The following is a 144,179-nucleotide window of genomic DNA, read 5'->3' as shown; positions in this document are numbered from 1 at the left end:
AAAGTGGCTTCTCTTTAGCGGAGTTACATGTAAGATAAGAAGGAGAATTGCCACCATAGCATAAAATCATTTACATTTTATTGGAATATATAAAATAGACAAATGGAAGCGTACCTTTAGTGACCTTTTGAGAAAGGTACACGTTTAACACATATAGGGGTATTATTGTGCTCCCCTTATAGAGCGTTACCTTCCTGGTCAGAGTGCGCTCCCAAAATACAAAAGACAAGACCTTTTACCCATCACACAACTACCACTGAACAAAAACCTCAACTCTGCAAACCAGCCCGCTGTGAGCCGGCCACTCCACCACCTGTGGCACCCCTTCCCTTTCTCCCAATCTCCCCGGGAGGACCCACCACCCCCCTCAGGGATTCTGGGATCAGGAGCCTTGGCCACAAATTTTATTACCTGACAGTGTACTCCACTGTCGGTACCATTCGGCTCTACCACAGACCCCTGTGATGACTCAACCACCGATTCTTCCACCACCTCAATCTGAGACCCTGCCAGCTCCTCCATCTCTACCACCTACTCCTCCCTCTCAGTCTCAATGGGGTCCCTCCCCTCTACTTCTTGCACTAAACTCTTTCTTTTTTTCCCTACCCCTTTATCATCCCTCATCCTCTCGCTTCTTTTCAAAGCCCTCTTTACCTTCCTTCTACTCTTTTTGGTGACCAGGAAAAATTCACCACCCTCCCTTATCACCTCTGCATCCTCATCCGAAGAAAACACATCAAATTTATTTGACAATATAACAGGTGACTCCTCATATACCCTTTTCTCCTTCCCTCCTCCTGTAACCTCCTGGAAAGCACCCTCCTCCACCCTCTCCCCTCTATCTTAACTAACCACCATATCCTTATCCACCTCTACTTCCTCCCTCCCTACCCCTTCTACAACCTTCTCAGGCCCACCACCCCCTCCTTCCTGCCTATCTTGCCCAGATGTCATATTATGGTTTGCCTTTGGGCACCTACTGTACGGGTGTCCCTCTATACCACACAAATTACACCTCACCATATAACAATCCTTGGACACATGACCTAACCCCCCACACAGAGAACATTTTGTGACATTGCATTCTCAACTTAAATGACGAAAATCCCCACATTTGAAACATGTCCTCGGCTGCCCAGGATAAAAACACTGTACTCTATCTCTTCTAATATAGGCAGCCGAGGGCACATGCACAAAACCTTTTTCAGCAAATTTAAGCCTAATACACACCTCCCATGCCCCACCCCACACCCCCAATGTATGACCAGACTTCATCAATCCAGTTTCCACATTGCAAAATCTTTTTAGTCAAAAAACAATGGGCCTGATTCAGAGCCGCTCGTAAGCGGCCGCTCGTTCGTTCTGAGCGATGTTCGCACATCTGCGCATGCGTACGGATTGTAATACGCATGCGCGAACCAGTCAGTGCGGCCGAAAATCGTTTGTTCGCTATATATATAGCAAATGCCTGCTATTTTGAGTGACAGAAGGAGGCGTATGTGGGTGGTAACAGGGGAAGGTGCTTGTAAACAGGGAGTGGAGAACAGAATGCAGGCATGCTTAAAGGTCAAAACGGGTGTTTTAAGGGAGTGCATAATTAATCCAGCAGCGTCATTGACCACGTCACTTGTTTTTTTTTAACTCAGAACTGCTCGCAAAATAGCGGTTGAAAAAACCAACCACAAGAATAGCGAGCAGTTCATACGCTGTACGATGTACTCGATTAATCTAATAAATAGCGGACATGACGTATGGTGCGAGCGGCAAGGGGGCGTTTTTTTCTAAATTACAACCGCAAGTTTTGCTCGCTCGTTCAGACTTAGAGGCGTGAACAGACCGCAAAGTGCGAACGGTTCATTTGAATAGCCACCCCTTTTTAGAAAAAGAACGACCGCAAATAGCGAGTGGCTCTGAATTAGGCCCAATGTCTTCCGGAGGTAAAGATTTGTTTCGAACCAGTACTGTGGCTTTCACCCAGTCCTGTCTTGTGACAAGGTTAACAACATATTTGCTGAAAGGATCTTTCCCCCTGCATGCCTGCCACTTATCCCAGAAAACCTGCAGACCCTGGTATGAGAGAAAACTCAAATCGTATTCCAGGGTCCGCAGCAGATGGATGCAGGCGTACAGGTCAGCAGCACCAAATCCCAAACTGAAAATCATTTTGAGAAACACCTCTTTACTAGGTGCCTCTCCACCCGCCAACCATTTGAACTGTTTTAAGTTTCTTCTTTTACCCACACCACCTGGAGCTGTCACAGTTGGCTGGACATTATTCGCCATTTGTTTAGAAACAACACTTGTATAAGTTATTGGTCCAGACTTTGACCTTTCTTTCCTGTGCATCATATCTTTTTTATTATTTTTGCAGCAGCACTTGCCCTCTCCGGAACCAACATTTTATCACCATAGATTGTCTCTATAATCTTCCTTTGCGCAATGGATAAGTCTTCTTTATTCAATATGGGCATCCCCTGTGCAGTTAACCCCTCACAAACCACACTTTGCCCTCCAGACTTTGTTGGCATAACACCAGGATTAGACCCCATGGATCCCCCAGCAGCTTGTGCACTACCACTTGCCACTGTGAGCTCAACATGTGGAACACTTTCCATGCCATTCTCTGCCGCAATAACCACTCGAACCATCTCCATCTCTGTGGCCTCAGACCGCCCTATGAAGACAGACCCCGCTATCTCCCCTAGGCCATTCACCTCCCCTTCAGGTATTAATGCTCCGCTTACAGGAACCAGGGTGACCGGAGCAACAACTTGGGCACCCCCCACCCCGACCCCCCTAGTGCCCTCCACATCATCACTTACCCCTGGATCGGTGATATTCGATGCCCTTCAACAAACACCATCTGCCACTTGCACCAGCTTCGCCTCCTCCTCCATACCTGGGACATCCTCCTGCTCTGGATTAACTCCATCCATGTCGCTCATGGAAGTTGCTTCTGTTTTTATCATTTTCTTTTTTCTTTTCCTATGAAAGTCAAGGCGGTCCTTGGCATTTTTCAGGGATACTGACAAAGCAGCAATCTCATCCCTGAAGGACTGCCTTTCCCAGTTGGCACTGGCATTCCTTTTCTTTTTCTTTTCAGCAATTTTATTACTCAATTTTCTGATCTACTTCTGGAGTTGTTCCCTACTGAATGCAGCATACTCGTCTTCCTCCTCTCCCACAGACAGCTGATCCTTGTCCATCTTCTCCCCTTTTGCAGCACTCCCCATTTCACTACCAGCAGGGGCCACCATATCCCCTTAATTGCCTCACTCAGCAGTCCCACCACTGATAGTTTGGGGAGCACCGCTGGGCTAGGGGACACCAAATACATAGCAGCTTCAGCCTCCTTACTGCCTCCAGCCGCCACAGCCATCACCACCTCCTCTTCACTACCAGCGGGGGCCACCATACCACCCCGAGTTACCTCACTGGCAGTTTGGAGGGTGACTCACCGCCTCCATCCACACCTGCCGGGTTCACCACTGCCTCGAAGTCCCATGGCTCCTGTGCAGCAACCACCAGACTTGCTGCTGCCTCCCCTAGGTCCCCCGCTCTCCATACCAAAAGTCCAGGGAACTCCAGGATACGATCCTCCGGATCCCGAGATCCACCTGCTGCCGAGTCTGCTGACATACACACTGGATTCCCCGCAGCCTGCTCCTCCAGACCGAGCACACCCAACATCAAGCCAGGTAAGCCCACCGAAAGAGCAGGGGGGTCCGGAGCTCCAGCCACGATCACAGCTCCTTGCGCCCTCCACAAAACAGCAGCCGCCAGGTCTGCAGCTTCACGCGCCGGGACTCCCACTCTCCTCTCCAGCAGGTCAGGCACCTCAGATACCAGTGAGCCCGCCAAAGCTCCCGGGTCCGCCACAACCACGGGACCCGCCGGCGGCTGTAACTCCATCACTCAGCCCCTGGTCCCCGTCGATCCCCCGGGCTGGCCAGCCACCAGGTCTGCCTCTCCTGGTCATGCCACCGCTCCTGTGCTTACACCAGTATGGTGCTGAAAAAACAGCAGCAGTTCAGCACTAGGACAGCAATAGCTTCTTCCCCAGGAGGAAGCACCCTGCCTGGGGAAGCCTGCAGGGGAAGCTCTGTTGCCACATCAGCACAGGTACAGCTCAGCAGCTTCACAACCTCCTCCTAGGACACTCCTCTCCCAAATGAACCCCCATGGCTAAGAAGTTGATTCTGGTGCTTAATTTTGACCCAGGACGAACCCACACTACTGCTCGTATGAATATTTCCCTAAGCCCCGGACATTTAAACTCGACCAAAAATGAATTTTCTAAAAGTGCCCCAAATTCTGCTTGAAACTATAGGTACCTTTCCCAAATTAATCTCTATGACGAATAAAGTTGATTCTGGTTCTTAATTTTGAGCCAGGACTCACAGGACTCACCCACATTACTGCCCATATGAAAATTTCCCTAAGCCTCAGACCTTAAATCTTGGCCCAAAATTTAAATCCAAAAGTTCCCCAAATTGTGCTTGGAATTTTAGGTGCCTCAACCAAATGAATCCCCATGGCAAAATAAGTTGTTTCTGGTGCTTAATTTTGACCCAGGACTTACCCACACTACTGCTCATATGAATATTTCCCTAAACCCCAGACCTTAAAACTCGGCCAAAAATGAAAATTCAAAAAGTGCCCCAAATTCTGCTTGAAACTTTAGGTACCTCTCCGAAATGAATCCTCATGGCACAATAAGTTGTTTCTGGTGTTAATTTTGACCCAGTACTTACAGGACTCATCCACACTACTGCCTGCATGAATATTCTTCTAAGCCCCAGACCTTAAACTCAGCCAAAAATGAAAAATACAAAATGCCAAAAATTCTGCTTGAAACTTGAGGTACCTCTCCCAAATGAATACCCATTGCAAAAAAGTCGATTATGCAGCTTAATTTTGAGCCAGGACTCACAGGACTCACCCACACTACTGCCCGTATGAATATTTTCCTAAGCCCCAGACCTTAAATCTTGGCCAAAAATTGAAATTCCAAAAGTTCCCCAAATTGTGCTTGAAATTTTAGGTGCCTCAACCAAATGAATCCCCATGGCAAAATAATTTGTTTCTGGTGCTTAATTTTGACCAAGTACTTACAGGACTCACCCACACTACTGCCTGTATGAATATTCTTCTAAGCCCCAGACCTTAAAACTCAGCCAAAAATGAAAAATACAAAATGCCCAAAATTCTGCTTGAATGTTTAGGTACCTCTCCCAAATGAATACCCCTTGCAAAAAAGTCGATTCTGCTGCTTAATTTTAACCCAGGACTCACAGGACTCACCCACACTATTGCCCATGTGAATATTTCCCTAAGCCCCGGACCTTAAAACTCAGCCAAAAATGAAAATTGTAAAAGTGCCCCAAATTCTGCTTAAACTTTATGTACCTCTTCCAAATGAATCAGCATGGTGAAAGAATTCATTTCTGGTGCTTAATTTTGACCCATAATCACCCAAACTATTGCCCGTATGAATGTTTCCCTAAGCCCCTGACCTTAAAACTTGGCCAAAAATGAAAATTCTATAAGTGCCCCTAATTCTGCCTAAAACTTTAGGTAACTCTCTCAAATGAATCCCCATGGCGAAAGAAGTTGTTTCTGGTGCTTAATTTTGACCCAGGACTCACCCACACTACTGCTCGTATGAATATTTACATTAGCCCAGGACCTTAAAACTCAGCCAAAACTGAAAAATCCACAAGTGCAGCAAATTCTGCTTGAAACTTTAGGTACCTCTCCCACATGAATCCCCATGGCAAAATAAGTTGTTTCTGGTGATAAATTTTGACCCAGGACTTGCCCACACTATTGCCCGAATAAATATTTCCCTAAGACTCGGACCTCAAAACTGAGCCAAAAATGAAAATTCCAAAAGTTCCCCAAATTCTTCTTGAAACTTTAGGCACCTCTCCCAAATGAATCCCCATGGCACAATAAGATGTTTCTGGTGCCTAATTTTGACCAGGGCTCACCCAAACTATTTCCCGTATGAATATTTCCACTAGCCATGGACCTTAAAACTCATCCAAAAATGAAACTTCCAAAATTGCCTCAAATTCTATTTGAAACTTTAGGTACCTCTCCCACATGAATCCCCATGGCAAAATAAGTTGATTCTGGTGCTTAATTTTGACCCAGGACTCACACACAATACTGCCCATATGTATATTTTTCTAAGCCCCGTACCTTAAAACTCAGCCAAAAATGAATTTTCCAAAAGTACCCCAAATTCTGCTTAAAATTTTAGGTACCTTTCCCACATGAATCCCCATGGCAAAAAAAGTTGATTCTGGAGCTTAATTTTGACCCAGCACTCACAGGACTTACCCACACTACTGCCTGTATGTGTATTCTTCTATGCCCCGGAAATTAAATCTCGGCCAAAAATACAAAATGCCCTAAATTCTGCTTGAAACTATAGGTACCTCTCCCAAATTAATCTCCATGATGAAATAAGTAGAATCTGGTGCTTAATCATGACCCAGGACTCACCAACACTACTGCCCATATGAATATTTCCCTAATCCCTGGACCTTAAAACTCATCCAAAAATGAAAATTCAAAATGTGCCCCAAATTCTGCTTGAAACTTTAGGTACCTCTACCAAATGAATCCCCATGGCGAAAGAAGTTATTTCTGGTGCTTAATTTTGACCCAGGACTCACTAAACTCACCCACACTACTGACAATATGATTATTTCTCTAAGCCCCATCTTTTAAAACTCAGCTAAAAATGAAAATTTTAAAAGTGCTTAATTTTGATCCAGGACATACCCACACTACTTCCTATATGAATATTTCCCTAAACCCTGTCCTATAAAACTCGGCCAAAAATGAAAATTCTAAAAGTGATCCAAATTCTGCTTGAAACTTTAGGTATCTCTCCCAAATGAATCCCCATGGCGAATGAAGTTGTTTCTGGTGCTTAATTTTGACCCAGGACTCACCCACACTGCTGCCTATATGAATATTTCCTTAAGCTCCATCTTTTAAAACTTAGCTAAAAAGGAAAATTCTAAAAGTGCCACAAATTCTGCTTGAAATTTTAGGTATACCTCCCAAATGAATTCCGATGGTGAAATAAGTTGATTCTGTTGCTTAATTTTGACCCAGGACTCACATACAGTATTGCTTGTATTAGTACTTCCCTAAACCCCGGAATTTAAAACTCATCCAAAAATGAAAATTCCAAAAGTGCCGCAAATTCTACTTAAAACTTTAGGTACTTCTCCCAAATGAATCCCCATCGTGAAAGAAGTTGTTACTGGTGCTTAATTTTGACCCAGGACTCACAGGACTCACCCACACTACTGCCAGTATGAATATTTCCCTAAGCCCTCTCCCATGAAAATTCAAAAAGTTCCCTAAATTCTGCTTGAAACTTTAGGTACCTCTCCCAAATGAATCCCCATGGCAAAATAAGTTGTTTCTGGTGATAAATTTTGACCCAGAGTAGTGAGTGTATGAGAGTTTTAAAACCTTTCTGTCTTTCAGTGATGAACTGCAGCTCGGCCTGTTTAATGGTGAAAACCTGGAGTTACCAAATCTCCCTTGCTGCTGCAAAATGCACAGGCTTTACTCTAGCCTCCTTTGGAGGGAGCTGATCCCACAGGATTGTGGGCAATTTAGGTGAGAGACAACATCATTCACCACACATCCCCCCCCTTTTCGCTTTTCCAAGCTTAGGGAAGTACACTTTTCCTTACGTGACAGCCGCGACCATTTAGCCTTTTCAAACTTTTTGGACAACACATCTGCATTTTTATGCTGAACCCCAGGACGATGCTGTATGACAACCTTGTATTGTTGGAGGGTGTAGAACCAATGTGTAAACCTGGGGTTGACTTTTTTGTTAAGGTGCATCACTTTCAGGGGTGCATGATCGGTGACTAGAAAAAACTTCCTTCCCTGTAGATAATACTTTAGGGCTTTGACTGCCTACTTTATGGCCAAACATTCCTGTCACAATCCTGGCTAGTTTTTACCTTTTGTGACCTACCTCTGCCAGCTGCTCCATGGATCTGTGTTTGTAATTCTCCTGGGACATCTGCTCTGGCTGAATCATGCTGGCTGTTACATCTCTGTGTGTGCAGAGCTCTCACCTCCCCACACTGATTAAACACCTGGACCCTGCTCTGTCTGTGAGCATTGCTAGTCTTAATTGGAATCACAGGTGTGGTCCTGATTCTCAAGGGCTGCAGAGATGAATACTCCCTCTGCATGCTGTGCCTTGCTCAACTCTGAATGCCACTGCCAGACCACCTGTCTGTATCCACCAATCGCTGCCAGACTCTAGGTATATAGATCCTCCTCTAATAGCACTCAGTGCTTGAACATCTTGTTACGTTCCGTGGTGTACTGCTTGTGCTATAGCTGTACCTCTGTGTGCCAGTATGTCCCAGGCTCCTGCTGGTTCCTAGACCAGTGCTATCCGTAAGCCTGCTGCGTTCAGCTATCCACGCTACCATCTCTCACCCACGGCTCCCAGGCTGCACCAAGTAGCTTCCAAGCTACCAGCATCTACCCACGGCTATCCAGCCGCTCCCCTAAGCCATCCAGCTACCAACGTCTACCCACTGCTATCCAGCCGCTCCACGTAGCCACCCAGCTACCAGCGTCTACCCACGGCTATCCATCTGCTCCACGTAGCCACCCAGCTACCAGCGTCTACCCTCGGCTATCCAGCCGCTCCCCGAAGCCATCCAGCTACCAACATCTACCCACTGCTATCCAGCCGCTCCACGTAGCCACCCAGCTACCAGCGTCTACCCACGGCTATCCATCTGCTCCACATAGCCACCCAGCTACCAGCGTCTACCCATGGCTATCCAGCCACTCCACGTAGCCACCCAGCTACCGTCTACCCACGGCTATCCAGCCGCTCCACGTAGCTACCCAGCTACCAGCATCTACCCACGGCTATCCAGCCACTCCACGTAGCCACCCAGCTACCAGCGTCTACCCACGGCTAACCGGCCACTCCATGTAGCCATCCAGATACCAGACTTCCTGCCGGTCCCAGTCCGGTTCCTACAAGTCCACTCACCTCACGGCTCATTAGCTGCACCAAGTAGCTTCTGTGCTACCATCCATCGGCAGGCTCATCTACCGGTACCCTGACCAGCTCAGTCAGCCTACCTGCCGGTCCCTGTCCGGTCCCTCCAAGTTCCTTCTGGTCTCATTCCAATGTCTCCAGTTTCCAGTTCCAGTCACTCATCACCAAAGGCAGTTCTCACTGCTACCCACTTCTTATAATAAAGAGCTATTCATGTTAACCATGGTTCCAGTTCAGCTGGCCTCCAGTGATTCCAGCTCATCACCTGATACAGGTAACTCGCTAGCACCAACTGTGACAATTCCAGCTTGACTATAGCATACTTTGTTTCATGTGGCAACAATTTTCTACTTAAGTAGAGGATCGGCTTTTCTTCTCCTGTAATGCACTGTGACAAAACAGCTCCCAAGCCTGTCGTGGAGGCATTGGTTTGCAGGACAAAGGGTTTTTGGAAATCAGGTGCCTGCAGAACCGGTTTGGAAAACAGAGCGTCCTCATATCTTCCCAGGCTGCTTCAATTGTTTTGGTCCAGAGAATTTTTTCCGGTTAAGCCTTTTTAAAGGTCTCTATTAGGGGTGATGCTCTAGATGCAAAATGTTAAATTAATCAGTGGTAATAGCCTACCAACCCAAGGAAAGTTCTCATCTGTTCCTTGGTGGAGAGTCTTGGCCAGGATTGATATGGCTCCATTTTCCGAAGTTGAGGCTTCACTTGTCCATTGCCAATCACATATCTTAAATAATTGGCCTCTGAAAGTCCAATGGCACACATGGCTGGACATAAACCCTTGTCACAACTCGGGTCTGGGTTGTTGCTGGGTCACTTACTGATTCTGCCAGTATTCTCTGTCATATCCCAGATGCACAGGATTCAGTGTTTCTTGGCCTGCTAGGCCCCAAGCAAGATCTAAGCCTGCTACAGAGTACTGCATTGACAAGTCCCGATCACCTGCCTGTAGCGGCCAATCGAGTGATAGCCTGAGCCTCTCCATACCACCTGTCTTTGCTCAGCCTATCCAAGGTAACCCAGCTGCTGATTCTACCTAATTGCCAGTACAATGTCTAACCTCAGTTCCTACTGAGTGAGCTATACTGAGCTCCTGTTGCTTACTTGGATCCAGTTTATGCAGTTTTGCACAGAGAATCTCAACCTGTTCCTAATATCCAAACCTGCAACTCACCTGTGTATACCATTCTCATTGCATGGTGAGTGTTCCTGGTTCCTGCTCCATTGGTGCCATTCCTGGTATCATCACCCACTATCCATTCCAGTGTCCGGTCTGCATCCAGTTCTGTCTATGCCTGAGGCAGCTATCCCACTGGCTGCACAGAGAACTTTCATCTGTTCCTGTTATCCAAACCTACAACTCACCTGTGTATATCATTCTCCCTGCATGGTGAGTGTTCCTGGTTCCTGCTCCATTTGATGCTATTCCTGTTATCATCACCTACTATATATTCCGGTGTTTGGTCTGCATCCAGTCCTGGTACCATCTGAGTGTTCCTGGATCCTGGAATACAGCGACAACCCAGTTCCAGCCTGGTGAATACGTTGCCTAGATCTACCACTCCAAGCATTCTGGTTTACAGTAAGAAGAGTGTTATTTTATCTTTCTACAGTATTAACTAAGTATCAGCCTGGTCAATCTACTGCCACACTGATTGCACATACCAACTTGTCCCCAACACCAATGTCCATGGTGGTCTAGTGGGTATGATACAGTATCTCTCCGCCAAGACCTGGATTCAATTCCTGGTCAGGGAAGTGTTCTATATTTCATGCCAGGAGGTCTCTTTAGGCCTGCCAGCTTTCGTTACACATCTCCAGACACCCATACAAATGAATATCAGCCCCAAGGTCACAAACAAACATGAGTCTGACACCCCTGCTGTCTTAAGCTGTTTAGCATTTCTTGTACTTTGGGAAAGTGTTCTTTCCAACTCTCTGCATAGATGACAATGTTGTCTAAATAGGCTATAGCGTATCCCTGGTGTGGCCTCAGCAGGTAATTTATGGTGCACTGGAATGTCGCTGGTGCCACAAGAATGCCAAACAGAAGCATTTTATATTGATACAACCCATCAGGTGTTAAGAGGACAGTCTTCTCCTTGGCGTTCTCACTTAGGAGAATTTGCCAATATACCTTCATGAAGTCCAGGGTTGTAAGATAACGGTTACTCACCAATTTTTTTACTAATTCATCCACCCGTGGTTGTGGGTGTGCATCAAACCTGTAAACCTGATTCAACCGCCTAAATTCATTGCAAACAATGGCTCCTGATGGCTTGGGGACCAACACAATAGGACTTGACCAGTTACTTCTGGACTGCTCAATGACCCCAAGTTTGATCATGTCTTTTACCTCTTGCTGGACTGCTTGCCGCCGCACCTCAGGGATGCTGCTTTACAACCACTCCTTCAGGTGTATTTATCTTGTGCTCTTCTAAGGCAGTGCGCCCTGGCAGGGAAGGAAACATGTCTTGATTATTGCAAACTAAGGCTTATGCTTCTTTTTGCTGTTCTGCTGACAAGGTGTCTTCCAGTGGAACTACTGTAGGTCCAGGCAAACTAGAGTGGCCACCAGGAACCTGAGAGGTGGCAGTTTCCAGCAAATCCATGACATCTACAGTGATCATGGTGAGTGACAAGATTTGTGGGTCCCAGGGACCCACCACTTTAAAAAAATGGGGTCCTACCTGACCATTTCTTGGTCCCATCATAATTTATGCTTTAGAGCTCCCCATATGCCTCTTAAACCTCCCTACATATCCACATGCCCCTAAAATACCCATCTGATACCCCCAAAAGCATCAGATATACCCACAAGCCCCTTAAATGCATGTTTTAATGCCTCCATGATCTTTCAGGTAATATGACTTGTCTGTTCACAAAACCCATAGTGAATAAGTAGGTTTACCATATCATCCCTTTAAACTGGGACACTCATGGATTACACAGGTTCTGTGGATCATTAAAACCAGGTGAAATCCAGGCATGAAGTCAGCCAGTCACAGAACCTTTGTAATTAATTCATGTGTCCCGTTTTAAACCGGTAGTATGGTTAGCCTATGGATAACGCTTTAGGTAATAGGCATATTTATCAAATGATAAATGCCCAGTCTTTACACATTATGCCACACATTAATGCCCGGTCTTTACACATTATGCCACACAGCAATGCCCAGCGTTTACACGTTATGCCGCACATTAATGACCTTTACACATTATGCCACACAGCCATGCCCAGCTTTTACACATTATGCCACACATTATAGCCCTTTACACATTATGCCACATATTAATGCCCGGCCTTTACACATTTTGCCACACAGCCATGCCTGGCATTTACACATTATGCAGCACATTAATGCCCAGCCTTTACACATTATGCCATGCAGTAATACCCCTTACAAACGATGCTGCACATTAATGCCCTTTACACATGATACCACACATTAATGTCCTTTAGTCCCCTATGCAATGCCCCCAGGAGTCCCCCTATGTGGTGACCGCAGGAGTCCCCCTATGCAGTGCCCCAGGAGTCCCCCATATGCCTCTCAGACCCCCTATGCAGTGCAGTGAAGGTATCTGCTGCCCAAAAAGGTGTGAGTTACCTGGGCATTAGGCCCAGGTCACTAAAGGGCAAAATGGTGGGTCAACTACTGGGGACCCACTTATTTGCCCTTTAGTGACCTGGGCCTAATGCCCAGGTCACACACCTATTTGGGGGGCAGATACTTTCAATTGGGCCTAATGACCTCTATGTAGCCCGGGCCTTGTGCCCGCCTATATACCCACAGACCTATTGCCTGAATTTATCCCACGGACCTAGTGCCCAACAACCCTGGTGGTCTAGGGAGGGGTATAATAATGGTGGCCTAAGACCGCCTACCGGTACGGTGGAAAAGGCTGCAGGGGGGAGCTTCAGTAGCTCTTTTGCTTTCCACCCCTTCAGTCCTCTCCGGTCCTCAGCTTCAGTCTTCTGTGCCGCCTCTTCCTTCTTGATCACACAGTCTTCTGTCCTCTTGCGCAGCCACCGGAACTGTTGCCGTGCCGCTCTTCACTTGTCTTTGGGAGGTCTTCACTCCTCCCCTCCGCCATCGGACTGAACGTTCTTGCTTAGCAGCGTCTATTCAAGATGCCGCGAGTGGATGGGGCTATGATGCGGTGAGCCGTGATTGGCTCATCATGTCTGCCTCCTATTGGCTGCTGGACCGCGAGTGAAAAGCTCGCAGCCAGTGCCAAACCACCACCGCTACTTGGCTTCTAGGCAGCAAGCTCTGCTCAGCTCACGCCCGGAGCCAAGCTTCTCCCTCCACCACTTTGTTCACAATGGTGGCTTAACATGCGCTGGGAACAAACACTGTCCCAGTGCCGGGCACAGACACTGTGCCGATGCTGGTATCAGACACTTGATCCCAGCATGGCTTTCCACAGCAGCAGCCAATGAGAGTCTATCTGACTCTCCTTGGCTTCTCTAACAGACAGCATTATCTCTGTCTCTGCAGGGGGACGCTCTGTGCTGCAGCCAGCTGTCAGAGTGCATCCCCGGGGACCCGGGTACTTTAAAAAAGTGAGTCCCCAGTGCCCGATATTGGGTAAAATACATGCTATAGCGCATATTTGCGAACATTGCATCTAAATTGGGTATAACATCTCTGAAAAATATTTTTGTCTGCCCATTATTGGGCAAAGTGTTGTTGATTTCTTTCCTCAAACATTATTTGCGCAGAGGTTCCCTCTCCAAAGAGGACTGGCCACGTTTTTCCACTCTTCTCCCTTTTCCAAGGTAGGGCCTTTGAGACTTTGCAGTGGCGATGTCTCTGTGGTTGCTTTAAGAGCTCAACAAATCCTGGGAAATTGCATCCCAATATAATAAGATAGGGGAGTTTAGGACCAACTGTGGTGACCACTTCATAAATGTGTGCCTATATGGTGAGGCTCCCCTGCAGGAGAAGCTTTCTCTGGATCCATGAATGCAGAGTACTGTACTTCACCTAACCCTGGCCCCTTTTCCACTGCCCTGGACAGGACAGCCCCTGAGATTAGGGTTAGCGCACTCCCTGAGTCTATAATAGCTGGGAGTTCTAGGCCATTCAGTAACAGAGTTTCCCTCATTAACAGGGATTTGGAATCCAGGGGTACTATCATGCAAAAAAGTGGGGTACGTAGCACCCATACTAGCAACCCCACACCCATAGGCTCTGTTTTTCTGGGACAGTGCCACACTCAAAGCAAATGACCTTGGTGTATCCAGTGGTGTTTCCTTGAGGAGCGGTGACAGTCATGGTCATAGGCCAATGTGGTGCTATTTTAAAGGGTCATCCATTCCCTGGTTTCTTTTCTGGCATCTTTGTCATATTTCCTGTGGTCTCATACTGCTCCAATACTGTAATTAATTCCTCTAAAGTCTGAGGAGTAGCGTGTATGACCCATCACTGCATATTCTGCCCTAGGTCAATAACACTGGTCAATAACCACCATCTCTACAATCTGAGAGGCAGTGTGGTCTTCTGGCTGGAGCCAACTTCGCCTCTGTCTACTGAGCTCTGCCACCTGCTTCTGAATTGGGACTCCTGGCAATAGGCCCATTCATGGAAGTGCTGTGCTTTCCCAGAAGGAGTGAGACCTGACCAGCCCAGAATGGCACTTTTAACAAAGTCATATTTCTCTGCACCAGCAGAGGATATATCAGCATATGCTTTCCAAGCCTCACCAGTAAGATAGGGGGCAAGCCTATCAGCTCAAGTATCCACTGGCCATTTTAAGCGCTGTGCCACCCTCTCAAATATTAACAAATATGCTTCTGGGTCATCAGAAGTGGTCATATTCCTTATTGATTCTGTCACTAATTGTAACATTTGGTCCTCTGTCTTTTGATGGAAGGCTAACAAATTTACTATAGTATAAAAAACTTCCTCCATTTTTACAGTGGGAGTTGTATGTAGGAACTTAGGGGCTTTTAGATAAGTCACCAGTTTACACAAATAAATATATCATTAGCAATGCACAGTCAACTAAGTTCAGCACAGCAGAAGCAAAACATTGTTTTTTTGTTTGTTTTTTCAGTAAAGCAGGAGTTAAATGGAAAGCAGGAAAATATATAATTTTTTTTCCCTTTCAGCAATGCAGTGCTTAAATAAACCTCAGTATGTGAGTTCTGCTCTGTTCAATCATCAGGTGAACTTGATTACACAGCATGTAAAATTCAGCTTGTGAATAAAGGCCCCCATACTTTAGCAATCTGAAAACCACAATTGAACGATTTGAAGATGTATTGCCCAATTTTAGGATTTCCCAATCTAGCAATCTGTGTCCATACACTACAGATCTTTTTCAGTGATTTGTAGATGGATTGCAGCAAACACAGATCTGTCAATCTTGAAAAGCCCATCATTTTACTACAGGGCTCGACAAATTTTTATAAAATCTAGTAGCCAGCTTAAAAATATAGGAGCCAGACCATTGTCCCAAACCAAAACCTTGCATACACTACCCCACATGCTTGGGGTGGCCAACCTATTTGTCATTTATTGACCTGGGCTTAATGCCTAGGTCACTCACACCTATTTTGGGGGGCATATACCTTATATTGGGCCTAATGCCCCTATGTAGCTGGGCCTTGTGCCCACCTATATACACACAGGCCTATTGCCTGATTTACCCCATGGGCTTACTGCCTGACAACCCTGGTGGTCTAAGGAGTGGTTAATAGTAGGCCTCACAGAGGGCCTACCTTCTATGGTGGAAAAGGCTGTGGGAGAGAGCTTCATTGGCTTTTTCCCTTTCCACCCCTGCAGTCACCTCCGGTCCTCAGCTGCATTCTTCTGTCGCTGGCCCATCCTAGCCAGTGGCACCACCTCTTCTTTCAGCCGATGCCTCCTGTCTTGTCTTGCTCATGGCGTCTTCTGGCTTCTTCAGCGGCCACCGAAATGCTTCTGTCTTCTGCAGGAGGTCTTGTTTCCTCCCCCTCCGCACTGCTCTTTCCTGCTCAGTGGCGTCTAATACATGATGCCATGAGTGGGCAGGGCTATGACGCGGTGAGATGTGATTGGCTCATCGCGTCTGCCTTCTATTTGTGGCAGAGCCAAACACCTGCCATAGTATCAAGGCTAACGGGTGACGGGCTACAGTAAGCCTGCACCCAGAGCCAAGTCCTGCCCGCCGCCACTTTACCGCTGGTGCAAGGGACCAGACTGTCCCTTCACCAGGTACCAGACGCTTCTGCTTACCCGACGCTGGGAGCAAAAACAGCATTTCAGCACCGGCCAGGGATGTGTCCTGCAGGGGACACATCTCCTTTGCCTGCCCCTACAGCTGTGTCAATGCTGGGATCAGCCACTTGATCCCAGCACGGCTTTGCAAAATCCAGTCGCCAGGTCTGAAAACTTGGTCGCCATGGCGACCGGGATTTGTCGAGCCCTGTTTTACTAGTAACGGTCTGCAAATCTGCTGATCATGAACACTAGCAGTCTACAGCCCCAATCCATCTGTGAAATTCAACATGTTGGACAATCTGATTTAACAATTCCATTCACTTTTTGGTTGCAATCTGCAATCTGTGAAGCAAATACATTGCAGAAATTTATACACAATCGATTGCAAATTGCAGAATTGCCACAATCGATTGCTGATGTATGGGGGCCTTAACAGTCAACAGTTGAATTCATGAGGGAAAAACAAAATAAGCATCTTTTCCCTTTTTTTTTCAGCAGCAACTCACAGCAAATTACCCTGTGATATTAATATAACTACTGTTATTTAGGTTCACCAGCCATTACTCACATATACCAGAATGTTTTGCCTTCAAATCCATGGACACGTTGGAAGCGTCTGGCATTTGCGCTGTGACACAGCAGTGTAGTTGCCCATACGAGCCTCCATATGTAACATGGGGTGTAGAAATAAGGACTTGGCAGGCAGATTACCGGTGTATACACAGTGGGGGTCATTCAGAGTCGGTCGCAAGCACTGAGCGCTCGCAACCGACTCTATGTTGTCCCACTGGGCAAGCGCACGATGGAGCCGGTCAGTCGTGTGCATGCGCGAGACCCAGCTAGCGACGGATGCTCCGTTGCTAGGGGTCTCGCAGCAGATGGGGTGAGCTGTCGATGGTGAGTGACAGCTTGCCCCATTTGGGAGGTGGGCAGGGGGCGTGCCTGCCCAAATGGAGGCATTCCCGCAGGGACGCTTGCCATTTGGCGGTGGCCCCACTGACGACATTGCTGATGTCAGTGGGGAGCTTCCTGCTCGATCAGAGCAGGAATCTCCCTGGGGCTTACGAGTGCCCAGACCCAACTTTAGGGTCTGGTCCTAAGCCACGATGGTCACGATGGTCTTGACCATCGCGACCATCACCCATGTCGATCGCTAGAGCTGTGGGTGTTAACCCACAGCTTAGCAATCGACAAGGAGGCGGTCAATAAGGATGCAAGCAGCCGCCCTGCTTCAGTGCAACCACTTGCAACTAACAACCGCCTCTGAATGAGGTCCAGTGTCTTTACTGGCAGCAGACACTTAAGAACAGCACACTCAGGCTTAGGCCTGGAAACACAGGTACATACAGAAAATAAGCAAATGAACATAGAAAGGTCCCAGCACTCCTCGTGCTTAGCAGTCAGTCCACTGCAGTGGCTTTCAGCCACAATCAGCAATGCTCTCCCAGCATAGCCCTTGGTCCCTGGCACTGCAGTCACTTGGGCCTACTCACTGGCTGCTATTCAGCATCAGTGCCCAGGGAAGTGGGTGTAAGAGAGTTTTAATCCCTTTCTGTCTCTCAGTGATGAACTGCAGCTGGGCCTGTGTTATTGTGAAAACCTGGAGTTCCATATCTCACTTGCTGCTGCAAACTGCACAGGCTTTACTCTAGGCTACCTTGAAGGGAGCTTATCCCACAGGAATGTGGGCAATTCAGGTGAGAGACAACACCTCTCACCACATTATATACCAATCTTCATACAAAATTTCGTCAAAATCGGAGATGGTCAAGTGGGTAAGATTTTAAAAATTGGTCCACTTGACACGGAATGACCCCATTCACTGTCTGTCCCTTCTCTTATGGGTGCATAAAATATCTAACATACAGTGCTGTACCTCTACTATTCATTGCACCACCATGTGTCCTTTCTCCCATGTGTAGTCTTATGATGATCAGTACTGTACATCTAATATCTACTGCCCCACTCTGTGCATCTTCTCCCATGGGTGTGTAATCTGTATAATGTAAAGTATTGAATCTTCACTACCTACTGCCCCACTGTGTGCTCCTTCCACCATGGGTGTGTAATTTGTATAATGTATAGTATTGAATCTTTACTATCTACTGCCTCACTGTGTGCTCCTTCCACCATGGGTGTGTAAATATGTAAATTGTACAGTATACTGTCCCTACTATCTACAGCTGCACTATGTGCCCCCTCTCCTATGGTTAAGTAATATCTCTAGTGTACAATACTGTTTCTCTACTATCTACTGCCACACCATGTGTCCCTTCTCCCATGAGTGTGTAAACTGCATAATGTACAGTACTGTACCTCAACTTACTACCCCACTGTGTGCTTCTTCTCCCATGGGTTTGGTAAGACCTATAATGTACAGTACTGTACCTCTACTATCTTCTGACCCACTGTGTCTCTTCTCCCATGCTTGTGTAATACCTATAGTGTACAGTACAAAGGTGTTAAATCTATATATTTTACAGTACTGTGTATCTTCTATCTACTCCCTCATGGGTGCATAAACTATATATTATACAGCACTTTATTTCTACTATCTACTGCCTTACTATGTGCCCCTTTTGCAATGTCTGCGTTATTTGCATAATGTATAGTACCTCTATCTACTGCCTAACCATGTGCCCTTTCTTCCATGAGTGTATGAGCTGTATAATGTACAGTACTGTACCTCAAACTACTACTACTACCTTACTGCTTCTTCTAATCTTTACTAATGTCCCACTATGTGCACCTTCCCTAACAGGTTTAATTCTGTATGTTGTACAGTACTGTGTCTCTTCTATCTACTACCCCACCATGTGCCCCTTCTCCCATGGGTGTGTAATATAAAGTGCTATATCTCTATATACTGCCAAACAGTGTGACCTTTCTCGCACAGTTGTGTAATCTGTATAAAGTTCAGTACTATATCTCTATCTTTCTATGGCAATATGTGCCCCTTCTCCCACTTGAGTGTAATCTGTATAATATAAAGTACTATATCTCTACCTATAACCTCACCATGTGCCCCTTCTCCCATGGATTTGTATTCTGTATAGTGTACAGTATTGTACCTCTATCTACTGCCCCACCATATGCTTTCTCCCATGATTGTTTAATCTGTATAATGTACAGCACTGTATCTCTACTACCGATTGCCCCACCTCCCATTGGTGTGTAATCTGTATAATGTAAAGTACTGTACCTCTACTACCTATTGCCTCACCCTCACTGGTGTGTAATATGTATAATGTACAGTACTGTGGGCCTAATTCAGACCCGCTCGCGAGAGCTGAGCGCTTGCAAGCGGGTTGATGTTGGCCAAGTGCGCATGCGCACGACGGAGGTGGCTCCATCGTGCGCATGCGCAAGACCCGAATAACGACGGCCAAGCCATCGTTATGGGTCTCGCTCCAAAGGGGGCGTGCTGTCGATGGTGAGTGACAGCACGCCCCCTTTGGTGGGCGTGCCGGGGGCGTGGCTGCCCAGACGGAGGCGTACCCATGGGAACGCCTACCGTCTGGGGCCAGCCCCACTGACATCACTAGTGATGTCAGTGGGAGTGCTTTTGGCTCTGATAGAGCCAAAAGCACTCCAGGGCTTGCGGCAGCGAGACCCTACTGCTAGGGTCTCGTCGCAAGCCCGATGGTCACGATGACCACCTCCTATTTAAACCAGTTCCTGTGAGCAACCCATTGCCTGAACATTGTGTTCCTACCCAGGATAGTTCAAGGCTCCAGGCTTACTCCTGTACCCTGCGATCATGTCCTCTGTGACTTTATCAGCTACTTCACAGATTCTCTAGGTTACCATCTGTGCGGAGTGTCATCACCTGCCGGCACTGCAGCTTCTACGCTGTATAAAGATCTGCTTTCCATCTGCCGGTGTGTTGTTACCAGTTAGCGCTGCAGCATTCACGCTGCATACAGACCTGTCTTCCATCTAGTTGTGTACCATTACCTGTAAGCACAGCTGCTCCAACTACTTAATCTCATCTAGCAAGTATACCGCTTCCCATCTGCTGCTGTGTACCTTCACCTATCAGCATGACAGCTTCCACACTGCATATCAACTAGTTACTCCTCAGTGCAGAGTTGGCAAGCTCATCTGTGATCTTTATTCCATCATACTGTTGGGACAGTGCATGCAAGTTACTTATGCAGTTGTACTTTATGCTCAGAGGTTGTCCAGGTTTTTAGGTTATACTATTGTGCTGACTTGTATAGTTTTCCCTGCACTGTGTGCGCGATTATCTTTGGCTTTTACAGAAAAGGGTGCTGGTTCCAGGGCTAGGGTTCAGTGTGCAGTTGACGGTCTGTCCCCTTAGGTGTCCAGTAAGCTGTATTACCTATCCTGGCTCTCAGTTGCTGAGTTCCTCACTGGTTCCAGGTCTTGCGTCAGAGCAGTGTCAGAGTTACAGCTTCTTCAAGTTGTAATCTGACTACATAATACTGATTCCTGTCTTAAGATCTGAGTTCCAATCTACCAGTACTATGCTGATTTGAGTTTCAGTGGTTACCCTTGTCGCTGGAGTATATTCCTGGTCTTACTGGCCTCCTAAGGTCACTAAACAAGGGGTTGTCCAGAGACCTGGTCTGTTCACTCTGGTTCCAGTCCAATATCTATGCATATCACAAGTCTGTGGTTCCTACACTGTCACTAGTGTACCTAAGTTCCTGTTCATATCCATGAACCAAAGTATCATCAAGCCACCTCATTTCCTTGGCAAGTCAGTCAAACGTAATGGTCCCGAGCTGGATCTACATAATAACCAGGCTGTGAGTTTGGTCAGGCCCAATGGTTAGGTCAGGAGAACATACCCTAAAGGTAGACACCATGTCTGATTTGACTGATCGTGTGAACCAACAGGGAACAGTGCAACAACAAATCATGCAGTATCTACAGGATTTATCTGCTCAGATAAAAAAAATTCAGGCTTCTTTAGCCAAAAATCTTTGGATGTTGGAGAAGAATTAACATTCCTATCTCAGGTTACCCACTCCCAAAAAATATGATGGTAACCCTAAAAATTGTTGAGGGTTTCTCAACCATAGCAGTATTCATTTCGAATTACAAGCTACAAATTTCTCCACTGGAAAGTCTAAGACTGCATACATCATTTCTCTCCTGATGAGTCAAGCTTTATTCTTGGCTTTGCCATTGTGGAAGAGGTCAGATACTATCCTATCGGACATCCAAGGATTTCTATCTACATTCCGCAAGATAGTCGATGAACAAGGCAGATTTTCTTCAGCAGCATCTGACATCTTGTGTCTGAGACAGGGTCATCAATCAATAGTGCAATATGTTATCAGAATATTATCCTCTGCTATCATGGAATAATGAAGCTTTAGTAGCAGTTTTCTTCCAAGGACTATCCGATCGAGGTAAGAATGAACTCACATCCGGAGAATTACAAACCAACCTGGACGATTTAATTACCATATGTAATCATATGGATATTTAGTTCAGAGAGAGACAGTTGGAGAAGAATAAAACAGACTATCCTTAGGTTCAATCCATTTCTCGAATAAGGTCAATGCCACCTTAGTAGACAAACCCATGCAGCTTGGCAGGGCTCACCTTTCTGCTAAAGAACGTGAATGATGAAATAAAGAGAAATTAATAATTTATTGTGCAGCCTCTGATCATTTTTTGAAGAATTGTTCCCATAAGTTGGGAAAAGACTCCTCCAAGATAGAGATGGAGAGATTAATCTAGGAGTGTCTCTCCAAAAAATAGTGTGCTATATCTGTACAAAAGAAATACCCACAAGGTTCTCGTTTTATCACAGCCTTTGTGGATTGTGGAGCTGCAGAGAATTTTATGTCCACTGAACGTTTCAAAAAACTTTCTATACCTTTACAGGAATTGCCCATTCATTTTGCTCTCACGGCTGTGGATGGCATATCAAATACCATACTATTCCTGTGACAGTTCTGATTGGAGTATTACATTCAGAGACTATATCCTTTCTAATGGTTCCTGAATCTACTAGTCCAATTGTCCTTGGATACCCCTGGCTATAGTATCATAATCCATACATAGACTAGTCATACCCACATGTTCTTTCCTGGGGTCCCAACTGTGCTAAATCCTGTCTGCAGACTGTTTTTACATTCTAGCTCTAAAAGATAAAGTCTCTGGATTACCTGTTCCCTACAGACAATTCATTGATGTCTTCAGTAAGCAAGCATCAGAGACTTTACCACCTCACATACCATGGGACTGCCCAAATTATCTAATTCCTGGGATGATTCCTCCTTGTGGTCATGTTTATCTGTTCCTAAGATCCAATCGATTACTTGTAATGTGGGTTCATCCGTCCTTCCAGCTGGAGCAAGTTTATTTTTGTAAAGAAAAAAGATGGAGGACTGTGGCCATGCATTGATTATTGAGGTCTCAATGAGATAACTGTAAAAACAGGTATCCATTACCTCTCATAGCAGAGTTATTTGACAGAGTCAAGGGAGCCATGATTTTTACTAAACTGGATCTCTGTTGAGAATACAATTTGATATGTATCCGGCAAGGAGAATAATGCATTCAATACCAGAGATGGTCATTATGAGTGTGCATCAGCAGTATTCCAGAAATAAAACTTGATTTAATCCACTGATGCTCATTTTTAGTTTTTTTATTGTTTTTCAATTTATACATTTTATGTATATTTATGCTACATGTACTATTGAACAATGTGTTCTTATTAAAATGTTTAATTAATCACTTAAATTTCGGATGGCTACAGATTTTAGTGCTGCTATCTTTATATCTTTTTCTTGTTACTGGGTTTGACAAACCCTATCTCTAGCAGCTTCTTAGGATAACAGCTCTATCCAGCGGCTGTATACCTATATTTCTTGCTCCACTGTATTTGCCTACACATAGTCCTATACAGGCAGCAGGTATGGGCTGTTTTTCTACATTTGATGAAAGGCTTCAGAGGCAGACCTATTTTTGAAAATGGGATACCCCAATAGGGGAAAATAGAGAAGAGAAGAATTGTGAACTAAAAGAAGAATTTTTTAAACTAGAGGATTTGCTTAAATCTGAGCTTAAGCACTGGTTGGATAGTACTAACTTACAAAAATACCTACATAGGAAAATAATCCCTAGAGGATTATGGCTATTCAAGACATCTATTTTTCAAAACGATAATGAATACCAAAAAGAATGGGAGAAAATTTTAGATAAAAGCTCTCTGTCATTAATTGAATTGATAATTACTTATAGATCAAATAAAGTCAAAACATTAGAAAAAGAAATTGAAATTTTGAAGACTAAACTAGAACCATGGAGCCAGATGAGGGAGTTTAAAGAAAGGGATAAAATAACTATGGATAAAGTAACTAAATTGGAACAGACATTGATAGATACCAAATGCAGAAAGTTCCAAAAGAGATTTAAATTATTGTAGGGATGCAAAGGTCCGAACATATAAAGATAGAATAAAATTTCCCCAATATTCACATAAAGGGAACAAATGGGAGAATGGTAATTGGAAACCTGTTCATAATACCTTTGCTACCGAACCACCTCCCTATAGAATGTCTAATAGGCCATATGTGGGGAGACAGAGAGTCCTCTCTGATCAACGCAGACCCAAGACTCCTAGGGATAGAAGTAGGCCCCAGGTGGAAAGGGAAGAATATGCAAGAGACTTAGAGCCAATAGAGTGGGAGCAAGACCTAAATACAGAACACATATACTTGAAACTACAGAAGACTATTCATCTGATAATGTTTTAGAATGGACAAGGAAGTTCCCAAAAGAACCCCAAGCACCCAAACTTTGGAAACCAGGAACACCCAAAAGAAGATGAAGCCTAAGTCTAGAGGGATCAGAGGGGGAAGGAAACATAGATATAGGAAACTTGAGGAAAAGTTTAGAAAAAAGCATCTTCAACCTATTTAAAACAACTAACGAAAAGTGACATTTCAGTACTAAGCAAAGGTTTGAAGTTTTCTCCATCTGCAATTCCCAACATATTCAATTTACTTGTAGAGCTCAATAGGTTCGTTAGAACCCTATGCCGAAAGAAATATTTTGCCAAGCAACAATTAAATAATAGCCAGGATGAAGCAGCTCCAATACTTCTGGATATAGGTGACATTCCAGCAATTAATGCTCTCAATGAATTATGGGAAGAAAATAATTGCAAATCACCTGAAAAGACACTAAAACTTTTGATATCAATGTGAATGGAGGAAAATTCAAACTAAGATCGGAATTCTATCCTATAAAATCAAAAGGGACTAGTATTGAAAGTTTCTACAAAACAACTCTAGATGACTTTAAACAAATGTGTAAAAAGATTGATCCATCCCAACCACAAAAAATATCTAATTTAAATAAATGGGAAAGAAAGGCAATCACCAATTTAATGAAAGACACTTCTATCATCATAAAAGAAGCGGACAAGGGGGGAGGGCTTATAATACAGGATAGAGTAGAGTATATTAAGGAGGCTACATGTCAACTAGAAGACACCATGGTTTATGAGAAACTGACCAATGACCCCATGAATAGATTTCTGGTAGAACTGCACACGTTGTTAGAGGGAGCAGTTTTTGATGGGGTCATGTCCAAGGAGGAATTTCAGTTTCTCTATTCAACTTACCCCTCTGTTCCTATATATTACCATTTACCAAAAATTCACAAATCCCTCACATCACTCCCCGGGAGACATATTATATCGGGTTTAAATTCCTTATCATCTAACCTTTCATTTTATGTCGATTCTTTTTTACAACCACGGGTGTCCACTCTCAAATCACACATCAAAGACATGACTCATTTTTTAGTTAATCCAGACTATCAAATGGAAAGATTCCTACAGTTTTCTAACTCTGGATGTCCAGAGTCTCTATTCCAATATTCCCCATGTTTTGGGTCTACAAGCAATTACTAAAATACTTGATTTGGATGATGACCTTACAGAGAGGCATAGGATCTTTATTCTGGATTCTATATCTTACATTCTACATCACAATTATTTTCTATTTTTAGACACTTATTATTTACAGGTGTTGGGGATGGCCATGGGGACCAGGTTCGCACCAAGCTATGCCAAAGTCTACATGGGTGAGGTGGAGGAGCACCTAATGTGGGGTGGGGTCTACGATGCAAATCTGGTCCTCTCTGGCTGATACATTGATGACCTTTTTATTATTTGGGATGGGAATCCTAATTCAGCACAGAAATTTGTCAACTTTCTTAATTTAAATTTACGTACACCTATCATGAGAACCAAACCAACTTCTTGCATTTAACCCTGGAAATTAAAAATAATGAAATCTGTACTTCAAATTATTCAAAAGAAGTAGGAAGGGATGCGTATCTGCACTATAAAAGTGCTCATTATCTTCCACGGAAGAACATTCCAAAGGGGCAATTACTCCGTCTAAGACAGAATTGTTCGGAACAAGAAGTGTTTTGAGAAACAGGCCAATGATATGATCAATTCTTTCTCCAAAAGGGATTATCCAGATACCATAGTAAAAAAAGCATTTCAAGAGGTTCAAACTCTAGATAGAAACAAACTTCTAGAAAAGAAATTGAAGGTACAAGACCCTATAGATGGACATGGGGATAGGGAGTTGGCATTCATACCTACCTACAATGATCACCACTTTGAAATTAGGAACATTATCCCAAAAAAATAAAATATTTTAAGACAAGGTTACATATTAACTTACATATTAAATAAATGCCTTCCAGAAAAACCTGTCCTCATCTTTAAGAAAAACAAATCCCTCAAAACCCTCTTAGCTTCGAGCTTCTTAAAATCCATAGAACCACCAAAAAGGAATACTATATATATATCCCATGGTTACAACCCAAACCAAACGGTTTTTACAAATGTGGAGCAAACAAATGTCTCACATGTAATCATGTATTAAACAAGACTACCTCAATTCATATCAAAGCTGAGAATACAATTTATAATAAGTTTTATTAATTGCAATACGAGCTATGTCATATACATGATTTCATGTGACTGTGAATATAAATATATAGGTAGAACTACAAGATCACTTAAAATAAGATTTCTAGAGCACCATAGAAATATTATTAAAAAATTACAGTCACATAGTGTTTCTAGACATTTCTGCGACTCTCATAATGGGGACCCAAGTTATCTTAGATTAGTAGGGATTGAGTATATTCCATTAACTAAACGAGGGGGTGACAGATATAAAAACCTATGTAGGCAAGAAGTCTTCTGGATGTTCCAGATGAACTCTATATACCCGGAGGGATTAAAAGAGGCAGTAGAACTAAATATGGTTATCTGATGGATTCCTCACTTTAAATATAAATAAAAATACTTTATATGTAAACTTCTTTTTATGTATCTAAATGAGTTAAATGACAGAGAATATTTATTACTAATATACTCCCGGGATAAATTTACAATCTGTCTGTATGTGTTATTGCCTATGATATATATGCTACACATCAGGTATCCCTACCCCTTAATAAGGAGTGAATCTCCATATGTATAATCCCCATGTTCCGGCTAGTTTAGTTAGGGTTAATCATGTTGTCCAGATTTTTATTTATTTATATATCTTTTTCTGTTTCCCTCTTTATGCTCTTCAGATATATATGTGCTTCGTTATTCCAATTAACTATTTATTCATTTATTTTATTTATGTATTTATTTATTATCCTATCCTCATCATCCTCCGAACTACAATTCCCATGATTCTTAGTTACACCGATTATTCATCAATGAGATCATGTGAATAATACTACATTATCTTAATAATAGCATTTAAAAGCCAAGAAAATGTTATGTCTTTCTTATGTGGCCATATTATGATATAACCATCTTTTTAATGTACACAGAAAAACAGGCCGCTATTAAACATTTGATCTTCTTAATAATGATAGCGGGTTTAAACTATATTACCCATGATCCCACAATGCCCTAACCAGTGCTTAATACGATTACATGACTGTGATCACATGATCGGAATAACGATATCGGAGAGCTACGTAGATGCCGATCGAACATCACGTGTCACGTGATTGTAGTGATGTATATACAGATACGGGCTCTTGTTATCCAATAGGATAACAGGGAGCAAGAATCTCTACGGTAACACACTAAAGCAAATCCCTAGATGGATCTCACTCTGGTGCACGTGATGTTATATTTACATCACGTGACCGGAGCCAGTTCCGGAAATAGAAGAAAAGGTAAGAATAGTTCAGTGGAATATTATTAAAATAAGTCTTTGTTAGAAATTGGATATATTATATGTATAGACTTGCCTCTGAATTGTGATGTTTTTATGTATATATGAGCTTATTAGATGGTTAATTATGATCATGTGCAAATGAGTAATCAATCAGTGGGGTATAAAAAGACCCTCCTGGATATCACCACTTTACCTTTGAAAAAGCTGTACCATATACAGTGAAACGCGTCAGTTGCCAGCCCTTATCCAACAAGTGTACCTCTGAGGGGAGATCACACTAAGCCTGTACCAGCTTTCCGGTTATCTGTGGACACACTGTTTGGCACAAGTTGTGCCTTTATCTGGACTATTCATCCACACCTTGGACATCTGAGGGCTCCGAGTACAGCATACGGGACTGTATGCCAATAGGATCATCCCTCTACCTGGTGCTAGGATCTGGTAAATATACTGGACAGAATATGTTCTCACATTGAGACTGAAATTATTAACAACAGGTATAAATCCGGAAGCCTACATAGGAACAGGCTATATGCATTGATACTACTGTTGGAAGAGGCTATATATAGAACTTGATTTAATCCATTGATGCTCATTTTTTTTTATTGTTTTTCAATTTATAAATGTTATGTATATTTATGCTACATGTACTATTGAACAATGTGTTCTTATTAAAATGTTTAATTAATCACTTAAACTTCAGATGGCTACAGATTTTAGTGCTGCTATCTTTATATCTTATTCCAGAAATTTGTGATGAAATTTTTTGAGACCTCTTGTACAATACACTTGTGGACAATATAATTTTTTCTTCTGACCATCAATACCATTGTTGCCATGTGAAAGAAGTGCTTCAGAGACTTTGTCAAAATCAATTGTATTGCAAGATTGAGAAATGCACCTTTGAAACCACATCCATTCCGTTCCTGTGATATATTCTTATTTCGGGCATCAGACCGATGCCCGGCCATTGACCCAGAAAAAGTGCAAGTCATTCTGAATTGGCCACAGCCATCCACTCTATGGGGAATACAATGTCTGCTCTATTCGTTTTACTTCCAACATTCCCCCTCTCTACTTGCAAGAACCTAACCCTTTATACACTTTCATAACAAGACTCTAACCTCTCTACATCTAGGTTATCATAATAAAATATGCACTTGTACATGAAAATAGATTTTTTTATTAGTTTAAATAAAATATATAAAATAAGCAAATACAATATCACCCAACAAGACACACAATTTTAACATCAAATGAGGCCTCTATATTATTATTTACTTTGGGATTGGGGAGTTGTAGTCATTAGAATTACCCCATCTCTTGATTTTTTTTAATGCTTTCTGTAGTATAGAGTGATCATCAGATAATTACTAAGGGGGCATATTGACCGAAAGTGGGGATTTTATCTTTCAAATAAGAGTTCTAGTGCCAGGATAGGGGACAACAAGTACATTTATTGCCCACCCCCATTTAACTAAGCGTGCCTTGGATTTATTGAAGTTAGGGTGAAAAAGATTCTCCCCCATTCATGGTTTTCATAATGATTTGTACAGCAAAGAAGTTTATTGTCTGGTGAAAACACTGTTCACCAGACAACATCTAAAATGAACACATCATTTGAAAAAGGGAATGCACTTTAAAAAATGATAAGGCTCCTGGACCTAATGGCTTTTTTTTTTTTTTTTAAATGTACTTAACCTTTCAACTCTATGACAAGGGAAAGGTTAAAGGCTCAAATTATTACAATCCCCAAGCCTGGCAAGAACCCAACGTTCTATCAGAAATATAGACCATTAGCCCTTTAAAACAATGACATTAAAAGAGATGCTAAATTGACAGCTGATAGACTAAAGTGTGCTATATCTTGGGTAGACAAGCCCCTGATAACACAAGCAGAGTATTTAATAAAGTAGATACTCATGCTACTAAACCTATTACCCTGGTCTTACTTTCTAGATGCAGAGGACATATTACATTGGCCGTATAAGTCGAGGGTCCTTGCTAGATTTGGTTTAAGCGGTCCATTTTAAAAAAGGAATACTCACACTACATAAAAATCCCTCTGCTTACAGTAATGGAGTCCTGTCCAAAAGCTTTGAAATCTCAAATGGGACTCGAAATGGGAGCCCTTTATCTCCACTTTTATTTGTCCTAGCTATGGAGCCACTGGCAGAAACATTTAGATCTACTACTAGTTCATTTATAGGCATTCGTATCAGTACTAGTCATCCTAAATTAAGTCTATTTGCTGAAGTTTTATTGTTAGTCACCAAAATCAAAATCTTTCTAACTACCCTTCATAATATCTTGCAGGATTAATCATTAACTTCATACTACAAACCAAATATCTCTAAACCAGAAGCTTATGGTATTAAGCAGAACTCATTGCGGTCTCTTCAAGCCCAATATCCATATAGCTGGTAAACTTCTTGTTTAAAATATTCAGAAATACAGATTCTGCCAAATCTCCAGGATGTCATAAGCTGCAACTATCACTTAATCAAATTAATCTAACCAAATTTTGGACATACTATGAGATCTCATGTTTGGGGTGATTAAACTCAATAAAAATTATGGTACTCCCCTAACTTTTATACCTCTTCAAAGCTATACCTTATAAAACACCTTTGAGTCTGTTAAACAAATTTTACTCTAATCACCTCAACTTCCCTATGTCCGAAGCCCATTGTCAAGTTTATTAGAATACTATATAGCAATGAATTCTTATTATTGCTGACAGTGATGCCGGTTCCAAATTTATAATGGTGACATACATTTCATCTATGAACGTGTACAATAATAAAATTATATCATATATATATATATATATTAGATACAGTTTTGTTATTGTACACGTTCATAGATGAAATATAAACTGATTTCAATCTGCAATACATTACAGGATTTTTGTAAAAAAACAGTATAACATCTGATGAAAGAAAATCGCCAAAAACCATAATAAATTCTGTAGTAACCTCAAACTGTGAAGAAAACTACTAGAACATAGAGCCAGTAGTGACCTGGGGGAAGCGGGATAGGGGTGACTGCCGCTGGCTGCTGTTCTCCCGCACTACTGGTGGTCTGTGCTCTCACATGGACCTGGCACCCTAGCCAAGTGCACTGTTTAAGTTCTGCCCAGTTCAGCTTCTGATTGGCCACCTGGCTGCATGATGTAGCTATTACATACTGAAGGAGGGCACAACACGTAATGCTGCTGCCATAGAGGGCACTCTTCACTGACCTACTTTCTCCAAAACGAGGATTCCAGCCTCGCATCTCCCAATCAGCACCGGGTTGGCACCTCGAAAGCAATTAATCTTTTCACTGCTTTCCACGAGAGCTTCCGCCAGCCAATGATTGGCAGGAGGCGATAAGGCGGGTAGTGGTATGTATGGAGCACACACGTTACACAGCCTTGTGCCTGGAGGGTGCGCCACTGAGCTGACTGATGTCATGTGACACATTGCTCACCTGTCACCCGGCCTTATTACTGTTGGGAGTAGTTGTGTAAGAAACTGTCACGGTAGGGGGCGCTCTTCCCTGACCTACTTTCTCCAACATGTGGATTCCAGGCTCACAAATCCCAGCCAATCAGCACCAGGTTGGATCCTCGAAAGCAACGCCTCTTTTCGCTTTCATATCTACAGGTCACATGATCACCACTCACCGGATAAGCCACGGGCATTTATGGTTTTCTGAGTTTTTTTTATTGTAACATTTTGGCAATTTGTAAGTGCAAAGATATATTTGACCATGGACTCTGAAGCACAATGGCCCGTTTCCAGGGGGTATTGCAAGTTAAATTTTATAGATGCAAATGATAATGCACTGTTACTCTGCCTTTCCGTCTCCCAGCCTCCCACCAATCAGCGGCTGCAGGAAGCTCTCGTGGAAAGCAAAGAGGCGTCGCTTTCGAGGTGCCAACCCGGTGCTGATTGGCTGTGATTTACGAGCCTGGAATCCACCTGTTGCAGAAAGTAGGTCTGGGAAGAGCGCCCAAATTGCGAAATGTTCGCCAAGGGCATACTAGTGTTGTTAATTAACTGTATAATTGGATATTTAAATTGCCCTCCGAAAGGTATTACTGTATCTCTGTAAATATGAATGTAGGGGAGGAGCCAACGGGTGCCCAAATTCTGTGACCTAAAGAGAACTAGTAATTTTCCAACTTTACCCAAAAGGATTATAATTGATAACATGAGAATATCTCTGTTTCTGAGAAGGGTACTTTGTAGATCAAAACTTCATTGTGCCACTTCGCAGCAAAACTAGTCCCTTAATCTTTATAAATTGGAAGACTAGCAATATAGGACTGTTAAAGGTAGTGATAGCACTTATAAGTGGTCAAACACCCTCTTACCCAAAAATGCACTATGGAGTGCAATTGGCAAATAAGGGATGACCCAACAAAAAATGTGTTAAATAATAAAATGATATATTAGTTAGATTAATGGCATCATATTACAACTCGTTATTTTCCTGGATAAACAATATTTAAAAATAACAATTGTTTTGACTATTGTAGGCAACAGTGTTTAAATGAATAACTAAAAATGCAAATAACTTAAACAAAATAATTTAAAGACACAGTATCACAAAGTAAAAATCAGGCTTAAAAAATATAACAAGAAGAACATTTTCTCACTATATTAAATGTTCAAAAAAATCATACAAACTCCACTGCCACAAATAATTATCAGTAAAAGTCTTATATAGCCATGATGGAGAAGAAATATTCTTTCTGGAATTATTATTATTTTTAAAGTTCGTAGCTTGAATATTTGTTGTTAAAATCTCTCTTTGGGCAGAAAGCAGATGTATTATAAGAAAAAGAAATCTACTGCATTTTATTTTTGCATATATATTAGAAAATTTTTTGGAACTTTGCAATCCACAGCAGTGAAAACATGGGTACTATACCATAAAAAGATGTTATAATCATAATGGGTTACAAGGGTAACTGAAACTCCAATGAAACAAAAAATCATATAAAAAACCAGCAGCCACAAAGTAGGTGCCTCTTTCTACAAAAATATTTTCCAGCATGACCAAGTTTTATCCATCAGGGCTAAAGAAGATATTTTCTGATATTTATCTTGTTTATTTGATTTCATATTACTGTATCTCTTTTATGTATTTCAGCTCAGGGAAATGGTTTCTCACCTGTGTGAGTTCTTTGATGTTTAACAAGATCTATTTTCTCTGTAAAACATTTCCCACACTCAGAACATGGAAATGGTTTCTCACCTGTGTGCCGTCTGTAATGTCTAAGAAGATTTGATTTCCTTTTAAAACTCTTCCCACATTCAGAACATAGAAATGGCTTCTCACCTGTGTGATTTCTCTGATGTGTAACAAGTTCTGATTTCTGTGTAAAACATTTCCCACACTCAGAACATGAAAATGGTGTCTCACCTGTGTGAATTCTCTGATGTCTAACAAGATCTGATTTCTGTGTAAAACATTTCCCACACTCAGAACATGGAAATGGTTTCTCACCTGTGTGACTTCTCTGGTGTGTAACAAAATGTGATTTATGAGTAAAACATTTCCCACACTCAGAACATGAAAATGGTGTCTCACCTGTGTGAGATCTCTGATGTCTAACAATATATGATTTCTCTGTAAAACATTTCCCACACTCAGAACATTGAAATGGCTTCTCACCTGTGTGACATCTTTGATGTTTAACAAGTTTTGATTTCTGTATAAAACCTTTCCCACACTCAGAACATGGAAATGGTTTCTCATCTTTGTGACTTCTCAGATGTGCAACAAGATTTGATTTCCATGTGTAACATTTCCCACACACAGAACATGGAAATGGCTTCTCACCTGTGTGACTTATCTGATGTGAAACAAGATACGATTTATGTGTAAAACATTTCCCACACTCGGAGCATGGAAATGGTTTCTCACCTGTGTGCCATCTCTGATGTCTAAGAAGATTTGATTTCTTTTGAAATTTTTTCCCACATTCAGAACATAGAAATGGCTTCTCACCTGTGTGAGTTTTCTCAAGTGTAACAAGATCTAATTTATGTATAAAACATTTCCCACTCTTAGAGCATGGATACATTTCACCTGTACTATGCATAGCATTATATGAAGTATCAGGACAAATGTTGTCATTATTATTATTGGTATCAGATGATATATTTAAACTGCGAGATACTGGATTAATATTTTCAGGATGAGTGTTTCCTCCTGAAAAATCTTGTGTGGTGATGTTATCTGTAGTGTCAAAATCTGGAGTTGAAATGAGAGGTTCCTTCGAGGTATTCCTGCTGCTGCATCCATCTGCTGGAAATTAATGGGAATTTTTATTTGTATGTATCAAACAACTGGCAACAAGTTCAACGAACACAGTTAAGTTAAATAAATCAGTGAAATAATGATGATACTATAACACAAATATTATATATATTTTGCTAATGGGACTCTTCGAATTAGTAATTCATGGCTTGAACACTCCTTTTCATAATAAGCCCCTAATATATCCTACCCAACATATGGAAAATAATAGATTTAATTTACTTTAATGGATTGCTGAAAGATCAATTCCCTACTACTTTTGATTTGTTGATATACATATGATGGGCTATATTCGGGTTATGTGGTTAAAATGTTTTCCTTTCTAAAAACATTGTTTTCTTAGTTTATCACTGTCATTTAATAATTTTTAATATTCTTGCTGCTTACAATTAACTAATTTAAATAAAAGAAGTTGTATTAACTGTATCTACATAATATAAGTAGAGGTATGCATCCTGAAAACTCTGTCAATAGTCACGTGTGACTCCAGAAGGCAATCTGTCACTGGGAGAGGTACTGCTGGGCAATTTGCTGGTCCTGGCCGCTTGTCCTGAGTGGGTTCACTACTCAGAGTAGGGCACACCGGAAAGCTTCAGCTAGTACACTAACCACACCTGGTCCAACTCCTGAGAGTGCATGTGCCTTGGCTATATATCTTTTCCTTGGGCTTCCTACAGTGACGTCTGTTGCTGGAAAGTGGCAAAGCCTGTGAGCCTGGCTGGGGCTGGAGACGCCTCAACCAGCTCCACAATGGTCCTACCTCACAGCCCAGGAACAGAGAAGAAACCAAGTATCAACTACAGCCCCGTTTTATCCCTCAGTCCCATGCAGGAATTGGGTGTATTTTGAATCCCAAGATTTAAATGTCTCCTTGGCATCCTGAATTTCCTGCTGGGCTGGTGCTTGTGTGTCTACAGTCCATACTTTATTGCCAGCCAACATTCCTTCAGGGGGGGTTAGGCTAGGAGTGAGTAACAGGCAAGAGAAGTTCTCTGGTCACTGGGTGCAATTTAAGAGTCAAAATACTGTGCTTACATTTTCTAGCAGAAGTACCATATATTGCTGAGGGACGCCTCCAGTTGTCATTGCGACTATTCTGTGTGATACCCACGCAGGCAGTGGGATCATCACATGCATACATTATATTTATGTAAGGTATACAAACATCCTGACTGCATGGGCACGGCCATATTGGATTCAATCAGGTGAACACTCTCATCCTGTCACCTCTCAGGAGCTGTGCTCACATGAGTATGACTACCAATAGAGAGGGAGAGCACCCTATTTAAACCAAACCTTGTGAGCTACACAAAATAGCTAACTTTTTATGAAGAGGAATCTCCTTTGCTCTGGGGTTTAGCAATCTTATGCTCTGTTCCTGTCTTTACCTGCAAGAGCTTTAATTTGCCTGCAAGTTTCTCTTATTGCCCTGTAACGTGCTCCTGACATCTACAAGTACAAGTGGGCATTTACAAACAATCTGTCACCTGCAAGTACTTCTGTCGACTGTAAGCAAGCCCTGAACTCCCGTCATCTATATCACTCCTGTGACTCCACTAGTGTCCCGCAAATCCACCTGTTACTGCCGCTGCTACTATTGCTACTAAGTATTCCTCATTCCATCCAGGAATTCTCCTTCAGAAAGGACTGACCCAGTGTTTATCACCCAGCATCTGTCCTCAGCAATCCTGTCTCCGATTACCCCCTTCTCACGACCTCATATCGGTCCACCTTTTAGTACTTCTAAGGTGTAGTTGTCTGATTTCTGAGTTCCAGTCATCTGTTAGCTGGGGAAAGTGCTGAGTCTCAGGTTCCTGATCCAGGTCTGTGCTGGTGAGAGGGGCCAGGATCTGGGTATCTTCCGATGCACTGGTCTGAGTTCTCCACCTCTAGTCTTAGTCCTGAGTTCGTTATTCAAGGCTAGTTCTATTTTAATTCTGAGTATCTACTTGCCTGTAGCCCGAGTTCCCAGTAGTGGGTGCAGGCATCTAACTCCTAGGGATCGGGTGCTGAGTTTGAGTTCGCCACAACCAGTTCTACAGCATCCTTTCAGTGAATCCATTCCCTAATCCCAGTCCAGTCTCTGGTCCCAGGGTCATTCCCTATGCCCAGTGCTACTCTAGGTACAGTAGATGAGCAGAAGAATCATTAAACCTCTATGTTTCAGCTTTCAATCACCTTCAACTAGGCCCGCAGGTGCCTGACAAGGATCAAATAATGACTGAAGAGCCTGTGGAAACAATTCTAGTACTGAAAAACCAGAGGATGCTGTTTGCATTCCAGTGTGAAGCCAGGACCTGTGCATCACATGGAACAGAAGCTGCATCAAGCGTTCCAGTCTTGAATGCATAAGTCACACTACAGGCAGAGAATATAATACAAGTCTCAGTAGGGACTAAGCTTAAAAGTAATCATGACTAAAAAAGAACAAGAAGGTTGTAAAAACAAAAACAATAATAATAATAGCAACAGCAGACTCGCACATCATGTGTTCGAACTAGGGGCCTTGATTCAGCAAGGAACGCAGATGCGAATTTGCACACACTCGGACGATGTTCACAATCTGCACATGCATCGCAATGCGCATGCGCGAACCAGACATTGCGATTGGGAAAGCGATCGCAGTGACTACGCAGCCACATCACAGAGTGACTGACAGGAAGTTCCGTTTGTGGGTGGTGACGGGTCGACTGAACGCAGATGTGCCAGCTCGTTTGAACGCCGTTGCAGGGGCATGCATAAATTAGCCATTACGATGCCATACGCAGCCCGAGTTCTCACTGCGTGCAGGAAGTTTAGCGTAAGGTCAGGTCAACCACAACTCTGCATATGGGTCCGATGGTTCTCGATGTTACGGATGTTTTCTCAGTCTTGCAAAGTATTACGGATGTGAGAGAAGGGAAGTGGGCGTCCTTATATTGTGCTGCGAGTGCATTGCGATTGCACTCATTAGCATATTTTCGCTGCTGAACTGCGCAAGCGGGTGCGTGTGTGCAATATTGCGATCCATAGTCATTTAGGCCCTAGGAGCATATCAAAGCTGGCAGAAAATTATACGTAATGTGCCCTCAAATAAGGAACAGAAGTACAAAATAAAAGGAACTAGTTCTGAATTAAGGGCGTTGGTTAAATAGAGACACAATAATAAAATTGGGCGGCTGGTCGGGATACAAAACCACATAACTAGAATTACATGTTATAACAGAGTAGCACAGCCAGAAATGTACATAGGGAGGCTCTGGTAAAACTATCAAATCAACCTATAATTGGACAACTATAACTAAAAAAAAAAAGGAATAGAACTAAACTAATAATATAATACAGAGATGGTGTACTGCAAAAAGCAAACAACATATGAACCAGAAGGTGAACAAAGAAGTTCAACCAATTAGAGCAATGCTCTGAGACAAACACTAGTAAAATATAGGAAATCAGCATAAGTTGTAATGCAGTATACAGTAACACCAAAAATCATTATAAAGTGTTCATATTGGTATAAACACTAGTGTCATGAAATGTTTATTTCAGAAACCTATTTATACCCCTTTTCCACCTAAATTCCGGATCAGACCCGGAATTTTGCCATCGTGACCCGGAGTGCGCTGTTCCCATAGAGGGGTTTCACGGGCTACGCCAGTGTTAAACCCTACTAGTTACCTGGGTTGGATTGCCGGGTCACTCGACCCGGCGATCCAACCCTCTGCCCTTTTACACCAGGGAGCTGCCCGGGTTAACCCTTCAAAAACCCGGGTTTTAGCTCCGGTGTAAAAGGGGTATTAGAGAGTTGAATTCATTTAGTCTTTTCAGTGCAACAATATTTAGCTTATAGATCCACCTGGATTCAAGTTGTTTCGGTTTTAGCTACGTTCCCACCCCATACATTTTAATTAGGGATGTGCAGGCTCGGATAGGTTCGAGTTTGCACAACGAGCTCGTATTTTTCCCTCCAAAAAACGGGACTCAGAAAGAGGCAAAACGTCATCTTGCATGGACAAACATCATCATTCCTGGACAAGTCCAGGAATGATGATGTTTGTCCATGCAAGATGATGTTTTGCCTCTTTCTGAGTCCCGTTTTTTGGAGGGAAAAATCCGAACTCGGTGTGCAAACTTGAACCTATCCGAGCCTGCACATCCCTAATTTTAATGAGGCCACTTGATGGCCAAATTACCGAATATGTTTGGCAGCTGATTTGTCTGAGCAACGGTTGGTATAAGCTGACCATAAGGAGGAACAGTGAACTGCCATTTTTTCTCCCACTCCAATCCCCAATTTGTATTTTTTTATGCATTTATTTTAATGTATGAATTCATTTTGAACTTTTCATTATTTATGCACTCTCTTATCAAGGGTTAACCTTTGAATGACTGTTTGCAGAGTGAAGTGATTTAGAGTTACTTCTTGGGAGCAGTACTTAGTATTCAGGGATATTATTAGGACTGTGGAGTGAATTATTATATTATTCATTTTGCGCCTGATCATTTGTTTAGTATTCTGACCGTCCGCCCAATTTTTGATATTGAGGCTCTCAACGCCCTTCAATCAGAACTAGCACCTTTATTTTGTGCTGATAAGTTCCTTATTTTAGCGACTTTTATGTATAATTTCAGTGTTTGCAAATAGAGACCGGGGACCCACTTTTTCAGAGTGGGCGGGTCCCAGGGGACACGCTCCGCTGCTGGCCCAATCCCCTCGCTCTCGTTATATGACTGATGTCTCCACCTGCAGGGAAAACTATAAAATGGAGCCATTTCGGCCCGAGGAGAAGTGCGCCTAGTTACCTGGCGTGGAGAGTGTTCCCGGCGACTCCCGGCGTGGGGACTGTTCCTGGCCCGAAGACTGTGCCTGGTCGGAGACACCCTGGCTCCCGGCTTGAAGACTGCACTCCCGTCACAGGTAAATGTAAAGAGGGGTAGTGCGGTATCGGGTGGGGGTAGGTGCGGTAGCGGGTGGGGTAGGTGCGGTAGCGGGTAGATGCGGGTGGTGGTAGGTGCGGTAGCAGATGGGGGTAGGTGCGGTAGCGGGTGGGAGTAGGTGCGGTAGCGGGTGGGTGCGGACTGCAGAGGCGGGTGGGGGTAGGTGCGGTAGCGGGTGGTTGTCAGTACAGAGAGGTAGTGTGGTAGGGGTTTGCACTTACAGTTATCAAGAAGAAATGTACTGTGGTGTGGTGCTTGTAATACAAACAGGGGGGAACTTGCCATGGCGTCACTGAATGAAAACAATTCAAAGGAGAGCTGCTCTCCCCCATATTAGTGACCAGTCAATTGGCCTAGGGTGGGGCAGGCGCGTGTGTAAAGGGTTCACCTGGGAGCTAGGGAATCGGTTCAAATCCCTACAGCGGCTGGCCAACATGGCTGAAAATCCTGATCGTCCCAAGGTATTATCTAACCTAACCTCCCCCCCCTAACCCTAACACTCCTTAGGGGTGCCTAACCCTAATCCCCCCTCTAAGTGCCTAAACCTAACCCCCCTTCCCCGCTGCCTAAACCTGTCCCCCGAGGGGGTGCCTAACCCTAACCCTCCCTTCCCCTAACTTCCCGGGGGTGGCCTAACCCTAAGTCCCCCCCGGGAGCCCTAAACCTAACCCCCCCCCCCACCCGCGGCTGTCCGCAGCGGCGCCCGGCATCACTTCGATCGGGAATCTAGATTTAGACACCTGTCATTTAACCCTCGCCGGGATAAAGCAGTCGGGAAGTCGGCTGTCGGGATTACGGCTTCCCGACTGCATACTGGATCTAGGTTTGTTGACTGCAAATGAAGTGGTGGGGGGGAGGGTCCCCTGGGCTGGCTGCTTTCTAAAAATGGATGGTGGCCTGGGGTTTAGGCAGCTGCAGTCAGAAAAATAAATAAAATTGTGAGGAGAGGGAGGAGCAGGGGGGTAAGGCTAGCTATTACAACAACAAAAAAAGTGCAATGAGTTATGTGATGCATGGGGATGGTGCAGCTGCTAAGAAAATGGTGTGGCTGGGGAGCTGGCAGCTGGAACATAAAAGACAAGGTGGGGAAGGGGAGGTCCAGAGTTGCACAAATGTTTAAAAAAAAGACCATCATGTGCTGCTGAGATGCAAATGGTGGGGGATGGAGCTTGCTAGAAAATTGTGTGGGTGGAGCTGACTCGTGTTTAAGTTGTTAGATTTTCCTAAAAATTTCATTCCGATGGGACCCAGAAAAGGTCAGGTAGGACCCCAATTTAATCAAGTGAGGGTTCCCCGGGACCCACAATTTTTTTGGCTCTCCGCGATCACTGAATTTCCTTCCAGCTTTCAAATGCTCCTAGTTGGAACACAGGCGGTTTGCATGCTATTATTATTTTTGTTTGTACCACCTGCTCGTTGTATCAGATAGTACTTCTTTTAGTCATGTTTACCTTTAAGCTGGAACACTTGCGGTGCTAGCCTGTCACTGGCGTTGTCCCCACTGACACTTTGTATTTTTTTCTCTGTCTGTAGGCATTCCAGGCTGGATGCTTGATGCAGTTTCCGGTCCGTCGCGCTCAGCCATCGCAGAGTAAGTGACAGGTAGCCAGCGTTTGGGGGTGGTGACGGGGGAGTGGTCGGAGAAACGCAGGCGTGCCTGTTCGTCTGAACACCATTACATTGGCGTGCATAAATTAGCCATGGCGACGGCATACGCAGCTTGAGTTCTCACTGCGTGCGATGAGGTTAGCAAGTAAGGTCAGACCTGCTGTAATTGTGCGTGAGGGGCCGATGTTACTCTATATTTCCGATGTGTACGCAGGACTGCAAGATATTACGGATGTTAGATAGTGGTAGTGGGAGGCCGTGGACGTCTCTATGCTGGCAGTGCGATGGCGTTACGATAGCAACCATTAACATAATTTTGCAGCAGACCTGAGTGCAATTACGGAGCTGCGATTGCAATAGTGATCCGTAATGAATCAGGCCCCATGTGACATGCACAAGTACTGGCTTAAGACTTCCAGGACCCACGTGTTCCATGCTGGAACACATACTGCCCCCTCCAGTTTTTCAGTACTAGCTTTGTTTCGACAGGGTGCTCACCTCCCACTGTAGGTGCCCTGGCAACAGCAGCCCCAAACATCTCCCTTACTCTCCGCAGAAGCCCGTTCAGCTCTCTCCTAACAGCTGCTTAGATCAACTTTCTCCCCTGCTGCACTTTTTCACCCCATCATGCTAGTGCCCGTCCACTAGTGAGCCGAGGATCTTTACCCCTTGGTACCCTGGTCAGTCACCCCCAGCGCCCCGATCAACTTCTCCTGTAGCTGCACTATCCAAAGCAGCCCCAATCAGCTCCCTTGATTCCCCACAGCAAATTGTTCTGCTCCCTTCCCACGTGGCAGCTACCCTGCTTAGCTATTTTCCCGCCACTGGTTCCTTGATCAGGTACTCCTCTCTAGTGCCCCAATCTGCTACCCCCGCTGTAGCCCCATCTGCTCTCCCTCAGAACATCTGATGCCCCTGTTCACTGTCCCCCACCCCTGCTGGTGTCCCAGGTCCAATGCCCCTGCTGGTGCCCTGAAGACCTCCACCCCCTGTTGCTCCAGAAAGCCACCCCAAGTGCCCCAATCAGCTCCCACCTTCTGTGCCCTTATTCACTCTCCACCACTCATGCAGGTGCCCCTGTCTGCTATCTACCACCCCACAGGTGCCTCTATCCACGGAACCCTGGTGTTCCAAAGATCTCCAATACTTAGTGCCACAGTCAGTCACCCCCCAGTGCCCTGGTCACCTCCCCCTGTAGCTGCACTGTCCACAGCAGTCCTGAACAGCTCCCTGCAGCAGCCTGTTTAGCTCACTCCTGGGAGCTGCCCTGCTCAGCTGTTCCCCCACTGGTTCCTTGATCAGCTCTTCCTCTCTGGTGCCCTGATCAATGACTCCATGCCACATCTGCTCCCCCCCATCCAAACTGGTAACTCTGGGCATGATTCAGCATGGATCACTATTGCACACTGCTCAACTGCGAGCAGCTGCAAAAATATGCTAACGAATGCAATTGCACAGAGATCGCAGCACAACATAAAGACGCCCACTTCCCCTCACACATCCGTAATACCCTGCAAGACATGCGATCGCACCTCTGCCATCGTGCACTACGATGCACAAGCATGTGCAGTACGCCAGGATCGGCCGCCTGCGTGAATATTAGTAGTTGAAAATCCATGCTGAATCAGGCCCTCTCTCCACTATCACCAACAGCTGCTGGTGCCCAGATCCACTCCCCTTGCTTGTGCCCTAAACACCCCCCCTCGTGCAGTGATCAGCTCCCCCTTTAAGGTTTCCTTGCCACAGAAGTATATTTCCCCCATAAGGCAGCCGTGGTCAGCTCACTCCCTCCCAGCAGATGTCCTGATCAACTTCCCCTGACAGCTGCCCCCAGTCACCGACCCAAACAAACATGCTGCTCCGATAAGCCATTTTTCGATAAGCCTAATCCTCCCACTGGTACCACAAAGAGATCTCTACACCCCCTAATGTTGCACTTAGCCCCCCTCCAATCAAGGATAAACCCCCTGAGCCCTGATGATTCCCTGATAAGATCCCCCGTAGCTACCATCATCACTTCCCCCTGGAACTGCCCAGATCAGCCCAAGTGCTCATCAGCTCCACACCTAACTGGTGATGCTCTGAAGAGCCTCCCTACCACCTCTGGTGCTCCGATCAGCTCTCCTGGTGGTGCCTGTGGGTCCAACTGTGACGGAATGCCATTTTCAGACCTCACCAATCAGTGGCACATTTTGAAAATGGTGCAGTGAGCAAACCAACCATGGCTTTCCACAGCACATATCGAAGATTGGCATGGCTTGCTGTGTCACTGCCCTTCCCCCTGGCGCTGGCTTGTATTAGCTAATTCGTCAATGGAGAGGGAGCAGTGATCAGCTCTTGAAGACTGAAGAGGAGAGAAAACGCAGGAAGTCCGGGAAGTGGTGAAAAGAGATTAACCAGACCACCACCCACTAGGTGAAGATTAAAGCACAAATGCCCAGTAAAAATCCTGAACAACAGCGGAGGATGTGTGGCAGAGAGAATTGGTGAACACCACCATGGATTAGCATTAGACATATCTTTTTTTCAGTTTCCCATAGCCTTGAAAAAAGGACACAGAGATGTGCTAAGACGTCGAAATATATGGACTGATATTTGAGTTTAGAACTTGTCTTGATGGCACATTTTGCACTCTTTTTCAATAATGTTGACTGCAAACACAGAAATGTATTTGCTGCTATGATCTTATGGTGCTACATCACTCTGCGTTATCTGTGACTCCTTGGTACCGCTTCTACCACATCATTATCGGCACTACTATCTACAAGATACGGCGCCAGTGTGGAGCCAAATATATAAACACATACTGCGTCCTCTAGTTTTTCAATAATGACAGCTGCAGCTGTTGTTGCCCCACCACTGCAGGGACAGCAGTGTCCCTGGCTGCGCCAGATGCTGAGCTCTGGGCTGTGCACAGGAGGTGTTGCGATGTTTGCTCAGTAGAGCCGATAGGGAGGTGAGACACAGCGCATCAGCACTAGGATGATGCGCTGTGGGATCTGTCAGGGATCGCCGGAAGGGGAAGTATTTACTCCCCCACTCTGACAGAGGGCCTGATTCAGAGCCGCTCGTAAGCTGCCGCTCGTTCGCTCCGAGCGATGTTCGCACATCTGCGCATGCGTATAGGTTGTAATGCGCATGCGCCAACCAGTCAGTGCTGTCGGAAATCGTGTGCTCACAAAATAGAGAATGCCTGCTAATTTGAGTGACAGAATGAGGCGTTTGTGGGTGGTAACAGGGGAAGGTGCTTGAAAACGGGGAGTGGAGATCAGAACGCAGGCGTGCCAAACGGTCAAAACGGGCGTTTTAAGGGTGTGCATAATTAACAAAGCAGCGTCAATGACCACGTCACTTGGTTGTCTTTTAGTCTGAACTGCTCGCATGATTGCGGTAGGAAAATGCTACCACAAGAATAGCGAGCAGTTCAGACACCTTTCGATGTACTCGATTAATCAAATAAATAGCGGAGATGACGTATGATGCGAGCGGCCAGGGGGCGTCTTTACAAAATAGCGAGCGCATGTTTCATTTCCTCGTTCAGACATAGAGGCGTCAACAGACCGCAAAGAGCGAGCGCTTAATTTAAATATCCGGCCCCTTTTTCAGAACGACCGTCCGCAAATAGCGTCCGGCTCTGAATCAGGCCCAGACTCCTAAGATTGCTTAACAAAGCAACATGGTTCAAATGCTGCGGGACTGTAAACGCATTGTCTGGGACAAGAGTACCATGGCACACAAGGGAGGTTTTGAGCAGAACCCGCAAAGACAAAAGGGACAACAATGGAGTGATGGTGGTGTCACCGTGCAGCTAGATAGAGACTTACAGCAGACTCTGGCAGTAGTGCTGAGGGGAACTCGAGCTTACGACAGTAAGGCATGCATCAAGGCATCATATCCTGTGGCCCCTCATCTGAAAACTCTCTCTCAGGAAAAACGATTGGTTGCGAAGGGCAACATCTCCACTTCTAAAAACCCACACTTTAGTAAATATACACCGGAGACTACATTCCGTCACTGATCTGATTGCACTTCCGCTGTCTCTTATAAAATGTGGATGGATCTGCAGCAATCTACTCCTAATAAGATTCACAAATCTTCGAACTGCTCACTGACAGAGTAGGGTTTAGGATAAGTGATTGCTGCAATGACTGAGCAAGGAGAATATGGGACTGTGGGTCTGATTCAGAGCCGGACGCTATTTGCGTTTGCTCGTTCAGAAAAAGGGGGTGGCTATTTAAATGAACCGTTCGCTCTTTGCGGTCTGTTCACGCCTCTATGTCTGAACGAGCGAACAAAACATGCAGTCGTATTTTGGAGAAGCCCCCTGGCCGCTCGCATCATACGTCATGTCCGCTATTTAATAGATTAATCGAGTACATCGAACAGCGTATGAACTGCTCGCTATTCTTGTGGTTGGCTTTTCCTACCGCAATCTTGCGAACAGATCTGACTATAAAACAACCAAGTGACGTGGTCAATGACGCTGCTGTTTTAATTATGCACACCCATAAAACGCCCGTTTTGACCTTTAAGCACGCCTGCGTTCTGATCTCCACTCCCCGTTTTCAAGCACCTTCCCCTGTTACCACCCACATACGCCTCCTTCTGTCACTCAAAATAGCAGGCATTCGCTATATAGCGAACAAACGATTTTCGGCCGCACTGACTGGTTCGCGCATGCGTATTAAAATCCGTACGCATGCGAAGATGTGCGAACATCGGTCAGAACGAACGAGCGGCCGCTTACGAGCGGCTCTGAATCAGGGCCTATGTTCTGTAATATGTGACTATTACTCACCTCTTCTGATATCTGTAGTGATTTCCCCCTCCTTACACTGCTGAACATCCCTCACATATGTCTCCTCTTCTCCCTTTATATCTTCTGCGTTCATATCAGTCACATACATGTCTTCTTCTAGTTCTTCTGCCTTAATATTAGTCACATAAATCTTTTCTTCTCCCTCTAGATCTTCTGCCTTCATATCAGTCACATTTGTCTTTTCTTCTTTGAGTTCTTCGGCCTTAATATTAGTCACATACATCTCTTCTTCTCCCTTTATGTCTTCTGCATTCATATCAGTCACATACATCTCTTTTTCTAGTTCTTCTGCCTTAATATTAGTCACATATGTATTTTCTTCTCCCTCAAGTTCTTCTGCCTTAATATCAGTCACATACGTCTCTCCTTCTCCCTTTATATCTTCTGCCTTCATGTCAGTCACATACGTCTCTTCTTCTCCCTCTATATCTTCTGCCTTAAAATGAGTCATATATTTGCCCTATATAACCTACAAACAATAAAATAACACATACATATCAATAACTAATATCAGACATTAGTAAAAGAGAATAATATCAGTGTGGGAGACTAATTACAACTGCTCTAGAGTCTATATAGGTAATCTGGTATTTTATGTGGCTTACAAGAATATTTTGACATTCACCATTTTTAGTATACTTTGAAATAGAACATGGAGTAACAGACATTTTTTCATGATCCTCACAGATACTGATAAATTAGAAATATCCATATAAACTTCTTTGTAAAAAAAACCCTGTTTCAATAACTGTATAATAGAAAAAAACACAGTAGAATCACCCACTTCTGTCCAAGTTGGGTTGATACTGTCCACACTTGACTAACATATCAGTCCACAATACTGGACCAGGTTGCCCATTGAACTGGATTTCCCAAACAATAATTCTGTTATCAAGAATGGGAAATTCTGTGATCAGGGGAGGCCCAGCCAAATCACAACTGATACCATATAGAAAACAAACACATCCCTCATTCTTCAGACACTGAAATAAAATTTTATTGTAACATATCCTTGTGATATACCATTAACGGTGAAGTCACACTCTGTGCAACCTAACATCATAGTAAGTGTTCATTGTGCTGTTAACTGTCCAAATGGAAGGTGGGGAAGAGCATGAGTCTAATAAGGGCTGATGGCTCCTGATGTATAAGATACACTAGAAAATAAAAAAAGACAGTGTTAATTCTAGAGGGGATTGAGAGCAGGGCGCTTTGCACCATATGAATTAATGTAACAGCAGAGACAGAGCCACCTGTATTATAGTAACGGCACATACTACGATGCCTGTATTATAGTAACAGCACAGACTGCGCCTCCTGTATTATAGTAACAGCACAGACTGCGCCTCCTGTATTATAGTAACAGCACAGACTGTGCCAACTGTATTATAGTAACAGCAGAGTCTACGCCACCTGTATTATAGTAATAGAAGAGACTGCACCACCTGTATTTAGTGTTCACTCTAGCTCCGGCGGCAGGCAGGGCGCCGGAGCTAGAGAGGACACTTCTGTGCGCGCGCCCGAAAAGTGGGCGTGGCCATTGAAAAGGGGGCATGTCTATAAGTCGCGTCCCCTTTTCGTCACTCTTGGGGGGCGTGCCCGGCACTTATGGACACGCCGGGCAGCCCCCAAGCGCTTAAGACAGGGAGAATAGATGCTGGGCGCATGCGCCCGGCGTCTATTCTCCGGCGGTGACCGGGTCACCGCACATTTCTCCACCCGCGGGACACTGCGACCCGCGGGTGAAGACGGCACCCGCAGGCTGTGAGGGCAGGGCGCTTTTTGTCCTCCTTCTGGAGGGCAGGGTGCTTTTTGCCCTCCAGAAGAAGGGTAGGGGACCGCGCCCCGCTAAAACAGCCTAGCGGGAATGCTATGTATTACAGTAACAGCAGAGACTGCGCCACCTGTATTAAAATAACAGTGGAGACTGTGCCACCTGTATTATAGTAACAGCGGAGACTGCGCCACCTCTATTATAGTAACAGAGGAGGCTGTGCCACCTGTATTATAGTAACAGCGGAGACTGCGCCACCTCTATTATAGTAACAGAGGAGGCTGTGCCACCTGTATTATAGTAACAGCGGAGACTGCACCACCTGTATTACAGTAAGAGCGGAGACTGCGCCACCTATATTATAGTAACTACAGAGACTGCGCCACCTGTATTATAGTAACAGCAAAGACTGCGCCACCTCTATTATAGTAACAGAGGAGGCTGTGCCACCTGTATTATAGTAACAGCGGAGACTGCACCACCTGTATTACAGTAAGAGCGGAGACTGCGCCACCTATATTATAGTAACTACAGAGACTGCGCCCCCTGTATTATATTAACAGCGCAGACTGCGCCCCCTGTATTATAGTAACAGCACAGACTACGCCACCTGTATTATAGTAACAGCACAGACTGCGCCCAATGTATTATAGTAACAGCACAGACTGCACCACCTGTATTATAGTAACAGCGCAGACTGCACCCCCTGTATTATAGTAACAGCGCAGACTGCGCCTCCTGTATTATAGTAACAGCACAGACTGCGCCCCCTGTATTATAGTAACAGCAGAGACTGAGCCACCTGTATTATAGTAACAGCAGAGACTGAGCCACCTGTATTATAGTAACAGCACAGACTGCGCCACCTGCAGTATAGTAACAGCACAGACTGCGCCCCCTGTGTTATAGTAACAGCACAGACTGCGCCCTGTATTATAGTAACAGCACAGACTGCGCCCTGTATTATAGTAACAGCACAGACTGCGCCCCCTGTATTATAGTAACAGCACAGACTGCGCCCCATGTATTATACTAACAGCACAGACTTCGCCCCCTGTATTATAGTAACAGCACAGACTGCGCCTCCTGTATTATAGTAACAGCACAGACTGCGTCCCTTGTATTATAGTAACAGCACAGACTACGCCACCTGTATTATAGTAACAGCACAGACTGCGCCCAATGTATTATAGTAACAGCACAGACTGCACCACCTGTATTATAGTAACAGCGCAGACTGCACCCCCTGTATTATAGTAACAGCGCAGACTGCGCCTCCTGTATTATAGTAACAGCACAGACTGCGCCCCCTGTATTATAGTAACAGCAGAGACTGAGCCACCTGTATTATAGTAACAGCAGAGACTGAGCCACCTGTATTATAGTAACAGCACAGACTGCGCCACCTGCAGTATAGTAACAGCACAGACTGCGCCCCCTGTGTTATAGTAACAGCACAGACTGCGCCCTGTATTATAGTAACAGCACAGACTGCGCCCTGTATTATAGTAACAGCACAGACTGCGCCCCCTGTATTATAGTAACAGCACAGACTGCGCCCCATGTATTATACTAACAGCACAGACTTCGCCCCCTGTATTATAGTAACAGCACAGACTGCGCCTCCTGTATTATAGTAACAGCACAGACTGCGTCCCTTGTATTATAGTAACAGCACAGACTGCGCCCTCTGTATTATAGTAACAGCACTGACTGCGCCCCCTGTATTATAGTAACAGCACAGACTGCGCCCTCTGTATTATAGTAACAGCACAGACTGCGCCCTCTGTATTATAGTAACAGCACTGACTGCGCCCCCTGTATCATAGTAACAGCACAGACTGCGCCCCCTGTATCATAGTAACAGCACAGACTGCGCCCCCTGTATCATAGTAACAGCACAGACTGCGCCCCCTGTATCATAGTAACAGCACAGACTGCGCCCCCTGTATCATAGTAACAGCACGGACTGCGCCCCCTGTATCATAGTAACAGCACGGACTGCGCCCCCTGTATCATAGTAACAGCACGGACTGCGCCCCCTGTATCATAGTAACAGCACGGACTGCGCCCCCTGTATCATAGTAACAGCACGGACTGCGCCCCCTGTATCATAGTAACAGCACGGACTGCGCCCCCTGTATCATAGTAACAGCACGGACTGCGCCACCTGTATCATAGTAACAGCACGGACTGCGCCCCCTGTATCATAGTAACAGCACGGACTGCGCCCCCTGTATCATAGTAACAGCACGGACTGCGCCCCCTGTATCATAGTAACAGCACGGACTGCGCCCCCTGTATCATAGTAACAGCACGGACTGCGCCCCCTGTATCATAGTAACAGCACGGACTGCGCCCCCTGTATTATAGTAACAGCACGGACTGCGCCCCCTGTATTATAGTAACAGCACGGACTGCGCCCCCTGTATTATAGTAACAGCACGGACTGCGCCACCTGTATTATAGTAACAGCACGGACTGCGCCCCCTGTATTATAGTAACAGCACGGACTGCGCCCCCTGTATTATAGTAACAGCACGGACTGCGCCTCCTGTATTATAGTAACAGCACAGACTGCGCCCCCTGTATTATAGTAACAGCACGGACTGCGCCACCTGTATCATAGTAACAGCACGGACTGCGCCCCCCTGTATTATAGTAACAGCACGGACTGCGCCCCCCTGTATTATAGTAACAGCACCACCTGTATTATAGTAACAGCACAGACTGCTTCTCCTGTATCATAGTTTCAGCACGGACTGCGCCCCCTGTGTTATAAAATTAGGACACTACAGTGTAACTTACCTGTACAATGAAAATGCAGCACCAGCGTCTGCTCCAGCTGTATAATAACCAGCAATCAGAGCCTCTCCTTGTAGTACAGTAACAACACAGCAGAGACCTGATCAGCTTATAGACTAATAACTGGCTCTCCAGCTGTTGTGAAACTACAACTCCCAGCATGCCTTGACAAAGTGTTCCTGTTAGGGAATTCTAAAACTGTGTCAGGGCATGCTGGGATGTGTATTTTCATAACAGCTGGAGAGCCACAGGTTGGCCAGTCCTGTTATAGACTAATAACAGTAATAATAAATATCATTACCTGCTGCCAGACACAACAATGTCCTCTCCCCGTTCCTACTTTCTTGTGTGAATTATATGATAAAGGCAGAGCTCAGACCTTGAGAAAATGGCCGCTGTCCCTAAAGAAACAACACTTACATAGTTAATGTTGCGCTGTACAGGTAAACAAGAAAATGGCCACCAACCTCCGGTACTAAGGACATATACTAGCTGTATATTCGGCTCCACCCACCTACTTTCTTTGTAACCATGAAGAATATAGCCAATCAAACTACAAATACTACAGTAACTTAAACAGCTTCACCACTAGAGGAAGATATTTTACCCTCAATTAGTATCATTATGTGAGGTTAGCGGCGGCCATTTTCCTGTTGTCTGTTAGTCTATAGAGATATTATCAAAGCCGCCATTTTACAGACGCAGTCCCCAGCTCGTGACGGGTTACAGGTAACTTGTTCTTTTTAATATATGTGGTTTTATTAAATAGGGGAGAGGAGACTGCACAGTGATATATGAGGGGAAATAACACCGCTCCCAGCACACACTGATATGTGGTATTATTATTATATAGGGGAGAGGGGACCGTACAGTGATATATGAGGGGGTATAACACATCTCCCAGCACACACTGATATGTGGTATTATTATTATATAGGGGAGAGGGGACTGTACAGTGATATATGAGGGGGGGAATAACAGCTCCCAGCACACACTGATATGTGGTATTATTATTATATAGGGGGAGGGGACCGTACAGTGATATATGAGGGGGTATAACACATCTCCCAGCACACACTGATATGTGGTATTATTATTATATAGGGGGAGGGGACCGTACAGTGATATATGAGGGGGTATAACACATCTCCCAGCACACACTGATATGTGGTATTATTATTATATAGGGGAGAGGGGACTGTACAGTGATATATGAGGGGGGGAATAACAGCTCCCAGCACACACTGATATGTGGTATTATTATTATATAGGGGGAGGGGACCGTACAGTGATATATGAGGGGGTATAACACATCTCCCAGCACACACTGATATGTGGTATTATTATTATATAGGGGGAGGGGACCGTACAGTGATATATGAGGGGGTATAACACATCTCCCAGCACACACTGATATGTGGTATTATTATTATATAGGGGAGAGGGGACTGTACAGTGATATATGAGGGGGAATAACACAGCTCCCAGCACACACTGATATGTTGTATTATTATTATATAGGGGAGAGGGGACTGTGCAGAGACATATGAGGGGGGATAAAAGATCTCAGACTGTCAATCAAAACAACAACTGTTAGACTTTATCTCGTAACATACAACCATGATGTGATAGAAAGTTATATATTTGATTATAAGGTGTCACTGAAGACATGAGGAGCCTAATCTCTGTATAAAATGTGTATTTTCTCACATTTACAGATTTTTGCACTTTCAGCCCAGGTAAAAACTTATTATACTATCTGAGTTCAGCACTATGGGTATTTTGCCTTAGGGCTATACAGGATATATCATTGCGAACAGATTGTGCCGTGACATATCTCTCTCAGCCAGCCAGCCAGCTTCATTCCCCATCCCAGCTCTCTCCTCCATCCGTTTGGGGATGTTATCACAGCAAGTTGAGATACCCTAAGAAAACACTTAAGAACGCCTTCCTGGAAGGCTCTCTGAGCCGCAGACCCTCTCCTCTTTTTCCAGTTACATATAATACTAGTTGATTTACCCAGTTTCACCCAAGTATACCCTACATCAGTGTTTCCCAACATCGTTCCTCAAGGCACACTAGTGATATCCTTTGACACAGATGGTTAAATCAAAATAACCGAGGTACTAATTAAGACACCTGTGCTCATTTATGGCTATCCTTAAACATGGATTGTGAGTGTGCCTTGAGGACCGTGGTTGGGAACCCCTGCCCTAGATCTTTAGTGTTTCCATTTCCATCTCAACACTTCAGTAACACATTAATCCTTCACCTCTGTAATAATGCCTCACTTTTTTAGTAAGACATTACCCTCCCTCAACTCTGTAGTAACACATTCCACTCCCTCACCTCTGTAGTAGCACATTACCGTTGCTCACCTCTGTAGTAAACATCCTCGCTCCCCTCTGTAGCAACATATTTCCCTCCCTCACCCATGTTGTAACACATTCAACATTCCCCTCCCTCACCTGTGTAGTAACACATTCCCTCCCTCACCACTAGAGTAACACATTAGCTCACCCCTATAGTATCACACTACCCTCCCTCTCCTCTGTAGTAACATATTACCCCCACTCACCCTTGTAGTAACACATTCTTCTCCCTCTGCTGTATTGCATTCCCTTCCTTCACCCCATAGAAACACATTTGACATTCTCCTCCCTCATTTGTGTAGTAGCACATTCCCCTCCCATACCTGTTTAGTAACACATTCCCCTCCCTCACCTGTGTAGTAACACATTCCCTTCCCTTTCTGTACAAAAACTGGAGCCACACCAACTGCCAGTGATGTTTGGCAGAACTTGGGATGACAGTTGGTGTTTGAATATTGAATTGTGCTACAGCTACGATGAAACAATCAGGACATTGCACAGGGTGGAGCCCTATTCAACCCCTAAGGAGTCAAATTTAGAGAATTCCCTTCTTAGCCTACTAGCGATCATGCTCCCGAAAAGGGGATGTGGCCATGGGAAAAGGGGGCATACCATTTTCATCACTCTTGGGGGCGTGCCCAGCACCTACGGACATGCTTCACTGCCCACAAGCTCTCACCTCACTGTGAATGCTACATGCGCCCCGAATCTATTCACCTGTGGTAAGCGCTGTATAGCAACTCCCCCCGCAGGTGGAGATTGCACCCGGTAGCCTGTTTCAGCAGGGCGCCGCCAGAAGGGCAGGTCGCATTTTGCAGTTTTAGATTTGGACAGGGCTCGGCGCCATGCTAAAACAGCCTACCAGGAACACACGACTGTCCATCTCTGCTGTGGCTCTATGCGATTCATCAAGTGCAAATATTGATCCTGCTGGATTGTTAACCTAATGGCATATCAGGATATTTTCCTCTTCGAGAATGTACTAGATAAATAGGTAATATCTGCTTAGTTGCAATGGCAAAATCTACGCTCCTCCTTTTTAGAAGGTTTGATAAGTTTTCCACTTAATGACAGTCATTTTAGCCCAGACACCACAACAGACTCTTAGTGTTCACTCTAGCTCAGGCAGGCAGGGCACCGGAGCTAGAGAGGGCACCTCCGTGCGCGCGCACCCGAAAAGGGAGCGTGGCCATTGAAAAGGGGGCATGTCTATAAGACGCTTTCGTCACTCTTGCGGGCGTGCCCGGGACTTAAGGACACGCCGGGCAGCCTCCAAGCACTGCTAACAGGTAGAATAGATGCTGGGCGCATGCACCCAGCGTCTATTCACCTGGCGGCGAGCGGGTCACCGCATATTTCCCCACCTGCGGGACACTGCGGCCCGCGGTTGAAGACGGCATCCACAGGCTGTCTTAGTGGTGCGCTGCTCCAGAAGGAGGGCAAGGCGTAGCGATCTGCTAAAACAGCCTAGCGGGAATGCTAGACTCTGTAACGGTTTGTCTTTGCTGTAAAGATTTAAAATATTTTGATTTACTAGTGCTTCCAATTCTATGCAGTATTTTTTTTTTCATCTCTTGCATTTTATGTGTATTATTTTTTTTTTGCATAAGACAGTAGTGTTCCCGCTAGGCTGTTTTAGCGGGGCGCGGCGCCCTGCCCTCTTTCTGGAAGGCAAAAAGCGCCCTGCCCTAACAGCCTGCGGGAACCGTCTTCACCCGCGGGTCGCAGTGTCCCGCGGGTGAAGAAATGTGCGGTGACCCGGTCACCGCCGGAGAATAGACGCCGGGCGCATGCGCCCGGCATCTATTCTCCCTGTCTGCAGAGCTTGGGGGCTGCCCGGCGTGTCCGTAAGTGCCGGGCACGCCCCCAAGAGTGACGAAAATGGGACGGCATTTTATAGACACGCCCCCTTTTCGATGACCACGCCCCCTTCTCGGTCGCGCACACGCCTTCGGCGCGCGCACGGACATGCCCTCTCTAGCTCCGGCGCCCTGCCTCCCGCCGGAGCAAGAGGGAACACTAAGACTGACCAACACAATAAAAAAAAGTCAATTTTCAATGATTCTATCCAGACCTTAATGCATTCCTAGAGCTATATCCTAATCTCTTTTTACCAGTTTTTATTGTATATTTCGCTGTTACAGATTTGTCCTCACTCATCATCGATGCAGTCGGGTCAAATAGCCCCTCTCGGCGCGCTGGGTCCCGTACATCTTGTTTTGGGTCTTTTTTGCCGAAAATGCGTCTTAGGCACAATGTGACTAGGACACACCAGGAGACTGTGCTGACTAAGGGCCTAATTCAGAGATGGACGCAACTGCAAATCGCACGCAGATCGAGCAATTGTTTGCCATTGTGTGTGCATCGCAGTGAGCGAAGGCAGCAGTGCATTCACGCAGACCACGGAGGCCCATTGCAGATTGATTGACAGGCAATGACCGTATGGGGGTGTTGACGGTGGGTGGTTAAAGAAACGCAGGCGTACCTGTGCCGTTTGAACGCCGTTACGTGGGCGTGCATAAATTAGCCACTACAATTGCATACGCAGCCCTGCGTGGCAGAAGAGCTCCCTGGCCTGCGGCAGGACAGACCTGCCGCAAGGGTAAAATGGCCGCCGATGAACTTCAATGTTTACGTAGGTATGCGTAGTCGAACACAGGTGAGAAGGCAGTAGTGGGCATCTTTACGCTCAGGTGATCTTTGCTAACATTAGCATATTTTTGCAACTGCATTGAGTACGGAAACGCAGTTGCGATCGCATTAACGTCCGTCTCTGAATCAGGCCCTAAGTCGATATGGACACTTGTATATCGGTGTCTGACTGAGGGCCTGATTCAGACTTGCTCGCAAGCGGGTCGATGGTGCCCAAGTGCGCATGCGCACGACGGAGGCTGCTCCGTCGTGCGCATGCGCGAGACCCGGCTAGCAACGGGGAAGCCATCGCTCCGGGTCTCGCACCAAAGGGGGCGTGCTGTCGATGTTGAGTGACAGCACGCCCCCTTTGGTGGGCGTGGCTGGCCAGACAGAGGCGTTCCCATGGGAACGCCTACCGTCTGGGTCCGGCCGCACTGACATCACTAGTGATGTCAGTGGGAGTGTTTTTGGCTCTGATAGAGCCTAAATCACTCCGGGCTTGCGGCCAACGAGACCCTACCGCAAGGGCCTTGTCGCAAGCCCGATGGTCTTGACCATCGTGACCATCTTTATGGCCGCTCGCATAAGCTGTGGGTGGTCATCCACAGCTATGCGAGCGGCCAGGAGGCCGCTCCAATAATAGGTAGGACGGCCCTGATTCAGAGCGAGCGCTCTTGTCAGAGCGTCTGGCTCTGAATCAGGCCCTGAGGACCTCATTCAGAGTCCGTCGAAGCGGCCGCACGGTCGTACGCAGCCGATGTTCGCTAAACTGCGCATGCGTACAGTTCGCAATGCGTGTGCGCAAACTAGCGGCTGCGATCAGAAATTTATCTCTCCTTGAACACAGCCAGGTCGGTAGTTTGAGTGACAGATTGCGGCGTTTGTGGGTGGTAACAGGGGAAGTTGCTTGAAAACGGGGGAGTGGAGATCCGAACGCAGGCGTGCCTAATTATGCGAACGGCGTTTTATGGGAGTGCATACGGTTTATGGGAGTGCATACGGTTTATGGGAGTGCATAATTAACAAAGTAGTGTCATGGCACATGTGACATGGGAGGTTTTACACTGACATGATCGTAGAGCTTAAGAGAGGGTATGGTCAACCTTAAGCTCTACGACCAGTTCCGATGGATTCCGATGCTCGCGATTAATCTTTAAATAGCCGGAGATGACGTGCAATGCGTACCAGATGTGGGCGTATTTTTAGCGGTCCGACCACATCCACCCCTTGGTCGGCCGGCTAACGATCCGACCTTAGGGACGCAACATGCGTGTGCATCATTTGCATATCCGGCCCCTTTTCCTATACGACCGTGCGGCCGCAACGACCGACTCTGAATGAAGTCCTGAGTCTCTTAACTCTTATACGAAGCACGAAGTGCTACGTTTCAGCGGCAGTAGCTTTTTTCCATGCCCAGTTCCATTGTGCTTCGTATACAATATACAAGTGTGTCAATAATAACAACTGGGTGTATATATGAATTGTGTACAGATAGAATCGGGTTTGATATTTTACCTTTGTATATTTTGCACAGAAAAGGTTGTAGCCTCAAACTTATGCCCGGAGCTATTCCGTTACAAGTCCTTTTCCTTGCTCAGTAAATCTGCGGCTAACACACGTTGACCCATAGATTCCTGGATAAGTACCCGGAGCTATGGGTTAACGCATTTGCGGGCAGAAGCCTTACTTAACATGGATTTCTGTTCGAACCTCAGGAGGAGATGAACAAAAATCTGCGTTAAGTGCAGCCTGCGAGCTGCAATTGAATAGCCTCAATCACAGCATTGCGGCTTATCCTCTATTCAAGGATAATTAAATTCGGCCCTTAATCTGTTAATTAAAAAGCTTTAGTTTCATGCACCTTATTAATCGAAGTCTCTCTTGATACACAGAATTACACTATCGTGAAGAAGACATCTACTGAGGGGGCAACATCAGTCATCGCCATGTACAAGTATTGAGCCCCATCACGGTGCCTCCACCTCACTCACTGACACATTAAAGACACAATGACCAGAAGATCCTGGAACTCACCAACAAGATCATTCAGCTGCTGACTGGAGAGGTGACTGCTGGGAATGGGACATTATACAGTAACATCGGGGGATGTGTCTGGGTGATGACTGGAGAGGTGACTGCTGGGAATGGGACGTTATACAGTAACACCAGGGGATGTGTCTGGGTGATGACTGGAGAGGTGACTGCTGGGAATGGGACATTATACAGTAACACCAGGGGATGTGTCTGGGTGATGACTGGAGATGTGACTGCTGGGAATGGGACATTATACAGTAACACCAGGGGATGTGTCTGGGTGATGACTGGGGAGGTGACTGCTGGGAATGGGACATTATACAGTAGCACCAGGGGATGTGTCTGGGTGATGACTGGAGAGGTGACTGCTGGGAATGGGACATTATACAGTAACACCAGGGGATGTGTCTGGGTGATGACTGGAGATGTGACTGCTGGGAATGGGACGTTATACAGTAACACCAGGGGATGTGCCTGGGTGAAGACTGGGGAGGTGACTGCTGGGAATGGGACGTTATACAGTAACACCAGGGGATGTGTCTGGGTGATGACTGGGGAGGTGACTGCTGGGAATGGGACATTATACAGTAGCACCAGGGGATGTGTCTGGGTGATGACTGGAGAGGTGACTGCTGGGAATGGGACTTTATACAGTAACACCAGGGGATGTGTCTGGGTGATGACTGGAGAGGTGACTGCTGGGAATGGGACATTATACGGTAACACCAGGTGTGGTGTCTGGGTAATGACTGGAGAGGTGACTGCTGGGAACGGGACATTATACGGTAACACCAGGGGATGTGTTTGGGTGATGACTGGAGAGGTGACTGCTGGGAATGTGTCTGGGTGATGACTGGAGAGGTGACTGCTGGGAATGGGACATTATACGGTAACACCAGGGGATGTGTTTGGGTGATGACTGGAGAGGTGACTGCTGGGAATGTGTCTGGGTGATGACTGGAGAGGTGACTGCTGGGAATGGGACATTATACGGTAACACCAGGGGATGTGTCTGGGTGATGACTGGAGAGGTGACTGCTGGGAATGTGTCTGGGTGATGACTGGAGAGGTGACTGCTGGGAATGGGACATTATACGGTAACACCAGGGGATGTGTCTGGGTGATGACTGGAGAGGTGACTGCTGGGAATGGGACATTATACAGTAACACCATGGGAATGAGACATTATACGGTAACACCAGGGGATGTGTCTGGGTGATGACTGGAGAGGTGACTGCTGGGAATGGGACTTTATACAGTAACACCAGGGGATGTGTCTGGGTGATGACTGGAGAGGTGACTGCTGGGAATGGGACATTATACGGTAACACCAGGTGAGGTGTCTGGGTGATGACTGGAGAGGTGACTGCTGGGAATGGGACATTATACGGTAACACCAGGGGATGTGTCTGGGTGATGACTGGAGAGGTGACTGCTGGGAATGTGTCTGGGTGATGACTGGAGAGGTGACTGCTGGGAATGGGACATTATACGGTAACACCAGGGGATGTGTCTGGGTGATGACTGTATCATTGTGTGTGTCAGGTTCCTATAAGGTGTGAGGACGTCACTGTCTATGTCTCCATGGAGGAGTGGGAGTATATAGAAGGACACAGGGATCTGTACAAGGACGTGATGATGGAGAATCACCGGCCCCTCACATCACTGGGTAAGAGGAGACTGTCATGTATTGTAATGGGGAGAGCAGCTATGGGGCCACCTATATACACATCATCTGATAATCACATATATACAGTGTAATCAGTCACTGTGTGTCTCCTACAGATGGGGCCAGTAACAGGAATACCCCAGAGAGATGTCCCCGTCCTCTTTATTCACAGGATGATACAGAGGAGAATCACAGTGTCTCACAGGAGGGTCAGGTAGGTGGGATTTAGGGTGTCACAAATATACCAAAGTGACTGTCACTATATGATGTGTAGAGAATATGTGTGTCTTACACAAGGATTAAGGATAAGGATTAATAGACTCATTCGCACACCGAGAAACAAGTGTCCATATAGATTTAGTCAGCATGGTCTCCTGGTGTGTCCTAGTCACATTGCGACTAAGATGCATTTTCGGCGAAAAAGACCCCAAAAAGATGCCCGCTGCTAGCAGAGAAGCACGGGACCCCGGAGCGCCGATGATGAGAGGACAAATCTGTAGCAGCTAAATAATACAGTAAAAACTGGTGAAAAGAGATAAGGATATAGTTATAGGAATGCATTAAGGCAGGGGTCTTCAACCTATAAGACAGTGTGGGCCACGTTAAAAAATTCAACGAAGCCCGAGGGTATTTAGACTCTGCCCCCTTCTCACACAATTATGTCCCATAACTGCCCCCTCTTACAGTTTTAATTATATCCAATAACTGTCCCTCCTCCTCCATTAATTATGTCAGATAGTTGCCCCCAACCTCAAAGAATTATGTCCCATAACTGCCCCCCTCTGCAGCGCCCCCAGTAGTGCCCCTTATACAGTGGCCCCAGTAGTGGTCCCCATTATGCAGTGCCCCCAGTAGTAGTCCCTCCTATGCAGTGCCCCCAGTAGTAGTCCCCCCTATACAATGTCCCCAGTAGTGTCCCTTATATAATGCAGCTCAGTAGTAGTCCCTGCAATACAGTGCTCCCAGTAGTGGTCCCCCCTATACAATGTCCCCAGTAGTGTCCCTTATATAATGCAGCCCAGTAGTAGTCCCTGCAATACAGTGCTCCCAGTAGTGGTCCCCCCTATGCAGTGGCCCCAGTAGTGGTCTCAATTATGCAGTGCCCCCAGTAGTAATCCCCCAAGGCAGTGCCCCATAATTAATGCCCCCAGTAGTAGTCCCCCTATGCAGTTCCCCCAGTAGTGCCCCTTATATTGTGTCTCCTATAGTGGTCCCCCCTATGCAGTGCCCCCATGACGTCTCTCCCATCACCCACTGCGGGAGCCGGAAGGCGGAGCTCATGAGTGAGCTCCAGCCCGGCTCCTGCAATGGGCGCAGCAGCCAGTGAGAGTCTGTCTGACTCTCATTGGCTGCCAAAACAAACACACAGCCACCACCGCCGCCGGTGTGTTTGTTCTGTGTAACCATCGGCGGGCCACCTGGAATGGCTCTGCGGCTCACGCGGGCCACAGGTAGAAGACCCCTGCATTAAGGTCTGGATAGAATCATTGAAAATTTACTTTTTTATTATTGTTTGTCTGCAAAAAAAAATAATAAACATAAAATGCTACAGATGGAAAAAAAAAATACTGCATAGAACTGGAAGCACTAGTAAATCAAAGTAGTTTACAATTTTTACAGCAAAGACAAACCGTTACAGAGTCTGTTGTGGTGACTTTAAGTGGAAAACTTATCAAACCTTCAAAAAAGTCGGAGCGTAGATTTTCCATTGCAACTAAGCAGATATTACCTATTTATCTAGTACATTCTTGAAGAGGAAAAACAAGAGATATGGTAAGAACTTACCTTTGTTATCTCTGTTTCTACGAAGTCCATAGGGTCCACAGGGTGACCTTGGGGTATAGCTGGATCCTGGATCCTCGGGCACCACGGAGTTAAAGCTTTCAGCTGCTCCCAGGATGCACTTGGGTCCAACCTCCCCTATACCCCGCCCCCGAGCCACAGGCACCTCAGTTGGTAAGCAGCCCAGGCCGGAGGAGGAGACGAAACAGAGAGAAGGAAGACTGGAACACACAAGAACCATACTCACAGAAACGGGAGACGGAAAACCGGTGACCAGTCACACAGCCCATATGAAGACAGGTGCGTCAGGGCGGGTGCCCTGTGGACCCTATGGACTTCGTAGAAACAGAGATAACAAAGGTAAGTTCTTACCATATCTCTTGTTTTCTACTTCAGGGTCCATAGGGGTCCACAGGGTGATCTTGGGGATGTCCCAAAGCAGTCCAACTAAGGGCGGGACGCTCCTGTGCTGATAGGAGAACCCGGCGCCCAAAGGATGCATCCTGAGAGGCAAAGGTGTCAAACGCATAGAACCTCAAAACGGTCTGAATGGAAGACCAGGTGGCCGCCTTACAGAGCTGAACAGCAGAGGCGCCACGTCTAGCAGCCCAAGAGGGACCCACAGACCGAGTGGAATGAGCCTTAACAGAGGCTGGAACAGGTAAACCCTCCTGCATATAAGCCTCAATAATAACAGAACGAAGCCAACGGGCTAGAGTCTGTTTGTTGGCAGGCCAACCCCTCTTGTGAAAACCAAAGAGGATAAACAAAGAATCCGACTTCCTCACAGAACTAGTCCGGTCCACATAAACCTGGAGTGCACGGACAACGTCTAAGGAAGTCTCCCCAGCCCAAAGATCAGGCGACTGAAAGGCTGGTACAACAATTTCCTGATTAATGTGGAACCTGGAAACCACCTTAGGCAGGAAATCAGGACGAGTGCGAAGCACCGCTCTGTCCTGATGAAAAATCAGAAAAGGGGGACGACAAGAAAGCGCCCCCAAATCTGAAACCCTCCTGGCAGAAGCAATTGCCAAGAGGAAAACAGTTTTAAAAGTTAGCCACTTGAGCTCCACTGACTCCAAGGGCTCAAAAGGCGGACCCTGTAAGGCCCGAAGAACCACCGCCAAATCCCACGGGCCACAGGTGGCACAAAGGGAGGCTGGATTCTCAAAACTCCCTGGAAAAAGGTGTGTACGTCCGGCATAGCAGCGATCCTGCGCTGGAACCACACCGACAGAGCAGACACGTGCACCTTCAGCGAGGAAAGACGTAATCCTAAGTCCAAACCCGACTGAAGGAAAGCCAGAATACGCGAAACCCGGAACACCTGGGGATCATAGTTTCTGGCTTCGCACCACTGAAAGAAAGTGTGCCACACTCTGTGATAGATCCTCGCGGAAGCAGGCTTGCGCGCCCTCAGCATGGTGGTAATAACGGAGCTAGAAAAGCCCCGAGACCTCAGGACGGCTGTCTCAAGAGCCACGCCGTCAAAGATAGTCGACTCAGATCCGGGTGAAGACAGGGCCCCTGAGACAACAGGTCCCGCCGTTGAGGTAGGAGGAACGGAGCGTCGATGGACAAGCTCCGCAGATCGGAGTACCACGGCCTTCTGGGCCACGCTGGGGCCACCAGGATCAGTGTGCCTCCGTCCTGTTTGAACTTGCGCAGGACCCGAGGCAGCAGAGATATTGGAGGGGACAAGTAAGCCAGCTGAAACAGCCATCTCACCGACAGCGCGTCTATCAGACTTGCGCCTGCGTCCCTTGTCCTTGACCCGTACACGGGCAGCTTGTGATTGTGACGGGACGCCATCAGGTCCAGCTCTGGCAGCCCCCACTTGTCCACGAGTAGTTGGAATACTTCTGGATGAAGCGACCATTCCCCGGGATGCACGTCGTAACGGCTGAGGAAGTCTGCCTCCCAATTGAGGACTCCTGGGATGAAAACTGCCGAGAGAGCTGGAAGATAGCGCTCCGCCCAAGCCAGGACGTGGGACACCTCCGACATCGCAGCTCGACTGCGAGTCCCTCCCTGGTGATTGATGTACGCCACCGTGGTGGCGTTGTCTGACTGCACCTGAACGGCCCTTCCGTGAAGAGCGGTGCCGGACGACTGCAGGGCTCTGTATACTGCCCTCAGTTCCAGGATGTTGATGGGAAGAATCGCTTCCTCCGCCGACCAACGACCCTGAAGTGACAAGGAGCCTGTCACCGCCCCCCAACCCCAAGACTGGCATCTGTCGTGAGCAGAACCCATTCCGGGATCCAAAAGGGGCGCCCCTCTAGGAGATGAGCTGTCTGCAGCCACCAGGCTAGGGACAGACGCACCTCCGAGAACAACACCAGCATCTGAGAGCGGATCCTGTGTGGCAGTCCGTTCCATTCCGAAAGAATTAGCCCCTGCAGGGCCTGGAATGGAACTGGGCAAACTCCACCATGTCGAATGCCGACACCATGGACCCCAAAACTCTCATCGCTGAGTGCACCGACACTCTGCCACTGCTCAGACAGCCGTGAATCCGCAGCTGTAAGGAGGAGACCTTCTCTGGAGTCAGAAAAATCCGTTGCTGACGAGAGTCCAGCAGGGTCCCCAAATGAACCATCCGCTGTGATGGGATGAGGGAGGACTTCTTCCAGTTGATCAACCAGCCGTGCGCCTGTAGACAAGCGACCTTCAGGTGGAGATGCTGGATCAGTACCTCCGGGGAGCTTGCCAGCAAGAGGAGGTCGTCTAGATACGGTAGCAACCGTATCCCCTGGCTCCGAAGGTGAGCCGCCATGACCGCCATCACCTTGGTAAATACCCTTGGTGCCGAGGAGAGACCAAAGGGTAGAGCCCTGAATTGGTAGTGGTTGTGGAGAATAGCAAACCGCAGAAACTGTTGGTGCGATGTTGCTATAGGCACATGGAGGTAGGCGTCCTGGATATCCAGGGAGACCATATAATCCCCCGGTTCCATCGCCAGAATGATGGAACGCAAAGTTTCCATCCTGAATTTGGGAACCCTGAGAAACCTGTTCAGGGACTTCAAATTGAGGATGGGGCGATGAGAGCCATTGGGTTTCTGCACCAGAAACAGCGTAGAGTAATACCCCATCCCACGTTGAGACTGTGGTACGGGTATAATGACCCCCGCCGTCAGCAAGGCCTCTATGGCTTCCTGAACCTGCAAGGCCTTGGTTTTGTCCTGAGAAGGACTTGTGCAAAAAAAACTGGCAAGGCGGCCTGTGCCGAAAAGACAGGGCGTACCCCTGGGAGACCACTTCTCGCACCCAGGCATCCGTGGTGGTATTGTGCCAGCACTGGGCGAATTGAAGAAGTCAGCCTCCCACTCTGGGGTCCCCCAGAGGGAGGCCCGTCCCATCACGCAGAAGGCTTATCTTCTGGCTTGGAAGAAGGGCGCCTAGCACTCCAGGCTTGCTTCTTTGGCTTTGAGGCGGTCTTGGGTGCGGACTGCCTCGGGAAGGACTGACCCTTTGCCTTGCCCTGAACCCGAAAGGAACGAAAGGCCGAGCTCCGGACCTTAGCAGGTGTAGTAGCTGAAGGGAGGAAGGCTGACTTGGATTTCGCCAGGGTATCTACTATTTTGTCCAGGTCCAGACCAAATAGTAATTCTCCATTAAAAGGTAAGGCCTCCAAGCCTTTCTTTGAATCCGCGTCTGCTCTCCAAGACCGCAACCACAAGGATCTACGAGCAGACACTGCTGCCGCCGAAACCCTAGAGGTCAACAGGCTAGCATCCAAAGATGCTTCTCCAATGTAGGAGGCGGCATCTCTCATCTGTCCTAACAACGCCCTCTGGACGTCCGGAGCTTCATCCGTAAACGCGTCCTCCAAGGCGTTGGCCCACCCCTCAATGGCCTTGGCCACCCAGGAGATGGCCATGGACGGCCGGGCTACCGCCCCTGAGAGAGAATAAATAGACTTTAAACAAGTCTCCACCTTCCTGTCCGTAGGATCCTTCAGCGAGGATATAGACGGCAATGGCAAAGTAGCACTCCTGATGAGGCGTGTTACATGGGAATCGACTGCAGGCGGAATTTCCTATTTCTTACAATGCGCCTCCGGGAATGGATAATTGGACGCCAAGCGTTTCTGTGGCAGGAAACGCTTACTGGGTGTCTGCCAGGCCACCGCCATGTGATCAGTCAACTGATCAGACAAGGGGAACGCTGCAGAAGTAACCTTAGCTCTTTCAAAACTAGGATACCTTGACTTGGGAGCGGGTGCCTCATCCTCAATCAGAAGAATGGCCCGCACCGCCTTAACCAGAGCCCGCACATTGATGGAAGACTTAGTGTCTACCTCCTGGACTGAGGCATCTGAGGCAGAGTCATCCTGCACCTTACCATCATCCGAGGACACCTCAGAATCCGGAAGATGCGCAGCCTGCGCCATGACTGAGCGTTTAGACGCCCTGGAGGGCACGTCACTGCGCAACATCGACTGAAAAGCCGAAGATGTTGCCGCCAAATCTTGGACAGTGTGGGAAAGCGCATCCACCCAGGGTGGAGGAGCTGCCACAGGAGCCTGAAACGGCACCACAGCCTGCTGTGCCACAGGGGTGGACTGAATATACATTGGCAACCCCGCATAGGGACCAACAGGCTGAGACCCCGGGGGAGTCTGCAATAATTGTGGGACACCCGGGGAATGGGGGATGGCAGGCTGGGGCAACGCCCTAGTAGGGGCGGCAGTCGGGACCGACAGACGGTCCGCGATGGACACCAGCACCTGGGAAAACATCGCCCATGGTGGCTCCTGCGACATGGGAGGTTTAGACATACCAGGGAGCGCCTGGCACCGTCCACACAGGCCGTCCTGTGACAAATCCTCCCTATCCACTCCTGCAGAACAGCGCCTGCAGGAGAACAATACCGGAGCCCCGGAGTGCTCAATCTCCTCCTCGGACATGACGTTGGAAGAAAACGTGCGCACTCACCCGTGTGCTGGACAACAGCCCACAATATGGCACCGTGTAGCACACAACTGTATGTGACGGACCTCACCAATACGTGATCTATATAGGTGAGGTCAGTAGAAACACCCTTCCCCCGCACACCTGTAGGGCTTGTAGGAGAAGGAAAGGGATAGGTATAGGCTGACAGTAAGTAGAAAAAAGACACAGACAGGCAGCACTAGCAAAAGTCACATACCATGCAGGAAGATATACTCACTGCACCTTTCCACTACAATCAACCTCCCAGATTCAGTGTCTGGGAGGGCTATAGCGCTGTGTACACTGTCCTTTTGCAGGGGAGAGGTACACAGGGGGACCGGTCCGCGTGCTCCCTGAGAGTATCCACGCTGCCAGTAAGAAAATGGCCGCTGGAGACCTCAGAGGAGGAGTGGCCGAGTATCTGCAGCTCAGCGACGCCAGACTACGAGCTGAAAGGCGCGCTGAGCTGAGGGGAGGAGCCGCTAGACAGGGAAGGCTTCCTCCCCTGGCTAGCATATTAACCCCCGGGTTGCCGGCATCCCGCTTGCCGCGATATTAACCCTGGTGGTCTAGTGGTCTGGCGGGGTATGCCTCCGCTGGAGGGGGGGCCCGCCGCTAGCGCCCCCGGTCTGTCCCCTAGACCGGGGGCATGGGACTGCATTTGAAAGGAACCCGCTTACCTGATCTCCCCGGCGTCTTCCGGCAGCAGTCCCGGGGGAAGCCAGAGTCCGGCTAGTACAGACTCTGGCTTCCCCCGCCGCGATCCCCAGTTCAGTGCTGGCGTCGCGGCGCCAGCAGGGAGAAGGAGCGGCAGCGTGGGCGTCTGTACAGACAGCCCAGCGCTGCTGCTCTAGAGAAAAAACTTATAGTAAAAAATAAATAAATTTAACTAAGTTAAATAAAAAATTAAAAGCTTTAGGGGGCTGCTCCTGCAGCCCACCCCGCAGGGTGACCCGACTCCGGCCGGGCACCATCTAAAACTGAGGTGCCTGTGGCTCGGGGGCGGGGTATAGGGGAGGTTGGACCCAAGTGCATCCTGGGAGCAGCTGAAAGCTTTAACTCCGTGGTGCCCGAGGATCCAGGATCCAGCTATACCCCAAGGTCACCCTGTGGACCCCTATGGACCCTGAAGTAGAAATATCCTTAATCTGTATTATATAAATCATACATTAACTTTTTTTTTTTTGGACCGTTTAGGGTTCAGCTCTAACTAATATTAAGGTAGAAGAGGAAGAGACGTACATGAAGGGTGATCAGCTGTGTAAGGAGGAGGAAATCTCTACACATACCAGCACAGGTGAGTAATAATCACTAAGTACAGAACAGTCACATATTCTCCTTGTTCTGTCACTACAGCACTCTCTTATCCTACACCCTCCTCTGTCACTACAGCACTCTCTTATCCTACACCCTCCTCTGTCACTACAGCAATCTCTTATCCTACACCCTCCTCTGTCACTACAGCCATCTCTTATCCTACACCCTCCTCTGTCACTACAGCCATCTATTATCCTACACCCTCCTCTGTCACTACAGCACTCTCTTATCCTACACCCTCCTCTGTCACTACAGCCATCTCTTATCCTACACCCTCCTCTGTCACTACAGCACTCTCTTATCCTACACCCTCCTCTGTCACTACAGCAATCTCTTATCCTACACCCTCCTCTGTCACTACAGCCATCTCTTATCCTACACCCTCCTCTGTCACTACAGCACTCTCTTATCCTACACCCTCCTCTGTCACTACAGCACTCTCTTATCCTACACCCTCCTCTGTCACTACAGCCATCTATTATCCTACACCCTCCTCTGTCACTACAGCACTTTCTTATCCTACACTCTCCTCTGTCACTACAGCACTCTCTTATCCTACACCCTCCTCTGTCACTACAGCACTCTCTTATCCTACACCCTCCTCTGTCACTACAGCACTTTCTTATCCTACACTCTCCTCTGTCACTACAGCCATCTCTTATCCTACACCCTCCTGTCACTACAGCCATCTCTTATCCTACACCCTCCTCTGTCACTACAGCCATCTCTTATCCTACACCCTCCTCTGTCACTACAGCACTCTCTTATCCTACACCTTCCTCTGTCACTACAGCACTCTTATCTTACACCTTCCTCTGTCACTACAGCACTCTCTTATCCTACACCCTCCTCTGTCACTACAGCACTCTCTTATCCTACACCCTCCTCTGTCACTACAGCCATCTCTTATCCTACACCCTCCTGTCACTACAGCCATCTCTTATCCTACACCCTCCTCTGTCACTACAGCCATCTCTTATCCTACACCCTCCTCTGTCACTACAGCCATCTCTTATCCTACACCCTCCTCTGTCACTACAGCCATCTCTTATCCTACACCTTCCTCTGTCACTACAGCCATCTCTTATCCTACACCTTCCTCTGTCACTACAGCCATCTCTTATCCTACACCTTCCTCTGTCACTACAGCCATCTCTTATCCTACACCCTCCTCTGTCACTACAGCCATCTCTTATCCTACACCCTCCTCTGTCACTACAGCCATCTCTTATCCTACACCCTCCTCTGTCACTACAGCACTCTCTTATCCTACACCCTCCTCTGTCACTACAGCACTCTCTTATCCTACACCCTCCTCTGTCACTACAGCCATCTATTATCCTACACCCTCCTCTGTCACTACAGCACTCTCTTATCCTACACCCTCCTCTGTCACTACAGCCATCTCTTATCCTACACCCTCCTCTGTCACTACAGCCATCTCTTATCCTACACCCTCCTCTGTCACTACAGCACTCTCTTATCCTACACCCTCCTCTGTCACTACAGCACTCTCTTATCCTACACCCTCCTCTGTCACTACAGCCATCTATTATCCTACACCCTCCTCTGTCACTACAGCACTCTCTTATCCTACACCCTCCTCTGTCACTACAGCCATCTCTTATCCTACACCCTCCTCTGTCACTACAGCACTCTCTTATCCTACACCCTCCTCTGTCACTACAGCCATCTCTTATCCTACACCCTCCTCTGTCACTACAGCACTCTCTTATCCTACACCCTCCTCTGTCACTACAGCCATCTATTATCCTACACCCTCCTCTGTCACTACAGCACTCTCTTATCCTACACCCTCCTCTGTCACTACAGCCATCTCTTATCCTACACCCTCCTCTGTCACTACAGCACTCTCTTATCCTACACCCTCCTCTGTCACTACAGCACTCTCTTATCCTACACCCTCCTCTGTCACTACAGCACTTTCTTATCCTACACTCTCCTCTGTCACTACAGCCATCTCTTATCCTACACCCTCCTGTCACTACAGCCATCTCTTATCCTACACCCTCCTCTGTCACTACAGCCATCTCTTATCCTACACCCTCCTCTGTCACTACAGCACTCTCTTATCCTACACCTTCCTCTGTCACTACAGCACTCTTATCTTACACCTTCCTCTGTCACTACAGCACTCTCTTATCCTACACCCTCCTCTGTCACTACAGCACTCTCTTATCCTACACCCTCCTCTGTCACTACAGCCATCTCTTATCCTACACCCTCCTGTCACTACAGCCATCTCTTATCCTACACCCTCCTCTGTCACTACAGCCATCTCTTATCCTACACCCTCCTCTGTCACTACAGCCATCTCTTATCCTACACCCTCCTCTGTCACTACAGCCATCTCTTATCCTACACCTTCCTCTGTCACTACAGCCATCTCTTATCCTACACCTTCCTCTGTCACTACAGCCATCTCTTATCCTACACCTTCCTCTGTCACTACAGCCATCTCTTATCCTACACCCTCCTCTGTCACTACAGCCATCTCTTATCCTACACCCTCCTCTGTCACTACAGCCATCTCTTATCCTACACCCTCCTCTGTCACTACAGCACTCTCTTATCCTACACCCTCCTCTGTCACTACAGCACTCTCTTATCCTACACCCTCCTCTGTCACTACAGCCATCTATTATCCTACACCCTCCTCTGTCACTACAGCACTCTCTTATCCTACACCCTCCTCTGTCACTACAGCCATCTCTTATCCTACACCCTCCTCTGTCACTACAGCCATCTCTTATCCTACACCCTCCTCTGTCACTACAGCACTCTCTTATCCTACACCCTCCTCTGTCACTACAGCACTCTCTTATCCTACACCCTCCTCTGTCACTACAGCCATCTATTATCCTACACCCTCCTCTGTCACTACAGCACTCTCTTATCCTACACCCTCCTCTGTCACTACAGCCATCTCTTATCCTACACCCTCCTCTGTCACTACAGCACTCTCTTATCCTACACCCTCCTCTGTCACTACAGCCATCTCTTATCCTACACCCTCCTCTGTCACTACAGCACTCTCTTATCCTACACCCTCCTCTGTCACTACAGCCATCTATTATCCTACACCCTCCTCTGTCACTACAGCACTCTCTTATCCTACACCCTCCTCTGTCACTACAGCCATCTCTTATCCTACACCCTCCTCTGTCACTACAGCACTCTCTTATCCTACACCCTCCTCTGTCACTACAGCACTCTCTTATCCTACACCCTCCTCTGTCACTACAGCCATCTCTTATCCTGCACCCTCCTCTGTCACTACAGCCATCTATTATCCTACACCCTCCTCTGTCACTACAGCACTCTCTTATCCTACACCCTCCTCTGTCACTACAGCACTCTCTTATCCTACACCCTCCTCTGTCACTACAGCACTCTCTTATCCTACACCTTCCTCTGTCACTACAGCACTCTTATCTTACACCTTCCTCTGTCACTACAGCACTCTCTTATCCTACACCCTCCTCTGTCACTACAGCACTCTCTTATCCTACACCCTCCTCTGTCACTACAGCACTCTCTTATCCTACACCCTCCTGTCACTACAGCAATCTCTTATCCTACACCCTCCTCTGTCACTACAGCCATCTCTTATCCTACACCCTCCTGTCACTACAGCACTCTCTTATCCTACACCCTCCTCTGTCACTACAGCAATCTCTTATCCTACACCCTCCTCTGTCACTACAGCCATCTCTTATCCTACACCGTCCTCTGTCACTACAGCCATCTCTTATCCTACACCCTCCTCTGTCACTACAGCAATCTCTTATCCTACACCTTCCTCTGTCACTACAGCACTCTCTTATCCTACACCCTCCTCTGTCACTACAGCCATCTCTTATCCTACACCCTCCTCTGTCACTACAGCCATCTCTTATCCTACACCCTCCTCTGTCACTACAGCAGTCTCTTATCCTACACCCTCCTCTGTCACTACAGCCATCTCTTATCCTACACCCTCCTCTGTCACTACAGCCATCTCTTATCCTACACCCTCCTCTGTCACTACAGCACTCTCTTATCCTACACCCTCCTCTGTCACTACAGCCATCTCTTATCCTACACCTTCCTCTGTCACTACAGCCATCTCTTATCCTACACCTTCCTCTGTCACTACAGCCATCTCTTATCCTACACCCTCCTCTGTCACTACAGCCATCTCTTATCCTACACCCTCCTCTGTCACTACAGCCATCTCTTATCCTACACCCTCCTCTGTCACTACAGCACTCTCTTATCCTACACCCTCCTCTGTCACTACAGCAATCTCTTATCCTACACCCTCCTCTGTCACTACAGCCATCTCTTATCCTACATCCTCCTCTGTCACTACAGCACTCTCTTATCCTACACCCTCCTCTGTCACTACAGTAATCTCTTATCCTACACCCTCCTCTGTCACTACAGCAATCTCTTATCCTACACCCTCCTCTGTCACTACAGCCATCTCTTATCCTACATCCTCCTCTGTCACTACTACAGCACTCTCTTATCCTACATCCTCCTCTGTCACTACTACAGCACTCTCTTATCCTACACCCTCCTCTGTCACTACTACAGCACTCTCTTATCCTACACCCTCCTCTGTCACTACAGCCATCTCTTTGCCTACACCCTCCTCTGTCACTACAGCACTCTCTTATCCTACACCCTCCTCTGTCACTACAGCACTCTCTTATCCTACACCCTCCTCTGTCACTACAGCACTCTCTTATCCTACACCCTCCTCTGTCACTACAGCCATCTCTTATCCTACACCTTCCTCTGTCACTACAGCCATCTCTTATCCTACACCCTCCTCTGTCACTACTACAGCCATCTCTTATCCTACACCCTCCTCTGTCACTACTACAGCTATCTCTTATCCTACACCCTCCTCTGTCACTACAGCCATCTCTTATCCTACACCCTCCTCTATCACTACAGCCATCTCTTATCCTACACCCTCCTCTGTCACTACAGCCATCTATTATCCTACACCCTCCTCTGTCACTACAGCACTCTCTTATCCTACACCCTCCTCTGTCACTACAGCCATCTCTTATCCTACACCCTCCTCTGTCACTACAGCCATCTCTTATCCTACACCCTCCTCTGTCACTACAGCACTCTCTTATCCTACACCCTCCTCTGTCACTACAGCACTCTCTTATCCTACACCCTCCTCTGTCACTACAGCCATCTATTATCCTACACCCTCCTCTGTCACTACAGCACTCTCTTATCCTACACCCTCCTCTGTCACTACAGCCCTCTCTTATCCTACACCCTCCTCTGTCACTACAGCACTCTCTTATCCTACACCCTCCTCTGTCACTACAGCCATCTCTTATCCTACACCCTCCTCTGTCACTACAGCACTCTCTTATCCTACACCCTCCTCTGTCACTACAGCCATCTATTATCCTACACCCTCCTCTGTCACTACAGCACTCTCTTATCCTACACCCTCCTCTGTCACTACAGCCATCTCTTATCCTACACCCTCCTCTGTCACTACAGCCATCTCTTATCCTACACCCTCCTCTGTCACTACAGCACTCTCTTATCCTACACCCTCCTCTGTCACTACAGCACTCTCTTATCCTACACCCTCCTCTGTCACTACAGCCATCTCTTATCCTACACCCTCCTCTGTCACTACAGCCATCTCTTATCCTACACCCTCCTCTGTCACTACAGCCATCTCTTATCCTACACCCTCCTCTGTCACTACAGCACTCTCTTATCCTACACCCTCCTCTGTCACTACAGCCATCTCTTATCCTACACCCTCCTCTGTCACTACAGCACTCTCTTATCCTACACCTTCCTCTGTCACTACAGCACTCTTATCTTACACCTTCCTCTGTCACTACAGCACTCTCTTATCCTACACCCTCCTCTGTCACTACAGCACTCTCTTATCCTACACCCTCCTCTGTCACTACAGCACTCTCTTATCCTACACCCTCCTGTCACTACAGCAATCTCTTATCCTACACCCTCCTCTGTCACTACAGCCATCTCTTATCCTACACCCTCCTCTGTCACTACAGCCATCTCTTATCCTACACCCTCCTGTCACTACAGCACTCTCTTATCCTACACCCTCCTCTGTCACTACAGCCATCTCTTATCCTACACCCCCCTCTGTCACTACAGCCATCTCTTATCCTACACCCTCCTCTGTCACTACAGCCATCTCTTATCCTACACCCCCCTCTGTCACTACAGCCATCTCTTATCCTACACCCTCCTCTGTCACTACAGCCATCTCTTATCCTACACCCTCCTCTGTCACTACAGCCATCTCTTATCCTACACCTTCCTCTGTCACTACAGCCATCTCTTATCCTACGCCCTCCTCTGTCACTACAGCCATCTCTTATCCTACGCCCTCCTCTGTCACTACAGCCATCTCTTATCCTACACTCTCCTCTGTCACTACAGCCATCTCTTATCCTACATCCTCCTCTGTCACTACAGCACTCTCTTATCCTACACCCTCCTCTGTCACTACAGCACTCTGTTATCCTACACCCTCCTCTGTCACTACAGCAATCTCTTATCCTACACCCTCCTCTGTCACTACAGCCATCTCTTATCCTACACCCTCCTCTGTCACTACAGCAATCTCTTATCCTACACCCTCCTCTGTCACTACAGCAATCTCTTATCCTACACCCTCCTCTGTCACTACAGCACTCTCTTATCCTACACCCTCCTCTGTCACTACAGCACTCTCTTATCCTACACCCTCCTCTGTCACTACAGCCATCTCTTATCCTACACCCTCCTCTGTCACTACAGCCATCTCTTTTCCTACACCCTCCTCTGTCACTACAGCACTCTCTTATCCTACACCCTCCTCTGTCACTACAGCACTCTCTTATCCTACACCCTCCTCTGTCACTACAGCCATCTCTTATCCTACACCCTCCTCTGTCACTACAGCCATCTCTTATCCTACACCCTCCTCTGTCACTACAGCCATCTCTTATCCTACACCCTCCTCTGTCACTACTACAGCCATCTCTTATCCTACACCCTCCTCTGTCACTACTACAGCCATCTCTTATCCTACACCCTCCTCTGTCACTACAGCACTCTCTTATCCTACACCCTCCTCTGTCACTACAGCACTCTCTTATCCTACACCCTCCTCTGTCACTACAGCCATCTCTTATCCTACACCCTCCTCTGTCACTACAGCCATCTCTTATCCTACACCTTCCTCTGTCACTACAGCCATCTCTTATCCTACACCCTCCTCTGTCACTACTACAGCCATCTCTTATCCTACACCCTCCTCTGTCACTACTACAGCTATCTCTTATCCTACACCCTCCTCTGTCACTACAGCCATCTCTTATCCTACACCCTCCTCTATCACTACAGCCATCTCTTATCCTACACCCTCCTCTGTCACTACAGCCATCTATTATCCTACACCCTCCTCTGTCACTACAGCACTCTCTTATCCTACACCCTCCTCTGTCACTACAGCCATCTCTTATCCTACACCCTCCTCTGTCACTACAGCCATCTCTTATCCTACACCCTCCTCTGTCACTACAGCACTCTCTTATCCTACACCCTCCTCTGTCACTACAGCACTCTCTTATCCTACACCCTCCTCTGTCACTACAGCCATCTATTATCCTACACCCTCCTCTGTCACTACAGCACTCTCTTATCCTACACCCTCCTCTGTCACTACAGCCCTCTCTTATCCTACACCCTCCTCTGTCACTACAGCACTCTCTTATCCTACACCCTCCTCTGTCACTACAGCCATCTCTTATCCTACACCCTCCTCTGTCACTACAGCACTCTCTTATCCTACACCCTCCTCTGTCACTACAGCCATCTATTATCCTACACCCTCCTCTGTCACTACAGCACTCTCTTATCCTACACCCTCCTCTGTCACTACAGCCATCTCTTATCCTACACCCTCCTCTGTCACTACAGCCATCTCTTATCCTACACCCTCCTCTGTCACTACAGCACTCTCTTATCCTACACCCTCCTCTGTCACTACAGCACTCTCTTATCCTACACCCTCCTCTGTCACTACAGCCATCTCTTATCCTACACCCTCCTCTGTCACTACAGCCATCTCTTATCCTACACCCTCCTCTGTCACTACAGCCATCTCTTATCCTACACCCTCCTCTGTCACTACAGCACTCTCTTATCCTACACCCTCCTCTGTCACTACAGCCATCTCTTATCCTACACCCTCCTCTGTCACTACAGCACTCTCTTATCCTACACCTTCCTCTGTCACTACAGCACTCTTATCTTACACCTTCCTCTGTCACTACAGCACTCTCTTATCCTACACCCTCCTCTGTCACTACAGCACTCTCTTATCCTACACCCTCCTCTGTCACTACAGCACTCTCTTATCCTACACCCTCCTGTCACTACAGCAATCTCTTATCCTACACCCTCCTCTGTCACTACAGCCATCTCTTATCCTACACCCTCCTCTGTCACTACAGCCATCTCTTATCCTACACCCTCCTGTCACTACAGCACTCTCTTATCCTACACCCTCCTCTGTCACTACAGCCATCTCTTATCCTACACCCCCCTCTGTCACTACAGCCATCTCTTATCCTACACCCTCCTCTGTCACTACAGCCATCTCTTATCCTACACCCCCCTCTGTCACTACAGCCATCTCTTATCCTACACCCTCCTCTGTCACTACAGCCATCTCTTATCCTACACCCTCCTCTGTCACTACAGCCATCTCTTATCCTACACCTTCCTCTGTCACTACAGCCATCTCTTATCCTACGCCCTCCTCTGTCACTACAGCCATCTCTTATCCTACACCCTCCTCTGTCACTACAGCCATCTCTTATCCTACACTCTCCTCTGTCACTACAGCCATCTCTTATCCTACATCCTCCTCTGTCACTACAGCACTCTCTTATCCTACACCCTCCTCTGTCACTACAGCACTCTGTTATCCTACACCCTCCTCTGTCACTACAGCAATCTCTTATCCTACACCCTCCTCTGTCACTACAGCCATCTCTTATCCTACACCCTCCTCTGTCACTACAGCAATCTCTTATCCTACACCCTCCTCTGTCACTACAGCAATCTCTTATCCTACACCCTCCTCTGTCACTACAGCACTCTCTTATCCTACACCCTCCTCTGTCACTACAGCACTCTCTTATCCTACACCCTCCTCTGTCACTACAGCCATCTCTTATCCTACACCCTCCTCTGTCACTACAGCCATCTCTTTTCCTACACCCTCCTCTGTCACTACAGCACTCTCTTATCCTACACCCTCCTCTGTCACTACAGCACTCTCTTATCCTACACCCTCCTCTGTCACTACAGCCATCTCTTATCCTACACCCTCCTCTGTCACTACAGCCATCTCTTATCCTACACCCTCCTCTGTCACTACAGCCATCTCTTATCCTACACCCTCCTCTGTCACTACTACAGCCATCTCTTATCCTACACCCTCCTCTGTCACTACTACAGCCATCTCTTATCCTACACCCTCCTCTGTCACTACTACAGCCATCTCTTATCCTACACCCTCCTCTGTCACTACTACAGCCATCTCTTATCCTACACCCTCCTCTGTCACTACTACAGCCATCTCTTATCCTACACCCTCCTCTGTCACTACTACAGCCATCTCTTATCCTACACCCTCCTCTGTCACTACTACAGCTATCTCTTATCCTACACCCTCCTCTGTCACTACTACAGCCATCTCTTATCCTACACCCTCCTCTGTCACTACTACAGCCATCTCTTATCCTACACCCTCCTCTGTCACTACTACAGCCATCTCTTATCCTACACCCTCCTCTGTCACTACTACAGCCATCTCTTATCCTATCCCTCCTCTGTCACTACAGCCATCTCTTATCCTACACCTTCCTCTGTCACTACAGCAATCTCTTATCCTACACCCTCCTCTGTCACTACAGCAATCTCTTATCCTATCCCTCCTCTGTCACTACAGCCATCTTTTATCCTACACCCTCCTCTGTCACTACTACAGCCATCTCTTATCCTACACCCTCCTCTGTCACTACTACAGCCATCTCTTATCCTACACCCTCCTCTGTCACTACTACAGCCATCTCTTATCCTACACCCTCCTCTGTCACTACTACAGCCATCTCTTATCCTACACCCTCCTCTGTCACTACTGCAATCTTATCCTACACCCTCCTCTGTCACTACAGCCATCTCTTATCCTATACCCTCCTCTGTCACTAGCGACCGCCGGCATCATAAACGCATCCCGTCACTGTGTGTTACCATCCCAGAAATCTGACCAGTCTCCTTCCCACACTATCTGGTGTATCTCATACATCAGGAGCCATCAGCCCCTATTATACTCCTGCTCTCCTCCTCACATCATGTCACTGTGTGTTACCAGCCCAGAGATCTGACCTGTCTCCTCCCCACACTCTCTGGTGTATCTCATACATCAGGAGCCATCAGCCCCTGTTATACTCCTGCTCTCCCCCTCACATCATGTCACTGTGTGTTACCAGCCCAGAGATCTGACCAGTCTCCTCCCCACACTCTCTGGTGTATCTCATACATCAGGAGCCATCAGCCCCTATTATACTCCTGCTCTCCCCCTCACATCATGTCACTGTGTGTTACCAACCCAGAGATCTGACCAGTCTCCTCCCCACACTCTCTGGTGTATCTCATACATCAGGAGCCATCAGCCCCTATTATACTCCTGCTCTCCCCCTCACATCATGTCACTGTGTGTTACCAACCCAGAGATCTGACCAGTCTCCTCCCCACACTCTCTGGTGTATCTCATACATCAGGAGCCATCAGCCCCTATTATACTCTTGCTCTCTCCCACACATCATGTCACTGTGTGTTACCAACCCAGAGATCTGACCAGTCTCCTCCCCACACTCTCTGGTGTATCTCATACATCAGGAGCCATCAGCCCCTATTATACTCTTGCTCTCTCCCACACATCATGTCACTGTGTGTTACCAGCCCAGAGATCTGACCAGTCTCCTCCCCACACTCTGTCTAGGTATTTTGCATACATCTCAGCACCGGGGGCTTCTGTTGGATCTTTATTCACTGGGCCAGGAGACTTATTGGGATTTATTTTTTAATCCTGTGATCATCTGTGTGGTTGAACACAAGTGACATTACCAGCGCTCCTACCTGACTAGTTTTAAATACGTGTGATAAACAGTATTTTATATCTCTATTCACCAAGATGTCTGCACAAATACATTTCCAGTATTCAGTTATCATTACAATGTTCCATGTAAAGATCATATATGTACATTTAAAATAAAGTGATCAGAAAATGTAGCATGAAGAATAGTTTGGTCATTACATCTAATTTGAAAAGCTTCCATAAATGTACTTTATTCCCGGCAGATGGGCCCAGCAGCAGGAACCCCTCAGAGGAACATCTCGTTGTATTGCCAGAATGTAAAGTAGAAGATAAGGACATCTCACGAGATTCTCCGGGAGATAATATTATTACCCTAACTATACATTCGGTACTACACAGTGCATTTATAATAACCGAGGAATGTTCTTCTGATAAATCAGATATGTAAGGTTTTTCCCTGTTCTGAATGTGGTAAATGTTTTGCCCAGAATTCGTATCTCATTACCCACCAGAGAATACACACAGGTGAGAAGCCATTTCCATGTTCCGATTGTGGGAAAGGCTTTAAACAGAAATCCGATATCTTGAGACATCAGCGCATTCACTCCAGGCAAAAGCCGTTGCCCTGTTCTCACTGCGGGAAGAGCTTCACCCAGAAATCAGATCTTCTAAAACATCAGATGTTTCGTCCAGAAATCAAATCTAGTTTATCATCAAAGAATACACACCGGCAGCAGCCCCCGTCTCCGATACCTCCTGTAGTCTACAACTGTGTAGCAGTAAATATTGATAATTTGTATATGGTAAACCCGTATCGATCAAAAATATCGATATCGGACCGCTGATTAGGGATGGCCAATTTATAGAAGTCCTAAATAGTTTGTGTGTTTAACGTTCCTCAACCATTTGTAAGAACTTACCTTTGTTATCAGTTTCTACGAAGTCCTTAGGGTCCACAGGGATACCTTGGGGATTTAGATGACGTCAGGAGATCGGGCACCGAGCAGCTAAAAACTTTCCTCCCAGGATGCAACGTTCTCCCCTAAACCCCATCCCCGGGCCAGAGGCACCTCAGTTCGTAACAAGTCAAAAGCCGGAGGAGGAGCACAGAGAGAAATAAAGTCTGGAACACACAAGAATCACATTCTCACACAAAGGAGACAGAAGACTGGTGACCAGAACAACACCCTACTGATGCACAGGGCGTCGGGGTGGGCGCCCTGTGGACCCTAAGGACTTCGTAGAAACAGATAACAAAGGAAAGTTCTTACCATATCTCTTGTTTTCTATTTCCGGGTCCTTAGGGATCCACAGGGATACCTTGGGGATGTTCCAAAGCAGTATCCTTCAAGGGTGGGGACGCTCCTGTGCAGAAAGGAGAATCCGCCGCCCGAAGGAAGCATCCTGAGAGGCGAAGGTATCAAATGCATAATACCTTACAAACGTATGGACAGAGGACCACGTGGCAGCCTTACATAACTGAACAGCCGAGGCGCCACGGCGAGCTGCCCACGAAGGACCGACAGACCGAGTAGAATAAGCTCTCATAGAAGGTGGAACAGGAAGGTCTTCCCTAGAGTAAGCCTCAGAAATGGCCAGTCGAATCCATCTGGCCAAAGTCCGCTTATCAGCAGGCCAAGCCCTTTTGTGCAATCCAAAAAGAAAAAACAAAGAGATTACAGAAGGGAAGCGGTATGGTCCACATAAATTCAAAGGGCACGTACAACATCCAAAAAGGCTTCACCCAGAGAGAGGTCCGGAGAATTAAAGGCAGGCACAACAATTTCTTCATTGATGTAAAAAATGGACACTACCTTAGGCAGGAAAGCAGGGCGAGTTCTCAGCACCTCCCTGTCCTGGTGAAAAACCAAAAAGGGGGAACGACGAGAGCGCCCCCAACTCTGAAACCCTTCTGGCGGAAGTCATGACCAGAAGAAAACAGTCTTAACTGTAAACCATTTGAGGTTCACTGGTTCCAGTGGTTCAAACGGAGGGCTTTGTAAGGCCCTGAGAACAACCGCCAGATCTTCAAACGATCTCTCATGCATCCAGACTTTCACAGTGCATCGTGTCCTAGATTGTCAGATCTGCCCTACTGCACGGCAGATCTGAAGATACGATGTGCGACCAGCGGGGACGCGCATCACATCGTGATCGTGGGTGGGGACTCACGATTTACTCAGGATTTGGCCATATTTTACACGATCTGTCGTTCCAATGTGTCGGAATCGTCCAGATCAGGTAAAAATATCGCTATGTGTGTGGCCAGCATTAGAAGGGCTGTCTCAAGAGCCACGCCATCCAAGACAGACGAGCCAGGTCCGGGTAAAGGCAAGGCCCTTGTGAAAACAGGTCCAGACGTTGAGGCAACAGCAGTGGGGGGTCTATGGAGAGACTCTGAAGAGCTGAGTACCAATGACGTCTGGGCCACGCTGGAGCCACCAATACAATCTTTCCCTCGAGGAAGAAGGGAGTTTGGAGGAAACAGGTATGCAAACTGGAAGGTCCACTTGACAGAGCGTCCACCAGAACCGCACCGGAGTCCCTTGTTCTGGAACCGTACCTTGGCAGCTTGTGATTTTGATGAGAGGCCACGAGATCCAGTTCTGGCAGGCCCCACCTGTCCACCAGGAGTTGAAACACCTCTGGGTAAAGAGACCACTCCCCTGGATGCACGTCGTGACGGCTGAAGAAGTCTGCTTCCCAATTGAGAACTCCCGGAATGTACACTGCTGATACGGCTGGTAGATGTTTTTCTGCCCAAATCAGAATGCGAGATAACCTCCGACATTGCGGCCTGACTTCAAGTACCTCCCTGGTGATTTATGTAAGCCACTGCAGTGGCGTTGTCTGTCTGACTTGCACGGGTCTTCCCTGCAAGAGAGGTCCGGCTAGTTGAAGGGCCTTGAAAACCACCCAAAGTTCTAGGACGTTTATAGGGAGAGTAGACTCTACTACAGTCCACCGACCCTGGAAGGAGCATAATCCCATCACCGCACCGCAACCTCTTAGGCTGCTGTCCGTTGTCAGAAGAACCCAGTCCAGAATCCAAAAGGGACGGCCCAAATTGAGATGAGGCGTCTGTAGCCACCAGGCCAGAGAGAGCCGCACCTCCGGAGAGAGCACCATCGTCTGAGACTTCAACCGATGGGGCAACTCATTCCAACTGGAGAGAATCAATTTCTGCAAAGGTCTGCAATGAAACTGGTCATATTCCACCATGTCGAATGTTGAGACTAGGGAGCCCAGGAATTACATCGCTGAATGGATGGACACTCAACGAGAGTGTAGACATCTGCGCACTCGCGTCTCCACAATGGATATCTTTTCTGTTGTCAGAAAAATCCGTTGTTGTTGGGAGTCTAAGAGAGCCCCCAGATGTAACATCCTCTGAGACAGCGTCAAGGAGGACTTCTTCCAGTAGATTAACCAACCGTGAGACTGTAACACAGAGATCGTGAGGCTTAGGTGGTACTGATGCATCTCTGGAGATCTTGCTAGTAGTAACAGATTGCCCAGATAGGGCAAAAGGTGTACTCCCTGCAGCCGCAGATGAGCCGCCATGACCTTGGTGAACACTCGAGGAGCAGTAGAAAGGCCAAACGGGAGAGCCTGGAATTGAAAATGTTGCTGTTTGATAGCAAACCTGAGGAAACGTTTTTGTGACAAAGCAATGGGAATATGCAGGTATGCTCCTGAATATCCAGGGACACCATAAAGTCTCCAGGTTCCATAGCCAGGATGATGGACCGTAAAGTCTCCATCCTGAAATTTGGGACCCTGAGAAACTTGTTCAGGGATTTGAGGTTGAGGATGCACTTCAACCTCGCCGCCCAACATCCTGGCAGGCAGAAATGCTGTGCCTGTGACCCACCTTTAGCAGACAAGGTATATGCACACCCTGACCAACGGTGTGAATAAGAAAAACGGCAGGGATAGCTTAAAACTGTGACAGAAAGAAAGTGAAAGTCATACAGCAGATGCTAGCAATAAGGTCACATGCAAGGCAGAGTAAATTCCTGCACAAAGGCACTATAGCACTGTTACACAGACAGAGTCTGGTATTCTAACAGCTAGGTATACACTGACCCGAAGGCGAGGTATGCTGGGGACCGTTCCACTGAGAAACGCTGCTTCCACTCTCCTAAAATGGCTGCCAAGCTTGTGGAGAGGTGGAGTCACTGCACTGCTCATGTAACCTCCTCAGAGGAAAAAGAGCGGGAGTGCAGAAGGGAGGGGCCAGCCTTAAAGGCTCAGGCCTCCTCCATAGCCAGCATTAACCCCCCAGAGCCAGCGGCTACCTGGTGGTCCAGTGGGCGCAGGCTCAGTGCGTGCCCCACTGCATTGACAGCGCTCCGGGGGTTCCCAGCCCCGGAGTGCAAGAACCATGGCACCGCGGGCACTGAAGCGCAGTGACCGCCGCGCTTTACTCACCTCCCCCCGTGAATCCGGCCATGGTTCGGGGGGTCGCACGGGATCCGCTAGCAGGACCCCGCCGAGGACACCGGGATCAGTACTGGGGACTCAGCGGCAGCAGTGCGGACGTCCATGTGACTGTCCGCGCTGCGCACACTGAACTGTGTGCTTCTCTTTCGTAAATACTTCAGGGGCTGTATTGGAGCACAGCTCCCCACTGCTCGTCGGTGCAACCACTCCGGCAGGGCACCGAATCGAACTGAGGAGCCTCTGGCCCGGGGGTGGGCTTTAGAGGAGATCGTTGCATCCTGGGAGAAAAGTTTTTAGCTGCTCGGTCACCTAAATCCCTAAGGTATCTCTGTGGATCCTGAAGTAGCCATGTATTTATGGTATATTGTGTTTAAAAAACAAAAAAACACAGTTGGATAAGTTATAAATAGATGGGGGTTTTTTTGTAAACCTCTGTTTATAGAAATTTTCAATAGTAAATAAACTGTAGAATACATTTCTCACATATTAACCTGAATAGCTAATTACAGAGCAGACCTCACAAAAAATAAATCCTTAATACAGAATATTGCTGAAATAGACATCAATTGTAAAGACCATGCCAATCAATCAAGTACAATCGGCAAGCATTTAAGTGTTAATGCTCTAGCGTGATATATATTGTATTTTCTATACTTTCATGCGCTGAGTCTATTATTCTCTTTTTCATATATTTCTATATGTTTATATTTGCTGTAATTTTTTTTTTTTTTTTTTTAATGCTCTGCAGTTTGCTAATGTGTTATTTATATTAGGTGTTCTATATATTTGTGGTGGATATGTTTTCCGATTTTGATGTGTGATAATTATTGTGTTTTTTATTTATTTATTGTTATATTGTATTGTTTACTTGGAAAAACATTTTCAGTAAAAAATTCTGTTTAAAAAAAAAAAAGTACAATCGCCAATAAAGAAAGAATATAAACTATATATCAACATAAATATGGCAATTTGTTTTCACATGGATGAAGTTAAATGTTTTTTTAATTTCTGCATTTTATCACCCTTATCACTTAACTGGCTAAAATGTTTCCAATACTAGCTTAGAAACTGTCGTTTTTTTAATAATTAAATTAGGTCAAAAACGTCAACGTATATTATAAATTTAGTTCTTTGATTGTACACATTATTTACAGGAGAACATACATATATTATTGACATCACTTGTGTATTATATAGATATTATTTCAAGTAGAGTCACTCGGGTGTACTGTAAAGTGATATTTTTATTTTTACTTCCAGTCATGAAATCTCTCCGTATTAAGCAAAGTATTTTGTGTGTTATTTAGGTTGAAGATTTGATTGATAGTAAAGTTGAAGTTAAAGAGGAAGAAAAGAAGATGCGTGATCTGCAGTGTAAGGAGGAGGAAATCCCTACAGCTATCAGCACAGGTGAGTAATAATCACTAAGTACAGAACAGTCACATATTCTCCTTGTTCTGTCACTACAGCACTCTCTTATCCTACACCCTCCTCTGTCACTACAGCCATCTCTTATCCTACACCCTCCTCTGTCACTACAGCACTCTCTTATCCTACACCCTCCTCTGTCACTACAGCCATCTCTTATCCTACACCCTCCTCTGTCACTACAGCCATCTCTTATCCTACACCCTCCTCTGTCACTACAGCCATCTCTTATCCTACACCCTCCTCTGTCACTACAGCCATCTCTTATCCTACACCCTCCTCTGTCACTACAGCAATCTCTTATCCTACACCCTCCTCTGTCACTACAGCACTCTCTTATCCTACACCTTCCTCTGTCACTACAGCCATCTCTTATCCTACACCCTCCTCTGTCACTACAGCCATCTCTTATCCTACACCCTCCTCTGTCACTACAGCCATCTCTTATCCTACACCCTCCTCTGTCACTACTACAGCCATCTCTTATCCTACACCCTCCTCTGTCACTACAACACTCTCTTATCCTACACCCTCCTCTGTCACTACAGCACTCTCTTATCCTACACCCTCCTCTGTGACTACAGACTAAAGAAGAGGGGAGTCAGCAGCCATCAGCCCCTATTATACTCCTGCTCTCCCCCTCACATCATGTCACTGTGTGTTACCAGCCCAGATTCCTGACCTGTGTCCTCCCCACACTCTCTGGTGTATCTCATACATCAGGAGCCATCAGCCCCTATTATACTCCTGCTCTCCCCCTCACATCATGTCACTGTGTGTTACCAGCCCAGAGATATGACCAGTCTCCTCCCCACACTCTCTGGTGTATCTCATACATCAGGAGCCATCAGCCCCTTTTATACTCCTGCTCTCCCCCTCACATCATGTCACTGTATGTTACCAGCCCAGAGATATGACCAGTCTCCTCCCCTCACTCTCTGGTGTATCTCATACATCAGGAGCCATCAGCCCCTATTATACTCCTGCTCTCCTCCTCACATCATGTCACTGTGTGTTACCAGCCCAGAGATCTGACCAGTCTCCTCCCCACACTCTCTGGTTTATCTCATAAAAAGTGGGAGGCACATATAGAAACCGTTGTAATTCCTACACCGTTCACCTGATTTGGATGTAATTACCCTCAAATTAAATCTGAAAGTCTGCAGTTAAAGCACATCTTGTTTGTTTCATTTCAAAGCCATTTTGGTGGCGAATAGAGGCCAAAATATGAAAATTCTGTCAATGTCCCAATATTTATGCACCTGACTGTATATAATAATTCTATATGGTCTGTTTCATCTCCAATATGCATGCACACTACCTATCCAACCACTCTCCCAGCTAAGGGAGAAGGGACAAGCCTAGCCAGAGAGGGGAACCCGCTGGGCATCCGGGAACAGGTTGGGTGTGACCGGATGACCCTCGCTCTGCCAGGCGATCACAGATTTTTATCACTGATAGAGTAGAGGGTGGTTACTCATCCCTGAGTAGGCTTAGTTCATCAGTAACCGCATGTTATTGACTCCTCCTACTTGGTAGTGGGCGGGTATTTAGCCACTACCTGGCTCCTACATCGGCAGCTGGAGCTGCTTTTTTCACCCAGGCTCCTACACTGGTACCACTTCTCCCAGGGGTATGTGCGGACATGATACTGTAATACTACTTAGGTTTTGTTGGCTTATTCCCAATGGTCCTTCACTGTGGACCAGTCAGCTTGGAGATACTGGGCTCAATCCAGGACATCCGGTAAATGGAGTAGTGTTTGGTGCTTGTCTGGTGGTCACAGGATACAGGCAGATGCAGGCATCTTAAGGCAAGATGTCTATTGCTGAAATGTCTTGAATAAGACATGTCCCTTTGCTAAAGGTGCTTGGGACTATTCACAGCATACAAGATGTTCTTCAAACGTAGTAGTAAAGGATTCTTAAGTATCTTTGTGATTTAAACAGTATTTGGATCAGCATATGACTGAAAACTGCTTTTCTCCAAACCCTGCTGTACATGTTACACAGAGACTCACAGGAGACTTCCCCCTACTGTACAATTCGAAGAAAGTGCTTTAAACAAATGCTTGTTCAGTCTGACACCAAACCCCCTGCTAGTACCAAGACAATTACCATACCACTTCCTATGTCACAGAAGATGGTCGATTCCTTATACATTCCTATAGTCTTTACATTTAATCATGAATTTCCACAATTCTACAACTGCGCACAGTGCATTAAATTTGACATTAATATACATTAAACACCACTGTTCTCCCCAGAAAATTTGTCCAGCCGGGTGGCATCAAGAAGTAGCCGGGTGGGGGCCTTCGCAATCATAAAATGTTTTAAACCCTGACCTTATAATGATTTAAACTTGAAATAACATTTTATATATTAATTCTCCTCTTCTTATAAGAGGCCCAGTCGTCTGATTATGAAAAAGCTGCAAAGTCTGTAGGATTTGGTCCTTTTTATACAGCTCCCAGATACTGTCCCCACTTGCAGGCTCCCAAAGTGCCAGGTGGTGCACCCGCAAAATACACCCTGGGGAGAACACTGAACACACTGTATACTTCAGCTTTTAAAAACGCTAGCACCAGCTCCATGCTCTGAAACTTTGCTATGCCGTTTCCCAGCATCACATGACAGTGCAGCCTGGGACTAAGGCCCTCATTCAGAGGCGGTCGGAAAGAAGCGAGCGCTCGCTCTGAATGAGGGCGGCCTCTTGACTTTTCAAGTGCGGCCTCCTGGTCGCTAGCTAAGCTGTGGGTTACCACCCACGGCTTCAGTGACCGAACAGGTTGATGGTCGCGATGGTCAAGACCATCGCGACCATCGGGGCTTGCGACGAGACCCTAAGGTTGGGTCTCGGCAACCGCAAGCCCCAGGGAGCTTCCTGCTCTGATCAAGCAGGAAGCTCCCCACTGACATCACTGCTGACGTCAGTGCGGCCGCCCACAAGTCGGCAGGCGTTCCTTAAGGAACGCCTCCGTTTATGAAACCACTCCCCCGCCACTCCTACAAAACGGGGCGAGCTGTCGATCAACATCGACAGCCTCCCCTTTTGTAGAAATTCTCTCGCTACGGGGCTTGCGCACGCGCAATGCGGCCGCTGCGCCTGCGTAGGGCCTAAACATCGACCCGGTTGCGAGCGCTCAGCGCTTGCGACCGGGTCTGAATGAGGTCCTAAGTGCTCCCGACTGCAGTATTGATCCTTGCCACTGGCTAATACAATTACATTCCCCAGGCGCACAACGGTGGTTAATACACCTTGCATCACAGCTGCCGGACTTAGTTCAGCGCTGCGGCACACACTTGACCAAAACATTATGAAATATATAATTTTACAGTACATGGTGCCTAGAGTTGATAGTTCATGTAAAATTGCATTCAACACAAGATAGTAATCCCCTCAGTGTTGTGGCCGCTATCTTGACCTCGTGGGTCGAGTCTCCGGCCACAGTACACATGGTGGTAAGTGGGATGGGACAGAGCAAGGATGATGGGAACGTGACAGCAGCAGATAGAGCGAAGAGCAGATCAGCAGATAGAGAAGGATCGGGGGGGCAGACTGTTGCCACCTGGAATATACCAAGTCCCATTATTAGTATCACAATATAGTGGTTTGAGTCTCACAATAGATCAGGCCGCCAGGGTGAAAGGTTGCGGGGTCATCGGCTGTGTTTCCACGCAGCTACAATGGCAACTCGTGCCTAATTACATTGACCCCTTAGTTGGAAAAGACTGATGTTAACTTCTGCCGGCATAATCAGGATATTTCTGCGGCTGTCCGGTCATGCCTACTGCAGATGGGTTGCCCTGAAAGAGGGAGATGCAATGAAGATTTTAAAACAGTTTTGGCCGCCCCTTATCTACTAAAAAAGTTTAGTTTATGCTTGTACTGTTAAGTTCATCTATTCGTTAGGTATTTGTGTAAAATGGTACTTTCATCGGTAATAGATTATTGGTTTCACATCGATATTATTGTGTCTGTTTCCAGTGTCTGTTTAGGTTAGAGGTATTCTGATACTCGCATATGGGGTTGGGCCCTGTATCATTAGATCGTCCTGGTCCTGATGAAGGATAAGGAATTACAGTATTATGATTAAAGGAGGAAGAATTATTACGTGAGAAGTGAGATTGTGTACATTCATATCCTGAACCGCCCCTTCCTCTAAAGAAACAACTTCTTACGTGACATGTTACATTCATTTTGTTTACGACATTTATAACACCTGACTAGATTTTGCTTCATATGAACACAGAGGGCCTGGTTCAGAGGTGGACACAATTTTTAGATTTTTTTTTTTTCCCCAGAAATGGCCGATGTTTTGACTACTGCGCATACATCGGAGCTTCACTGCTCATGTGCCGCGATGGTCTTGCGAAGTCGCTTGGCAATGTGAATTTTGATGCAGTATAATTGACAATCAGCAATTGTCCAGATGAGGTAAAGGAAGTGCTGATTAAAACATAGTTGTGTCACGAACATTTTGGGGGCAGGTTGCAGCCAGTGACTGCCTCTTCAGATGCAGAGATTCCGACCCCAGCGTCTCAGTTGCGATGGACATTCTGAGCAGCCATAGGGTTCCTCAGTGGGCCATTGGTCTGACTGATGTTCCCGATTTGTAGCCGATGCTGCGTCTTCACATGGCAAGCAGCAGATCTAACAAAAGACGGCTTCTGCAGAACTTGCATATCTTCTCAGATCCGCTATGTCCGAAGACGCCGCACTAAGCAGATTTGTGTCCACCTCTGCAGCAGGTCCTATATGTCATAAATCATGAGTCTAGCTCTAAGCACAGATGTTTTTATCATGTGCTACCGCAGATTCACTGAGTGCATTGACTGTTATTCCTCTCCAATCCATCCATCCATCTGCATGGCTCCTTCACTGTGATTCGCATTAGTGTTTATATCCTCCGCACTGCTGAAACCATTGTTTATCTCATTGGTCAATAGCCATACAGTATCTTCTGCTAATCTTGTCCTGTCAACAAAAGCAGCCATATCTTCTTCCCTCATGTGCTTCTCTTTACATTTTCTTCTACTCTCTACTCCCCATTAGGGCACCTAACACAGGACCGCCAACTCCCGGCAGCTTATTGTGAGTGCTTTAATCACTATTTCAGCAATGTATATAAGTTGTGTCCCTGTCCTGCACTGTAATGTACTGTAAGTTACTTGTTTCTTGTTCACTTATTAGTTCTATGTACTATGTAAGGCGCTGCGGAACACTTGTGGCGCCATATAAATAAAGGATAATAATAATAATAATAATAATAATATCTATACCAACTGGAACACCTGCCCTTAGCAACATTGGTCAGTCCTTGTTTGTTGGTTCATAGGCATTACTCAAATTTTAATAAACTTCTGGAGAATGGCTAGGTGTTACCTGGGATTAGGGGAATCTAATAGTCCATCTCTGATCTACTCCAAGGATAATACAGTGCTACAATATATAGGTAAGGCTCCATTCTCTCAACTACTCCGATAGGGAACAGTAAGGGTAGAAGGAGTGAGCAATACTAGTTTCTTTAATAATTGGTGGTATTTCTGGAGATTTAACAAAACTACTATTGGTACTTGTCTTGTTCTTTACCTGGTGTAACAGGTAAAGAACAATCTAAAGGGTAAAGAACACAAGGTGGGTCTGGAGGGAAATTCACATTTGCTGGTAGATTAAAATCTGGCACCAGGTTTGAATTTGGTGGCATATCTACTACATTTTGCTGTATCAACTGCATTTGCATTAATTGTGCTATTGTTGCACTATCCACTTGCACAAGTCTAAATGTTCAACTTTTGTCTACTAAATTCTTATGTGAACATCGTCTATAGATCATTCCAGTCAATCTTGCAAAACGGCTTTATCAATTGTACCGCTACTCGGAAAGAGTCTCCCATTCTTCTGTCATCTACCATTCTATACAAGCCTTTATATCATCAGCTCCATGCTTTGATTTCATTATATAAACTTCCGGCACTTCATTCTCATGTCTGTCCGGGTCCCAATTTATGCCACTAGTCTTGGAGTGTACTCGGTTGAAACAATGATAAAACACCTTTCTCTAATATGGTGTATGGACCCATGGTGGCACATCGACAGTCAACTGTATCTTTTAACAATTGTTCTCACTTTAACAATCACTTAAAAAAACATTTACATGGGACACTAATAAAACCAGTGCCTGGTGCGTTGAACCTGTAAGTTTCATGGAGGCCCAGAAAAATACTGTCATTCTGCTACAAATGTGCAGAGTACATGCAGAGTCTTAGGTGTTGCCCGTAACAACCACTTAGATTATATAGCTATTATATTTTAGAAGGTGCTAGGTAAATGTTAAGTAGAATCTGATTGGTTGCTGTGGGCAACATCTCCACTTCTAAAATCCTGCACTTTAGGAAATATACCCCTTAGCGTGAATATAATGCAGACGTAGTAAAAACTCTGAATTACTGCATTAACAGCTTTTCTTTCATTACATCTCATGGATATTCCACATTTTTCTGCAAGACAGCAGTATTTTATCTCATCTTTACATTATGCATAATGGTTTAATATTGTAAAGCATACTTAAGTTTTAACTGATTTATTCACGCATACCTTTCATGTTGCAAACTCAAATTGTGCCTTTAACATCTTACATTTATCAATTTGAATTATATATGTTTTTTATTTTTAAATGAACCTTATTTTGTGGAAACATTCATATTTATTTTATTCCCAATAGATGGATGTAACAGAAGAAATATGTGGCAGGAACATCTACTTGTATCTCAAGATTCTGAAATAAAAAATAACAGCAGACGAGGTTCTCCAGTAGAAACCCATATGACATCAGTTATCTGTATTTTGGACAACAGGATGTATATGTCAGCTTATCCTTCTGCTATAGCATGTTCTCCTGAAAACGTAAATGTTTGTAGATCCATTTCAGCTCTTAGAGTAGATAAGATTCCCAATAATATAGATACCAGATGTACTACACAGAGCACAAAGCTTAATGCCCATCATCCAGCTGCTATGCGTGAGAAACCATTTTCATGTTCTGAGTGTGAAAAATGTTTTAAAAAAAAATTCATTCTTGTTACACATCAAAGACTTCACACAGGTGAGAAGCCATTTTCATGTTCTGAGTGTGGGAAAGATTTTGCAGACAAATCAACTCTTGATAGGCATGAGAGACTTCACACAGGTGAGAAGCCATTTCCATGCTCTGAGTGTGGGAAATGTTTTGCACGGAAATCACATCTTGTTGTGCATGAGAGAACTCACACAGCTGAGCAGCCATTTTCATGTCCTGAGTGCGGGAAATGTTTTGCACAAAAATCATATCTTGTTAGACATCAGAGACTTCACACAGGTGAGCAGCCATTTTCATGTTCTGAGTGTGGGAAATGTTTTCGAGACAGATCAAATCATCTTAAACACCAGAGAACTCACACAGGTGAGAAACCACTTTCATGTCCCGAGTGTGGGAAATGTTTTTCAGAGGCATCATCTCTTCTTACTCACAAAAGAATTCACACAGGTGAGAAGCCATTTTCATGTGCCGAGTGTGGGAAATGTTTTTCGGACACCTCAAGTCTTGGTGCACACAAGAGAATTCACACAGACGAGAGGCCGTTTTCATGTGCAGAGTGTGGGAAATGTTTTAGAAATAAATCCGCTCTTAGTGGACATGAGAGAATTCACACAGGAGAGAAGCCATTTTCATGTACAGAGTGTGGCAAATGTTTTAGACAAAAATCATCTCTTTTTGTACATGAGAAAATTCACACAGGAGAGAAGCTGTTTTCATGTACTGTGTGTGGGAAATCCTTTATAGGGAAATCATATCTTGTTAAACATGAGAGAAGTCACACAGGTGAGAAGCCATTTTCATGTGCTGAGTGTGATAAATGTTTTAGAGAGAAATCCAGTCTTGTTAAACATGAGAGAACTCACACTGGAGAGAAGCCGTTTTCATGCTCTGAGTGTGGGAAATGTTTTATACTGAAATCAACTCTTGCTATACATGAGAGACTTCATACAGGTGAGAAGCCTTTTTCATGCTCTGAATGTGGGAAAGGTTTTAGAGAGAAATCAACTCTTAGTATACATGAGAGAACTCACACAGGTGAGAAACCATTTTCATGTGCCGAGTGTGGGAAATGTTTTTCAGACGCATCATCTCTTGTTACTCACAAGAGGGTTCACACAGGTGAGAAGCCGTTTTCATGTGCCGAGTGTGGGAATTGTTTTAGAAACAGATCACATCTTGTTACACATCAGAGAACTCACACAGGTGAGAAACCATTTTCTTGTGCCGAGTGTGGTAAATGTTTTTCAGACGCATCATCTCTTGTTACTCACAAGAGATTTCATACAGGTGAGAAGCCGTATTCATGTTCTGAGTGTGGGAAATGTTTTAAACAGAAATCACATCTTGGAAAACATGAACGAAGTCACAGGTGAGAAGTCATTTTCATGCTCTGATTAGGAGAAATGAGAGAAGCCAGATCTTGTGGAATATTATACAGCCATGGCCAAAAGTTTTGAGAATGACACAAGTATTGGTTTTCACAAAGTTTGCTGCTTCAGTGTTCTTCTACTTTTTTTTGTCAGATGTTACTATGGTATACTAAAATAAAATTTCAAGCATTTCATGTGTCAAAGGCTTTTATTGACAATTACATTAAGTTTATGCAAAGAGTCAATATTGGCAGTGTTGAATCTTCTTCAAGACCTTTGCAATTCGCCCTGGCATGCTGTCAATCAACTTCTGGGCCACATACTGACTGATGGCCGCCCATTCTTGCCTAATCAATGCTGAGTTTGTCAGAATTTGTGGGTTTTTGTTTGTCCAACCGCCTCTTGAGGATTAACCACAAGTTTTCAATGGTATTAGGTATGGGGAGTTTCCTGGCCATGGATCCAAAATTTCAATGGTTTGTTCCCAGAGCCACTTAGTTATCACTTTTGCCTTATGGCAAGGTGCTCCATCACGTTGGAAAAGGCATTGTTTGTCACCAAACTGTTCTTGGATGGTTGGGAGAATTTGCTCTTGGAGGATTTTTGACACCATTCTTTATTCATGGCGGTGTTCTTAGACAAATTGCAAGTGAGCCCACTCTTGGCTGAGAAGCAACGCCAAACATGACTGGTCTCGGTATACTATACTGTTGGCATGACACAGGACTGATGGTAGCGCTCACCTTTCCTTCTCTTGACAAATGTTTTTTAAGATGCCCCAAACAATCTGAAAGGAGATTCATCAGAGAAAATAACTTTACCCTGGTCCTCAGCAGTCCAATCCTTGTACCTTTTGCAGAATATCAGTCTGTCCCTGATGTTTTTCCTGGAGAGAAGTGGCGTCTTTGCAGCCCTTCTTGACACTAGGCCATCCTCCAAAAGTCTTTGTCTCACTGTGCGTGCAGATGCCCTCACACCAGCCTGCTTCCATTCCTGAGCAAGCTCTGCACTGGTGGTGCCCCAATACCGCAGCTGAATCAACTTTGTACTGGCGCTTGCTTAACGTTCTTGGGCGACCTGAAGCCTTCCTCACAACTATTGAACCTTTCTCCTTGAAGTTCTTGATGATCTGATAAATGATTGATTTAGGTGCAATCTTACTAGCAGCAATATCCTTGCCTGAGAAGCCCTTTTTGTGCAAAGCTATGATGACTGCACGTGTTTCATTGCAGGTAACCATGCTTAACAGAGGAAGAACAATGATTTCAAGCACCACCCTCCTTTTAAAGCTTCCAGTCTGTTATTCTAACTCAATCAGCATGACAGAGAGATCTCCAGCCTTGTCCTTTTGTGGCAGGGCTGAAATGCAGTGGAAATATTTTTGGGATTTAATTCATTGTCAAGGCAAAGATGGACTTTGCAAAAAAATTGCAATTCATCTGATCACTCTTCATGACATTATGGAGTAGGCAAATCGCCATCATAAAAACTGAAGCAGCAAACCATGGGAAAACCAAATCTTGTGTCATTTTCAAAACTTTTGGCCATGGCTGTACATTGTTTATGCATGGGTAACTTTGTTTTGAGATGGAAGGTATTTAGCTAAAAAGCAAATCTCACAATATTTTCCTGAGGAGGACTCTTCATTCACTTCTTAACCACTTGCCTGGCATGGACGTAAGCTCCTGTCCACACCAGGCAGTTCTTTATCTGTACTGGACGTAAAATTTCGTCAAGTACAGATAAACATGAGGGCGGCTGCAGGAAGAGAATCTTCCCACAGCTGCTGCTCTCAGAGGGACCTTCTCTGAGAGCACCCTCTCCCCTTCTGTCTGCTGTGCTGCCGATCACTGCTGATCAGTCAGCAAAGCAGGACCCCCTACCCAGCGCCTGCAGAACTGAGCAGCCGCTGGGAAAATGTAAGTTAACTTCCCCCCTTACGTACCTGGTGCCTGGATCCGGTCTCAAATTGAACGTTGCGATGTTTCGATGGTGATTCCGATGTTCCGGTATTTGAAAAACCGATTTTTCAAACCAAAAAAAAAAACCTTTAAAAGAAAACTTTTTTTTCTTTATGAAACCATTTTGAAATAAGTTAAAATGTATGTTCCTCACCTAATTCACTAAAAAATCAAAACGACAATTTTGGAGCGGTTTTTAGAAAAAAAAATTGTCAGTTAAGTGGTTAAATGCCTTTTTTTATTATTAAATAAAGGGTTGAGCTTGCATCATTTGTGCAACTGTTCAAATTGTATTTTCCTGTTACTATCCATTTTGCAAGATAATGACCGCTCATTGTCACTTTGCTGCATGTATGGTCAATTTTGGAATGACCCAAAATGTTCTCTAAAAATTAAAAAACTCACAAACAGAAACATATATATAATATATACTTCATTCTAGCACCCTGCATCTATCACAACCCTTGTAGTTCATGTTTCCTTGCCTGGGATGTCACTCTATGCTCTGGTGCTTCTAGCACACTCAGCTGATACAAAGAATAAATCCATGTTGACGTTTCGGAGCTGGAACGCACCTTTGTCAAGACCACCTAGGGACGTATAGCACGCCTACAGTGCCGTCCCTCTTTTTAGGCTCTGGCGAGAGAGACTGTTCTCCCTACTATACTTTCATTTGTGAGAAATGAGGATGATGCTATGAAAATGTATCTCTTGGAAATTTATCTTTGTGCTTTTTATACTGATATTGTTACAAATTCATTGTAATATTTTCGAGGGTTTTTTTTTCTACGTTTTGTATCTTTTTAAATTTTGATTTTTGTTACAATAATAGACCGTCATCACTCAGGGATACATATATAGAAAAAAATGGCTGATGCTGGCCCCTATGAGTGATAGACCACGAAATCTATAGCACAAATAAAGTAAATAAATATAGAAAGCAGAGCGCCAAGACTTCTATATTTACTCAGAGAGAGATGTATGAATGTTCTTGTTAATTAACTGTATTAGTGTCTATGGCGGTGTTAGCAAGGGGTTGTGTGTGACATCACTGGAGGAGGTATGATGTCATAGCTGAAGGGGAGAGGGTAGATTCCTACCCGACTCTCGGCGCTGATAAGATTGATAAAAATCAGTAAGCTGTTTTTTTTTTATAATTCATGTTATATATACAGTATTTAATCCCTCCTATACTGTCCTGTCCAGCAATCATCACTCCTATACTGTCCTGTTGTCATTACTCTTTTACTGTTTTGATCAGGCCTCATCATCCCTATACTGTCCTGTCCTCAATAATCCTATCGTGTCTTGTCCTGTTCATTTATTCACCAACAGTGAGCGCTGCACCACAATCCCCCCCCCCCCCTCCTCAGTTGGGAGTCTGCGGGCCATGGGTGGGGATGGCACACCCGGCAGGCTGTTTCAGCAGGGCACTGGCAGGTAAGGCAGGGAGCATTTTGCAGTTTTAAAATTGGGCAGGGCATGGCGCTCTACTAGAACAGCCTAGCGTGAACACTGAAATATTGTAAAAAATCTGTATAATTTCAGGTAATATATTAAAGGGGGAACATATGGAGTAAATGAATCCCAAGTATAGTAAATCATCCTAAATATATAGCCTTGATAAAGCAATATGTGAAATGTGCATTGGCTGTAGCTGTCACATTCTTGTGACCTATATGTACTATACTTTGTGTATCATGAGTGTGTCCTAATGTATATTTGCCACATTACATGGTGTTGAACTATGCAGGGGACTAGTAGAGGCTCCAAAAGTGACACTGCAGCACCAACTTCCAGTGAGTCCTGGCCAGCAGTGTTTGGAAGGGCCAATATTATAATAATACAGGGACATGACTGGGGAGGTGAGGGGATCTGGGAGTGTCACAGTGACATCACTTATAGTAATAATACAGGGACATGACTGGGGAGGTGAGGGGATCTGGGTGTCACAGTGACATCACTTATATCTATAGTAATAATACAGGGACATGACTGGGGAGGTGAGGGGATATGGGAGTGTCACAGTGACATCACTTATAGTAATAATACAGGGACATGACTGGGGAGGTGAGGGGATCTGGGAGTGTCACAGTGACATCACTTATATCTATAGTAATAATACAGGGACATGACGGGAGGTGAGGGGATATGGGAGTGTCACAGTGACATCACTTATATCTATAGTAATAATACAGGGACATGACTGGGGAGGTGAGGGGATCTGGCAGTGTCACAGTGACATCACATCGTAATGATACAGGGATATGGCTGGGGAGGTGAGGGGATATGGAAGTGTCAGTCATGTCTATTATTACTATACATATAAGTGATGTCACTGTGAGACTACCAGACCCTCTGACCCCCCCAGTCAGCAGGTAGATGATCTCCAGGGTGAGATTTAGTATCCTCTCAAGTCATGTGACTCCAGTCCGTCCTCAGACAAATCTCACCATCACGTGACTTGTAGTAACAAGGATCTGACTGCTTACTAACCAGTGTTCTGGGAATAAATATTATAAACTTTTTCTTAAGTTATTTATGTAGAGTGCACAGATTATGCAGAGCAGTACAGGGAATAGTTATTCATATTTTGTCCCTGCCCCAATGGAGCATACAGTCTAAATTTCTTACCACATGCACAGACGGGGACACACACACACTAGGGGTATTTTTTAAAGAAGCCAACTGACCTACCAGTGTATCTTTGGAGTGTGGGAGAAAACCATGTACCTGGGAGAAACCAATGCAGACAGAGAGAACATACAAAATCTACACAGGGCCTTAGTCAGGAATTGAATTTACAACCTGATCTGTGAATAGGAGAGGTGCAGATGAGGTTACACTGACACTCCCAGGTTCACCCCCTATTAGTGACTTGGTTACTATGGTTGGCTTGAGCTTTCCTGGGTGAGAGGGTTAATAGTCACCTCCTTAGACATGATCATGTTGCCTACAGTGTTCCAGTGTTGTGGTCAAAGTGATTGATGACATGTTATTGAGAACCTCTTGTATGCAGATCCCCTCCCTCTAGGTGTGTGTGTGTGTTATGCAGGAGTCCTTTCAAAATGTTGCTGTGGGACCACAAAGCTCTAGTTACAACCATGGTACAGAGACACCTTTTCCGGGAGCTCAAAGAGATGAAACTAGTAACCTAATATCTGTTCCGGCAACTAGAATAGATAGAACTACTACTCAAACACCTAGAGGGGACGGCCAATGTTCTTGTGACCCTATTCTAGTACCAGGAAAGGCTGGCTAGTGTATTATGAGCTCCATTCCAGCATCCAGAATAGCTGGCTAACGTACTCTGAGCTCTATTCCGGCACCCAGAAAGGCTAGCTAACAAAAGTGATTTTGTCTCTATTGTATATGGCAGATATGTGCGCAGATGGGCATCGCAGTGATGCATGGTGACATCGCATTCAATTGAATTCCCCCCGCTAAGCTCCATCCCAGCATCCACAATTGCTGGCTAACATAGCTTCATTCTGGTACCTGTCATGATTAAGACACGCTGAGCTTCATTCCTACACCTAGAACGGCTATCAAACACTCAGAGCTACTCCGGAACCCAGAATAGCTGGTTAATGTACTGAGAGCTTCATGCAGTCACCCCCAATGGCGGTTAAGGTTATCCGAGCTCCATTGCTTTTGAATCAGTGGACCACCCTTTCCTCCTGCAAATCCTTCACTCCCTCAGTCTGCGTGATACTGCCTGCTCTTCGCTGTCCTCCTAGGTCTCTGACCATTTTTCTCTGTCTCCCCTCATTACTCCTCTCCCCCCTCCCAACTTCCACTATTGGTAGGTGTCCACCAAAGCTCCGTTCTTGGAACTCTTCTATTCTCCCGCTATACTGTATAACCTCTTTAGGTGAGCTCATCCACTCTTGTTGTCCAGTATCATCTCTGATGATACTGAGATCTATCTCTCCTCTCCTGACCTCTACCCTACAAGTATCTCCAACTGTGTCTCTGCTATTTTTCCACCCTCTCGAATAACCTCACCTCCCACAATTTCATTATCTATTGCCAGCACAACCATCTCCTCTAGCCCCCAAGTGCGCTGTTTTGGTTATCCTCGACTCCTCCCTCTCCTTCATACCACACATTCAGCACCTCTCGCAGTCCTGCTGTTTCCATCACTGAAATAGATCAGACCCAGGGGTTTATCTATAATGGGTGCAGGGTGTGCGGAGCACACGGTTCCCTGGGTGCAGCGGAGGCCAACACCGCACACCCTGCACCCATATTATCTAAAAAACGTACTCCCCCGAGGTCCCATGTCTGGTCTCCCAGCGCTGCTCAAAATGCCAGAAAATGGGCACCGCAGCCATTTTTCCAGGGTTTTGCGCATGCGCTGTGAGGAAATTGCCGGCAAAATGGCGGCTGCATCATTTCCCCAGCGATCTGCGCAAGCGCAGTAGACACTGGGCACACGCTAGTGCCCAGAGTCTACTGATTCTGCGGCGGCCGGTCAGTCGGCTGTCGACCGACGGGGTGAGAGGAGGGGGCCCGTGACGGGGGCTGCACACTGGCCCCCTCAAGATGCCCATGATCAGACCCTTTCTCAACCTGGTATTAATCCCAGCTACTGATTCTTTAGTTACTTGTGTACATTCTCCTAAGCTACTAACAAAATAATCAAATCAATGGTGGAATTATTCACAAATTATAGTACATGAACACTCCTAGTTGTATCTGTAGAACTTCATGATATTGAGATTATTAAGGGTGGTGTGTTTGTTATTTCTATGTCCTCTCCACAAATGTCTCTGTTTCATAATCGCTATCACCTGGGATATAATGCTAGGCTGTACTAGTAGCTTAGGAGAATGCACAAAAGTAAATGATGAATCAGTAGCTCGGATTAAGACCAATGACTGATAACAGGTGGCCTGATTCAGAGCCGGACGCTATTTGCGCTCGCTCGTTCAGAAAAAGGGGCTGGCTATTTAAATTGAGCGCTATTTAAACATGTGCTCGCTATTTTGTAAAGACGCCCCTTGGCCGCTTGCATCCTACGTCATCTCCGCTATTTATTAGATTAATCAAGTACATCGAAAGGCGTATGAACTGCTCGCTATTCTTGTGGTTGGATTTTCCTACCGCAATCATGCGAGCAGTTCAGGCTAAAAGACAACCAAGTGACGTGGTCGATGACGCTGCTTTGTTAATTATGCAGACCCTTAAAACGCCCATTTTGACCGTTTGGCACGCCTGCGTTCGGATCTCCACTCCCCGTTTTCAAGCACCTTCCCCTGTTACCACCCACAAACGCCTCATCCTGTCACTCAAATTAGCAGGCATTCGCTATTTTGCGAGCACACGATTTCCGACCGCACTGACTGGTTGGCGCATGCGCATTACAACCCATACGCAGATGTGCGAACATCGCTCGAAGCGAACGAGCGGCCACTTACGAGCGGCTCTGAATCAGGGCCAGAGTACTGATATTGTATGAAATCATGCTGAATCCAGAAATAGTACGCAGATAATATTCCAGCTTCAGTTCTAGTAAGTTCTTGCATTCCAGAGCAGCCATTATAGAGATAGAAAGACTTGTTGGTTGAGTTAAAAATAAATAACATTTTGAAACATTAGTAACAATTTACACCTTGAGAAATCTAAACAATTTTTGTAACTGGATAACATACGGACACAATTATTTGAGACTGTAGGAAATATTCTTTATTTATTTTGAAAGCAATCAGAAAAAAAGTCCAATTGATATTTATTGATATACAAACAGGAATACAGGTACTAACCACTTTATAGGTTGGATATTATCTGAAAATAAAGAAAATAATTACAAGTGGAACATAGTGGCAAATAATTTTTATGCATTTATACAATGTGTTCACATATGTATGTCTTACTGTATATGTTCACTTAATATACGTTTTTTTCAATATGTTGCTGAGGATATATGCCTCTTAAAGCAATATATGTATTTTTATTAATACAAATAAATTAGGAGTTATGGTAGACTTACCTTTGTTAACTCTATTTCTTCAAAGTCCATAGGATCCAGAGGGATACCATGGGGTGTGTGTGGTCGGAGAGGTCCGGGCACCAAACAGTTAAAGCTTTAGCTCCCAGGATGCACTGGTCCTCCTCCACATATACCCCGCCCCCAGGCACACAGTTTGTAAACAAGGCAGGAGCACGAAAGAGGAGAAGAAAGAAACGTATACTCAAGAAACGCTCTCCCAGAAGATCGAATCAGTGATCAAGAGAAAAAATACCCATTGAAGCCAGGTGGACACCCTGTGGATCCTATGGGACTTCGAAAAAAATAGAGTTAACAAAAGTAAGTCTACCATAACTCTTCTTTTCTTCTTCAGGGTCCATAGGGGATCCACAGGGATACCATGGGGATGTCCAATAGCAGTTTCCCTTAAGGGTGGGGACGCTCCTCAGCAGAAAGGAGAATCCAACGCCCAAAGGAAGTATCCTGAGAGGCAAAGGTGTAGAACCTCAGAAAGATGTGGACGGAAGACCACATAGCCGCCTTGCACAATTGTTCAGCAGAAGCGCCACGTCAAACCGCCCACGAGGGTCCCACAACTGTAACAATGTTTGGAACAGGAAAATTAGCTTGGGTCTAGGCCTGAGAGATTGTCATGCGGAGTCATCAAGCTAGAGTCTGATAGCTGATCAGCCTCACTTGTAAAAGCCAAACAACACAAAGAGAATCTGATTTCCTAAAAGAATTCGTACGATCCACATAGATCCGAAGAGCATGAACCACATTAGAGGAGGCTTCACCTGCAGAAAGATCCGAGGACTGGAAGGCCAGAACCACAATCTCTTTATTCAAACTGAACCGGGATATCACTTTAGGGAGGTACCCAGTCCTGGTACGGAGGACAGCTCTGTCCGGATAAAAGATCAAGAATGGGGAGTGACAGGAGAGCGCTGCCAAATCAGATACCCTGCGGGTAGAGGAGATACCAAGGCGAAAGAGCGTTTCTGTTGTCAGCCACTTGGGGTCTACTGAGTCCAGAGGTTCAAACAGAGAAGCCTGTAGAGCCCAGAGAAACAAGAACAAATACCACGGAGCTTCCGGAGGGACATAAGGAGGTTGAATGCGGAGAACACCCTGCAATAATGTTCTAACATCAGGCAGGGGAGCAATCCTTCGCTGGAACCAGATTGACAGAGCAGAAACCTGAACTCTAAAGGAGGCCAGGTGGAGGCTCATGTCTAACCCAGAGAAAGGCAAGCACCTGGGAAATCCTAAAAACTGTAGGGTCATAGCCTCTGGGGGAACACCATTGGAAGTAAGAGTGCCAAACTCTGTAATAGATGTGGTCTGAGGCAGGCTTACGTGCCCTGAACATCTAGACAAAAATGGTGCCCTGAGCATCGTCTGGACCACAGAGCAAGAGAAACCTTTGGCTCTTAAGAGGGATGGCTCAAGAGCCACGCCGTCAAAGAAAGATGAGGTAGTTCCGGGTGCAGACAAGGTCCCTGCGCTAACAGATGCTGAATGTCCAGAGAAAATATGATATCCCCAGGCTCCAATGCCAGGACAACAGATTGTAGAGTTTCCATGCAGCACTTGGGCACTCTGATATATTTGTTAAGGGGTTTGAAATTCAGAATAGGCCGATGAGACCCATTCGGCTGTTGAATCAAAAAGAGTGGAATAAAAACCAGTTCCTCTCTGAGCAGAAGAAACTGGCATTATCACACTTTAATGCAGCAGGGAGTGAATAGCCTCCTGGAGGGCCAGGGCCTTGATAGGATCTGATGGGAGACCTGTACCGAAAAAAATTGCTGGGGAGGATGCCTCAGGAAAATGATGGTGTGCCCATGAGAGACCACTTCTTGGAACCAGGCATCTGTTATTGTTTGATGCTAAGAGTCGGAAAATTTAAGAAGTCGGCCACCCAGTCCCCCAGGAGGAGGCCCGCCCCATCAGGCGGAGGGTTTGTCATCTGGAAGCTAGACGTCTGGGCGACCAAGACTGCTTGAATTGCGGCTTGGTATTCTTGTGAGAACTAGACTGCCTGGGAAAGGACTGTCCTCTTGCCTTACCCTGGGGGTGAAAGGACAGAAGAGGACAGTATAGGGGCAGGGGCAGACTGAGCCACCTGTATTACGGTAACAGTGCAGACTGCGCCTCCTGTATTACGGTAACAGCGCAGACTGAGCCACCTGTATTACGGTAACAGCGCAGATTGCGCCCCCTGTATTACGGTAACAGCGCAGACTGCGCCAACTGTATTACAGTAACAGCGCAGACTGCGCCCCCTGTATTACAGCGCAGACTGCACCCCCTGTATTACAGCAACAGCGCAGACTGCGCCCCCTGTATTACAGCGACAGCGCAGACTGCGCCCCCTGTATTACATCGACAGCGCAGACTGCTTCCCCTGTATTACAGTAACAGCGCGGACTGCTTCCCCTGTATTACAGTAACAGCACGGACTGCGCCCCCTGTATTACAGTAACAGCACGGACTGCGCCCCCTGTATTACAGTAACAGCACGGACTGCGCCCCCTGTATTACAGTAACAGCACGGACTGCGCCCCCTGTATTACAGTAACAGCACGGACTGCGCCCCCTGTATTACAGTAACAGCACGGACTGCGCCCCCTGTATTACAGTAACAGCACGGACTGCGCCTCCTGTATTATAGGAACAGCACTGACCACCTGTATTATAGGAACAGCACTGACCCCCTGTATTATAGTAACAGCAGGGACTGCGCCTCATGTATTATAAAATTAGGACACCTGTGCAATGAAAATGCAGCACCAGCGTCTGCTCCAGCTGTATAATAACCAGGAATCAGAGCCTCTCCTTGTAGTACAGTAACAACACACCAGAGGCTGATCAGCTTATAGACTAATAACTGGCTCTCCAGCTGTTGTGAAACTACAAGTCTCAGCATGCCCTGCCAAAGTTTTCCTGTTCTAAAACTGTGTCAGGGCATGCTGGGATGTGTATTTTCATAACAGCTGGAGAGCCACAGGTTGGCCAGTCCTGTTATAGACTAATCACAGTAATAATAAATATCATTAGCTGCTGCCAGACACAACAATGTCCTCTCTCTGTTCCTACTTTCTTGTGAAAATAGGCAGAGCTCTGACAATAAGAAAACTGCAGCCGAGCTCCTCTATCTAGGACGAGTATATAATACATAGTATTATTGCACTGTGCATAACCTACAGCCGCTACTACAGACTTCTATTTAATTCATAAGAAACAGCAGCCAATCGTACGTCAGAGCTAATTAAGCGGCCCCGCCCACCATTGAATTGATTGACGTACTTACGAGCCAACCGGATTGTAAAAGAATCGATGCACGTCTCTGACCAGTCATTGCTTCATCACTAGAGGCAGAATTGTTATCTGCAATTAGTCTCCTAGTGAGAGAGGCGAGCGGCGGCCATTTTCTGTCTGTCTAAAAACTCATGATTATCTCACTTGTGTTACGGAGGGGGCGGGGCCATAAGGAATTATCACTCGGCCACCATTTTAAAGTCGCAGCGCAACAGTGTCAGGTAATTATTATATATATTACTATTATATATAGGGGGAGAGATAGGTGGTATTATTATATATGGGGGAGGGGACTGTGCAGTGATTTATGAGGGGGAATAACACAGCTCCCAGCACACACTAATATGTGGTATTATTATTATATAGGGGGGAGGGGACTGTACAGTGATATATGAGGGGGAATAACACAGCTCCCAGCACACACTGATATGTGGTATTATTATTATATAGGGGGGAGGGGACTGTACAGTGATATATGAAGGGGAATAACACAGCTCCCAGCACACACTGATATGTGGTATTATTATTATATAGAGGAGAGGTGACTGTACAGTGATATATGAGGGGGAATAACACAGCTCCCAGCACACACTGATATGTGGTATTATTATTATATAGGGGAGAGGGGACTGTACAGTGATATATGAGGGGGAATAACACAGCTCCCAGCACACACTGATATGTGGTATTATTATTATATATGGGGGAGGGGACTGTACAGTGATATATGAGGGGGAATAACACAGCTCCCAGCACACACTGATATGTGGTATTATTATTATATAGGGGGGAGGGGACTGTACAGTGATATATGAAGGGGAATAACACAGCTCCCAGCACACACTGATATGTGGTATTATTATTATATAGGGGAGAGGGGACTGTACAGTGATATATGAGGGGGAATAACACAGCTCCCAGCACACACTGATATGTGGTATTATTATTATATAGGGGAGAGGGGACTGTACAGTGATATATGAGGGGGAATAACACAGCTCCCAGCACACACTGATATGTGGTATTATTATTATATATGGGGGAGGGGACTGTACAGTGATATATGAGGGGGAATAACACAGCTGCCAACACACACTGATATGTGGTATTATTATTATATAGGGGGGAGGGGACTGTACAGTGATATATGAGGGGGAATAACACAGCTCCCAGCACACACTGATATGTGGTATTATTATTATATAGGGGAGAGGGGACTGTACAGTGATATATGAGGGGGAATAACACAGCTCCCAGCACACACTGATATGTGGTATTATTATTATATAGGGGGGAGGGGACTGTACAGTGATATATGAGGGGGAATAACACAGCTCCCAGCACACACTGATGTGGTATTGTTATTATATAGGGGGGAGGGGACTGTACAGTGATATATGAGGGGGAATAACACAGCTCCCAGCACACACTGACATGTGGTATTATTATATAGGGGGGAGAGGACTGTGTGTGTCAGGTTCCTATACGTAGTCAGGATGTCACTGTCCATGTCTCCATTCAGGAGTGGGAGTATATAGAGGAACACAGGGGTCTGTACAAGGACGTGATGATGGAGAATCACCGGCCCCTCACATCACTGGGAAAGAGGAGACTGTCATTTATTGTAATGGAGAGAGCAGCTATGGGGCCACCTATATACACATCATCTGACAATCACATATATACAGTGTAATCAGTCACTGTGTGTCTCCTACAGATGGGGCCAGTAACAGGAATACCCCAGAGAGATGTCCCCGTCCTCTATATTCACAGGATTGTACAGAGGGGAATCACAGTGTCCCACAGGAGGATCATGTAGGGGGGATTTAGGGTCTTACCAAATACCAAAGTGATTGTCACTATATAATGTGTGCAGAAGCTGTGTGTATCTTATACAATAGTATTCTACTATTTAATCTATTTTAATTAAATCAAACATTAACCAATCATTAATTTTTTTTATTGTTTAGGGTGCAACTATGACTAATTATATTAAGGTGAAAGAGGAAATAATGTATGTGAGGGGTGATCAGCAGTGTAAGGAGGAGGAAATCCCTACAGGTATCAGCACAGGTGAGTAATAATCACTAAGTACAGAAAACATTCCCATATTCTCCTTGTTCTGTCACTACAGCAATCTCTTATACTACACCCTCCTCCGTTAGTACAGACTTATTAGGGAAGGTATGTATGCCAAATGGGGTAGTCAGGAACAATCAGCCCCTATTATACTCCTGCTCTCCCCCTCACATCATGTTACTGTGTGTTACCAGCCCAGAGATCTGACCAGTCTCCTCCCCACACTCTCTGGTGTATCTCATACATCAGGAGCCATCAGCCCCTATTATACTCCTGCTCTCCCCCTCACATCATGTCACTGTGTGTTACCAGCCCAGAGATCTGACCAGTCTCCTCCCCACACTCTCTGGTGTATCTCATACATCAGGAGCCATCAGACCCTATTATATCATTTACTCAGACACCACCTCCCTCCTTCCATGTCCGTCAGCGCGCTCTCCAGAAACTCTGCATTCACCTGATAGGGCATCCTCCTTGGCTGCGGGGAGGTGGACACTGCTTGGGACAGAGGGAGCTGCAGGCGGACAACAGTCACCTGGCCGGGGGCTCTCAACAGGAGGAACAAAGTAACCACTGCCTCAACCTATATATCTGACCCCTCCTTGCCCCCAGTTCTGCCCCATTTGCTGCCTACCCTTAGTACTGCTTTCACTTAACCTCTTCCTTGCCCCCTGCTACTATCTACCCTTTCCCCTTCCCTACCCCAGTACTGCCTGTCCCTAATCTCCTCCCTGACCCCCTATTACTGCCCCAGCTATAATCTACCCTTACCCTCGCTCTACCATTAGTACTCCCTGCCACCAACCACTTCCTTGCCCCCAGTACTGCTCCAGCGGCTATGTACCCTTGCCCCATCCCTGCCCCCAACACTGCATGTGCCTAACCTCATCCTTGCTAAAGTTCTGCCCCAGCTGCTATCTACACTTGCCTTTTCCCTAGCACTGCCTGCTATTAGTCCCCTCCAGTGTTCACTCTAGGTCCGGCATCGGGCAGGGCACTCCTGCGCACTCCGAAGGCGCGTGTGCGCCTGCGCCCGAAAAGGGTGCATGTCTCATTGACGCATCCCCTTTTCGTCACTCTTGGAGGCGTGCTCGGCACTTACGGACATGCCGGAGAGCCTCCAAGCACTGTGGTCACTGTGAATGGATGCCGAGGGCACAAGCAGATGATGGCCGTTCAGTGTGTATGAACGACCATCATCTGCAGATATATCTGTCAGGTGTGTACCCACCTTAAGGGGCAGACCTAGCCAGATAGGAAAATCCGCTTTGCTTCCAGAAACAGGGTAAATATGGAAAGGGGGGTGGGATAGGATGATGAGAGGGGCGGGACACAGCAGCAGATAGAGAGGGGGCTGGGCAGTACAGAGCAGGGGGTGCGACGGAGCAAAGGGCTCTATTAACATCATTTTTACTAATATACCAGGGGAAGCCTTGTGATAACGCCACCTGGAGGTGGCATTATCCAGGTTTTTCTCCGGTTACCGGACTCCTGCTCTGCTCTAACAGGCAGAGCAGAGCCCGGAGCCGGCCCCAGTGATCATCTGTGTGGTAGACAGAATATAATGCGAAGCCTCGGATGTCATCCTTTCGTTCCTTTCATCCTCAAGGAAAAGCTAAAGGTTAATCCTTTCCAAGGCATCAGGCATCAACTAAGGCCTCCAAGCGTTAGGGCCAAACAGACCTGGGCTACTAGTCATCCACCTACCAAACCTGAGGACAAGCCTTCAGCCTGACGGGATGGGCCTCTCCCTGGGAGCTCCCAGGGTGGGAGGCCGACTTCTTCAATTCACCCAGTTCTGGCGTCAGACCACATCAGACATCTGGGTAAGAGAAGTGGTTTCCTACGTATATGCCCTCTCCTTCCTGAAGAGTCGTCCACCAGCAGTTCACAGGACCTCGGACTCAAGCAAAGCCCTGCTGATCCAAAGGGCCATTCAGTCCCTACTGCTCTCAGGAGTAATAATTCCGGTCCCCTCCTCACAGCGAGGGAAGGGCTATTATTCTACCCTTTTCTAAGTTCAGAAGCCCAACGGGTCTCATCAGCCTATCAATCTCAATTCTCTGAACAGGTTTATCAGGGTACCCAGGTGTCATATGGAAACCCTCCACTCTATTGTCCTAGCTATGGAGCCTGGGGAATTTATGGTGTCTCTGGACATTCAGAACGCTTACCTACATGTACCTATAGCGCCTTCTCATCAACAATATCTCTGGTTTGCTATACTACAGCAACATTACCAATTTCAAGCTCTGCCTTTTGGCCTTTCTACGACTCCTTGCTTTTTTACCAAGATCATGGCAGTTATGGCGGCCTAGCTTCGTCATCAAGGGCTCAGACTGCTCCCATAATTAGACGATCTGTTGCTGTTGGCCAGCTCCCCAGAAATTCTTCACTACCATCTACAGGTAACCATTGCCTTCTACAAACGCACAGTAGGCTGATCAACTGGAAAAAAGTCTTTCTTGCCACCTTATCAAAGAATGATACATCTGTGAGGTGGACCTTTCATTTGGCATACCTCTTCCCTCCAATCTCCCTTCTTCCTCGGGTTCTTCGGAAGTTCAAACAGGAAGGGGGCACAGTCCTGTTAGTAGCTCCGGCTTGGCCCAGACACCATTGGTACTCCGATCTTCAAAGTCACTCCATAGACGTTCCTTTTCAACTTCTTCTACAACCAGACCTGTTGTCGCAGGGTCCCTGTCTACATCCAGACCTGGCCCGTCTGTCATTAACGGCTTGACTCTTGAGACATCTCCTTCTAAGGTCTAAAGGGTTTTCTAGCTCTGTGGTCCAGACCATGCTCAAAACACGTAAACTGGTCTCTGCCAGAATTTATCACCGGGTATGGCGTACATATTTCCAGTGGTGTGTTACTAGAAACTATGACCCTCAAGTTTTTAAGGTTTCTAGAATACTTGCCTTTCTTCAGGCTGGACTGGATCTTGGACTCCACCTAGCATCTCTGAAAGTGCACGTCTCTGCTCTATCCATCTGGTTCCAGCGCAGAATTGCTCCTCTACCGGACGTTCACACCTTGCTACAAGTTGTTCTATGTATACAACCTCCCTTTGTCCCTCCTGTGGCTCCGTTGGATTTGTCAGTGGTTCTCCACGCACTTCAGAAACCTACTTTTCGAATCCCTGGAATCAGTGAATGTCAAGTGGCTCACTGCGAAGACTTTGTCTCTTCTGGCTATAGCATCTGCCCGTAGGGTATCTTATTTAGGGGCGCTTTCATGTCACTCCCCCTTTTTAATCTTTCATCAGAACAGGGCTGTTCTTAGAACGTGCCCAGGTTTCCTTCCCAAGGTGGTTTCTCGTTTCCACCTTAATGTGGAAATTGTGGTGTCGGTTATTCAATTACCAGACCTCTCGGCAGGTGAGGCTTCTTTGGATGTGGTCTGTGCTCTGAAGATCTACGTGGACCGTACCAGTTCCATCAGGAAATTGGACTCCTTCATCTTCTACGTATTCCATAATAAGGGATGGCCAGCTAACAAACAGACTCTGGCCAGATGGCTTTGCATGACTATCTTACATGCTTACACTCGGACGGCCTTCCTGTGCCGGCTACAGTGTCTGCTCATTCTACTCACTCTTTGGGTCCCTCGTGGGCAGCCCAGCATGGCGCCTCTGCTGAACAGCTATGCAAGGCGGCCACGTGGTCTTCTGTCCACACCTTTCTTAGGTTTTATGCCTTTGATACATTTGCCTTTCAGGATGCTTCCTTTGGGCGCCGGGTTCTCCTCTCAACTCAGGAGCGTCCTCGCCCTTGAACAACTGCTTTGGGACATGCCCATTGTCTCCCCTTTGGAGCTCCCCTTTGGACCCTGAAGAAGAAAAAGAGAGCTATGTTAAAGCTTACCTTTGTCAGTGCTCTTTCTTCAAAGTCCATAGGGTCCACAGGGCACCCTCCCTGTTGCACCTGGTGTCTGTAGGTTTCTTCTCTTGGTCACTTTTTTTCCTCTGTGTGAGAGTGTGATTCTTCAGTGTACCAGTCTTTCTGCTCCTGCCCTTAGGCTGTGGACGGGGTATAGGGGGAAGGACCGGAGCATCCTGGGATTGACAAAACATTGCTGTTGGTGTCCAGTCCTCCAAGTCCCACCTACACCCCATTGTCTCCCCTGCGGACCCTATGGACTTTGAAGAAGGAGAGTTAACAAGGGTAAGTTTTTTACCATAACTCTCCTTTTCAATGCTATTACAGTGTGTGAGTTTACTCGTTTGAAAACTCTGAACCTTGTTATGCAACTGGCATTACAAGGTCCGAGTTATACAGAAGCCTTCACAGATCAGTGAGACTTGTGAAGACTTCTGTGTGTAAAATAAATAGTTAAATGTAAAAATAAAAAAATGACATGGGGTTCCCCTATTAAAACAGAAACAGTCCAGGCTATTTTGATCCTGTCCTGGTTACAGGAGTAAAAATCTGTAGGGGTTCTCTGTATTTTAAGAACCAGCACCAGGCTCTGTTGAACCAGTCCTGATTCAGAGAGTAAAGGGGAAAAATGACATGGGGACCTTCATTGGTAATAGATTATGGGTTTGACCTCAGCATTATTTTGGCTGTTCCCAGTGCCCTTGTGTGTTTGGATTAGGAGTATTATGATACATGCCTATGTGGTCAGGCCCTGTATCGTAAGATCACACAGGATACCGTTTGTATCAGCTACTCCTATAGGCAACAAGGGTACAAAGAGAGAACAATTCTAGTATTTTTTAATATGCTGTGTGGTATTTCTGGGGATTTGACAGAACTTTTATTGGTACTTGTCTTGTTCTTTACCGGTGTAACAGGTAAAGCACAATCTAAAGGGTATTGAAAGTAAGGGAGTGGGATTGAAATCTCCAGCTCTTTTCATGCAACTTTTTACCTTCAGAAGCGTCACCATTAAGAACAGGGCGCACAAGCAGCTTCTGCTGATTAAAATGACATTCAGCATGCCTATGTTCTGTGTGCGACTGCGGCTGTATCTGCATACAAACCGTTACATTATAGTGTTACAGCCGCTGACACTATAACTGCGAATAAGATGCTTCTGAAGGTAAAAAGTCGATCGAGAAGACGAACAGTGCTCTTGTGTTATGTGTAACGCGACTTGTAGCGCACGTAGGATAGATGTATGTGGACACATCTGTAACCGCAGTTACTGCTCTCATTGCAACAATAGCATAATTAGTGTATTGCCTGTCTCGCTGCTTTCTTCACTATACACTTTTAACTCTTACACAGTTTTGAAGATTCATTTGTTCTTCTCTTCTTTCTTCAGGGTCTATAGGGTTAACCTTGGGGTATGGCTGGATCCACGGCACCACGCAGTTAAAGCTTTAGCTCCCTGGATGCACTGGGTCCATCCTCCTATATACCCCGCCCTGAGCCACAGGCACCTCAGTTTAAGTTGGTGCCCGCCCGGAGTCGGGTCACCGTTTGCGCAGGGGGGCTGATTAGCAGCCCCTAAGCTTTATTTTATGAATTTTTTTAGTTTAGTTTTACTTTTGAACTCTTCAGAGCGGCAGTGTCGGACTGTCCAGCGGAAGTCCAAGCTGTCGCTCCTCCACCCCGCCAGTGCCGCAACCTCAGTACAGATCTTTGGATCACGGCGGGACCCCAGAGTCTGTGATAGCCGGACTCTGTGGGCTCCCAAGACTGCTGCCGGATCAACGGGGACAGGTAAGGATCATGCAGTTTATTCCCTCCGGTCTCTGGGGACAGACCGGAGGCACTGGCAGTGGCGGCAGGCCCCCCCCATACCCCGCGCGTCCACTAGACCACCAGGGATTTTAGACGGCAAGCAGGAGCCGGCATCCCGGGGGTTAATAGCCTGCCAGGGGAGGCAGCCTTCCCTGTTTAGCGGCTCCTCAGCTCAGCGCGCCTTCTGCTCGGGCCTGCCGGAGGTGGACCTCATGACATCCCGTCACAATCACAAGTTGCCCGTGGACGGATCCAGAACAAGAGATGCTGAAGCAAGCTTGGTGGCCGCTCTGTCGGTGAGATGGACCTTCCAGTTTGCGTATCTATTCCCTCCAATATCCCTGCTTCCTCGGGTTCTTTGGAAATTCAAGCAGGACGTCGGCACGCTTCTGCTGGTAGCTCTGGCTGGGCCTAGACGTCCTTGGTACTCAGATCTTCAGAGTCTCTCCATCGACACTCCGTTCCTTCTGCCTCAATGTCCATACCTGTTGTCTCAGGGTCCCTGCCTTTACCCGGATCTGGGTCATTGTCTTTGACAGTGTGGCTCTTCAGACATTCATCTTAATGTCCAAGGGTTTCTCTAGCTCTGTCATCAGCACGATGCTGCGGGCGTGCAAGCCTGCCTCCGCAAGGATTTACCACAGAGTGTGGCATACCTATTTTCAGTGGTGTGGCATGAGAAATTACGCTCCTCAAGTGTTGTCTCAGGGTCCCTGCCTTTACCCGGATCTGGGTCGTCTGTCTTTGACGGCATGGCTCTTGAGACATTCATCTTAAGGTCCAAGGGCCGTGTACAGGGCCTTCCAGTTGTCAAGTCATGTTCTTCAGGGAAAAGCCATGCAGGTTCAGTCCGACGACGCCACCACGGTGGCATACATCAACCATCAAGGGGGCACTCGCAGTCGAGCAGCGATGACAGGTGTCTCGCATCCTGTCTTGGGCGGAGTGCCACCTTCCAGCCATTTCGACAGTGTTCATTCCAGGGGTCCTCAATTGGGAGGCGGACTTCGTCAGCCGTCACGACATGCATCACGGGGAATGGTCGATTCACCAAGTGGTGTTTCAACTCCTTGCGGACAAATGGGGCCTGCCGGTGGTGGACCTCATGACATCCCGTCACAATCACAAGTTGCCCGTGTATGGGTCCAGAACAAGAGATGCGGAAGCAAGCTTGGTGGATGCTCTGTCGGTGAGATGGACCTACCAGTTTGCGTATCTATTCCCTCCGATATCCCTGCTTCCTCGGGTTCTTCGGAAATTTAAGCAGGACGGCGGCACGCTTCTGCTGGTAGCTCCGGCTTGGCCCAGACGTCCTTGGTACTCAGATCTTTGGGGTCTCTCCATCGAGTGTTCCTTCTGCCCCAACGTCCGGACCTGTTGTCTCAGGGTCCCTGCCTTTACCCGCAGCCTCCTCCGGTGACTCAGCAGTCTGTCATTCCCTTCCAGGGACTTCCACAGCCTAGTTAACCACCTTGGGTGGATGCGTTCTCTAGTTCAGTCCAGAGTTTGGCAGCTTAATCTTCAGCCTTTCAATCTATGCTACGGAGTGGCAAGCCTCAGAAGGTGTATAAACGCCCTGTTATGTCATTCCAGTCTATGCAACTGTCAGACACGGATGCATCCTCAGATGATGGGGAATCACCTGAGGGCTCTGACTCGGATTCCCCTCTCTGGGAAGTGGAAACTAAATCTTCTATTAATGTGCCGATATTGGTAAGGGCAGTTTGATCCATTCTTGATATAGAGGATCATGCTCCGGCCCCTAAATCCAAATACCCAAATTTGAAACAGGCAAAAGTGACTTCAGCAGTTTTTCTTCTCTCGGACCAGCTGACTGACCACATGGCGGAGGCCTGGCATTCGCCTAGTAAGAGGTTCCAGCCGCAGAAACGTTTAGCTTGTCGTTATCCGCTTCCTGCAGGTCATTGCAAAAAGTGGGAAACTCCACCTGCAGTGGATTCTCACGTTACTCACTTAATCAAGAGTGCTACCATGCCTATGCCTTCCATTTAATTCCTAAAGGATCCCACGGACAGGAAAGTGGAGACTTGTTTGAAATCGATCTATTCTCAAGGGCTGTGGCCTGTCCGTCCATGGCTATCTCCTGGGTGGCTAAAGCCATTGAGAGCTCGGCCAATGTGCTGGAAGATACCTTTCCTGAGGACGCTCCTGAGGTTCAGAAAGCTTTAGTGGGACAGATGAGAGATGCCACTTCCTATATTGGTGAGGCGGCTTTGGATGCCAGTCTACTGACTTCCAGAGTCTTGGCCGCAGCTGTGTCTGCTCGCCGCACTTTGTGGTTACGTTCTTGGAGGGCGGATGCGGATTCCAAGAACGGCCTGGACGCCTTGCCTTTCAATGGAGAGATATTGTTTGGCCCAGACCTGGACAAAATAGTAGATACCCTGGCAAAGTCTAAACCAGCTTTTCTGCCATCGGCAGCTGCCCTACTAACGCTAGGACCTCTGCATTACGGTCCTTTCGTTATCAAGGGAAGTCCAAGGGTCAGTCCTTCCCGAGGCAATCGGCGGCCAAGACCGCCCGTAAACCTAAAAAACAAGCTTGGAGTGCTAAACCCCAAACTTCCAAGCCGGAGGATAAACCTTCCGCCTGATGGGACGGGCCTCCCTCTGGGGGAGGTGCAACACCACCACGGATGCTTGGGTACGAGAAGTGGTCTCTCAGGGGTATGCCCTCTCCTTTCGTCACAGACCTCCCCACCAGTTTTTCTGCACGGGTCCTCCTCTGGATGAAACCAAAGCCGTGCAGATTCGGGGAGCCATAGAGTCCTTGCTGAAAGCAGGGGTCATTGTTCCAGTTCCGCTTTCTCAGTGCAGGACGGGTTACTACTCTACTCTGTTTCTGGTTCAGAAACCCAATGGGTCTCATCAGCCTATCCTCAATCTAAAGTCGCTGAACAAGTTCCTCAGAGTGCCCAAATTCAGGATGGTAACTTTGCATTCCATCATTCTGGCTATGGAACCTGGGGATTACATGGTCTCCCTGGACATCCAGGATGCCTACCTTCATGTTCCTATAGCGCCTTCACACCCGCGGTATCTGCGGTGTGTTATACGACAGCACCACTTCCAGTGTCAGGCTTTGGCCTCTCCACGGCTCCAAGGGTATTCACCAAAATTATGGCTGGCCATCTACGGAACCAAGGTATACGACTTCTGCCTGTCTCTCTTTTCCCTTCTCACAACAGATGCCAGTCTTCGGGGTTGGGGTGCAGTGACAGGTCCACTTTCACTTCAGGGCCGTTGGACAGCGGAAGAAGCAATTCTCCTGATCACCATTCTGGAACTTCGGGCCGTGTACAGGACCTTCAAGTTGGCAAGTCATGTTCTTCAGGGAAAAGCCGTACAGGTTCAGTCCGACGACGCCACCACGGTGGCGTACATCAACCATCAAGGGGGCACTCGCAGTCGAGCAGCGATGACAGAGGTGTCTCGCATCCTGTCTTGGGCGGAGTGCCACCTTCCAGCCATCTCGACAGTGTTCATTCCAGGAGTCCTCAATTGGGAGGCGGACTTCCTCAGCCGTCACGACATGCATCCCGGGGAATGGTCGATTCACCAAGTGGTGTTTCAACTCCTTGCGGACAAATGGGGCCTGCCGGAGGTGGACCTCATGACATCCCGTCACAATCACAAGTTGCCCGTGGACGGATCCAGTACAAGAGATGCTGAAGCAAGCTTGGTGGACGCTCTGTCTGTGAGATGGACCTTCCAGTTTGCGTATCTATTCCCTCCAATATCCCTGCTTCCTCGGGTTCTTCGGAAATTCAAGCAGGACGTCGGCACGCTTCTGCTGGTAGCTCTGGCTGGGCCTAGACGTCCTTGGTACTCAGATCTTCAGAGTCTCTCCATCGACACTCCGTTCCTTCTGCCTCAACGTCCGTACCTGTTGTCTCAGGGCCCCTGCCTTTACCCGGATCTGGGTCGTCTGTCTTTGACAGCGTGGCTCTTGAGACATTCATCTTAAGGTCCAAGGGTTTCTCTAGCTCGGTCATCAGCATGATGCTGCGGGCGTGTGAGCCTGCCTCCACAAGGATTTACCACAGAGTGTGGCATACCTATTTTCAGTGGTGTGGCACGAGAAATTATGATCCTCAAGTGTTTTGTGTTTTTAGGATTTTGGCTTTCCTTCAGTCGGGTTTGGACCTCGGCTTACACCTAGCTTCTTTAAAAATTCATGTATCTGCACTGTCTGTGTGGTTCCAGCGAAGATTAGCTCCACTACCAGATATCCGCACCTTTTTCCAGGGTGCTCTCAGCATTCACCCTCCCTTTGTTCCTCCAGTGGCTCCTTGGGATTTGGAGGTAGTTCTTCGGGCCCTCCAGGGTTCTCCAAATGGTTGACTATTAAGACTCTCTTTCTCCTGGCGATTGCTTCAGCCAGGAGGGTATCAGAATTGGGGGCGCTTTCTTGTCGTCCTCCCTTTCTGATATTTCACCAGGACAGGGCGGTGCTTCGCACTCGTCCGGGTTTTCTTCCTAAGGTGGTTTCTAAACTCCACATTAATCAGGAAATTGTTGCTACGGCCTTTCAGTCACTTGAACTCTCGGCTGATGAGGCCTCATTAGATGTGGTCCGGGTTCTCAAAATTTATGTGGACCGGACTAGTTCCATTGGAAAGTCGGATTCCTTACTCGTCCTCTTTGGTTTTCACAAGAGGGGATGGCCAGCCAACATACAAGCTTTGGTTAGATGGCTTAGTTTGGCTATTTCTGAGGCTTATACACAGAAGGGCTTGCCTGTTCCAGCCTCTGTTAAGGATCATTCTACTCCGTCTGTGGGCCCTCGTGGGCAGCTAACCATGGCGCCTCGGCTGTTCAGCTGTGTAAGGCGGCCACGTGGTCTTCCATCCAGACCTTTCTGAGGTTCTGACACCTTTGCCTCTCAGGATGCTTCCTTTGGGCGCCGGATTCTCCTTTCAACACAGGAGCGTCCACGCCCTTAATTGGACTGCTTTGGGACATCCCCAAGGTCAACCCTGTGGACCCTGAAGTAGAAAATGAGAGATATGGTAAGAATATACCCTTGTTATCTCTCTTTCTTCGAAGTCCACAAGGCGCCCGCCCGGACTCACCTGGCTTCATATGGGCTGTTGCTGGTCACCGGTTTTCCGTCTCCCTTTCTGTGAGTATGGTGCTTGTGTGTTCCAGTCTTCCTTCTCTGTTTTTTTTTCCACCTCCGGCCTTGGCTACTTACCAACTGATAGTGTTCACTCTGGCTCCGGCGCGAGGCAGGGCGCCGGAGCTAGAGAGGGCACGTTCGTGCGCGTGCCCCAGAAGGGGGCGTGGTCATCAAAAAGGGGGCGTGTCTATAAGACGCGTCCCCTTTTCGTCACTCTTGGGGGCGTGCCTGGCACTTACGGACACGCCGGGCAGCCCCCAAGCCCTGCAGACAGTGAGAATAGATGCCGGGCGCATGCGGCTCCCGCAGGCTGTTAGGGCAGGGCGCTTTTTGCCCTTCTAGAGGGCAGGGCGCTTTTTGCCTTCCAGAAAGAGGGCAGGGCGCTGCGCCCGCTAAAACAGCCTAGCGGGAATGCTAAACTGAGGTGACTGATGCTCGGGGCCGGGGTATAGAGGAGGATGGACCCAGTGCATCCTGGAAGCTAAAGCTTTAACTGCATGGTGCCCGTGGATCCAGATCCAGTTATACCCCAAGATCAACCCTGCGGACCCTATGGTCTTCGAAGAAAGAGATAACAAGGGTAAGTTCTTACCATGTCTCTCATTTTTGTGAACACAGAGCCTGATTCATTAGGGACCTCAACTGTGATTGCAATAGCGATTATGCACGCTATCTCACTGCGATAGTATACTAATCCATTGTGATCGCACAACATAAGGACGCCCACTTTACACACATTTGTAATACTTAGCAAGACTGCAAAACCATCGGTAACATGGAGCACCATCGCAGCCTCCTGCACACTTGCACAAGCTCTGACCTTACTCAGGAATTTCTAACCTCATCACATGCAGTGAGTACACAATCTGCGTACGGTATCGCAGTGGATAATTTATGCACGCCCCTGCAACGGCGTTCAAATGCACTGACCACCTCTGCGATGGGCCTGCGTAGTCACTGCGATCGCAGTGCCGTTCGCATTGGCTGGTTCGCGCACACGTACCGCGATGCATGCTCATGTGCAGGACTCAACAATCAGCCGATTGCGTGCATTTTAGCAGTTGCGATCGGCAATGAATCAGGCCCATAGTCTACCGATAGCGCCATTCACATCTTGCAAAATGCCCTTAAATTGTACCGGCTCTCGGACTGGGGCTCGCACATTCTTCTGTCATCTGCTACCATTCTACACAAACCCTTATAGCACCAGCGCCACGCTTTGCCTTCATTATATAAAGAGCTGTTACATCCAGCATTTCATTCCCCAGTCATATGTCTGTCCGAGTCCCATTTTAAACATGGCAATCAAACATATTGTATTTTACCAGGTCTCCTAGTGGGAAGGTGTAATTGCAGTTTTGGGTGAAGCTGGGATCTGCCCATAAATATTCATCATATAACCTTCGATCTCCATTATATACTATTTTCTTAAAGGAGACTTTAAGAAAATAGTATATAATGTATATAAACAGTATTTTATATATAATAAGCTTATTAGGATAGTGCATTTATTTACAGAGGATATAAAACCTTATCTACCTACAACAACATTACCTACCTACAACACAATACGATGCAACATTTTAAATTCAACATATTATCGATACAATACATCTTTATACGGGATCAACGGTCAACTGTATCTTTTAGCAATTTTTCTCACTTAAACACATTTACTGGGACACTAATATAACCAGCACCTGGTGCTTTGATTCTGTAATACCGCTTTTTTACCTAAATTCCGGGGCTCACCAGGAGGTTGGAACAGGGTTCCAAACCTGATCAGACTCGGAATTTAGCCGGTGCCGACCCAGGATATTCCTGAGTCAGCGCTGTTCACACCGGAGCGGGGTCTGCTGAGACCCGGCTCTTCAGGTGAGGAAGTGGACGCTTGGAGATGACGTCATCTCCAAGCGCCAGTGAAGCCGGCCAATCGGGACCCGGATCGCACTGTCTACACTACAGGGTTTCACGGTTCATTCCCGTGTAAAACCCTGCAAGTTACCTGGGTTGGATTGCCGGGTCACTCGACCCAGGAATCCAACCCTGTCCCCTTTTACACCAAGGAGCTACCCGAGTATATGTAAATCTTAATGTGAATATTATGCATATTTGGTAAAAACCGCACTGCTGCACAAACAGCTTTTCTTTCATTACATCTCATGGATATTCCAGATCTTTTCTGCAATCCTAGAAACAGCAGTATTTTATTTCTCCTTTATATTATACATAAACAATGGTTTCATATTGTTAAGCATTTTTTAACTATTACACTCCCCTTTCATGTTACAACGTAAACTCAGGTGCAGGCACTTCACAGTATTAAAATAAATGTACCACATATATATATATATATATATATATATATATATCGCACACATTTCATCAAAAACAGGGTGCACGGTCACAGACAAAGCATCACAAAAAAGAACTCCTAAATTGCCTCTTAGGAAACAGAAGAGTGCCAGCACACCATCCATGTAGCAAAATTCAATGCATTTATTTAAATAGAAAAAAATGCAATCTGGCTGCATTTAGGAAATTCTTATACCTATCAAATCCATTTCACAGTAAAAGATTCAGGCGTGTTGATGGCTCCCAATGCTGACAGCTGTTACGGTGTCTCCACCTTTCTCAAGGGTCAGTTACAAATTTCACCTTTTATAAACATCTTAAATGTATATATTTGATGGGGTTTTTTTTATTAACATCATTTAATGGAAACATTCTTATTACCGTATATATTATATTCCCAACAGATGGATGTAGCAGAAGAAATATATCGCGCCAACATCTGATTATATCTTCAAATACTGAAATAAAAGATATCAGACAAGATTCTTCAGTAGAAGCCCCGATAACCTCAATTATACATCCAGTTCTCCACAGTACAGAAAGGTCATCTGATTCTTCTGATATGTCATGTAACTCCGATATCGGTACATCTATTGCACCTCTTAGAGTAAATAAGGTATTTTCCAATAATATAGATGCCAGATGTTCTACACAGAGCACAAAGTTTATTGTCCATCAGCCAGCTAATATACGTAAGAAGACATTTTCATGTTCTGAGTGTGGAAAATGTTTTAAAAGCAAATCCATTCTTGTTACACATCATAGACTTCACACAGGTGTGAAGCCATTTTCATGTTCTGAGTGTGGGAAAGGTTTCAGAGACAAATCAACTCTAAGTATACATGAGAGAACTCACACAGGTGAGAAACCATTTTCATGTTCTGAATGTGGGAAATGCTTTACACAGAAATCAGGTCTTTCTATACATGAGAGAAGTCACACAGGTGAGAAACCATTTCCATGTGCAGAGTGTGGGAAATGTTTTAGTGCCAAATCAGTTCTTATTTTACATCAAACGGTTCACACAGGTGTGAAGCCATTTTCATGTTCTGAGTGTGGGAAATGTTTTAGAGACAAAACAACTCTTGCTATACACGAGAGAACTCACACAGGAGAAAAACCATTTTCTTGTTCTGAGTGTGGGAAATGTTTTACACAGAAATCACATCTTGCTATACATGAGAGAAGTCACACAGCCGAGAAGCCATTTTCATGTTCTGAGTGTGGGAAATGTTTCAGGGAAAATTCACATCTTGTTAAACATGAGAGAAATCACACAGGTGAGCAGCCATTTTCATGTTCTGAGTGTGGGAAATGTTTCAGAGACAAATCAGCTCTTATTTTACATGGGAGACTTCACACAGGTGAGAAGCCATTTTCATGTGTCAAGTGTGAAAAATGTTTTACTAGCAAATCAACTCTGGTAAGACATGAGAGACGTCACACAGGTGAGAAGCAATTTTCATGTTCTGAGTGTGGAAAATGTTTAAGAGACAAATCAGCTCTGGTTATACATGAGAGAACTCACACAGGTGAGAAACCATTTCCATGTTCTGAGTGTGGGAAATGTTTTGCACAAAAATCATATCTTGTTACACATAAGAGAATTCATACAGGTGTGAAGCTATATTCATGCTCCGAGTGTGGGAAATGTTTTACATGCAAATCATATCTTGTTATACATGAGAGACTTCACACAGGTGAGAAACCATTTCCATGTTCTGAGTGTGGGAAATGTTTTAGGGACAAATCGGGTCTTCTTTCACATAAGAGAACTCACACAGGTGAGAAGCCATTTCCGTGTGCCGAGTGTGGGAAATGTTTTTCAGATACATCATCTCTTGTTACTCACAAGAGAACTCACACAGGTGAGAAACCATTTTCATGTGCCGAGTGTGGGAAATGTTTTGCAGACACATCAGCTCTTGGTACACACAAGAGAATTCACACAGGTGAGAGACCATTTTCATGTGCCAAATGTGGGAAATGTTTTATAAATAAATCAGGTCTAATTGGACATGAGCGAGTTCACACAGGTGAGAAACCTTTTTCATGTACAGAGTGTGGTAAATGTTTTACAGAGAGATCAGCGCTAACTTCACACAAGAGAACTCACACAGGTGAGAAACCGTTTTCATGTACAGAATGTGGGAAATGTTTTGCACAAAGTTCATCTCTTGTTACACATAAGAAAATTCACACAGGCGAGAAGCCATTTTCTTGTGCTAAGTGTGGAAAATGTTTTAATCAGAAATCATATCTTGTTAGACATGAGAAAAGCCACAGGTGAGAAACCATTTCCATGCTCTAATTGACAGAAATGACAAGACATAAAATGTGGAACATTATACATTTAAACAAGAAAAAGTATTCAGAGGGGAAATCATTTATCTAAAAAACAAATCATAATTATGCATAATATTTTTTCCAAGATGGGTTCTTCATTTACCTAATTTGTTTTTAGTTCTATAAAGTGTTGATCTGACATTTGTGCTATTGTTCATATTGTTTTTTTGTTATTCCCGTTACTGTCCATCTCACAAGATAATCTCTCATTGAAACTTTGTAGAATGTATTGTCACTTTTGGAATTGTATTACCCAAAATGGCATAGAAGAGTGTAGGAGGACAGAAACAGTGCACTAGGTGTTCACTTAGGGTAAATTCCTATCGACTTAATGTAACATATGGTCTGACAACAGCAAATTTCTTGCCATAAACCTCCCCACCAGCAATAGTCTGATAAATACAACAAGGAGGAACATGAGGCCATAAATGGTCACTGTGATGTCATAGGTTTCCTACAAAATAAAATACTGACAAACACAGAAATTGTTCTTCGGTTAGTAGCACCATCATCAGGACAACAAAACGAATAAGGACTGTCCTATACGTGGGTGTTCCTGGAAGTATATTGTCTTTACTTTTCTTCCCTGAGCAAAGGGATGAAATGTATAAATTTATCTTGTTTGAAACTAATCTTTGTGCTTATACTGATATTGTTATAAACGCATTGTTATATTTTCTAGTGTTATTTTTCTACGTTTTGTATATTTTATTTTTGTTACATTGATGGACCGTCATCACTCAGGGATAGAAGCATGAAACATACTTGTTACAGAACTGTCTTAGAGTCTATGGTTGCGCTAGTAAGGGGAGGTATGTGACATCACTGGAGAGGGGGTATGATGTAATAACGTATGGCTGATTACAAGAGGAAACTGGAGGACAGACAATTAGACATCAGCTCCATGAGGTTACTCATAGCTCCATAAGAGGGATACAACCGTGTGTCACACATATAATGTTTTGTGTTTGGCACAATCCATGTAAAACATTGTGTGTACATTCTGAGTAGCGTGTACAGATCCAGCCAGTTCAGTCATGTTGGGATGGAGAAATGTGATTGTAACGCTACAGTGAATATTAAGCCTTCACATCCTTATTGAAATTCCACATTTAAGTAAAACCTAAATATTCAGGTCAGAGCTTTTTCTTTATATTAAGTTCCTTTCAAACATCTACAGATAATTACATTGTAACCATTTTTAATGCTTTGCAAGTTTTTGCTTATAACTAAATGTGAATTATATTCTTTTGAATTGCAAATGGATATCGAGAAACTTATGATCGGTCTTGTGCTCAATACTTTTTTTTTTTTAAATGTAAACAAAAAGATTTGCTTTGGCTAAAATAAACACTTTAAGATCAGTATAAACATTGTTCATATTTAGTCTCATTTTTGTAAACAATATATAGACAATGTATTAAACATGGTAAATTACTAGCCACTTGTTAAATGTTTATAATTTCATTGGAATTGACGCAAATGTCTAAGCCGACTATAAACTGAGCGCAATACAGTATGTACCATTTCATCAGGTGTTTGGGAAGTCCTGAGATTGTCAGGCCAAACCAGTGAGAAGCAAGATTGTATTAGTCTAATGTTAACAAAAATATGAATCAAATTAATAAACAAAAGAGCGGTATTAAGTGTAAATGAATGAAAATAGCGGCAACATTAAAATGAAACACGTGGTTAAAACCAATAATGAAAAAAACATGTTTATAGCTCGAGTGAGCCACATAAAGGAGAGGCTGCCCAAGAATGGAGTTCAAGGGAAGTTGTAAGATGAATCTTATATTTTGCTGGTCGTACTAGTGTATGGCCAGCATAAGAAGAGCTATAAACATGTTTTTAATTATTGGTTTTAACCACCATGTTTGTTTAATTTTAATGTTGCCGCTATTGTCATGTATATTTTTCATTTATTATTTACACATACTAGCGCTATTTCATTTATTAGTTTCATTTCCGTCACATCATAGTGTGTAATAAGAGAGCTTATTTTCATACAGTGAACGCTTGTGTTTTGTTTTAGAAATACTAATAAGACTGGATAATGTCAAATTTTGGCTTGTATTGTACCATGCATGCATTGTAACAAATTTGAGTAACACCTATTGATTACTGCAATTGTTTCATATAATAAAGTTTATATTTTGAATGAGTGAATGGATTTTGTACCTTATACCTTGTACCTTATCGATGATGGTAGGAATGTATTAAATCTTTTTGACAAGCTACTGCCACATGCAGGAGATTATTGGTTAGTAAATTATTTCATTATCATCCATTTCTCCTTAAGGAGTATATTTACTAAAGTACAGGTTTTTAGAAGTGAAGGTGTTGCCTATTGCACACAGCCCCTGCTATGCCTCTGCCTGTTTAACAGGCAGAGGCATTTAAGGGGCAGGGATGGTTGGTGTTCCCAGAAACATGGTTTCAGCCCCGTTATCTGGGAGTGGCAAACAGTGGCCGCATCCACTGACGCAGTTTCCTGGCCTCGCAAACCAGCCAGCTTGCGTAAGTTAAGGCTTACTCAGCTGCCTGGTGGCCCGCGCGATCTACCATCGCGAGAATGGCAAACTCGGTGGCAGTGCTGGGATCGCAAATTCCTCGGGGGTGTCAGAGCTGCTTGCTTGCAGCTTTGCAATTCTGTTCTAAGCTGAATCACCCCCTTAGAACAATAACATCAAACAGATGGATCTCATGTAATAAGCAGCGCTCTTTGTTAACATACTTATCCAGAGTGAAGACACCGAATTGAAATATAAGTGCCCTTTTCACCTGCACATAAAACAAATGATGGTAATCACCATATAAGTTTTTACATAAGATCCATTTGTTTCATGTTACTTATTAAGTAAGAAACAGGTCAAGAACAGGGAAGAACTCCATGCTACCCTAAATACAGACCTGTCCTTATCTAAACTGCATAGTGAAGTAGAAGAGGTGGAACCAGATGGGGATGAGAACCTTACTAATATGAAAGAAGGGTAAATTGTATAGAGTGGTCACAATGCAGCCATTCCAGAGTGTGGGAATAGCTCAGTAGCAAATGGTGGTGCCTATTGATGCAGGTTACCGGGGTGGGTCTTTACACTGTGTTGCAGCTATAGGGTCTGACCAACCTTGTAGCACTAGACAAAAAAAGCAGAGCATCAGCATACCTTCTGCATTGTTTAAAATCCTATGTGGAGAAAATGTAGGGACTATAATTGTGTATTCCCACCGATGTGGGAATTAGATCCACTTCTGAATCTCCTCGAAGTAGTAAAGCAGGAACCTATAGGGACAATAATCACTGGGAGCCATTTAGATAGGTTGCGTACAGGATACCGGTGCTCGGCGGTCAGAATTCCGATGCCGGCATCCCAACAAGGTTAGGATACCGACAACTGTCGGTATGTATCCTAACTCTCTCTAACCCTCCCTGGTGCATAAAACCTAACCTTATACCTAACCTCCCCCTAGTGCCTAAACCTAACCTCCCTGCACCCTAAACCTAGCCCTCCCCTAGTGCCTAACCCTCCCTCTAACCCAACTACTTACCTTCGGGATGCTGGCACCGGCATTCTGAGCGCTGGAATCCCCGCGGTCAGGATCCCCTGAAGCAGTTGATAATGAAGGAAATCCTTAGGGAACATCAAGTCCAGTTCACATTTGTGCCAGAGAACACCCATTTGGCCACTCATCACGTAGAGACTGAAAAGGCCCAACCCTGCTGGCAGGTAGCACACAGAATTACCCCCAGGTCACTGAATTAGGTTAAGAGTGTGATTAATTAGTTACTATGGTCCCATCCCATAGTCCATGGGCAGCTATGTTTGTCCTTAAAAAGGATTGTGCCACTTGGTTCTTTGTGGACTACCAGTGACTAAATTAGGCAACTGTGACCGATGACTATCCCATGCCATGAATTGATGAGCTATTGGACAGGTTAGGAGGAGCCTGCTGTGTGTCCACTTTGGGTTTAAGTAAGGTGTGCTGGCAGATACTTCTCCTCAAAGGAGTTTTCATTATTCATTACAAATATTGCTTGGTTGAATTCACAAATATGCAATTTGAGATGAAGAATGTCATGAATGTTCTCATGTCTACCATGATGATACAGCTATCTTCAATACCAGCTGGGAAGAGCATCTAGTCCATGTTGCTGAGGTGTTTAAAAGAATCATGAAGTCAAGGTTAACTATTCGCCCAGTAAAATGTTAGTTGGGAATGGAAAATATGCAGTACTTGGTTCACCGGGTAGGAGGGATAAAATTAGAACTCACAGAGCCAGTACCCAGCTTTTTTTACCTACCATAAATTTAGATTCCACTACAGCACCAAACCTCTGACAGACCTGTCTGAAAGAAAGCATGCCAGAACTCTGTACCCCTGTGAGCAGGATTGCACTCAGATGAAGGCCACTCTGTCCCAGTCCCTAGTGCTAGCAGCTTCTGACTTCCAGAAGAGGTTCTTGGTTATATGAGTTTACAGCAGTGACAGACTATAAACCCCAGAATTGGCTGCAGCAAACCTCAGGAGATAATGGAAGACCGTTGAGGTGGAGTCTGGCAATGCATGCTGGTAACTTTTCCATTTGGCACAAAAAGCGCAAAAAACATGCTAATGTACTGTAGATGGATTATTCCAGCAGGAGGGACCCTACCCCTCGCTAGCCACTTGGCCCAAATAAGCCTGCCTATTCCATGAATGAGGGTAGGTGTCATTAATGGACTACTACAAGATGTACTAATGAGTTCACCTCTGCACCCCCTCAACATGCTGCCTGCTTATTAAACTATTAGAGCAGACAGCAAAAGTCCCTATTCTGTATTGTTATTAATGAGCTCCATTAGAACAATGGCTAAAAAAAATATGGGGGATGGATATAGTTATCAGTTTTGGGGATGAGTTTGGGGTGCGGTGCCCCCAGGGGTCGGTGTGGCTGGGGTGGCACACTTTAACACTTTATTTAGCACTTTAACACCTTCAAATTATTATTGTTTTTCTCTTATTGTATATATATTTATGTATTTTTCTTAGCATTTTAATTACACCTTTCACCTATGAACACATAGTTTTTGCTTTATTCTTATTAAAACATACTAACACTTTAGTCTCTCACTGGTGTGCTTCACTGGGGTGGCGGGCCTTCGCCAGCTTTTTGGGGGTTCTGCACCCCAGACTCTGACCAAGTGATAGGGACCTCCGGTATCAGAGACGGCAAATATATGCAACTGAGATCTCTGAATTATCTACCACCATGTCTTTTTTCAAATCTTATTGCTGATTTCATTCTGAGTGCTGGGGGATTACTTTTTGTTGTTTCTTGTACAGATTAACCCCTTCCTTACATGCACCTGAGTGATATTACTGAAGTGATTGAGCAGCTACACTGCTGGGGATGTAAGGACCCTAGATATATGTGGCCAAATGTAATGGGATGTGATATTGTAAAAAATTTGAATTTACACACCAACAAATGTAATAGGGAGCGACTATAGAGCTACATGCATATATACTATATATACTATACTATACGTGAGATATAGAGATACTGTATGTGCATGTTACTGTGTTTAAAAAACACTTAAACACTTAAAAAACAATTTGGTTTTTTGGCAGTATGTTTAGGGTCATTGGCATGCTGGAAGGTGAACCACCTGCACATCTTCAGTTGTCTATCCAGATGGCTGCAGAATTTGGGAGTAACTTGCCAGAATCTATCTTCCATACAACCCTGCTGAAGAGAACTTCCCCCACAACATAATGTTGCCACCACCATGCTTCACAGTAGATATGGTGTGTTTTGGGTGGTGTGCAGTCCTTGGTTTTCACCAAATATAGCACTTTCAGATCAAAACAGTTTTATCTTGATCTCATCTGGCCATACATGCTTCTACCTCATGGCATCAGCTTCTTCCAAGTAAAGCACTATCAAGACTGAGTTTTTCGAGAGAGGCTTCTTTCTTGCCACCCTATTATACAGGCCAGCTTTGTATACAACATGTGCAGACTGACCCATCTCAGCCATAATGACTTGTAATTCCTTAAAAGTTGCCATTGGCCTCTTGATATCTTCCCTGATCAACATCCTCCTGGCTCTTTTATCGTTTGGAGGGATGGCTTAATCTCAGGAAGGTGTTGGTGATGTCATAATGTTGTTAAGCCTGAGGTATGATTTGTAGGATATTGTCCCGCAACCGCCTTGAGGGCTGGTATCATCTTGGCTAGATGCGGCCATGTAACAGCATGAACAGCTGATATGAAGAGTGGCTGTGGCCAGTGGGCCAGTAGATGAGATGCGGCCTTTGGGCCGGTAGCAGCCTTGAGGGCTGGAAATGACTTGGCTGGCTGTAGCCTGTCAGCCAGTAGATGAGATGCAGCCTTTGGACTGTGTAGCAGCCTGTGGGCTGTGTAGCCGTCTCTGGGTTGTGTAGCAGCCTTGAGGGCTGAGTAACTTGGCCAGTAGCGGCCTTTGGGCCATAGGATATGGTGCGTCCTTTGGGCCGTGCAGCAACTTTGAGAGCTGAATAAGCTTGGCAAGATGTGGCAGATGAAGATCTGTGCAATAATAAAGTCACTGGTGTTGGTACGCCAGATGGTGCACCGAATAAGCTGGAGTGTGGCCTGTGCCTCTGGGTTGACACAAGCAGCTGACGTAGTAGTGTGGCCTATGCCGCCGGGTTGACACAAGCAGCTGATGCTGTGCTGCGTACTCTGGACACAGAGTACTGTCCGTGCCGCCTGGATGGCACGAACGGCAGAGGACAGGTATGCAGACCATGCCGCCAAGATGACATAACGGCAGGTAGATGATAAGCAAACCGTGACGCCTGGATGACACCAGTGGCAGAATAACACAATACAAATGACAGGAGAACTTGAGCTCGACTGGGTCCAAGGAGACTAAGGGGTATATCCAATTATCGTCGGGACTTCACCCGCAAGAAATTGTGGCTCGAAAGTCCCACACCGCCGGGTTAAGCTATGCAATAAAATTGCTTTTTCCCCGCGCCGTTAAATCGGGGTCTCGCACACTGGAACACAGTTTCCGCGGGAAATGCGGAAACAGTGTGTTATGGCCTCTCGCGTAAGGCGGGATAAGGCATATTGATGCAAATTTTACCTCGCACCAACATGAGGTGCGAGGTACTGTCCGACAGCAGAGATTCGCGCACGGGGTCTCGGGGGACACCCACGCATAGAATCCCTGCTAAATTGAATCCCGACCAACGCGAGAATTAGCCATGGGGTAAACCCTGCGGCTAATTGGATATGCCCCTAAGCCAGAACCGGAAACTTGATTACTCTATCACCGGCATGGAGTGAAGGGCTGGCTGCAATTTAACAGATACAGCAACCCTGCAAGCCTCCCTAATGATAGACTAGTGTGCACACAGACAAGACATTTAATTAGCGTGCAGCTGATACTGCACACAGACAGACAATGATTAATGAACACATGAGATCAGCACACAGACAGACAGGATTAAATGCAGTTTCCCAGTAATAACAAAGACTGGGAACTGGAACCAAGATGATCTACTAACCACAGATCCTAACAAATGTTTGCAGGTTTGCAATGTTCATTGTGTATAATGGATGTTATGTTGAAGTGCATCTTGATTTGTTTCACCAATGTAGTATGACTTTAGTGTTAAATTTGTGGAAGTTTATGCCTGCCAGCTAACTCCCACCAAAGCCCCCACCTAGACAAGAGACCAGTGAATGCCCAGTAGCATAAATGCAATCTTTCATTTGACTAATGAGTACACATTGTTTCCAGTGTGGTGACATCATTAGACTTTAGGGATCTGTATCCACATGGGGCAGAGTATAGGCCACTAGCTCTGATAACGGTCACTATACAACCCAAATATTGGGACTGACAATCACAATGCTGAAAGCCCCACAAGGATAAAGGCAACACGCTCCAACAGGAGTATCTGCAGATTGTCTGGGCTCAGTGCACACCTCAGATGGGGGCTGACTGACCAGCAGTCTCTACCATGCAGGTAGAGAGATTGACCTGGCAACTGGAAATTCAAGGTATCTCAGTGGGCAAAGTGCAGCAGTGACACTGTGCAGGAACTGCTAATACCAGCAGTGTGTCACAACTTGATTGAAGTTTGAATCCGGAGTGGAGACAGGTGATGTCCATGGAACGGTTTGCTGATACTGAAAAGAAGCCGGTGTTAGGGGGGTGTTATTCATGAATAAGAAATTCAATGGTGGAAACTCAATATAGAAAAGACGTGGAGTATATCAGACACTGAAACTGAGATCTGGAGGGAACACTTGAACCCTGGGGACGGCAGGACTTCCAGCTGGGTAGGAAAACAGGAAGGTGCATACATTAACTGGAACCAGAGGTGGAAAAGCTGGAACTGACACTGAGCTGAATGGCAGGTAGACTGCAAACGTACTGCCAACAAACTGCAGCAAAGTATTGAGGTAAAGGGAGCACAGGAACTAGCTCACAGCTTGCGCTGTGTATAAAGCTGCACTGGTAACTAAAGGACCTCCAGACAGCCCTTATATACCATGGGATGGTGCAGGATTGGTTGCTAGGACTCCCAGGAATATGCAGTGACTGGATTGGCTCAACCAGGTCACATGTCCAACTTCAAGATGGCAGCCCCCAGTGGCCAGCAGTGCTGGAGCACTGTCAGTAAAACCACCAGCCAGCTGTCCTGCCTACTTCCCTGAGATATCACCTGTACCAGCACTACCTCCAGAAGCCAGCACCCCCGCTGAAGGGACCCCTCCAGAGCGCCCGGACAGGTAAGGTTCTCAAACTCCGGTGACACACAGCCCTGGTCGTGACACATTGTATATTCATATGTGGCAGATGCTAGTAAGCAATTTGATTCAGTTAGCCATGGGGTTTACTCCACGGGTAATTACATCCCCAGTGGGAAAGGCCATTCAAATAAATAGCCTTTTCCCTGTGCTGAAATATCGGGATTCAGGTGCAGAAACCCACCGATTCGGCGGAAACAATTATTTTTCCCCGAGAGCAAACCTGATTTTGTGAGCCGCGAGGTACAGTCCAACTGCGAGGACTCACGTGTGGAGTAATTCCCGTTAACTGAATTGCACTCACACAAAGAAAACCCCGCTGAATATCTAGAGGAACTATTTCTTCAGTGTCTGCCATATTCCTCCACAGAATCACTACAATTAGACCGTGCACATAGAACAATATGCACCAAACCTCCCTCTCACCAACCCCCTCGAGATGTACTGGTTCATTTTCATCATTACAAAACCATGGAACGTCTTCTTTCTTCAGTTCGATTTCTCCTACTATTTAGTTTCGTGGATACAATCTTCAGATATTCCAAGATCTAGCAACCTCTACTCTTAAGAAGCATAGAGATCTTATAAATGTTACCAAAGCCCTCCGAAACCATAAAATTAAATACAGATGGGGATTCCTCTTTCACCTGCAATTGACTTATGATGGCCGCCCCTACAAAAATAAGACTCCAGAGGACGGACTGGCTTTACTACCCACTCGGGGTATTTCACTTTTTCCTCCTTCTTCATCCACTACTGAAGGATCTCCTAGACCAGTGGTCTCCAACCTGTAGCTCGTGAGCTACTGGTAGCTTGTGGTCTTAATTTTGGTAGCTCACCTAGCTGCAGTACTGTTGAGTCAATTAGGAGGAAGTGACCTCTGACATGTGCTCCCCGTGGCATCGACGCCATGGTTGGAGCCAAAGGGAAGCACGTCAGGTGATTGCTGCTGCCTCTACATGAATCACCTGATGTGCTTCCCCGTGGTTCCACCCATGGCGTCTATGCTACGAGGGAGCAAGTTAGTACCGCCCAGCCCAGCCGGAAAATCACACAGCAGCCCTGGCTATATCTTTTGCTCCTCTACTGCACGTACCTCCTTGGAGCCGGTAATTAACAGTGAAATGTGCTTAAATTTTTTTACATGCTACAACGATATCACTGTAATAATTAAATGCATTGTTAGTTTCTATTAAACATTTTTAAACTTTTGATTAAATTACCTCAATTGTTCGATTAGTATCCAGATATTTATTTCAACAATTTTAGTAGCTGTTCAGGAGGTTTCATTTTTCTAAAGTAGCTCACACCTCAGTTAAGGTTGCCGACCACTGTCCTAGACGGTCTGCCCTGTCTCCAGAATGGACCTCTGCCTGAGTCACCCTCGTTTCTCTGCTGACACCAGGTTTATCTTTTGGGATGGGACTTGACATTTTATATTTGTTTTTTTGCTATAGTTGACAATACAGTCACATAATGTTGCGATCGTTACTTCGATTACTTATTTTACTTGTTACTGAGGCGAATTACACATTAGATTTCCTTTGAAATGCCTTTCAGCCTCTAACTCGCCTGATCTTATTTGTCGATATTGTTGACTTTGTTTCCATTTCTTGTTGTAAGTTTTATATGATTTTACTGCTTAGATATTTTAGCCATTTTTTAGGCATATTATACATTGGATTTCTTTTCTTTTTGACAAGTCTTCCAACCTCTAAGTGGCTTGTTTTTGATATTTGATGTTGTTGATTATGTCGATATTTTATTGTTTTATGTCTGCTGAGATGTTTTTCGATGGTGAGCCTTGTTCCTAGAGATCAAGACTGGTCCATGCTGCACCTATTTGGTGTTACTTATGAAAAACTTGTTATATACATGGTCCTCTCTTGCTCTCTCTGGGCTCAACCTCATAGCGTTGATCTATATTCCATACATATTGTTATTGCTGTTTAACTGTTATGTTATGGTGCTGCAATCCTCAAACCTGTCCCCTTCCAAATATTTAACCTCTCTTCTTGTCTTTTTTCTCTTTTAGCCTCTGGGCCTACCATCTCTTCTAGCTATATTTTTATTTATTTTTCTCTTTTCTTCTTTTTATTTTTTCTTTCACCGATGTGCTTGAGCGTGAGACTCTTATAATACCACTTAGATACTTACTATTTGTGTTTTTCTAGGTTCCCCACGCTTGATCTATTTGTCACGTCTTCTTTTATTATGCTTTGTGCTACCACCCCCAAGCCCCAAGTGCACAGGATGTGCTGTTTCTATTGTACTAATGCTTCGTTCTGTGGAACAGACCCAGCTCCTCCTATCTCCATTCCCCATCCCATACTAACAACCCTTCCTCTTTCGCACCTTTCTCTCCCTACCACCCCGTTGGCATTGAGCATTTATTGTGATCGCTATTCCTACTTAAGAGCTTTCCTGACAAATGTCCTATACCCCTGAAGCTAATCTCTCTTAATGTAGATGGTCTCAACTCCCCCATAAGCGAACCATGACTCTCCAGTACCTTAAAAGACGACAAATCCACATAGCGCTATTTCAGGAGAACCACTTTCTTAAAAATCATCCAAATTTGACCAACAAAACATTCCCCCATGCTTACTATGCTTCTACTGACCATAAATCTAAAGGAGTTGCAATCCTTTTACGCCAGTCCTCCCCGTTTGTAGTTGACTCTTCTCATATTGATCCCTTGGGTCGTTATCTCTTTCTTACAGGCTTTATTAGTAGTGCCCCAGTGACGATTGCTAATATATATGCTCCTAATGTTTCTCAGGGTGCTTTCCTCTCCATGGTCTTCTCTAAACTGTCTAAATTTGCTAAAGGTAAGATTATAATTGGAGGAGACTTCAATGTGATTATTTCTGCCCGCCCTGCCAAGTTTTCTCCTACTCCGGCTCGTGAATCAATTAAATTCACCTCCTTATTAAAGCTACATAATTTGTATGACTCATTGAGGGTCTTGTACCCTTCAGCTCGTGAAAACTCCCATTACTCCCATTCACATAGAGTTTTCTCTAGAATCGACCTTTTCTTAGTTGATCATACTTCCACCCCCATCCTCCGGTCCTTGGAGATTTCCCCTGTGTCCTGGTCCGATCATTCAGCGGTCCTTGTAGACTTAGTTTCCCCCTCTATTAGCCCTCATTGATTTAGATGGAGATTAGATGACTTCCTTCTTTTGCGCGAAGAAGTACGCAACCAAATTCTACAACCAATTTCCGACTTCAACCTGCATAACATTCCTGATCATACCTCGCATGCGATTAATTGGGAGGCTCTTAAGGCCTCACTCCATGGCCACTTTCTTCAAATCTCCTCCGCTCGTAAAAAAAACCGAGGGAAGAAATATCACTTAGAGGCCCAAATTGCCTCTTTGACAGAAAAATGTCAACGATTCCCCAAAGACAATTTTTTTGACAATTCTGTTTGTATAGGGGCCAACTAAATCAACTTCTATCATCCAAAGCCTCCCGTACCCTTAAATGGTTGCAGCAAAGATTTTATGAATGGGGAGACAAAACTGATGCCATTCTTGCACAAAAGCTTCAAGCCAAACAAACTAAAAATAGAATTCTGCATATTAAAGATTCAACTGGTAACTCTCACTATGATCCAAAATCCATAGCCAACAGCTTTAAAGACATTTACTAATCGCTTTATAGCCTTCAGAATTGTGAGCTATCTCCTTCCTCCCTTTTGGGCGCTACCCGCAAATATCTCCCCTCTTGTAATTTGCCTCGTCTTTCTTCCCCACAACTATCCACTCTTAACGAAGGAGTTACTGCCGGTGAGCTTGAAAGTGCTGTGAAGTCCATGAAATCTTCTTCTGCCACTGGCCCAGATGGCTTTCCTGCGGCTTTCTATAAGAGATTTATTTCTCCTTTATCACCACTGCTGCTGAACCTTTTCAATTCGATTCTATCTGGCCAGAAGTTTGATGAAGCCACCACCAGGGCGGAAATAGTGGTCATTCACAAAGAAGGCAGAGAACCTAGTTTGTGCTCTAGTTACAGGCTGATCTTCCTTCTAAATGTGGATTTAAAAATCTTCGCTAAAATTCTTGCCTCCCACCTGGCGCTAGTTATCCCTTCCTTGGTTCAGTTAAATCAAGAGGGCTTTATATCGGGTCGCTAGGCCTCTGATAATACTCGTAAGATCATCGATCTTATCAATTTTGCTAACTCTAAATCACTCCCCGTCCTGTTGGTTGCCTTAGATGCGGAGAAGGCCTTTTACAGGGTCGACTGGACTTTTTTGAGATCTACTTTATATTAGGGATGTGCAGGCTCGGATAGGTTCGAATCTGCACGCCGAGTTCGGATTTTTCCCTCCAAAAAACGGGACTCAGAAAGAGGCAAACGTCATCTTGCATGGACAAACATCATCATTCCTGGACAAAAGGAATGATGATGTTTGTCCATGCAAGATGACGTTTTGCCTCTTTCTGAGTCCCGTTTTTTGGAGGGAAAAATCCGAACTCGGCGTGCAAATTCGAACCTATCCAAGCCTGCACATCCCTACTTTACATACCTTCGGTTTTCGGGGAAATTTTATGAATGGAGTCGCCTCTCTATACTATATCCATCTGCCTTAGTCTGAGCCAATGGGTTTGCTTCCTCCCCCTTCGGTATCCAAAATGGTACCCGACAAGGATGCCCCTTATCACCTCTCCTGTTTGCTTTAATTATGGCACCTTTAGCTGCTAGCCTTTGAAGCAATCCTGCAGTTACAGGTATCCAAGTAGGTCACACAAATCATTCTGTAGCCCTGTATGCCGACAATGTTCTGCTTACATTGACTCACCCCTTATCTTCTCTCCCTGCCGTCTTTGATGATATCCAAACATACGACCATGTATCGAACTTTAAAATTAACAGTGACTAAACTGAAATTTTGACCTCTATTTTTAGACCCTAATACAATAACTCAACTGCACAACTCCTATGATTTTCGGTGGTGCTCCCGTTCTTTGAAATACCTGGGCTTCCAACTTACTAATTCTTATGATAATTAATTTGCTGCAAATTTTCTGCCTCTTTTAGATAAGATACGCCGAGACCTTAACACATGGGGGACACATTTTTTCTTGGATAGGGCGCGTTACCACTATCAAAAAGAACGTACTCCCGAGATTTTTATATCTCTTTCAAATCTCCCAGTCAGAGTTCCTTCCATTGTTTTAACTTCCCTCCAGCAGCTAGTTTCCAGATTCATATGGGTGAGCCGCAAACCCAGAGTTAAATATTACTTAGCGGTTCATTTAACCCACACTGTCCTTGCACACGTTTCTGCACATACTAGAGGATGGGTAGACCTAGAAGCGTAACTACTTAATTTTCTTTCTCCCTACTCTCTTTTTTGGATGGAACATAAACACATACCGCATTATTCCTGTATCCCTCCCATTCTTCGTTTCTCCTTGTCTATATGGGAGTACTGTAACAGAACTTTCTTTTTAATTCAAAATCAACTCCCAATGACCCCTCTCTGGAACAACAAGGGCTTTTTACCTGGTTTAGATCCTAAGACCTTTGCTCCTTGGGTTTCCCATAAAATTAAGTTTCTAAGGGATATTGCCCCCCTTTGTCTGTTCCCTGAATTTTCTGAGTTACAAGACAGATTTAATTTGTTGACGAGATGCTTTCATCAGTATCTTCAAATACGCCATCTTTTTTCTTCAGTGATCGTCTCTAAGTCTCATCCGGCATACTTTCCTTTGGAGTCCTTCTGTCTACTTAGATCTACTTCTAGAGGCCTTATTTCCACACTTTACAGTTTACTAATTGATTACAATCATCCTCTTAAAGACCCACATGAATTAGCCTGGGAAAAGGACTTGGGGGAGTCTCTGGAAAGTAGGGAATGGTCCAAAATGTGAGAGCTGGCGGCGAAAGCTTCAATATGTTTCAGAATCAAAGAAAATCCTTATAGGAGGCTATATAGATGGTATCTAGTTCCCACATGTATTCGTGCTATTTTTCCTCAAGCCTCCAGTGCATGTTGGAGGGGCTGTGGGGAGGAGGGCACCTTTGCACATATTTGGTGGCACTGTCCCAAAATTAAAGTCTTTTGGGCAAAAGTTCACCGCCTAATTCTCTTTGTAACCAATATCTCTCTCCCCTCTTGTATGTCTTATTATTTACTACCGAGACCTATTCGTAATTGTGACTAATATACCCAAACGCTCATAAGACATATTACTAACGCGGCTTACTGTGCGATTGCGGCTTCATGGAATAAAAGAGACACCCCCCCCCCCTCCCTCCCACACTGTTTTGCTTGACTCTATTTGGCACGTGTACAGTTTGGAACATATCACCAGTCAAATTCATGAAAGCCCTACTACATCTTCTGAGATCTGGTACCCTTGGCTAGCTTACCATGAGACACACTTTTGAACTTGACTAGCTTCTTGATGGATGCTCTATTTGCCAACCTTCCCTTCTTTACCCCCCTCCTTGCCAGTCTCCCCCACTAACATTTCCCTTTTCCTGCCTATTGTGGATCTTCTCCCTTTTCTTGTTACGCTGCTCTTCCCCAACCTTTATAATAATTGCCGGGTATTACCTGCCTTTCTAAGCAGAGGTATATTATTATTCATCCAATATTAATATTATCTGTATTTTTGGTTTTATGCAAATTTGTATGGGTTTATTTTTTATATGTCCACAGTTATACCTTATATTATGTACTCGTGGAAAATATAATAAATTATCGTGATGCTAAAAGGTGTTTCTTGAGTACATTGATTAATATTCTGTATATATTTATGTTGCTGTGTACATGTTGCATTGTGTGCTGTGTTAATTGTTGTACCTTTGCTATTGTCCCTTTATTGTGTGATCCACAACCCACAGTGTGCTGGGAAACCATTCTGCTATAAACTTTCTGCCTTTTGTAGGCTAATCTGACCTCACGGTATACAGAGCACATATAAACACAAAGACCCTACATAAAGTGCTGTCTGTCATGTTTGGGTTTCCTCTAATTCTGTAGAATAAGCCATTCCAAGAAGGGAAGAGAATTCTGGGTAATGACATTTACACATGAGCCCTTTATGTCAGTATTTAAAGCATGCTGCAGATTTATACCAAAACAGGATATGACATTGCAGAGATCTTGTTTCATCGTTGTTTGCAGCCCTCTGTGCGGGATACAGTAATTTGCTCACCATGTGAAGTTCTATGGAGACACCATAACAACAAAGATAAAAAAACAAGTGAGATAGTGGCCAGTGCTGTCTGGTACCATTGTGGATGGGTTCTATATCTAAAAAGCTGTCTCTTACTCATACTCACAATTAGAGAGCTTGTTCCAACAAAACCTCAGTAATCTTTCTTGGTGTGAAAGCTATTGAAACATCCCACAGAGCAAAAACCCAACATCAGACTCTCTACTGTAGTACCGTGTTTCTTTGTGGATTTTTTGGGCGTGCTCGTCCCTCTTTGAGCAGCAAACTGCACATTTTCTGGCCGGATTGTCTCTTTTTTCTTTGTAGTGGGGACAAATTCCGTGAAGTGCCTCACTGTTAGCCATAAGAGGTTTGGGCTGGTTGTGGGTTGAAGAGGTCTTGGCATGCAGGCCCCTACTACATGGTGATGCTCGATCAGCAACTCCGCCAGCTCCAGTCTAAATTGTAGGGTGGTTTTATCACCTCCATTTTTTTAGAGGATCCAAACTGATTGGTCCAATGGGTGGGTAAATATTTTTACATAAAATGTCTTACCCCTTTTACTTCTTATGGGATAGCTAGTAATGTGATGGTCTGCATGGTCAACCCTGCCCATTGTCAAATTATAGTCAATCGCAGCCAGTGGTTTGACTGTAGTAGCGCGAGCTCTCTGGACTTCCACAAGGTCCGTGTTGTGGACTGTAGACAAGACGCAGACATCATTTTTGTTTTTCCACTTCAACAAAAAACTTTTCTTCTTTGAAATCCATGAATTTCTCCATGTTCCAGTTTACTTTTAGTTTAACTCATCGGGGACATCTTTCCTGCTTATCCTAAGAGTCCCATAGGTGTCGGTCTGATGGGTCAACAAGATTTACTAGAAACTGCTGGGCTGTAGAAACCATGATGAAAAGTAGTTGCCTAGCAACCTTAGTACACAGAAAAGGAAAGCATAGGAAAAAAGTGGCGCAAATAAATGTGATATTAGGGGGTATATTTACTAATAGTTGATTAGCATTGATTTATAATGGATTTAAATTGATCAACATCCATATTGTGTTACTGGAGCTAAATTACGCCAGTATAGAGGAGCCTTGACGATGGCCTGGCGCTTATTCATATATTTGCAAATATATGTAACTAATACCTCTGAATCTCTATTATCATGTAGGATTTAAGTATTTTTTGTTGATTTTGCTGCAGTTTGCTGGAGGGCAAATCCCTTTTCCAAATTCATGAAAGCCCTACTACAACTTCTGAGATCTGGTACCCTTGGCTAGCTTACCATGAGACACACTTTTGAACTTGACTAGCTTCTTGATGGATGCTCTATTTGCCAACCTTCCCTTCTTTACCCCCCTCCTTGCCAGTCTCCCCCACTAACATTTCCCTTTTCCTGCCTATTGTGGATCTTCTCCCTTTTCTTGTTACGCTGCTCTTCCCCAACCTTTATAAAAATTGCCGGGTATTACCTGCCTTTCTAAGCAGAGGTATATTATTATTCATCCAATATTAATATTATCTGTATTTTTGGTTTTATGCAAATTTGTATGGGCTTATTTTTTATATGTCCACAGTTATACCTTATATTATGTACTCGTGGAAAATATAATAAATTATCGTGATGCTAAAAGGTGTTTCTTGAGTACATAGATTAATATTCTGTATATATTTATGTTGCTGTGTACATGTTGCATTGTGTGCTGTGTTAATTGTTGTACCTTTGCTATTGTCCCTTTATTGTGTGATCCACAACCCACAGTGTGCTGGGAAACCATTCTGCTATAAACTTTCTGCCTTTTGTAGGCTAATCTGACCTCACGGTATACAGAGCACATATAAACACAAAGACCCTACATAAAGTGCTGTCTGTCATGTTTGGGTTTCCTCTAATTCTGTAGAATAAGCCATTCCAAGAAGGGAAGAGAATTCTGGGTAATGACATTTACACATGAGCCCTTTATGTCAGTATTTAAAGCATGCTGCAGATTTATACCAAAACAGGATATGACATTGCAGAGATCTTGTTTCATCGTTGTTTGCAGCCCTCTGTGCGGGATACAGTAATTTGCTCACCATGTGAAGTTCTATATAGACACCATAACAACAAAGATAAAAAAACAAGTGAGATAGTGGCCAGTGCTGTCTGGTACCATTGTGGATGGGTTCTATATCTAAAAAGCTGTCTCTTACTCATACTCACAATTAGAGAGCTTGTTCCAACAAAACCTCAGTAATCTTTCTTGGTGTGAAAGCTATTGAAACATCCCACAGAGCAAAAACCCAACATCAGACTCTCTACTGTAGTACCGTGTTTCTTTGTGGATTTTTTGGGCGTGCTCGTCCCTCTTTGAGCAGCAAACTGCACATTTTCTGGCCGGATTGTCTCTTTTTTCTTTGTAGTGGGGACAAATTCCGTGAAGTGCCTCACTGTTAGCCATAAGAGGTTTGGGCTGGTTGTGGGTTGAAGAGGTCTTGGCATGCAGGCCCCTACTACATGGTGATGCTCGATCAGCAACTCCGCCAGCTCCAGTCTAAATTGTAGGGTGGTTTTATCACCTCCATTTTTTTAGAGGATCCAAACTGATTGGTCCAATGGGTGGGTAAATATTTTTACATAAAATGTCTTACCCCTTTTACTTCTTATGGGATAGCTAGTAATGTGATGGTCTGCATGGTCAACCCTGCCCATTGTCAAATTATAGTCAATCGCAGCCAGTGGTTTGACTGTAGTAGCGCGAGCTCTCTGGACTTCCACAAGGTCCGTGTTGTGGACTGTAGACAAGACGCAGACATCATTTTTGTTTTTCCACTTCAACAAAAAACTTTTCTTCTTTGAAATCCATGAATTTCTCCATGTTCCAGTTTACTTTTAGTTTAACTCATCGGGGACATCTTTCCTGCTTATCCTAAGAGTCCCATAGGTGTCGGTCTGATGGGTCAACAAGATTTACTAGAAACTGCTGGGCTGTAGAAACCATGATGAAAAGTAGTTGCCTAGCAACCTTAGTACACAGAAAAGGAAAGCATAGGAAAAAAGTGGCGCAAATAAATGTGATATTAGGGGGTATATTTACTAATAGTTGATTAGCATTGATTTATAATGGATTTAAATTGATCAACATCCATATTGTGTTACTGGAGCTAAATTACGCCAGTATAGAGGAGCCTTGACGATGGCCTGGCGCTTATTCATATATTTGCAAATATATGTAACTAATACCTCTGAATCTCTATTATCATGTAGGATTTAAGTATTTTTTGTTGATTTTGCTGCAGTTTGCTGGAGGGCAAATCCCTTTTCCAAATTCATGAAAGCCCTACTACAACTTCTGAGATCTGGTACCCTTGGCTAGCTTACCATGAGACACACTTTTGAACTTGACTAGCTTCTTGATGGATGCTGTATTTGCCAACCTTCCCTTCTTTACCCCCCTCCTTGCCAGTCTCCCCCACTAACATTTCCCTTTTCCTGCCTATTGTGGATCTTCTCCCTTTTCTTGTTACACTGCTCTTCCCCAACCTTTATAATAATTGCCGGGTATTACCTGCCTTTCTAAGTGCAGGTATATTCATCCAATATTAATATTATCTGTATTTTTGGTTTTATGAAAATTTGTATGGGCTTATTTTTTATATGTCCACAGTTATACCTTATATTATGTACTCGTGGAAAATATAATAAATCTTTTTCTCAAAAAATTTTTTGTGATGCTAAAAGGTGTTTCTTGAGTATATAGATTAATATTCTGTATATATTTATGTTGCTGTGTACATGTTGCATTGTGTGCTTTGTTAATTGTTGTACCTTCGCTATTGTCCCTTTATTGTGTGATCCACAACCCATGCTGCTATAAACTTTCTGCATTTTCTAGGCTAATCTGACCTCACGGTATACAGAGCACATATAAACCCATAGACCCTACATAAAGTGCTGTCTGTCATGTTTGGGTTTCCTCTAGTTCTGTGGAATAAGCCATTCCAAGAAGGGAAGAGAATTCTGGGTAATGACATTTACACATGAGCCCTTTATGTCAGTATTTAAAGCATGGTGCAGATTTATACCAAAACAGGATATGACATTGCAGAGATCTTGTTTCATCGTTGTTTGCAGCCCTCTGTACGGGATACAGTAATTTGCTCACCATGTGAAGTTCTATGGAGACACCATAACAACAAAGATAAAAAAACAAGTGAGATAGTGGCCAGCGCTGTCTGGTACCATTGTGGATGGGTTCTATATCTAAAAAGCTGTCTCTTACTCATACTCACAATTAGAGAGCTTGTTCCAACAAAACCTCAGTAATCTTTCTTGGTGTGAAAGCTTTTGAAACATCCCACAGAGCAAAAACCCAACATCAGACTCTCTACTGTAGTACCGTGTTTCTTTGTGGATTTTTTGGGCGTGCTCATCTCTCTTTGAGCAGCAAACTGCACATTTTCTGGCCGGATTGTCTCTTTTTTCTTTGTAGCGGGGACAAATTCCGTGAAGTGCCTCTCTGTCAGCCATAAGAGGTTCGGGCTGGTTGTGGGTTGAAGAGGTCTTGGCATGCAGGCCACTGCTACATGGTGATGCTCGATCAGCAACTCCGCCAGCTCCAGTCTAAATTGTAGGGTGGTTTCATCACCTCCATTTTTTTAGAGGATCCAAACTGATTGGTCCAATGGGTGGGTAAATATTTTTACATAAAATGTCTTACCCCTTTTACTTCTTATGGGATAGTTAGTAATGTGATGGTCTGCATGGTCAACCCTGCCCATTGACAAATTATAGTCAATCGCAGCCAGTGGTTTGACTGTAGTAGCGCAAGCTCTCTGGACTTCCACAAGGTCCATGTTGTGGACTGTAGACAAGATGCAGACATCATTTTTGTTTTTCCACTTCAGCAAAAAACTTTTCTTCTTTAAAATCCAGGAATTTCTCCATGTTCCAGTTTTCTTTTGGTTTAGCTCATCGGGGACATCTTTCCTGCTCATCCTAAGGGTCCCATAGGTGTCAGTCTGATGGGTCAACAAGATTTACTAGAAACTGCTGGGCTGTAGAAACCATGATGAAAAGTAGTTGCCTAGCAACCTTAGTACACAGAAAAGGAAAGCATAGGAAAAAAGTGGTGCAAATAAATGTGATATTAGGGGGTATATTTACTAATAGTTGATTAGCATTGATTTATAATAGATTTAAATTGATCAACATCCATATTGTGTTACTGGAGCTAAATTACACATTTACTTATAGACAAGTTTTTTTTTTCAGTATTAGTAAATGTGTGATTTAGCCCCAGAAACACAACATCAATGTTAATTGATTTAGTTAATTTTTCATCAATAAATCAACCTTTATTAAATTAAATAATTTAATTGGAAAATGACAATCCTGCCCCAAGTTATTATACAGGTGGCAATAACAAAAAGAATAATATTACATATTATACTTTCCCTATAGGACAAATATTTTCTCTATAGGAGTGATGTAGGTGTAACCCACTGATTTAAACTTGCATACCAAAGATAAACATGCATACCAAAGATAATACAGAAAAAAAAAATCAGTTTCACTTTAGGTGCACTCTAGTCCTTACTAACAGTTCCAAATCGAAAAGCACAATCTTTATTAGATATACATTAAAAAAAGGTATCCTCTTCCCTTATATAATAATGAGAGTACCAATTATAGCTCTATTCTCAATATTATATTGAATTGTGGGCCTGATTCAGCATGGAAAAAACTGGTAGTGAATTGAAGCGCATAACATTACCTACAGTATGAGATGGTAACAAATGTTTAAAAAGGACGATTAGAGAGGAACGTGCTTTTCCTATTGCCCTGATGAAGCCTCTGAATAGGAGAAACGCGTTGGAGGGGTTTAGTGTCTTCTTGGCACCCAGACAACAAGCACCCTTCCCCTTTTTGCCAGCAAAACCCTTCTCTTTTCCCCTATGGATTTGAAAGGTATACTCTTTATTACCTCATTGGGAGGTAATAAAGGATTATCCACTACACTAGAGACTCTTCTTATTTTTGGATTATACCTTCTTGTATATTTTTTGGATTTATACCAAACATTTTTGCACCTTGCCATTGCATTTTATATTGATTTTTTCCAGAAGTTTTTTTCCCATTTTTTTTTCTCTCACTTTCCTTCATTTTTTTCCTTATTTTTAACTTTTTCTTATGGTATACCATTCTTTTAAAACTTATTGTAATTTTGTGTGTATTGATGAACAATTTATGAACATCTTACTGCATGTTTTTAAACTCCCTGCCTGTTAATAAATCCACTAATTATTTATCATATTTAAATGATCCTCCTACTATTATTTATTTATATTATCCCACTGTCACCATTTGATATTATCTTTCTGTTACCATCTCATACTGGGCCTGATTCAGAGCCGGACGCTCTGAACGAGCGCCCGCTCTGAATCAGGACGTGTTTTTTTTTTTTTTTGCGAAGCGGCCTCGTGGATGCTCGCATAGCTGTGGGTTACCACCCACAGCTTATGCGAGCATCCATGATGATGGTCGCGATGGTCAAGACCATCGCAACCATCGGGCTTGCGACGAGACCCTTGCGGTAGGGTCTCGTCTGCCGCAAGCCCTGGAGTGCTTTTGGCTCTATCAGAGCCAAAATCACTCCCACTGACATCACTAGTGATGTCAGTGGGGCCGGACCCAGACGGTAGGCGTTCCCATGGGAATGCCTCCATCTGGGCAGCCACGCCCCCGGCACGCCCACCAAAGGGGGCGTGCTGTCACTCACCATCGACGAGACCCATAACGACGGCTACCCCGTCGTTATTCGGGTCTCGCGCATGCGCACGACGGAGGCGCCTCCGTCGTGCGCATGTGCATTTGGGCAACATCGACCCGCTTGCGAGCGGGTCTGAAAGAGACCCACTGTTGGTTATGCGCTGGCATTCACTTCCATTTTTTTCTTTTTATTTGTTAACTTATAGGGGCCGAGGATCTCCTAACCCATAGCAGCAGACCCAATATCCAGCTGATACCAGGGTGAGTGCGCAGTCTGTTATTAGCCTTTTCCTGATTCAGCAGGGATGGCAATCATACGCAGATCAGCCAATGGTGCGTACTGTGCATGTGTATTCACTGCAGTGCGTGTGCGTGAGTTAGCATTGTGATCACCCTGCGATTGCCTATGCAGATAAAAAGCCATCACAGAGTAAGTGACACCAGGTCAGCGTTTGGGGATGGTAACAGGGGAATGGTTGGAAAAATGTAGGCATGCCTGTATACGCAGGACTGCAAGGTATTACGCATGTGAGATAGCGGTAGCAGGCATCTGTATGCTGGCTGTGCGACGACATTGCG

General features: G+C 45.5%; 2 protein-coding genes and 1 pseudogene across 6 annotated transcripts; 2 read left to right on the top strand and 1 right to left on the bottom strand.

Annotated features, from left to right (window-relative positions):
• Window positions 1-32,091: 32,091 nt before the first annotated feature.
• LOC148431185 (uncharacterized) lies at window positions 32,092-50,179 on the bottom strand. Of its 4 annotated transcripts, none has more exons than XM_088466231.1 (3): window positions 50,043-50,179; window positions 45,142-45,631; window positions 32,092-33,806 (listed from the first exon to the last, which is right to left on the bottom strand). In XM_088466231.1, exons 2-3 carry the CDS (start codon window positions 45,611-45,613, stop codon window positions 32,647-32,649), a joined length of 1,632 nt encoding a protein of 543 aa, XP_088322357.1. In that variant the 5' UTR covers window positions 45,614-45,631; window positions 50,043-50,179; the 3' UTR covers window positions 32,092-32,646. The 4 variants fall into 4 exon arrangements, with proteins under 4 accessions (XP_088322357.1, XP_088322361.1, XP_088322358.1 ...); XM_088466235.1 differs by having other exon boundaries at window positions 32,092-33,803; XM_088466232.1 differs by lacking the exon at window positions 50,043-50,179 and adding an exon at window positions 49,745-49,839.
• Window positions 50,180-50,520: 341 nt separating this feature from the next.
• Window positions 50,521-92,029, top strand: LOC148431184 (uncharacterized). Its single transcript, XM_088466230.1, is given in 11 exon segments — window positions 50,521-50,577; window positions 51,460-51,480; window positions 56,640-56,812; window positions 58,327-58,450; window positions 58,567-58,664; window positions 66,372-66,471; window positions 77,943-78,067; window positions 83,433-83,535; window positions 88,609-88,647; window positions 90,278-91,997; window positions 91,999-92,029. Coding segments are annotated over 8 exon segments (2,301 nt in total). The 5' UTR covers window positions 50,521-50,577; window positions 51,460-51,480; window positions 56,640-56,812; window positions 58,327-58,365.
• Window positions 92,030-103,418: 11,389 nt separating this feature from the next.
• Window positions 103,419-120,845, top strand: LOC148431183 (uncharacterized; annotated as a pseudogene). Its single transcript, XR_015877243.1, has 3 exons — window positions 103,419-103,481; window positions 105,231-105,333; window positions 118,935-120,845. The product of XR_015877243.1 is annotated as an uncharacterized LOC148431183 (transcript).
• Window positions 120,846-144,179: the final 23,334 nt, after the last annotated feature.

Source organism: Taudactylus pleione, unplaced genomic scaffold (assembly GCF_031769625.1).
Source record: "Taudactylus pleione unplaced genomic scaffold, aTauple2 ptg002701l, whole genome shotgun sequence".
Classification (NCBI taxonomy): domain Eukaryota; kingdom Metazoa; phylum Chordata; class Amphibia; order Anura; family Myobatrachidae; genus Taudactylus; species Taudactylus pleione.
Note: the sequence above shows the minus strand (reverse complement) of the source record. Positions and strands in the feature narration are given on the sequence as shown.

What these genes read in the sequence shown, in the direction of transcription:
- LOC148431185 (XM_088466231.1), bottom strand. Translation starts at nt 45,613, where the DNA reads ATGACTCATTTTAAGGCAGAAGATATAGAGGGAGAAGAAGAGACGTAT. An exon ending in CACTACAGATATCAGAAGAG is followed by an intron (nt 33,807 to 45,141) that starts GTGAGTAATAGT and finishes ATTAATTTCCAG; the next exon opens with CAGATGGATGCAGCAGCAGG.